General features: G+C 44.9%; 1 protein-coding gene and 1 long non-coding RNA gene across 3 annotated transcripts; both read left to right on the forward strand.

The window, feature by feature from the left end:
• The first annotated feature begins 26,889 nt into the window (after positions 1 to 26,889).
• On the forward strand, positions 26,890 to 91,511 carry LOC118391446 (ankycorbin-like). Of its 2 annotated transcripts, none has more exons than XM_052458165.1 (17): positions 26,890 to 27,039; positions 31,536 to 31,615; positions 48,870 to 49,000; positions 52,521 to 52,609; positions 56,496 to 56,560; positions 59,820 to 59,877; positions 60,833 to 60,903; positions 82,540 to 82,646; positions 82,860 to 83,047; positions 83,449 to 83,477; positions 84,365 to 84,454; positions 84,776 to 84,935; positions 85,281 to 85,378; positions 85,587 to 87,119; positions 88,755 to 88,916; positions 89,937 to 90,002; positions 90,102 to 91,511. In XM_052458165.1, exons 1-17 carry the CDS (start codon positions 26,988 to 26,990, stop codon positions 90,186 to 90,188), a joined length of 3,066 nt encoding a protein of 1,021 aa, XP_052314125.1. In that variant the 5' UTR covers positions 26,890 to 26,987; the 3' UTR covers positions 90,189 to 91,511. The 2 variants fall into 2 exon arrangements, with proteins under 2 accessions (XP_052314125.1, XP_052314126.1); XM_052458166.1 differs by lacking the exon at positions 26,890 to 27,039 and adding an exon at positions 30,762 to 31,004.
• A 4-nt stretch (positions 91,512 to 91,515) lies between these two features.
• On the forward strand, positions 91,516 to 95,006 carry LOC127906352 (uncharacterized). The gene is made up of 2 exons (XR_008060954.1): positions 91,516 to 93,632; positions 93,665 to 95,006. It is a non-coding gene; the product is annotated as an uncharacterized LOC127906352 (long non-coding RNA).
• The last annotated feature ends 49,173 nt before the right edge of the window (positions 95,007 to 144,179 follow it).

Consider the following 144,179-nt stretch of genomic DNA (forward strand, 5'->3'; position numbering starts at 1 on the left):
GGGCTTACCTCCGCTGTACCCGCACCCCACCATACCCCTGTCTGCGCATTATGCCCTGAATATATTCTACCATGCCCAGAAACCTGCTCCTCTTATCCTCTGCCCCCAACGCTCTAGGCGACCAGTTTTGATAGCCTTTAGCCGCACCCTCATACTACTCCTTCTCTGTTCCGCGGGTGATGTGGAGGTAAACCCAGGCCCTGCATGTCCCCAGGTACCCTCATTTGTTGACTTCTGTGATCGAAAAAGTCTTGGTTTTATGCATGTCAACATCAGAAGCCTCCTCCCTAAGTTTGTTTTACTCACTGCTTTAGCACACTCTGCTAACCCTGATGTCCTTGCCGTGTCTGAATCCTGGCTCAGGAAGGCCACCAAAAATTCAGAGATTTCCATACCCAACTATAACATCTTCCGTCAAGATAGAACTGCCAAAGGGGCGGAGTCGCAGTCTACTGCAGAGATAGCCTGCAAAGTAATGTCATACTTTCCAGGTCCATACCCAAACAGTTTGAACTACTAATTTTGAAAATTACTCTCTCCAGAAACAAGTCTCTCACTGTTGCCGCCTGCTACCGACCCCCGTCAGCTCCCAGCTGTGCCCTGGACACCATTTGTGAATTGATCGCCCCCCATCTAGCTTCAGAGTTTGTTCTGTTAGGTGACCTAAACTGGGATATGCTTAACACCCCGGCAGTCCTACAATCTAAGCTAGATGCCCTCAATCTCACGCAAATCATCAAGGAACCCACCAGGTACAACCCTAACTCTGTAAACAAGGGCACCCTCATAGACGTCATCCTGACCAACTGGCCCTCCAAATATACCTCCGCTGTCTTCAACCAGGATCTCAGCGATCACTGCCTCATCGCCTGTATCCGCCACGGAGCCGCAGTCAAACGACCACCCCTCATCACTGTCAAACGCTCCCTAAAACACTTCTGTGAGCAGGCCTTTCTAATCGACCTGGCCCGTGTATCCTGGAAGGACATTGACCTCATCCCGTCAGTTGAGGATGCCTGGTCATTCTTTAAAAGTAACTTCCTCACCATTTTGGATAAGCATGCTCCGTTCAAAAAATGTAGAACCAAGAACAGATACAGCCCTTGGTTCACTCTAGACCTGACTGCCCTCGACCAGCACAAAAACATCCTGTGGCGGACTGCAATAGCATTGAATAGCCCCCGCGATATGCAACTGTTCAGGGAAGTCAGGAACCAATACACGCAGTCAGTCAGGAAAGCTAAGGCCAGCTTCTTCAGGCAGAAGTTTGCATCCTGTAGCTCCAACTCCAAAAAGTTCTGGGACACTGTGAAGTCCATGGAGAACAAGAGCACCTCCTCCCAGCTGCCCACTGCACTGAGGCTAGGAAACACGGTCTCCACCGATAAATCCATGATTATCGAAAACTTCAATAAGCACTTCTCAACGGCTGGCCATGCCTTCCGCCTGGCTACTCCAACCTCGGCCAACAGCTCCGCCCCCCGTAGTTCCTCACCCAAGCCTCTCCAGGTTCTCCTTTACCCAAATCCAGATAGCAGATGTTCTGAAAGAGCTGCAAAACCTGGACCCGTACAAATCAGCTGGGCTTGACAATCTGGACCCGCTATTTCTGAAACTATCTGCCGCCATTGTCGCAACCCCTATTACCAGCCTGTTCAACCTCTCTTTCATATCGTCTGAGATCCCCAAGGATTGGAAAGCTGCCGCAGTCATCCCCCTCTTCAAAGGGGAGACACCCTGGACCCAAACTGCTATAGACCTATATCCATCCTGCCCTGCCTATCTAAGGTCTTCGAAAGCCAAGTCAACAAACAGGTCACTGACCATCTCGAATCCCACCGTACCTTCTCCGCTGTGCAATCTGGTTTCCGAGCCGGTCACGGGTGCACCTCAGCCACACTCAAGGTACTAAATGATATCATAACCGCCATCGATAAAAGACAGTACTGTGCAGCCGTCTTCATCGACCTCGCCAAGGCTTTCGACTCTGTCAATCACCAAATTCTTATCGGCAGACTCAACAGCCTCGGTTTTTCGGATGACTGCCTTGCCTGGTTCACCAATTACTTTGCAGACAGAGTTCAGTGTGTCAAATCAGAGGGCATGCTGTCCGGTCCTCTGGCAGTCTCTATGGGGGTGCCACAGGGTTCAATTCTCGGGCCGACTCTTTTCTCTGTATATATCAATGATGTTGCTCTTGCTGCGGGCGATTCCCTGATCCACCTCTACGCAGACGATACCATTCTATATACTTTCGGCCCGTCATTGGACACTGTGCTATCAAACCTCCAAACGAGCTTCAATGCCATACAGCACTCCTTCCGTGGCCTCCAACTGCTCTTAAACGCGAGTAAAACCAAATGCATGCTTTTCAACCGATCGCTGCCTGCACCCGCATGCCCGACCAGCATCACCACCCTGGATGGTTCCAACCTTGAATATGTGGACATCTATAAGTACCTAGGTGTCTGGCTAGACTGCAAACTCTCCTTCCAGACTCACATCAAACATCTCCAATCAAAAATCAAATCCAGAGTCGGCTTTCTATTCCGCAACAAAGCCTCCTTCACTCACGCTGCCAAGCTTACCCTAGTAAAACTGACTATCCTACCGATCCTCGACTTCGGCGATGTCATCTACAAAATGGCTTCCAACACTCTACTCAGCAAACTGGATGCAGTCTATCACAGTGCCATCCGTTTTGTCACTAAAGCACCTTATACCACCCACCACTGCGACTTGTATGCTCTAGTCGGCTGGCCCTCACTACATATTCGTCGCCAGACCCACTGGCTCCAGGTCATTTACAAGTCCATGCTAGGTAAAGCTCCGCCTTATCTCAGTTCACTGGTCACGATGGCAACACCCATCCGTAGCACGCGCTCCAGCAGGTGTATCTCACTGATCATCCCTAAAGCCAACACCTCATTTGGCCGCCTTTCGTTCCAGTACTCTGCTGCCTGTGACTGGAACAAATTGCAAAAATCGCTGAAGTTGGAGACTTTTATCTCCCTCACCAACTTCAAACATCAGCTATCCGAGCAGCTAACCGATCGCTGCAGCTGTACATAGTCTATAGGTAAATAGCTCACCCTCTTTCACCTACCTCATTCCCATACTGTTTTTATACTGTTTTTATTTATTTACTTTTCTGCTCTTTTGCACACCAATATCTCTACCTGTACATGCCCATCTGATCATTTATCACTCCAGTGTTAATCTGCAAAATTGTATTATTCGCCTACCTCCTCATGCCTTTTGCACACATTGTATATAGACTGCCCATTTTTTTCTACTGTGTTATTGACTTGCTAATTGTTTACTCCATGTGTAACTCTGTGTTGTCTGTTCACACTGCTATGCTTTATCTTGGCCAGGTCGCAGTTGCAAATGAGAACTTGTTCTCAACTAGCCTACCTGGTTAAATAAAGGTGAAATAAAAATAAAAAAAATAAATGTATGGATTCCATTTAGAATGACAATCACAGAGAAAGTGACAAGGCAATAACTCTTACAATTCCAACTATTGCAACCTGAAAGATACTATTCTTAATTACACAACTACCGTTTTTGCCAAAGCAGAGATGATGAACATTTTTGGGGGGCCTGCTACGGATCTGTCCATTAATACAAGACCCAGTGCACTACTTTTGTGAAAAAATATTTATAAAAAAATAATTATATATAAAGTGCATTTGGAAAGTAATCAGCCCACTTGACATTTTCACATTTTGTCATGTTACAGCTCGATTCTAAAATGGGTTAAAAAAAAAAAGTTAAAATCATCAATCTAAACACAAATACCCCATAATGACAAAGCAAAAACAGCTTTTTAGAAATGTTTGCAAATGTATGAAATATCACATTTACATAAGTATTCAGACTCTTTACTCAGTACTTTGTTGAAGCACCTTTGGCAGCGAATACAGTCTTGAGTCTTCTTGGGTATGAAGTTACAAGCTTGGCACAACTGTATTTGGGGAGTTTCTCCCATTCTTCTCTGCAGATCCTCTCAAGCTCTGTCAGGTTGGATGGGAAATGTCACTGCAGAGCTATTTTCAGGTCTCTCCAAAGATGTCCGATCAAGTTAAAGTCCGGGCTCTGGCTGGGCAACTCAAGGACATTCAGAGACTTGTCCCGAAGCCACTCCTGCATTGTCTTGGCTGTGTACTTAGGGTCATTGTCCTGTTGCAAGATGAACTTTCGCCCCAGTCTGAGGTCCTGAGCACTCTGGAGCAGGTTTTCATCAAGGATCTCTCTATACTCTGCTCCATTCATCTTTCCCTCGATCCTGACCAGTCTCGCAGTCTGTGTCGCTGATATAACACCCCCACAGCAGGATACTGCCACCACCTATGCTTCTTGTGGTCTGAAAGTCCTTTAGGTACCGTTTGGCAAACTCCAATTATTCTGTCATGTGCCTTTTACTGAGGAGTGGCTTCCGTCTGGCCACTACCATAAAGGCCTGATTGGTGGAGTGCTGCAGAGATGGCTGTCCTTCTGGAAGGTTCTCCCATCTCCACAGAGGAACTCTGGAACCTTCTGGTTCTTGGTCACCTCCCTGATCAAGGCCCTTCTCCCCCGATTGCTCAGTTTGGCTGGGCAGCCAGCTCTAGGAAGAGTCTTGGTGATTCCAAACTTCTTCGATTTAAGAATAATGGAGAGCACTGTGTTCTTGGGTACCTTCAATGCTACAGAAATGTGTTGGTACCCTTCCCCAGATCCTTGCCTCGACACAACCCTGTCTCTGAGCTCTACGGACAATTCTTTTGACCTCATGGCTTGGTTTTTGCTCTGACATGCATTGTCAACTGTGGGACATTATATACAGTGGGGCAAAAAAAAGTATTTAGTCAGCCACAAATTGTGCAAGTTCTCCCACTTAAAAAGATGAGAGGCCTGTAATTTTCATCATAGGTACACATCAACTATGACAGACAAAATGAGAAAAATAAATCCATAAAATCACATTGTAGGATTTTTAATGAATTTATTTGCAAATTATGGTGGAAAATAAGTATTTGGTCACCTACAAACAAGCAAGATTTCTGGCTCTCACAGACCTGTAACTTCTTATTTAAGAGACTCCTCTGTCCTCCACTTGTTATCTGTATTAATGGCATCTGTTTGAACTTGTTATCAGTATAAAAGACACCTGTCCACAACCTCAAACAGTCACACTCCAAACTCCACTATGGCCAAGACCAAAGAGCTGTCAAAGGACACCAGAAACAAAATTGTAGAGCTGCACCAGGCTGGGAAGACTGAATCTGCAATAGGTAAGCAGCTTGGTTTGAAGAAATCAACTGTGGGAGCAAATATTAGGAAATGCCTACCATCAGTAACACACTACGCCGCCAGGGACTCAAATCCTCAAGTGCCAGACGTGTCTCCCTGCTTTAGCCAGTACATGTCCAGGCCCGTCTGAAGTTTGCTAGAGAGCATTTGGATAATCCAGAAGAAGATTGGGAGAATGTCATATTGTCAGATGAAACCAAAATATAATTTTTTGGTAAAAACTCAACTCGTCGTGTTTGGAGGACAAAGAATGCTGAGTTGCATCCAAAGAACACAATACCTACTGTGAATTATGGGGGTGGAAACATCATGCTTTGGGGCTGTTTTTCTGCAAAGGGACCAGGACGACTGATCCGTGTAAAGGAAAGAATGAATGGGGCCATGTATCATGAGATTTTGAGTGAAAACCTCCTTCCATCAGCAAGGGCATTGAAGATGAAATGTGGCTGGGTCTTTCAGCATGACAATGATCCCAAACACACCGCCTGGGCAAGGAAGAAGTGGCTTTGTAAGAAGCATTTCAAGGTCCTGAAGTGGCCTAGCCAGTCTCCAGATCTCAACCCCATAGAAAATCTTTGGAGGGAGTTGAAAGTCCGTGTTGCCCAGCAACAGCCCCAAAACATCACTGCTCTAGAGAAGATCTGCATGGAGGAATGGGCCAAAATACCAGCAACAGTGTGTGAAAACCTTGTGAAGACTTACAGAAAACGTTTGACCTCTGTCATTGCCAACAAAGGGTATATAACAAAGTATTGAGATAAACTTTTGTTATTGACCAAATACTTATTTTCCACCATAATTTGCAAATATATTCATTAAAAATCCTACAATGTGATTTTCTGGATTTCTTTTCCTCATTTTGTCTGTCATAGTTGAAGTGTACCTATGACAAAAATTACAGGCCACTCTCATCTTTTTAAGTGGGAGAACTTGCACAATTGGTGGCTGACTAAATGCTTTTTTGCCCCACTGTAGATAGGTGAGTGCCTTTCCAAGTCATGTCCAATCAATTGCATTTACCACAGGTGGACTCCAATCAAATTGTAGAAACATCTCAAGGATGATCAATGGAAACAGGATGCACCTGAGATCAATTTTGAGTCTCATAGCAAAGGGTCTGAATACTTATGTAAATAAAGTATTTCTGTTTTAGTTTTTTTAGACATTTGTACATTTCAAAATAACTGTTTTCGCTTTGTCATTATGGGCTATTGTGTGTAGATTGCTTAGACATGTTTTTTAATTAATAAAAAAAAACAATTTAATTAATTTTAGAATAAGGCTGTAATGTAGCAAAATGTGCAAGAATGTAATGGGTCTGAATACTTCCTGAATGCACTGTAAATAGAGTCATTGAACACTGGTCACTTTAATACTGTTTACATACTGTTTATGAATATACTGAATTCTGTCATGGCTCATCCTATATAACTACTGCTGTACACACCTTTTCTATTCATATCTGTCCATATTGTCTATACAAACCATTTATATACGCTGAGTATACCAAACATTAGGAACACGTTCCTAATATTGACAAGGTGTCAAAACGTTCTACAGGGATGCTGGCCCTATGTTGACTCCAATGCTTTCCACAGTGTCAAGTTGGTTGGATGTCCTTTGGGTGGTGGACCATTCTTGATACTCACTGGAAACAGTTGATTCATACCCCATTCAAAAGCACTTTTTATTTTATTTTATTTTTATTTAAAAATAAAAAAACATGTCTAAGCAATCTACACACAATAGCCCATAATGACAAAAATCCTACAATGTGATTTTATGGATTTATTTTTCTCATTTTGTCTGTCATAGTTGATGTGTACCTATGATGAAAATTACAGGCCTCTCTCATCTTTTTAAGTGGGAGAACTTGCACAATTTGTGGCTGACTAAATACTTTTTTTTGCCCCACTGTATATAATGTCCCACAGTTGACAATGCATGTCAGAGCAAAAACCAAGCCATGAGGTCAAAGGAATTGTCCGTAGAGCTCAGAGACAGGGTTGTGTCGAGGCAAGGATCTGGGGAAGGGTACCAACAAATTTCTGTAGCATTGAAGGTACCCAAGAACACAGTGCTCTCCATTATTCTTAAATCGAAGAAGTTTGGAATCACCAAGACTCTTCCTAGAGCTGGCTGCCCAGCCAAACTGAGCAATCGGGGGAGAAGGGCCTTGATCAGGGAGGTGACCAAGAACCAGAAGGTTCCAGAGTTCCTCTGTGGAGATGGGAGAACCTTCCAGAAGGACAGCCATCTCTGCAGCACTCCACCAATCAGGCCTTTATGGTAGTGGCCAGACGGAAGCCACTCCTCAGTAAAAGGCACATGACAGAATAATTGGAGTTTGCCAAACGGTACCTAAAGGACTTTCAGACCACAAGAAGCATAGGTGGTGGCAGTATCCTGCTGTGGGGGTGTTATATCAGCGACACAGACTGCGAGACTGGTCAGGATCGAGGAAAGATGAATGGAGCAGAGTATAGAGAGATCCTTGATGAAAACCTGCTCCAGAGTGCTCAGGACCTCAGACTGGGGCGAAAGTTCATCTTGCAACAGGACAATGACCCTAAGTACACAGCCAAGACAATGCAGGAGTGGCTTCGGGACAAGTCTCTGAATGTCCTTGAGTTGCCCAGCCAGAGCCCGGACTTTAACTTGATCGGACATCTTTGGAGAGACCTGAAAATAGCTCTGCAGTGACATTTCCCATCCAACCTGACAGAGCTTGAGAGGATCTGCAGAGAAGAATGGGAGAAACTCCCCAAATACAGTTGTGCCAAGCTTGTAACTTCATACCCAAGAAGACTCAAGACTGTATTCGCTGCCAAAGGTGCTTCAACAAAGTACTGAGTAAAGAGTCTGAATACTTATGTAAATGTGATATTTCATACATTTGCAAACATTTCTAAAAAGCTGTTTTTGCTTTGTCATTATGGGGTATTTGTGTTTAGATTGATGATTTTAACTTTTTTTTTTTAACCCATTTTAGAATCGAGCTGTAACATGACAAAATGTGAAAATGTCAAGTGGGCTGATTACTTTCCAAATGCACTTTATATATAATTATTTTTTTATAAATATTTTTTCACAAAAGTAGTGCACTGGGTCTTGTATTAATGGACAGATCCGTAGCAGGCCCCCCAAAAATGTTCATCATCTCTGCTTTGGCAAAAACGGTAGTTGTGTAATTAAGAATAGTATCTTTCAGGTTGCAATAGTTGGAATTGTAAGAGTTATTGCCTTGTCACTTTCTCTGTGATTGTCATTCTAAATGGAATCCATAAATTATTATTATTTTTTTTTATTTCACCTTTATTTAACCAGGTAGGCTAGTTGAGAACAAGTTCTCATTTGCAACTGCGACCTGGCCAAGATAAAGCATAGCAGTGTGAACAGACAACACAGAGTTACACATGGAGTAAACAATTAACAAGTCAATAACACAGTAGAAAAAAAAGAGAGCATATATACATTGTGTGCAAAAGGCATGAGGAGGTAGGCGAATAATACAATTTTGCAGATTAACACTGGAGTGATAAATGATCAGATGGGCATGTACAGGTAGAGATATTGGTGTGCAAAAGAGCAGAAAAGTAAATAAATAAAAACAGTATAAAAACAGTATGGGAATGAGGTAGGTGAAAAAGGGTGAGCTATTTACCTATAGACTATGTACAGCTGCAGCGATCGGTTAGCTGCTCGGATAGCTGATGTTTGAAGTTGGTGAGGGAGATAAAAGTCTCTCATTTACCCTCATTATTAATTTAATCAATTTTAGAATAAGGCTGTGATCTAAAAAACTATAGTACACGCTTCGAATGCACTGTATATATATTTTATATCACAATTTTTCAGCACCCCAACTTCCCGTGGCTATTGGTGGCTTGTCCTTTCTGTTATACTTTGAGCAGTGATGAAAAGTAAGGGTTGAAAGAAGAAGAAAGCATTTGTTTTTCAAATAAAAGAAAGCGAAAGGTTAACATATGGGTTAACAGAGAACTGTGCTTTGCTGGTAAAACCTTTGAGCGAAACAGTGTAATTATATTCACCTCTGAATAAAAAGCTTTGATTTAGCTCCTCGATTATAGAAACACATGTCCAAAAGCCATATCAAGACCCCCACATCTCTCTTGCGTTCTCACACAAGCACGCACGCACACACATACACACACACACACACACACACACACACACACACACACACACACACACACACACACACACACACACACACACACACACACACACACACACACACACACACACACACACACACACACACACACACACACACACACACACACACACACACACACTTTGTGTATTATGTAGGTGTGAGTGTCTCACTTGAAGGCATGTTTGTTATTGTTTACCATCTCCTCTTCAGAATGGCCTCGAACAAAAGTTCACATCCCGCAATCCTCTTTTCTATCACTGTCACCTGCCAACCTGTGTCACATACTCTTGAGGCATCATTGCAACTTAAAGTAAGTCACTTTCCTTCAATTGTACTAGCTTGCTTTGAATACACATACTCAGTCGAATCAATTTGTATTCTGCTTAGTAGGAAATCATTTTTATTTTCTTGTTTTACCACAATACTTATTGAGGGTCTCACATCACAGGACCCAGAATAAGGGCTTTGGCACTCTTACTTACATAAAGCCCCTTGTCACCTGTGGAGCATAAGGCCTTTACTGTGACACAAAATGTAAGTGTACACAGGGTTGGGTAGGTTACTTTCTAAATGTAATCTGTTACAGTTACTAGTTACCTGTCCAAAATTGTAATCAGTAACGTAACTTTTGGATTACCCAAAATCACTAACGTAATTAGATTACCTTCCCCTTAAGAAGCATTGGAAGAAGACAAAAATGTATGTTACCAATTGAATGTCATCTATTGCAGGATAAATCAATGTTAAAGTTTACATAGCTGGCCATATATGGATGTTACATTTGACTTTATGGGTTGGTTATGTATAGTAGGCTTCTTCTAACCCATCGCTTTCTACTACATATAATACGATGAAATAATACGATTCATCTTTACATTAAAATCCAAAGTCTATCAGTATTCCAGTCCTTCCAATAATTGTTATACCCCTTGATCTTCAAGAATAGGACTTGGAAATATGGAAGTATAGATTCGCCAAATTGTTTTACATGAGCATAACCCCAAAATTAAGGACTTATTAGCCAGCCCTACTCTGTTGTTTGTGATTTTCTTGTCATGGAGGACTGATTGGGCTCATTGATTCAAGTTGAAAAATGAATGCTGCGCTCATGGAATGGCATGCTTTGTGCACTACTGAAAAGTGCTATTTACACGTGAAAAAAGAATGCCAAATGCTGCATTTGCTAGAGGCCTATTGTTTACCTTTTGTTGGTGACACTTTGATATCTAGGTAATATGTAGCTGTTTAGAGGGCAAATCCAGATATGAAACAATAACAAAACGGTTGTCCCACCTCTGTTTTGGTAAAAAGCTGAGGGATGTGCCTGGAGAAATGTAACCACTTTCAGATTAATAGGACTGACCATCCATGATATAAATAGTATTGTTTTAACCATGTTATGAGGCTATACAGTGCTTGTTTACATGTATAATGCTTACAAACATTGGAATAAAACAAGCTTATATTTTTGGTTCTCATGGAGTGTGAAAGTTAATCTAAGCTCAAGAGGGATATGTAAGTTATATTCTTCAAGAATAAATGTTTATATATCTATAATTTATACGTCTAAAAATGTTACGGATTACGGATTGCTCTTTTAAGTCTATCAAAAGTGTGCAAGTTTGAGCATGAGTCCATTCGGCCGATGGATTATTATTATTTATATCAGCATGAATTAGATTGAGCATGAAAAGTCCGACTTTTATTCCATAGGCTTGGAACCGCACTATGCAGCTGATGCAAGAGCCCATTTTTTCACTGGCTGTCCACTGGTGTCGAAAACAATGATTGACAGGCAGTTTAAACTTCTTGAATTCAACAATTATTGTGGTCAAAAACACATTTAGATTTGCTAACAGCCATCCACAACAACCACAATCAGTAATGCGCAAATAGTTACATGAGAGAGCAGCAGTGTGATTCACATCAGTGTATGTAGTCAGCGGCGGTTCTATCTTGTATGGCTCCCTGAGTGATAGAAAACCGATTGTGCAAATGTCACCATTAGGATTTATTTTGTGCGGGCACCACGCAAGATGCCGCCCCGGGTGGCCGCCCATGTCGCCTATACCTAAATCCGCCACTATATATCAATAATAAGTGATATCCATATCGCCGTAGACTAAACCTCTGCTTTCATTCTTATCACCAAGCATTTATTCAAATTGGATAATCTTTGGATGCTGACAGCAGTCGTACCATTGGAAGACATAGCTTGGACTGTAGCCGACAAAAGCCTTTTCCTGCTCTTTTCCCGCGATCCATCAAACACATTTGGTGTGTCATCGTAGTGGTCTTTGACTTGTGGTCAGACCCGCTCGGGTGCAACAAACTTAAAATTGCCATTTTTTTCCAATGCTGATTTGAATGTCATTGACAAAACAGAAAAGTGTCAAATCTTTTTTTACGCAGAAATCCTGTCTGAATTTGAAAGGAAACCTTGAAGTAATCATCTAGATTTCCAAAAGTATCTGTAATCTGGTTACAATATTTTTGCTGGTAATGTAACGGATTACAGTTACCGTTTTTTTTGTAATCCCTTACATGTAACAGATTACATGTAACAGATGACATGTAATCTGTTACTCCCCATCCCTGAGTGTACGTTATATACAACCATTTACAAAAATGCCTCTTAGGTGAAAGATTATAGAGTTTAGTTACACTTAAATTGAGTTCTTTCCTAATGCCAACCCAAGGTTATCATGAATATGATTTAGAACTTTAAACTATGTATTACATTTATGACCATTTGATCCTAGTCCCTGTTATATCACCTCATGTTCCTCTATGCTGCACTCTTTTTAACACTTAAATTCTCAGGTGACATCGTACCTTCATCTTTAAATCAAATCAATGTTTATTGGTCGCGTTCATAGTTTAGTAGATGTTATAGCAGGTGCAGCGAAATGCTTGTGTTACTGGCGCCTAATGCAGTAAAAATATCAAACAAGTTTTTTCTCCTTCAGACTGCATTATTTATTCAAGAATATGTCATGACAGCATGAGAATAATCAGTGAATTCTGCTACAGCACTGAACACAGGGACATCTAAGAGCATGTTGTGGAGAGACACCCAGCTGATATGTAAAATTTAAGATTTGCCAGTGTGCTTTTGCTCTACTCGCTATGCAAAATCAACCACAAGTCAATGGGTCTAGATATGAGCCCTGGGAAGATGACAGTTTGTTTTGAAAATACTTCCAGTGAGAGACTTGGAAGAAGAGAGAAAGCAATATAACTTTTTCAGTTGAATAGAGTGCTTTCTTTGCTGTTTCTATTCAGGTGAGTACAGAAAACTACATTAATAATTTACATGATATGAATTACCTAGAGGCAAAATACAGTGTGTGAGGCATGATTTACTATTTCACATCTAAATTATAAGATTTCCGTGGCAAAATGATACCCTAGAGGTAGTTAGCTTGATCTTTTCCTAATTGCTTTTTATTTTTGTTCATTTTTCCCAATTTGTAATATTTTGTTAGCAATTAAGTAACGCATTTGGCAGTAGTGAAGAGAAAGTCTAAATGCATTTCAGGTGATGCAACACAGGTTACAATAATAGCTTTTTTATTATTATTATTATTCACCACACACACACACACACACACACACACACACACACACACACACACACACACACACACACACACACACACACACACACACACACACACACACACACACACACACACACACACTCCCAGTAGAAGGGTTTGAAGGACATTGTGTAGGTGTCTTACATGAAAGCATGCTTGTTATCATTTATCATCGCTTCCTCCTGAGAATGGCCTCTAAAAATTGATCACATCCAGCAATATTATTTTCTGACACTGTCACCTGGCGACCTATGTCACATACTCTTGAGGCATTGCAACTTAAAATATGTCACCTTGCTTCAATTGTTCCAGCTTGCTTTGAAAACAGCAGCTTGCTTTGAAAACAGATATTCAGGTGAAACATCTTCAGCTGCCAATCTGTATTCTGCTTAGTAGTTTTTATACTGGACCAATTAAAATAATTGTTATTCTCAAAAACAGAAGAAAAAGAATAACCCCACCCCCCTAGGACTCTTGATCGACAGCCTAGTCAATTCATTCAGACTATTCTAAAAAAAGATTTACCTCGAGGCTAACGGATGATCATGGTAATAGGGTAGGTCAAAGAAGGAGCTGTGTCCCATGGGCATTCAAATGTATCTCTTATCTTCTTCTTCCAAACTTTGGACTGTTATCCTTCCTGTTCTCTCCTTAGGAAAAAATGCATATACTCCCCCCCCACACTATTTTTATTTATTTTTATTTAACCTGGCAAGTCAGTTAAGAACAAATTCTTATTTACAATGACAGCCTATGAGCAGTGGGATAACTGCCTTGTTCAGGGGCAGCACAACAGATGTTTACTTTCACTTACTGGCCCAATGCTCTAAAACTATTTTCTGTATTGCTATCAGCTTCTTATGAGGTTTCTTATAAGGTATAATGCCAGCTAGCCTCCCTGTGAGATTTTAGTTGTACTGTTATTGTCATCAGATAAAACAGTGAGAGAAAGATACTGTGAACGTTTTGTAAACTCTTAGTTTCTATGTGTCTGTCATCTTCAACTCAGAAGTTGGGAAGAGGGTTGATGACCACAAGTTACTCATACACACCACATAGTCCCTATACCTTGTTTGAACAGTTAACCTCACGCTCTATACTGGTGGCAGGTAGCCTCGAGGTTAGATTGTTGGGCCAGTAACTGAAAGGTTGCTGGTTGAAATACTGGAGCTGACAATTAGGAAAATGTGTTGCTGTGCCCTTGAGCAAGGCACTTAACCCTAATTGCTTCAGGGGTGCTGTACAATGGAGCCCCTGGGAGTTGAAATATGCAAAGCAAATGTTTCCATTACACACTTGTGTGTAACAGGACTAATATAAGCACCCCCCCCCAGTTATTATTATCTTTGTCATATTGCAGTTTTCTTGGTCCCAGGTCATCTGACATGTTTTTGTGTCTAACAGCAACTAACATTTGGCCCCTTCAATCGTTCAAAAGCAGTTGCAACAGTTATAGAAGTTGCAATTGACTTTCTTCATCTTTTATAAAGGTTGTCTGCAGTACATTTCCTCCAGTGAGTTTTCTTCGCCAACCATTGTTCATACACCCGGAGCATCTGTAGTTAAAGTAGAACAAAGACATACTGAACTGTAGTTGCTTAGTATTTTCCTTGTCAATGAAGTGTGTGTGTGTGTGTGTGTGTGTGTGTGTGTGTGTGTGTGTGTGTGTGTGTGTGTGTGTGTGTGTGTGTGTGTGTGTGTGTGTGTGTGTGTGTGTGTGTGTGTGTGTGTGTGTGTGTGTGTGTGTGACTACATAGGACAGAAATTATATTTCTAATTGCACAAAAACAAAGCAGTCCATATCTGTGTCTACAACTGGAAACATTTTCAAGGACAGTTGAGTTGACAATGTCTTAGATGTCAACTTTGAGTGCCCAAGGAACTATATTGGATGGTGTGCTGTACATCTCTGACAGAGCATAAAGAACAATCTGGCTATTAATTGTCTGTTTGCTTGTCTATGATAATGGGAAAACAAAAATACAAGTGTCTTGAAGTTTAAAAGATCACCACAGAAAGTATAAAGATGAATAAGTGTATAATCTGCAGGTATGAGGTAGGCCTAAAACAGAGACAAAGTTAATTAACAATGGATTAAGCAAGACACTTTTATCTCAGGTAGTGCGGCTGATAAGATATACTTCTTCGGGCTACTCTTCTTCAAAGAATTCTGAAATATGATGAAATGTGATCTACTGTTGCACAAGACCCCTGTCTCTGAACTGATAGAAAGGTAACAACTCAGCCCTAGGTCTAAACTTAAGTTTGATTGTCAGTGTCAAAAACTGTTAAAAGTGCCACATTTTTACAGTGTAAGAGTTGTGTCTTTAAATGTTTGATATCTTTACACAGCGCTAACATTTCAAGAATGACAATGGATTAAGCAAGACAATATATTTAACATGACACATTAGAGATTTAGAAAATCCTCTGAGACAAAATCAAATCTTCAAACTCATACTGCATTGCCTTGAAAATTGTACATTACTGTCTGTTATAAAAATAAACATTGAGTGAACAGTGTTGACAGGAAGTATCTCTGCTCTGCTGTGTCTGACTGAGAAGCAAGCACTGGGTGGAGTCCACTAGCTTCCAAAGTCAGATTGCACAGTCAAAAAGTCAACTTGTGCTTTTTGGTCTTAATTTAAGTTTACGGTTAGGCATAAGGTTAACAGTGTCGTTAAGGTTAGAGTTAGAGTTAGGTTTAAAATCATATTTTAAGAACATACATTGTGGACATGGGTGGGGTTTATTCCTTTGTGCAGTGGGGAGAAAGCCCTTTTCTCAAAAAGCTTTTAACACCTCTTAGATGTAAAAGTTCCCTGTTTATGCGACCTGCGTGATTCTGGTACCGGTTCAGACCGGAATTTCTGCTTATAAACCAATAAACTGATAAGCTTATAAACTGTGGACACCTTAGATCGAAATGGCTTGCATTGAGCGAAAGCCCTGGTTCCCATTTTTTTGCACCTGTCTGATGTAGGATGTGAAATCTGAAACCACTTGATTCTGGGATGTCCCTCCTACCATTTCATTTTCTCTTCTGACTGTCCATCAACTCCTGACTGAACCTAACTCAAACCTCCCCTAACTCTGACGACGCTGAGTCAATTGCGGGCTGTCAGGAAAGTTGTAAGGAGTAAAACGTACATCATGTTCTTTAGGAATGTAGTGGAGTAAAACTAAAAGTTGTCAAAAAATATAATAGTAAAGTTAAGTACAGATACCCCAAAAAACGACTTAAGTATTTTTACTTCAGTACTTTTACAGCACTGCGTAGATTACATTTTAGATTACATGTCATTACATTTATTAAAACAACAGTGTTAAACCTTAAGTAACAGCCTTAGACAAGTGTTGTTTCAGAAGATCCATGTAACGGCTGTTGGAAGGAGTGGAGGACCAAGGTGCAGGGTGGTACCGGTTCATCGTTATTATTTGAACTGAACACTGATTAACAAAAAAAACAACGAAGAGCACGAACAAAACCAAAACAGTTCTATCTGGTGCAGAAAGACACAAAACAGAAAACAATTACCCACACCACACAGGTGGGAAAAGGCTACCTAAGTATGGTTCTCAATCAGAGACAACGATAGATAGCTGCCTCTGATTGAGAATCACACCCGGCCAATTACACAGAAATAGAAAACATAGAACACACAACATAGAATGCCCACCCCAACTCACGCCTTGACCAAACCAAAATAGAGACATAAAAGGATATCTAAGGTCATGGCGTGACGGTACCATCCCCCCAAAGGTGCGGACTCCGGATGCAAAATCTAAACCTATAGGGGAGCGTCTGGGTGGGCATCTATCCGCAGTGGCGGCTCTGGTGCGGGACGTGGACCCCGCTCCACCTTACGCTTGGCCCACTTAAAAGGATCTCTAAGGTCAGGGCGTGACAATCCACCTTAAATCAAAATTTTATCAATTTATCATGTACACTATTTCAATTTTAGTCTGGTCTGAATGAGACGGAAAGTATTCAGACCCCTTGACTTTCCTCACATTTTGTTACGTTACAGCCTTATTCTAAAATGAATTAAATGGTTTTCTACACACAATACCCCATAATGACAAAGCAAAAACTGGGTTAAGAATCGTTTACAAATGTATTAAAAATAAAAAGTGAAATATCACATTTACGTAAGTATTCAGACCTTTTACTTTGTACTTTGTTGAAGCACCTATGGCAGCAATTACAGCCTCGAGTCTTCTGGGGTATGAAGCTACAAAATTGGCACACCCTTACTTGGGGAGTTTCTCTCATTCTTCTGGCAGATCCTCTCAAGCACTGTCAAGTTGGATGGGGAGCATCACTGTACAGCTATTTTCAGGTATCTCCAGAGATGTTTTGATCGGGTTCAAGTCCGGGGGTTTTCTGGGCCACTCAAGGACATTCAGAGACTTGTCCCGAAGCCACTCCTGCATTGTCTTGGCTGTGTGCTTATGGTCGTTGTCGTGTTGGAAGGTGAACCTTCACCCCATTCTGATGTCCTGAGTGCTCTGGAGCAGGTTTTCAGCAAGCATCTCTCTGTACTTTAGTCCGCTCATCTTTCCCTTGATCCCGACTAGTCTCCCAGTCCTTGCCACTGAAAAAAATCCCCACAGCATGAAGCTGCCACCACCATGCTTCACCGTAGGGAGGGTGCCAAGTTTCCTCCAGATGTGACGCTGAACATTCAGGCCAAAGAGTTGAGTCTTGGTTTCATCAGTCCAGAGAATCTTGTTTCTCATGGTCTGAGAGTCTTTAGGTGACTTTTGGCAAACTCCAAGCATGGGCGTTTTATTGAGTAGTGACTTCCATTTGGCCACTCTACCATAAAGGCCTGATTGGTGAAGTGCTGCAGAGATGGTTGTACTTCTGGAATATTCTCCCATCTCCACAGAGGAACTCTGAAGCTCTGTCAGAGTGATCATTGGGTTCTTGGTCACCTCCCTGACCAAGGCCCTTCTCCACAGATTGCTCAGTTTGGCCGGGTAGCCACCTCTAGGAAGAGTTTAGGTTGTTCCAAACTTCTTCCACTAAGAATAATGGAGGCCACTGTGTTCTTGGGGACATTCAATGCTGCAGAAATGTTTTGCTACCCTTCTACAGATCTGTACCGCAACACAATCCTGTCAAGGAGCTCTACGGACAATTCCTTCGACCTCATAGCTTGGTTTTTGTTCTGACATGCACTGTCAACTGTGGGACCTTATACAGACTGGTGTGTGTCTTTCCAAATCATGTCCAATCAATTGTATTTACCACAGGTGGACTCCAATCAAGTTGTAGAAACTCAAGGATGATTAATGGAAACAGGAGGCACCTGAGCTCAATTTCGAGTCTCATAGCAAAGGGTCTGAATACTTATGTAAATAAGGTGTTTCTGTTTTTATTTAAATAATTTGGAAAAAATTCTACAAACCTGTTTTCTCTTTTCACTATGGTGTCGTGTGTGTAGATGTTTTAGAATAAGGCTGTAACGTAACAAAATGTGGAAAACGTCTAGGGGTCTGAATACTTTCCAATGTATACACTGCACTCTGTAATTTTTGGGACGGTGAAGAATGTTTTCTTCTTTAGGCTCTATACTCCAAAAGTTTGGATTTTAAATCAAACAATGACTCAGAGGTTAAAGTGTAGACTGTCAGCTTTAATTTGTGGGTATTTTCATCCATATCCGGTGAACCGTTTAGAAATATCAACACTTTTTGTACATCGTCCCCCCATTTTAGGAGATCAAAAGTTTTGGACAAATTCACTTATGTGTATTAAAGTACTCATAACTTTAGAATTTGTTTCCCATATTCCTAGCACTCAATGATTAAATCAAGCTTGTGACTCTACAAACTTGTTGAATGCCTTTGCTGTTTGTTTTGGTTGTGCTGCAGATTATTTGGTTCGCAATAGAAACTAAGTAAGGGATAATCAAAGAGGGGCTATGTGTTTGTTTTATGGAAAATAATGAAAAACGTGGAAGGTGTGTAACTGACCTTCCACGGAGTTGCATTATTTTCCAGAGAACGCATAGAGCCCCGAGTTGATTATCCCTTTTATACCATGGCTATAATTTAACACATTTTCCACTACAAATGTGTTCATTTGCTGAAGTAGCTAGCAAGTTTACTAGATGGCTACAGTGGTTGCCGTGGTAACCATAGACTTGCTACTTTGGCTTACCAAACCATCAGCCCTAGTTTGCTATTATGAAAATCAAATTCAACAATACCGATACTGTTTTCAATTTGACTTTTGCTTTTAAAAGCAGCTCAAACAAAACATGTAAAAATGAACTATAGCCATTGACTTCTACCATGCAAATACACTGTAAGTTATAGGGAAATAATACATGCTCTAGAACGGCAATCAGAAAGGAGTATTCAACAATGCCATGGTATAATTAGGGCAATAATTTCCGAGGAGGTGTGGCATATGGCCAATATACCACGGCTAAGGGGTGGTCTTACGAACGATGCAACGCAGAATGCATGGACACAGCTCTTAGCCGTGGTATATTGGTGTAACGTCCATCGTTAAATGAAGACCAAGGTGCAGCGTGGTAGGCGTACATTTTCTTTAATTATAAATGTTCCACCAAAAAACAATAAACAACTCAATGAACGTAAAGCTAGGAGTGCAACATATGCAACACAAAAAGACAAGATCCCACAACCTAAATGTGGGAAAAAGGTTGCCTAAGTATGATCCCCAATCAGAGACAACGAGAGACAGCTGACTCTGATTGGGAACCATACTAGGCCAAAAACAAAGAAATATAAACATAGATTTCCCACCCTAGTCACACCCTGACCTACCAAATAGAGAATTTAAAGGATCTCTAAGGTCAGGGTGTGACAATTGTCCATATATCACAAACCCCCTGAGGTGCCTTATTGCTATTATAAACTGGTTAGTAACGTAACTAGAGTAGTAAAAATACATGTTTAGGCACGATGCAACCTTGAACCACCCAGTTTATAATGGTAAATAATGTATTGTGTCATTTTGGAGTCACTTTTATTGTAAATAAGAATATAATATGTTTCTAAACAGTTATGATGAGTGAGAAAGATACAAATACATAGATAGCAACTTGTCAAGACGCTGACTGTCCACGTGGTCACTTTTAAATGTTTCTAAACACTTCTACATTAATGTGGATGCTACCATGATTACGGATAGTCCTGAATAAATCGTGAATAATTAAGACTGAGAAAGTTACAGACGCACAAATATCATACTTTCAAGTCACGCTAACCTTTCATCATTGCAATAGCAGGGGAAGATAGCATTTTGGGGGGTGTATGATATTTGTGCGTCTGTAACTTTTTCACTCATCATTATTCACAATTCATTCAGGACTTTCCCTAGTCATGGCAGCATCCACATTCATGTATAACTGTTTAGAAACATATTCCATTCTTATTTACAATAAAAGTGACTCCAAAATGACACTATACATTATTTATCCATTAATTTCTATAGGGCACAAAAGAATCAGAAAAAAAACCCAACCAAAACAAACAGCGAATGCATCCAATAAGTTTGTAGAGTCACAAGCTTGATTTATGGGAATATAAGAATATGGGACCAAATACTAAACTTTTGAATACTTGAAAAAACACAAGTGAATTTGCCATAATTCTTTTTCTCCCCGAAAATAGGGGGACTATGTAGAGAAAGATCAGGTGTATCTCACTGATCATTCCTAAAGCCAACACCTCATTTGGCCGCCTCTCGTTCCAGTACTCTGCTGCCTGTGACTGGAACGAATTGCAAAAATCGCTGAAGTTGGAGACTTTTATCTCCCTCTCCAACTTCAAACATCAGCTATCCGAGCAGCTAACCGATCGCTGCAGCTGTACATAGTCTATAGGTAAATAGCTCACCCTTTTTCACCTACCTCATTCCCATACTGTTTTTATACTGTTTTTATTTATTTACTTTTCTGCTCTTTTGCAACCAATATCTCTACCTGTACATGCCCATCTGATCATTTATCACTCCAGTGTTAATCTGCAAAAATTGTATTATTCGCCTACCTCCTCATGCCTTTTGCACACATTGTATATAGACTGCCCATTTTTTCTACTGTGTTATTGACTTGCTAATTGTTTACTCTGTGTTGTCTGTTCACACTGCTATGCTTTATCTTGGCCAGGTCGCAGTTGCAAATGAGAACTTGTTCTCAACTAGCCTACCTGGTTAAATAAAGGTGAAATAAAATAAAATTAAAAAAAAGTTCTGTAATTTCAAATGGTTCTCACAATATGCATGGAAATACTCTCAAAGTAAAGCTGACAGTCTGCAGTTTAACCGTATAATCATTGTATAATTTAAAATACAAAGTGCTGGAGTACAGAGCTAAAATAACAAAAAATGCTTCACTGCCCCAGTAATTACGGAGGGCACTGTAAATACTGTACGCGCTAAAACACATGACACGTTTCTCCAGCTAGTTCACACTTTTTGCAAGCAGTGTAACAGTCGAAAAGAGACCAGAAACACAGTCTTGAGAAAACATCTTTCAAGTCAAAGTTGTCAAAACCAAGGCATCGTCTGCAGGTGGTGTGAACAGCATATTGGCTATGTGTTTGTATTTTCCAAACTTGAAAATCAAAACCACAAGAGAAAAAAAAGAACCACAGTAAAAACAGAGCCCTGTCTTATCTCAGCCCCCTCACCCCTCGTGCTGAACACATACAAGGTGCCTTCTTCCATGGACTCAGTGGGCTGCTCTACCAGGCCACAGGATGGAGAGATTCAGCAGAATCATATGTTTTGGGGAACACTAGTGCAAACCACCCTCTTGATTGCCTCTGTTTGGAAATTAGCAAGTAGTTACCTTTATGTCCATCTTTCAATCTGTCAGTGGCTATCATGTTGTGTTACTCTAAAGCACTGTGCTGTACTGTATCTGCTCTGAGGTTACCATCGTGGGAGGACATGAGGTAAACCCTCACTCCAAGCCATGGATGGTGTCCCTTCAGGTCTATAATGAGGTCTATAAAGATGGTGTCCCTTCAGGTCGATATAGTCACCTTTGTGGAGGGACTCTGAGACCAGTGGGTTCTAACAGCAGCTCAAATCAAATCAAATCAAATTGTGTTTGTCACATACACATATTTAACAGATGTTATTGCGGGTGTAGCGAAATGCTTGTGTTCCTAGCTCCAACAGTGCCGTACTATCAAACAATTCACAACAATACACACAAATATAAAAGTAAAAGAATGGAATGGAATTAAGTAATGTATAAATATGAGGACGAGCAATGTCGGAGTGGCATTGACAAACATACAGTAGAATAGAATACAGTAGATACATATGAGATGAGTAAAGCAGTATGTAAACATTATTAAAGAGACCGGTGTTCCATTATTAAAGGGACCAGTGATTCCATGTCTATGTATGTTGTGCAGCAGCCTCTAAGGTGCAGGGTTGAGTAAACGGGTGGTAGCCGGCTAGTTATGGCTATATAACAGTCTGATGGCCTTGAGATAGAAGCTGTTTTTCAGTCTCTCGGTCCCAGCTTAGATGCACCTGTACTGACCTCGTAGCGGGGTGAACAGGCTGTAGCTCGGATGGTTGATGTCCTTGATGATATTTTTGGCCTTCCTGTGACATTGGGTGCTGTAGGTGTCCTGGAGGGCACGCAGTGTGCCCCCAGTGCAGACCACACCACCCTCTGGAGAGCCCTGCAGTTGCTGGAGGTGCAGTTGCCGTACCAGGCGGTGATACTGCAAGGGGTAGGTTAATTGACTGATAGCCTGTATTAACACCATGGTAATAAAGTATCATATTTACAGATTTCAGGCAAGGACACCATACATACACCCTACTGTAAATATAATAGTTTTTTTGCTTTCATTTATATTGTGTGTGATTATACTATTTAGAAATGGCCAGTTCAGAGGAAAGTATACTGCATAATGTGAACAAGAAAAACTATGCCTTGAATTGCAGTTTCTTTGGGGAGTCTAAGAAATCAGTGACAGCCCTCCTTGGAGCTCACTCTGACGAGCAGCAAAGACACACAGTGGGTGGACATAGAGGAGTACTATATGCCGGGCACCTACAGTGACAAAACATAGGCAGAAAACATCATGTTGATCAAGTTGAATTAATCACAGCAACTGTAGACACATTAGGGCCTCATTAGTAGAACATGCGGCATCAATAGTTCTATTCAGGTTGATGTCTGAATGTATTTGCTTATTGAAGATGCCATGACGACGCTTGCATCATGTAGCGCAAGATACACCAATATCCATTTCAGACATAGGATGTGGTAAAAGAAAAAGTCTGTATGTCATCATCACAAGATAATTACCTGGTACTAAACAGTAGGGGGGTATTTTTGTTCTTATTTTTTCTTTATTAAAGTAGGCAAGTCAGTTAAGAATAAACACATTAACATTCAATGACGGCCTGTTCAGGGGCAGAACAACAGATCTGTACCTTGTCAGCTAGGGGATTTGAACTTGCAACCTTCTGGTTACTGGTCCAACACTCTAACCACTAGGCTACCCTGCCGCCCCAAATGGCAAGAGTCAAGACAACAAAGTCAAGACAACAAAGGCAGATGCTTGCCAGGTATGGTGTGTGGGGGTACTGACAGATCTAACTCTATTGATTACCACTTTTTTGTAACATACTGTGTGGGCATTTTTCCATGGTTAATTACCTTTTGAACCAGTCAGATGCCACGAGGTCTAGCTACTTTGCATGAAAGATCAAATGTGCAACTAGAGTGGTGCCAACTTTTTCCTGACAGTTTTCTTTTTCTTTCTAGAGGATGCATGTTTCAATGAAAAATAGAGAGGGGCTTTTCAGTGGGCTTTTCAATGCATTCTCAAGCTGACTTGAAACTTAGGCAGGTTACATTAGGTAGGCTACATGGATGAGGTGAGGTAAACATTAAGCATTGGGCTGGGCAGTAGATGCTAGTTGCTGCCTTTGTTCACACAGATTTTGGATGCCCATAGCACATTGACATTATGCAAAGATGTGAAGATTCACAGGGCAAGAATGAACTACAGTATAAAGACCACAGCACAGTGAAGACCACAGCAAGGACAAGCACAATAATAACTTTTAACTTTTGTTTTGTTTGCAAAATATATTTCATCATGCAGTAAAACAGGTCCTGTCACTTAATAATTTACAAAATCCATAAAACAAGAAAAGCAACTAGTTTGAAGGATTTATTTTCTCCGACAATAACACTATTCTCGGTCTACCATTATTTCTAAAATTAATATAGTGGTATTCTTGATTTTCCAAATATTACAACACCAACATCAGACTATGGATGGATGAAAAGGACTAAAATATTAATGAGAGGAGAGACTCATGGGAGCAGAATTCTTGTTGCTGTAGGACTGCAGCAGGACTTTCAGTACCAATCTTATTCCCAAAAGACCTGTGGAAATTGGGGGAAAATATCAAGATAAACATACAAAATGTTGAAATATGATTGCTGTGCTGTCATGAGATCCTTTTCTGTGGATGTGTCATGTCAAAGTAATACTCGCCAAAAAGGCTTCTGGAAAAAGGCTTCAATCAATGTAAGAGCTGACAGTTTATTAAATCCAAGAGTAGAAGCCTAAAGGTGGGTTCTACTCTAGATAAAAAAAAAAGGCTATACGGACACTCCTGACCTGCAAACAAACATTTTATTACCGAATTGGTTCAAATTAAATTAAAGTTAGGATTAGGGTTAGGTTTAGAGTTACGGTTAGGTTTAGTGGCTTGGTTAAGGCTAAGGTTAAGGTAAGGGTCAGTTTTAGATGTTGGTTAGTCATTTTACAAGTCAGGAGTGTCTTTATAGTCTCCCCCCTATGACCAAGCCAAGCAATCTCTTCTCTAGGCCAAGAGAGGCCAGAGAGTGGCCATCTAATAGCCAGATAGACAGGCATTGAGGCATTCAGTTGCTGTTAGATGGGACGTTAAAATGGGCAAAACGGGTGACCGAAATGACTTTGAGCGTGATATGATCGTCAGTGCCAGGCGCGCCGGTTTCAGTATCTCAGAAATGGAAGGCCTCCTGGGCTTTTCACACACAAGGCTGTCTAGGTTTTACCGAGAATAGTGCGACAAACAACAAAACATCCAGTCAGAGGCTGTCCTGTGGGCGAAAACAGCTCATTGATGAGAGAAGTCAAAGGAGAGTGGCAAGTATCGTGCAAGCTAACAGGTGAGCCACAAACAGGCAAATAGCAGCGCAGTACAACAGTGGTGTGCAGACTGGCATCTCTGAACACACAACTCGTTGGTCTTTGTCATGGATGGGTTATTGCAGCAGACAACCACACCGGGATCCAGTCCTATCAGCTTAAAACAAGAAGCGGCTCCAGTGGGTACGCGATCACCAACACTGGACAATTGAGGAGTGGAAAAACAATGCCTGGTCCGACAAATCCCAGTTCCTGTTGCGTCAGGATTTGGCAGGATTTGGCATAATGGGGCCATGAGTCCATGGCCCCATTCTGCCTGGTGTCAACGGTACAGGCTGGTGGTGGTGGTGTAATGATGTGGGGAATTTTTTCTTGGCACACGTTAGGTCCCTTGATACCAATTGTGCAACATTTGAACGCCACAGCGTATCTGTAGCTGTTCTGGAGGCAATGGGGGGTCTGACCCGGTATTAGATGGGTGTTCCTAATAAACTGTACACTGAGTGTATATATCTCGAGAGCAGAGCATCTTGCACTTTACAGCCCACACACCCCTACACGATCTCAGCACCATTGTGAGGATGAATGAGTAGAGAGGAAATTAGAGCATTACCACCATCTACTGGACAGATTTATAGAAAGCACTTCCCATAGTGTAACAGCACCAACAGTGTAATCCCTGCAGAGCGTGCAACATTGATGCAATCTCACTCCGGGTATTATGCAGTCCTGACTACAAAGCCCACATAGAAGGAGGGTTTTGGTGCAGTAATTGCCCATCTCTGTTAACAGTTAAACAGAATGGAAAAAAAGGAGAAGACCGATACTATTCAATTTTTTGCTCATGCCCCTCGTCAATTGCTAAAGTCTTGCCATAAAACTCTCAGTGGATGATATTTCACTGCTATTACATCATGAATGCGACTTGAGCAATGATGCTCCTTTAATCTCCAGGGTAGAGTTAGCTCAATATCCAACATGCTGAGGCAAAGTTGAGGTCAGCCTGGTAGAGGCTGTTCTTCAGTACTGGTCGTTGCGTTGAGACCTATAGGGTGTGCATGTTTTTGTTCCAGCCCAGTATTGTAGGCAGGGCCGGCCCTAGCCTTTTCGGGCCCTGAGCGAGATCTACCTTGCGGGAAAAAACATTTTAGTGTCCCTCCTGTTGATGACGGAGAGAAAATAAATGTTTTAAAGAAAATGTCCTTCAATTTTACACCTTTTGCCATGGGACGTAGAGAAAGTGTTGCAGTTTTAAAGCAAGCTTTCTGCAGTTCTACACAATTGCCATGGGACAGAGAGATCATTGTGCAATTTTACAACACATTTCATGCAATTCTACTCATTTTGCCAGGACTTATGCCATATTGATAATATCTGAGTGAGAGTGATACAAATCAATCGGAACCAATTGGAAGTCCCCTGTGTCATGCCCTGACCGTAGATTGCTTTGTATGTTTCTAGTTTTAGTTTGGCCAGGGTGTGATCTGGGTATGCTGTTTTGTTCTATGTTTGTATTTCTATGCGTTTGGCCTGGTATGGTTCCCAATCAGAGGCACCTGTCAATCGTTGTCTCTGATTGAGAACCATACTTAGGCAGCCTGGTTTCGTGCCTTCCGTTCCCAGTTGGTATTCGTCCATAATTACCACAAGTTTAGATAGCTGGTTTGACTAATTTACCAATCTTAAATTGTTAGCTGAGTGTCTGTCAGTGACTGACATAACAAGAGAAACTGCTGATGAACAACCAAATTCCGACTTTGCACTATTCTACTGTTGTAACTATTAACAGTAAGTTGAGAGCTAACTGAGTTCCTATATACAGTGAGGAGAACAAGTATTTGATACAGCGCCAATTTTGCAGGTTTCCCTACTTACAAAGCATGTAGAGGTCTAACTTTTTATCATAGGTACACTTCAACTGTGAGACGGAATCTAAAACAAACATCCAGAAAAACACATTGTATGATTTAAGTAACTAATTTGCATTTTATTGCACGACAAGTATTTGATACATCAGAAAGCAGAACTTAATATTTGGTGCAGAAACCTTTGTTTGCAATGAGAGATCATATGTTTCCTGTAGTTCTTGACCAGGTTTGCACACACTGCAGCAGGGATTTTGGCCCACTCCTCCATACAGACCTTCTCCAGATCCTTCAGGTTTCAGGGCTGTCGCTGGGCAATACGGACTTTCAGCTCCCTCCAAAGATGTTCTATTGGGTTCAGGTCTGGAGACTGGCTAGGCTACTCCAGGACCTTGAGATGGTTCTTACAGAGCCACTCCTTAGTTGCCCTGGCTGTGTGTTTTCGGGTCGTTGTCATGCTGGAAGATCCAGCCACGACCCATCAATGCTCTTACTGAGGGAAGGAGGTTGTTGGCCAAGATCTCGCGATACATGGCCCCATCCATCCTCCCCTCAATACAGTGCAGTCATCCTGTCCCCTTTGCAGAAAAGCATCCCCAAAGAATGATGTTTCCACCTCCATGCTTCACGGTTTGGATGGTGTTCTTGGTTGTACTCATCCTTCTTCCTCCAAACACGGCGAGTGTAGTTTAGACCAAAAAGCTATTTTTGTCTCATCAGACCATATGACCTTCTCCCATTCCTCCTCTGGATCATCCAGATGGTCACTGGCGAACTTCAGACGGGCCTGGACATGCGCTGGCTTGAGCAGGGGGACCTTGCCTGTGATGCAGGATTTTAATCCATGACGGCGTAGTGTGTTACTAATGGTTTTCTTTGAGACTGTGGTCCCAGCTCTCTTCAGGTCATTGACCAGGTCCTGCCGTGTAGTTCTGGGCTGATCCCTCACCTTCCTCATGATCATTGATGCCCCACGAGGTGAGATCTTGCATGGAGCCCCAGACCGAGGGTCTGACCGTCATCTTGAACTTCTTCCATTTTCTAATAATTGTATTATGTATTACATAAGGATGCAGTAGATGATATAGATGATATAGAGTACAGTATAGAGTACAGTATATACGTATACATATGAGATGAATAATGTAGGGTATGTAAACATTATATTAGGTAGCATTGTTTAAAGTGGCTAGTGATATATTTTACATCATTTCCCATCAATTCCCATTATTAAAGTGGCTGGAGTTGAGTCAGTGTGTTGGCAGCAGCCACTCAATGTTAGTGGTGGCTGTTTAACAGTCTGATGGCCTTGAGATAGAAGCTGTATTTCAGTCTCTCTGTCCCGGCTTTGATGCACCTGTACTGACCTCGCCTTCTGGATGATAGCGGGGTGAACAGGCAGTGGCTCGGGTGGTTGTTGTCCTTGATGATCTTTATGGCCTTCCTGTAACATCGGGTGGTGTAGGTGTCCTGGAGGGCAGGTAATTTGCCCCCGGTGATGCGTTGTGCAGACCTCACTACCCTCTGGAGAGCCTTACGGTTGTTGGCGGAGCAGTTGCCGTACCAGGCGGTGATACAGCCCGCCAGGATGCTCTCGATTGTGCATCTGTAGAAGTTTGTGAGTGCTTTTGGTGACAAGCTAAATTTCTTCAGCCTCCTGAGGTTGAAGAAGCGCTGCTGCGCCTTCTTCACGATGCTGTCTGTGTGAGTGGACCAATTCAGTTTGTCTGTGATGTGTATGCCGAGGAACTTAAAACTTACTACCCTCTCCACTACTGTTCCATCGATGTGGATAGGGGGGTGTTCCCTCTGCTGTTTCCTGAAGTCCACAATCATCTCCTTAGTTTTGTTGACGTTGAGTGTGAGGTTATTTTCCTGACACCACACTCCGAGGGCCCTCACCTCCTCCCTGTAGGCCGTCTCGTCGTTGTTGGTAATCAAGCCTACCACGGTTGTGTCGTCCGCAAACTTGATGTTTGAGTTGGAGGCGTGCGTGACCACGCAGTCGTGGGTGAACAGGGAGTACAGGAGAGGGCTCAGAACGCACCCTTGTGGGGCCCCAGTGTTGAGGATCAGCGGGGTGGAGATGTTGTTGCCTACCCTCACCACCTGGGGGCGGCCCGTCAGGAAGTCCAGTACCCAGTTGCACAGGGTGGGGTCGAGACCCAGGGTCTCAAGCTTGATGACGAGCTTGGAGGGCACTATGGTGTTGAATGCCGAGCTGTAGTCGATGAACAGCATTCTCACATAGGTATTCCTCTTGTCCAGATTGGTTAGGGCAGTGTGCAGTGTGGTTGAGATTGCATCGTCTGTGGACCTATTTGGGTGGTAAGCAAATTGGAGTGGGCCTAGGGTGTCAGGTAGGGTGGAGGTGATATGGTCCTTGACTAGTCTCTCAAAGCACTTCATGATGACGGAAGTGAGTGCTACGGGGCGGTAGTCGTTTAGCTCAGTTACCTTAGCTTTCTTGGGAACAGGAACAATGGGGGCCCTCTTGAAGCATGTGGGAACAGCAGACTGGTATAGGGATTGATTGAATATGTCCGTAAACACACCGGCCAGCTGGTCTGCGCAGGTAATGAGTGGAGAACAGGGGGCTTCTTAAAGAAAAAATGAACAAGTCTGTGAGAGCCGGAATTCTTACTGGTTGGTAGGTGATCAAATACTTATGTCATGCAATAAAATGCAAATTAATTACTTAGAAATCATACAATGTGATTTTCTGGATTTTTGTTTTAGACTCCGTCTCCCACAGTTGAAGTGTACTTACCTATGATAAAAATGATAGACCTCTACATGCTTTGTAAGTAGTAAACACTGCCGATTTTGCAGGTTATCAAATGCTTGTTCTCCCCACTGTATATATATTATTAAATATATTTATTTTCAAATTGGTCTGGGGCCTCCTAGTGGCCAGGGGCTCTAATCAGCGACCGCTTAAGTCGCTTATGTCTGGGGGCCTTGACTGTAGAACAAAAATCTAACCAGGCTGGTGACAGCCTTTATGGCAATGTGGATTAGATGGACAGATGTAGGCTACGACAGGCAACTTTTGTTGCTTCATTAATCCAGCCAGATGTCTTTGTAACATGGCTTCATGCATGATTCAAATGCTGTAGGTCTACCATGAAATAGCCTATATATCTGGTGAGGCTAGATTGCGCTGATGTTTGGGGTCTAAATGTTTGTATAGTAAACCATTCTGCTGAGCTAAGAGAGCAAGAGCCTGATGATATCACAGATGTTCACATTGGATAGACAAAGCATTAAAGCAGACATAAACCATCTCATAGGTAAAACAATTAATGTTAACAGTGAGAAAATATGAAAAATAGACAGAAGGGCAGAACACTGTCTATTTGTAGCTTATACAGTAGTGTTGCTATTTTTGCGCATACCTATGGGGAGCAGCCTTTAGGAGACATGTAGTGTGCTTTTGCGTATATGCTATTGCTGTCTACCTATTAGAGAAGTGTGATCAGTCACGTTGGTGTTGTAAAGTGTTTACCTGTTGTAATTGTTGTCAAATATTACAATAAACACAAGACTATAATTCAATTGCACATTTAGCCTACAAAAGGTTTATTCATGATTGGGAATATGCAGAAATATTTGGTCACGGGGTGAGGAATGACGTCACCATTTCAACTGGAGTAACACTCAGTGAGCTAGCTTCCGAGCAAAGCCATAGGCACTTGAATAGTCCAACTTTTAATGTATTCAGCCTGAACCTAGCCAGCATAGCCTATCTAGGCGGGCTATTTGTTCACACTAGCTATTCCTTTTCTTTTTGTCGATTCTATTTTAATATATTTCTACCGACTGAGAATTTAGTCAAATCTGTAGGCTGTCGAACAGAATATTACTGTGAGTCCCAACTTTTAAAGGGTAAGTGTGCAGCGTGTTCAACATTATTTACAAAGTTGATGCTAGACTGAATTGTTAGCTTGCTAGCTGTTCCTATCTTTCGCTAAAGAGCAAGCGTGGTTGAATGATACAAATGTATCGGAGTACAAATAAAATATGTTGCCGTTGAACGTTGTGCACTAATTGTAGCAATTATATACAGCAATCTATTGCTACAGGCTAACGTTACTGTGACCACCTCAAAATAACTTCAAACCGTGCCATGGGACTCGCGATGGATACTTTGTATCAGCCTATACGTTCTGTCCCATAATTTGTTTTTATTCATTAGTGCTGGGAAGGCTATTGCGCGGATGAGTGCAAGACACGTTTATATTGCAAATGGTTAAAATTACAGTTACACATGCATAATAATAAGGGCCAACTCTCAAATACGTTACCATGAAATCAGAGAAAAGTGTTACATTTGCACATGTTGCTTCTCCCTGTTGCACTTTAGAGACGACTTATGAGTTACACATCTTATACTTTTAATATTTTTGTTTGTTTCAGAGGCTCACCTGGACACGTGGGAAACTGTATGGACCAGACCTAAGATGAAGAGTTTTAAAGCAAAGTTTAGGAAGAGCGATGTAAGAACATGCATTACTTTTCAATGGGGTTTTGCGGTTGTGGTGGTATGTTCTTGACTGACAATGTTTTCATTCATTCATCGATCCGTATGGCTCTGTGACTGTCATAGCGATGAAGCCCTCTGCCATAAAGTTATTTCAGTAACAGCCTCCATGGTAGTTTCTCCATAGTTGTGACTGAATCATTTGGGAGTGACTTTTCCAGGCTGTGTTTCCTAAAGATCCTACAGGGAGTGACTAACTTCCACTGAGTGTGACTCATCAGTAGTCACAGTTAAATAGTTTCCTACTTAAATAAAGTTTAAATAAAAAATGAAGACAGTGACTGTAATCAGACGGCATCAGTGCCAGAGAGGAAGTGTGGCTATGAAGGGGGCGATTTAAAACACTTTAAATTGGGTACATCCGTCATCTTGGATGAGTACGACGTACCTAAGCTGGGGATAAACCAAAAGAGTTTTTTTTTTTGTTTTTGTTTTTTTGAACACATTACATTTCATAAATCAATGTACATTTTAGAACTGTTCCAATGTTTTTGACAGATGGATTTTTAAGGCAGAATACATTCACTGAAATATGTAGGAGTTGAAGATTCCTTCTGAGTCACTGGAATACTTTGAGTTTTCAAGAGGCCCAAGGCAGTTTTGGGGTGTGATTGTCTATAGGAAAGTACTCTGTGTTTAGTACTATTAATGTGCCCATATGACATACGGAAGATAAGATATACGTAGATTATAAACCTAGAAACCTTTATTAGCTTGTAATTATAAAAGTGAGAGACTATATGAAAATATTATTTCCACAAATAACAGGGTATTGTATCTGATGCTGTTGTAAAACATAACCATTGCTTATGGCTGACTAACGTATTTTAACAGTGGGAGTTGCAACCCGTGGGTGTTTTTTCACATTTGGGTTGCTTAGGAACAGTCCGTCCGTATCTCTGTAACCATCCTCTTTGATAGTTAACACCCACATAACCACTTCTCACACATGCTTTGCTATTAAAAAAAATCATATTCTGTCCACAAGATTGGCTACAGTTTACTGTTTCCACTGGTCCCCTTAGTGTTAGTAGATAGAAAATTATCTAAACTGTGATCCGATAGTCAACTCTCATTCTCCCTGGCGAAACATGCCATTGCCGGTTGTGGAAGAGTCTTGGACTGAATACATTTAAACACACTTTCCAAAGTGTTCACTCATGAAAAAAATATCTGAAGCAGTTGAAGACCTGCCTTTTTACTAACATATTTATTATGTTTTGGTTGAATTCTGGTTTTGCATAGAATTCACCCCATCATATGAATTTACTAGTTTTGAGAAGTGTCTCATGAGAGGTTTTCAAGTTGAGCTATTGGCCCATACATATTCTATGTGGCCTATAGATGGACAGCCTTAGTCAATACCATACCCATGTGTCATTATGTCTATTGACTGAGAAAACCCTCCTCATATACTGTAGTAGTGGGGTTACTGTGGATCATCTAGCTCCACAGACCATTCATTTTGCTTTCAGCAATACCACATACTGTGCTTTTTATAAAGAGCTCATCAAGAGCAATAGAAACAAAATATCCTGATTCTTCTATTTTAGGGCTATGTGTCAGCTTGACCTTGCAGTGGAATTCATTCCAGAGCCAGACATTCATTCTTTTCACAAAAACAAGGAATGCCAGTATAAATAGTTGTATGAAGTCAGCCATTTGCCAAATAGCCCTTGTAATATAATAGTTATTTTATCCAAGGACTACCACAATGTTAGTGTCAAATCAATGCTAAATGTATTTCAGGATGCCTTTAGTCTACAACGATTTACCTGCAATAGGGATTCAAGTTAATGAGCTGACAATTAAAAAATAAATACATATTTATTTCACCTTTATTTAACCAGGTAGGCTAGTTGAGAACAAGTTCTAATTTATAACTGTGATCTGGCCAAGATAAAGCAAAGCAGGGCGACACAAAACAACACAGAGTTACACATGGAATAAACAAACATACTTGATCAAGAATGATCAGGAATTAAGTAGAGTGTCTACAGTAATTAAAAAGTCTTGCTCAGCGCTTCCAGCTGTGTCTTTTTAAAGTTCATAGAGTACATCCTAGTCCCAGCTACCCTTCCCTATGCACCTCCTCCCCGCCCCCCTGTTTCTCACGGCCCAAGTGCATCTTTTTGTTTTGAAATAGGAGACAGACCAGACAGTAATCCCCTAAAGGCATGTCCTCACCTGACACCTCCAGTTTGTTACAGGTTAGCCTATTTTGCTGCAACTTTATCTTACTGGTTAGGCTAGACCCTGTTGCAACTGTTTCATACAGGTTAGACTGTGTTGCATTGACCTGAGGCTGTTACGAAGTGCACGCGCCTTCAACACCCCAATTGGAACTGGATCATTTATTGTAGACATGTATTGACAGGGCCAGGTGGTGTAAATGTACTCTCCCAGTTTAGTATTAAACACAATGTTGCATGAAGGAAACTGTTATATCAGGAAGCAAGCCATGTCTAAAAAGAAGTTTCACTGGTAAAGAAAAAACAACAAACAGTAGCAGGTGTCTTACAGTTCCTAGCTATACAAGGTCATTCTAAAGGAGAAGAGCTCATGCATTTTTTTGTGTCTGTGAATACATTGTTAGAATTTTAGCCTAAGCCTTTTTGGCCCTGTTTTTCTGTCTCAGTAAGTCCGTCTGTGGTTAATGGCCAAGCACATTCCCAGAAACCAGGTTATATCCAGTCTGCTCCATCCTAGGCACCAATCAGAAATCCACAGCTGCATCTTGACTACAGAGCCAATCAGGAGAGAACTTGAAACCTGGTCAAACTGCAGGTGACCAGTCATAGAATCTGTTAGTGGTTCACAGCAAAAGGAATGAGACTGGCTGGGTGCATCAATGGGACAGGGAGGAGTTCAAGCCTTTTGAAGTACTATGATATTAGAGTCCTTGTGGAGCCCTATTCCTGAGGTCTCTGTGATTTACAGCAGCTCGCTCCCTTCTGGTCTGGCTAAGTTATCATGCACCACACACCTACACATTTCACAATATTCCTCATTTGAAATATTAGTGAAATATAAATCTTGGGAGTGTAGTCAATGTCGTTCCATTAATTAATATGAGAATCGTGCTTTTCCATCTAGACTTACCCCCACATCAGGGTATCGCCAGTGTTTTATGTTAATCTGAGCTCTAGTGTTATTGTGTTTCCTAAAGACTTGTGGTGAGCAGTATCAACAACTTCTGCATCACTCAAGACTGTTGCTTTGTGAGGAGGTGTTAAAGTTCATAGTTAGCCATTGTTATGTAAATGACAGATGAAAAGTACCCAGGGCCTTGCCTTGGCTCCAAGTCAGAGCAGGTTGACATCTTGGCCAGTGAGACACTGGTGTCGGTCCATGTAGATGGAAACAGAAGTCACTTAAACACCTTGGTAAATCCTTAGTGGAAATGTCCCAGAGTGTTCTTGCATTACCCTTCTCCTTCCCAGACAGACTCTTTAGCTTACTACCATACAGTTTAAACATTACACTGCTCCCAGCTGCCCTGCATTGGCTGCTCAGAGGGATTAAGTAAGGCTTGTAAAAACACATGGCCCCCTCCACAACCCTCTCCAGCCTGTGCCTAATTCATGTGTGTGGTGGATTATGCATCCTCGACTCACCAAACACAGCTGTCTGAATGGCTTAGAATGATCTCAGAGCAGACTGTCTCTTATCGCTGTCATCTCACTGAAAGGCCTCTTAATGGGGGACAATGACAGTAAACCAGTGTAGTAGGGCATTAATCTGGGCTGCCTGAAGGGGTGTGGGGGGATGGATCCTCGAGGCTTGTCTTAGGGGGGTCCCAGAGACAGCCCAAACACTGCATTAAGTCTATTAAAAATAGGACCATGCGATTTCTTTATCTGTTGTTTACAGAAGCAGAGAGACAGTAGGAGAACTTCTGGTCAACAACAGATGGCTTGACTCAGTAATTGTAGGTTGAGCTGACTCTAACCTTCAGCATGGTATAGAATGACTCCGGATGTTGGAGATGTTTAGTGTGGCACTAATTCTGTCTCTGTTTGAACACGATGATGAAAAAAATGTGTAAATAAATCAAATGTTCCTTGCCTCCCTGGGCTTAGGCTGGTGTCGGTTACTGTATCGCCAGGAACGAGGTAATGGTACATGCCAATGATCAGTTACTAGAGCAGAGGAAGAGAGAAATGTAAGCAGTGGGGAGCAGAGAAGTCAAGGAAGGCCTCAAGTTAATGTTAACTTGGAGCATATTGTGTTACTGGATCCATGGCAAGTGAACTGAAAGAGTTCAGGTGAAAAGCTTGGCATGAGATAAATGACAAGGTCATACTGCTATCTGTAAAGATTTGGCAACCTTGTGTTCATTTGTTGTTCTCATAACATTCCTCAGTCATCTGATTTAGCTGGTATTTTGTCAGTTGCTCCTCCTACTGCATAGATTCAGGGTAAGAAGAAGAAGAAAAAGATATTCACATGCCTTACAGTAACCATGTTACATGTATGAATGTGTGTCTGTGAGGGAGAGGTGTTTTTCCTCAACCCCATTTTCTGAACAGGCATTCAGTCTTTTCAGAAATGTTTATTTATAGAAGAGGCTATTTTTGTTAAAGGAAGTGTAGTACTCTGGCAATTTTTTCTAATATGCTTCAAAAGTGACAATTAGGCCTCTGCTCTGGGACGTAAATGTAAGGAAACTCCTGCACAATGAACCTCACTCCACCAACTGCAATGGTTCAGAAAACCAACATCTTCACCAAGATCACATATGAGGGAAAACATGTTGTTCTTACTCTTCAACCCATAGCATATACATAGATGCATATGCCACGTTATGTCTGTGACTTTATGTTTGGCTCCCTGCTCTCTCTCTGACTCAGCGCTCCTCCAACAACAGTCCCTTGTCTGTACTCTGCCTTTGCCTACTCAGAACCTTCACAATAAGTGAAGGCCATCTAGCCAAGCTCAGAGTCAGCTCTGTGGTGATGGGGAGGGAACAACTGAGACTCTGGGACTTAAGGCAAAAGGAAATGTTGAAATTATAATATATAGCAGTTGTTTATATAGCAACTGTTGATGCCATGGCAATACTGTATACAGTAGAGTGTGTTTGCATAATGTTAATACTCCACGTGTTTATTATCTGCGATTGTTAGTCTAAATAGGTTCTAAAGTTAATTTGACTAAATGCGGTTGTGCATTCAAACACATTTTTTCGATGTTTAATACCATGAGGTGATATATGGGAAAATGTATAATTTTGTATGAAAAAAGAACACTGTTGTGCTGTAGTATCTGAGAGTGGAAGTCTGTCTGAAACTTACCATATGGTCTTTGTTTAGCCATGATTTCTCTGTGGTTTCCAGTCCCTTATGTTGGTTAGGGTTTCTGTCATGTAAACGGCTCAAGTCTATTTGAGACTGCTTAAGCAGTTTCAGCTGTTATTTAGTAGAACGGAGGCATTGTTTGGGGACATTGTGCATATGCTCTGTATTAGGAAGTGCTTGAAATAAACAATTAAATGTTCATCGTAAGGCTGTAGATACTATACTTGCCACACTTTCTACACAAACATGCATCGTTGTGGTGGTAGACAGACAATACCCATAGGGACACATTGGCGTCAAAACTCGGGTCATCAGCTGTTCCTCTGATCATTGTTTTGTACAGTTTTCTTTGCTGAGACTGGGAGACATATGGCATTGCCTGTAGCAATCACATCTCAATTATGAAAAGCGTACTAGTCTACACACAGTAAGGCATACACTAGATCATGGCTCTGGGGTTTCGGTTGTCTTTGGGGGGTCCAGAGCAGAGAAAGAGAGTGACTGACTTTTACAGCTGCTGTCTGTCTGCACTTACTGGTATCCGTATAAATCTAGGCTGATGATTTCACCAGCAGGCCATAGTGGAAGTCGTTCAGACCAGACCCCAGACTTGGATGCTACTGTAGTATAGTGAGAATACCAGAAGCAGAAGGTATGTCTTACAGTATGTTGCTCTTATTGTGTGGAGAAGTAATCCTTGAAGAATTGGCACAGTCCAGTATAGTGAGCATTGGATTGAGAACAAGTCTACATATTGGAAAATTTGGGTGGAATGGCAATCCAGAACACCCCATATACTTTAGTATTGTGTAGAAAGCATATGCCTTGTTTTGCAGTATTTACAGGAATACTGATGTTGAAGGAACACACTTTCCATGGACTGCTTGATGTTGAGTTCATTGCCCTCTCCCTCTGTTATGGATTTCATAAATATTTAGAGCAGAAGAAAATCTATTGGGCTGCAGATTATGGCTTTAGTGTACTTTTTCCCTAAGGAAATTGCATCCGGGATAGAGCTTTGCAAGATGTCCTCATCTTTGTTTGACTGGAAAACAACAGTGCAATTGAAGCAGTTTCCAGAAATGCTGCATCTGCATTTCTCATGGTTAATCTCTGCTATCCAGGGAAAGCTGTGCTGCTAAACTGGTGTGACCCAGTGAGCATCATTTACAGTGTGTTTATGATGTTGGCCCAGTTGTCTGCTGTACTGTAATGTAAGTGGTACGTTATGTTTATTACATACCTGGCACAGCTAGCAGACCCTTGTATGACCTGTGGCTAAATAAGTTCTGCACTACAGTTTTTTTAGACAGACGGCACTCAGTCTTTTGATGCGTTATTATGTAATTAGCAACATTGGTACTTTTTTTTTGTTGGTTTTTAGCCTCATACTCCGGTTACTGCTTGAAAGGATGTGGAAGTCTTCTGATGTAGACATTTCCTTTTTTGATCTCCCTCTTCCTAATTTAAAATGTGGGTAAAACTAAACATAGGTTTAGTATAGCTGAAGGAATTACAACTTTGCGGGCTGGGTTTGTTTTTTCTTTTGGGGACATGGGGGCCTCAGAGGACAGGACTCTAGGACAGACTCTAGGACAGATTTGGAATCAAATTTGATGTGAACATTTACGTTCCCCTAATTAATGTCTATTTTCTTTTAATTCTCCAGGCTTCTTAGCAAAATGCTTATGATGACTTGGGATGCATTTGTATACATGTGTTGCATTCAAAACTTATTTTGTTATTTGCTATGAGGATAAGCATTTAAAGTGATACAATGTGTCACCTAAATGTCTCCCAGAGACCAAAGCGTGGAAGCTGCAGTAATTTTCATTATTCTTGGAAATGATTTAGGAATCCTTGCGTGTAAGTATTAGCTCGGTTACCACTTGCTGTTCGCCTGTTGAAATTGAACTTCAGTTCATGAAAATAAATAGCTAGCCAGCTACTTAACCCTGTTGCCCAAAGCTAACATTATAAGCAGTCGTGCTAGCTTCATCTGGCTAGTGAGGCTCGACTGGACTTGGTACAATAGTGGAATTTGCAGTTTGCCTTAAAAATTACTACTACATACTTTTATTTTGAAGTCCACTATTGTGGCTAATCCTTATTGTGGCTAGCTAACTGTAGCTACTGAAACTGTTTCATAGCAAAGGCCCAAAACGGCGTTTCATAGCAAAGGCCCAAAAGGCCCAAACGGCGTTTCATAGCAAAGGCCCAAAACGGCGTTTCATAGCAAAGGCCCAAAACGGCGTTTCATAGCAAAGGCCCAAAACGGCGTTTCATAGCAAAGGCCCAAAACGGCGTTTCATAGCAAAGGCCCAAAACGGCGTTTCATAGCAAAGGCCCAAAACGGCGTTTCATAGCAAAGGCCCAAAACGGCGTTTCATAGCAAAGGCCCAAAACGGCGTTTCATAGCAAAGGCCCAAAACGGCGTTTCATAGCAAAGGCCCAAAACGGCGTTTCATAGCAAAGGCCCAAAACGGCGTTTCATAGCAAAGGCCCAAAACGGCGTTTCATAGCAAAGGCCCAAAACGGCGTTTCATAGCAAAGGCCCAAAACGGCGTTTCATAGCAAAGGCCCAAAACGGCGTTTCATAGCAAAGGCCCAAAACGGCGTTTCATAGCAAAGGCCCAAAACGGCGTTTCATAGCAAAGGCCCAAAACGGCGTTTCATAGCAAAGGCCCAAAACGGCGTTTCATAGCAATCCTGGTTGAGAATGAAACGACTGAACAAATGAACAACGAAACAGCACAGTAAGTGAAAGAAATAGGTTTTGATTATATGTTTTACTGGTAATGGGGACATACATAAATGCCAACAAAATTACTTTTTTGTCAGTGTGGTGTGTGTGTAACTTTTATTTAGCTAGGCAAGACTGTTCAGAACAAATTCTTATTTACAATGACAGCCTACCCCGGCCAAACCCGGACGACGCTGGGCCAATTTTGCGCCGCCCTACGGGACTCCCAATCACGGCTGGATGTGATACAGCCTGGATTCGAACCAGGGACTGTAGTGACACCTCTTGCACTGAGATGCCGTGTCTTAGACCGCTGCGTTCATGTGTGTGTTAATTATTTAACTTCTTGACGCTACCCATCCCTGTCGAGGGATCATTTTTGTCAGCAACCGCTGAATAGCATAGCGCAACAGTCAAATAATATTACTAAAAAATATTCATATTCATGAAATCACAAGTGCAATATTGCAAAACACAGTTTAGCCTTTTGTTAATCCACCTGTCGTCTCAGATTTTGAAATTATGCTTTACAGCAAAAGCAATCCAAGCGTTTGTGTAAGTTTATCGATAGCCTAGCATAGCATTATGTACACTTAGCATCTGGAAGCTTGGTCACAAATCAGAAAAGCAATCAAATGAATCGTTTACCTTTGATCTTCGGATGTTTTTACTCACGAGACTCCCAGTTACACAACAAATGTTCATTTTGTTCCATAAAGATTATTTTTATACCCAAAATACCTTCTTTTGTTTGTTGCGTTATGTTCAGAAATCCACAGGAAAGAGCGGTCACGACAACGCAGACAGAAATTCCAAATAGTCTTCATAATGTCCACAGAAATATGTCATTAAAATATATATTCGATAATATATCAACCGAGTGTGTAGGTTTTTCAATAGCAGTGCGAGGAACAATGGCGGCTTTACTCTGTAGCGCAAAAACTCACTCTGAGAGCCCCCACCTCTCCACTTACGCAATGTGATCTTTCACGCTCATTTTTCAAAATAAAAGCCTGAAACTGTCTAAAGACTGACACCTTAGTCAAGCCAGAGAAAAGGGAATCTCGTTGATATCCCTTTAAATGGAGGACAGGCATGCAACGGAACAGAAGGGTTTCAAAATAAGTGGCACTTCCTGATTGGATTTTCCTCAGGGTTTCGCCTGCAATATCAGTTCTGTTATACTCACAGACAATATTTTTGACAGTTTTGGAAACTTTAGAGTTTTCTATCCTAAGCTGTCAATTATGTGCATATTCTAGCATCTGGTCCTGAGAAATAGGCAGTTGACTTTGGGACGTTATTTTTCCAAACATGAAAATAGTGCCCCCTAGCTTCAAGAGGTTAACTGTACTAGACTGCTTAAAAGGCCGCAACAAATTTACCGCTCCGGAAGGAGACACGTTCTGACTCCTAGACATGAACATACTTTGGTGCGAAAAGTGCAAATCAATCAGCAAAGGATCTTGTGAAGATGCTGGAGGAAACACACACATGAAAGCAGAGGTCTAAGACACGGCATCTCAGTGCAAGTGACGTCACTACAGTCCCTGGTTTGAATCCAGGCTGTATCACATCCAGCCGTGATACAAAAATATCTATATTCACAGTAAAACTAGTCTTATATCGACATAACCTGAAAGGCCGCTCAGCAAGGAAGAAGCCACTGCTTCAAAACCGCCATGAAAAATCCAGACGACGGTTTGCAACTGCACATGGGGACAAAGATCATACTTTTTGGAGAAATGTCCCCTGGTCTGATGAAACAAAAATAGAACTGTTTGTCCATCGTTATGTTCATAATAAAAGGAGGAGGCTTGCAAGCCGAAGAACACCATCCCAACCATGAAGCACGGGGGTGACAGCATCACATTGTAGGGGGTGCTTTGCTGCAGGAGGGACTGGTGCACTTCACAAAATAGATGGCATCATGAGGAGAAATTATGTGGATATATTCAAGCAACATCTCAATTCATCAGTCAGGAAGTTAAAGCTTGGTCGCAAGTGGGTCTTCCAAATGGACAATGACCCCAAGCATACTTCCAAAGTTGTGGCAAAATGGCTTAAGGACAACAAAGTCAAGGTATTGAAGTGACCATCACAAAACCCTGACCTCAATCCTATAGAAAATTTGTGGGCAGAACTGAAAAAGCGTGTGTGAGCAAGGAGGCCTACAAACCTGACTCAGTTACACCAGCTCTGTCAGGAGGAATGGGCCAAAATTCACCCATCTTATTGTGGGAAACCTGTGTAAGGCTACCCAAAACATTTGACCCAAGATAAACAATTTAAAGGCAATACTACCAAATACTAATTGAGTGTATGTACATTTCTGACCCACTGGGAATGTGATGAAAGAAATAAAAGCTTAAATATATCATTCTCTACTATTATTCTGGCATTTCACATTCTTAAAATAAAGTGTTGATCCTAACTGACCTAAGACGGAATTTTTACTTGGATTAAATGTCAAGAATTGTGAAAAATTTAGTTTAAATTAAAACATTTGGCTAAGGTGTATGTACACTTCTGACTTCAACTGTACATTCAGCCTCTTGCGAATTGAAGGAAAATTATGAAACACAGATTTCTGACTCGGATCAGGCTCTAAATTGTTTTACTTCTTTGCTAAACTGTATTGCAGACAAGTATTCACCGTTCAAGAACCTAAAGTTAAAGGATAAAGCTAATTCCTGGTTCACACATTAACTATCAAAGAAACTTCAGGAGAGAAATTCAGCTTGGGCTGACTGATTCTTCGTCTGACTGGCAGTCTTTCAGACGCTTGAGAAATAGATGTCTATCCCTGATTAGAAAAGCTGAATGTACATACTTCTTAAAATATCTGTGAATGGTGTAAATCCAGCTGCCTTCTGGAAGATAGTCAAATCATCGACCCTGTCATTGCCCCAGCAGGTTTTGACGGCCTCTGGTCCCATAATATGGACATTTTGTGGTGCTTTTAATAACCACTTTGCCTAAGCAGGCCACTTGTAAAAAAAATAAAAAAAATTGCTTCTGAAAACTCTGATTCCAGTAGAGAGAGTCCTTAAGAACACATTCTTATTGACAATGAGGGCCTACCAAAAGGCAAAAGGCCTCTTGTGGGGATGGGGGCTCAGATTAAAAATAAAAATTTAGGACAAAACACACACAACGACAAGAGAGACACCACAACACTACATAAAGAGAGACCCAAGAAAGCTTCACAGCATGGTAGCAACTAGAGGTCAACCGATTAATTTTCAACGGCGATACCGATACTGATTATTGGAGGACCAAAAAAGCTGATACTAATTAATCAGCCCATTTTTTTAATTTTTTATTTGTAATAATGACAATTACAACAATACTGAATTAACACTTATTTTAACTTAATATAATACATCAATAAAATCAATTTAGCCTCAAGTAAATAATGAAACATGTTCAATTTGGTTTAAATAATAAGTGTTGTAAAAGTGCAATATGTGCTATGTAAGAAAGCTAACATTTAAGTTCCTTGCTCAGAACATGAGAACATATTGTAGCGACCCGCACAGACAGCTGTGTGTTATGTGTTAGGCTAGGAGGTGGTTGTGTTGTACTGACCAGTACCCGGTGTTCGCGGGGTCCGACCTGTCAATCAACCTGCTATCTGCCAATCACGGGAATGCCTGGAATGTTCTGATGCCGGGCATCCTGGTGGTTGGCGGAGTGGCGTGGAGGGGGGTTGGGCAGGGGGGTGGAGCATTGGAAGTTAAGACCAGGTTCAGCCTTTGTTCTCTCTCTCTTACGTCTGGGCTTCACAAGAGAAGGTCACGATTGGCTTGTGGGTTATCTGTCATCTATTTGGCGTGTGCTACGGCCCAAACAGTAGCCTGTGTAAAGTTGGTTTAATAAACCGTCAATTCGCAAACTCAAGCCTCTGTCTGGACAATTGTTCATTTATGATCTAGTCAGGTCATTACAATATGAAAGCTGGTGGTTCCTTTTAACATGAGTGTTCAATATTCTCAGGTAAGAAGTTTTAGGTTGTAGTTATTATAGGACTATTTCCCGCTATACCATTTGTATTTCATTAACCTTTGACTATTGGATGTTCTTATAGGCACTTTAGTATTGCCAGTGTAATAGTATAGCTTCCGTCCCTCTCCTTGCTCCTCCCTGGGCTCGAACCAGCAACACAACGACAATTAGCACGCGCTAACTTGCTGGCCATTTCACTTCGGTTACACGAGCCTCATCTCGGTAGGTGATAGGCTTGAAGTCATAAAACGCGCAATACTTGACGCACAACGAAGCGCTGCTGGCAAAACGCACTAAAGTGCTGTTTGAATGAATGTTTACGTGCCTGCTTCTGCCTGCTTCTGCCTACCACCGCTCTGTCAGATACTTAGATACTTGTATGCTCAGTCAGATTATATGCAACGCAGGACACGCTAGATAATATCTAGTAATATCATCAACCATGTGTAGTTAACTAGTGATTATGATTGATTGTATTTTATAAGATAAGTTTAACGCTAGCTAGCAACTTACCGTGGCTTACTGCATTCGTGTAACAGGCAGTCTCCTTGTGGAGTGCAACAAGAGAGAGCCAGGTCGTTATTGCGTTGGACTAGTTAACTGTAAGGTTGCAAGATTGGATACCCCGAGCTAACAAGGTGAAAATCTGTCGTTCTGCCTCTGAACAAGGCAGTTAAACCACCGTTCCTAGGCCGTCATTGAAAATAAGAATGTGTTCTTAACTAACTTGCCTAGTTAAATAAAGGTGTGTGTATATATTTAAAAAATATCTATATATCGGCAAATCGGCGCCCAAAAATACAGATTTCCGATTGTTATGAAAACTTGAAATCGGCCCTAATTAATCGGCCATTCCGATTTCCAGAGTGGAAGGAAACTGCTCAGGGATTTCACCATGATGCCAATGGTGACTTTAAAACAGTTACAACATCTAAAACATTACAGAGTGTAATGGATGTGATAGGAGATAACTGAGGATGGATCAACAACATTGTTGGTACTCCACAATACTAACCCAAATGACAGAGTGAAAAGAAGGAAGCCTGTACAGAATTCACCTTACAGCAGATCAATAACTAAAACACAAGGCCAAATACTGGAGTTGCTTACCAAGATGACATTGAATGTTCCTGAGTGGCCTGGTTACAGTTTTGACTTAAATCTGCTTAAAAATCTGTGGCAAGACTTAAAAATGGTAGTCTAGCAATGATCAACAACCAACTTGACAGAGCTCAAAGAATTTGAATCCAGGTGTGCAAAGCTCTTAGTGTTTTCACTTTATCATTATGAGGTATTGTGTGTAGATGGGTGATAATAAATATATATATATTTAGTCCATTTTGAATCCAGGCTGTAACACAACAAAATGTGGAATACGTCAATGGGTTTGAATCCTTCCTGAAGGCACTGTACATGCTAGAAATGTTGTATTGATATTTGATTTAACAACTAACTTTTTATGTTCCTGCAGTGCACAATATGTCATATTGTACATCTATAGGAGCTTTAAAAGGGCCTTTCTCCAGACTATATACATATCAGGTTATCTACAGATCACAGCTTTCAGATGCGTTGACTAGTCTGCTGTTACAGTACTTGAGCTTGATGTTTATAAGAGGATTCATCTCTACATATAACAACAATGTCAGATCATCCTGACAGTATATCTCCTTCACCACTTAACCACTACTAAGAGCAGGAGTTCTACAGGGCAGAAACATGCGTCCACTAATTGGTACCGCTAGACTTGTCTCACCTAATGCTGTATTAGAGACTGGTCTGTGTTTATGAAAGAAAACCAGTTGTCTAAATCCAGATGCATGTTTGGGAAGTTGGAAACCAGTCAGCTGTAGGGGTTTCAGATTTCTTCACTTATTTGTCCACTTAGGTATGTTAGTTTTTAGTCATACCTTGCTGTGTTTACCAGGTCAAATAGTGCCTTTTGCCGGTGTGGAGTTGGGTAAGGTTTGTTATTCCCAGACTGTCTGTGAGTTGTCTTCTGTTACAACATTCCCAAAATTGAATGTTGTAACATAATTTAACATTTTTATTAGTCGTATGTACAGGATACACACGGTATACACAATCCAATAAAATGCTTACTTGCAGCTTCTTTCTTCGACAATGCAGCAACAATAAGAAATAATAGATTAGAATACGAATATAAAGTAAATTGCTCAGTGGAATAGGATCATTTTTGCAGAAGTATAATACAGGAAAGCACAATTTATAGTAAAATATTTATACATATATTGGGGGTCAAGTGTTTAAATGTAAAAGGGGTGATTGACTTCAAATGGGTGTGAGACCGTGATCGTCTTGGAATTTGAGGTTATGTTAATTGGCCAATGTACATGGTCCCCAACAGTACCGTTGGGGGGGATTGGCACATATCAGACTCAAAAGAAACACTTGGTTTTTCTCTGCAACTTCACTATTAACATTACACTTCGTTATTATCAGTGTCATTTCATTATTATTATTATTATTCAAGTTACTACCTCTAAATATTAGTCTAGTATACAAATTAAGGAATGTCAGATAGGAGAGGATTTCCGAAAAAATACAGATCCCGATATTGACGCACTAAACCATTCACACCAAGTTCGATGCGTTTTTCCCTCCACTTTTCCGAACAATTTGCATAAGGTCACCAACGTTTCTACGGTTATTCTCTGTGGCAATTCGTTGTTCAAAGTGGATGGATGCAGTAATGAGAGAAATCATATACTACTGGAAAAATAATATGCAGCTGAGAAGATTAGAATATGGGCTATGCATCCTATAGGATGAATCATGAAAGGAGCTTGGATACGTTTCAGTCTGTTGCACCCCATTTAATAAGAGAAGAAATTCAAAACTGGCTCCTGTCATCATTCCTAGCACATATGCAGACAAGACACCGCTACATCAATGTAGCCTATCATATACACTGCAGAGAAAAGTTGATATTCAACGAGTGTACAAAAGATTAGGAACATTGAGTTGCACCCCCTTTTGCCCTCAGACCAGCCGCAATTAGTCAGAGCATGGACTCTACAAGGTGCCGAAAACGTTCCCCAGGGATGCTGGTCCATGTCAACTCCAATGCTTCCCACAGTTGTGTCAAGTTGGCAGGATGTCCTTAAAGTGGTGGACCATTCTTGACACACCATTCCCCCATGCAAAGGCACTTCAATATTTTGGCTTGCCAATTCAGCCTCTGAATTAGACACAAAATCCACGTCTCATTTGTCTCAGAGCTTCTGTATACGTCTGATATACCATTTCTGTCAGCCAATCGGCACTCAGGGCTCGAACGTCCCAGTTTATAACATACTCTATACCAGACCGTATACTAATGGATTAGCTGCTGGTGCATCAAACAAATGTTGGAAAGAGGAGGAGATGTAGACAGATTAAGTTAGCAAATAAATAGCTTATAATCATTAGTAAACACTCCCGCTATTAGGTCAAGTTTATCTACATGTTAATACATTTTATTTTTTTATGTAGGCTTATTTAAACAGTTGACTTATTTTATTTCCATGGGGCTCTTTATCCGTAACCGTCAGTTACACAGTTATTCAATACCCATCACAGCCCTAACCCTCTGCTCTTTCTGCAGCTCATCTCTGCATACCTGAGTTTACAGGCCCCTTCCTCACATGGCAGTGTAGAGATGGTAGAACTAACAACATAGCTTAACTTTGAAATCGTGTAGGAAAGGACACCATGGAATAGCATCTCCTACCATTCATATACTTTAAAACCTCTTGGCCTTGTGAAATGTGTCTCATAGAAATCTTGACTTATGATGACACTTCTATTGAAGGATTATGGCCCTAAAAGAAACTGAATTGATGCGAGCTACCAGACCAGACAGTTGATTTCAAAGCAGCACATACAGGTGCACCATCCTGATTTGACCCTGCTTCTCACAGCAGGAAAATAATCTTGCAGCAACAGGAAACAGACATTATTATGTGGACTATTACATTTTTGTAGGTGTTGGGGCAAATCAAGTCATTAGGGCAAATGTTTAGATTTTGCATTTCCTACTGTGCAGGAAAATTCTATGTGACAAATGAGTGATCAAATAAAGATGTCAGATCTGTAAAGCTCAGTACATGCGTCATGCACCTTACTTTCCCTCCTCCTTTCTCTCTCTCTCTCTGTGTGTGTGTGGAGAGAATAGATACTCTTTCCCCCCGGTTCATAACTCTTCTCTTTCAGACTGAGCCTCCCATCATCCTAACAGTTAAGCCAGTGCCTTAACCCTACGAATAGATGGAAGTGAATGGGTGCATGGCTGCTATAATCAAGCCTGTGTGTATGAGCATGCCAGGCAGGGTAGGACAGAGTCAGTGAGAGTCAGTGAAGCCAGCCCGTCACCTCAAGAAGGAACACACAGCCCTCACTATAAGGTCAGGCTGGAGCCCTGTATGTCTTGACAGTCAATCAGGGTTGCAAATGTGGGAAATTCGTTGTGAAAATGGACTGCAACTGAGTTTAGGACATTAGTCATTTTCGGTGCATTTCAACCGTTCATGGGCTCCGGTGAAATTCTTGCCCATGTAAATCTCTGCAGAGAAGCTTTCATTTGAGGCATTGATTTCATGGTTTAGGTGCAAGGGGATGCTGGCTTCCTTAGGCATTGTTTTATCACAGAAATACGATCCAATGGTTTTAGGTGAGAAAGCAAAGTACAGGCTAAGCGTTTCGAACTGAATGACTGTCGTGTCATGACTGGCCACGGTCTTCAAGGTTGAAAATATGTTGAAAGTGAAACAATCTTCTGTTGATGGTGTTGAAACAGAGGTCTGGTTCAGCATGCCTGATTCCTATATGCCATAATGAAACGTGTTTTCCTCAGGTTATGTAATGGGAAGCTCCCTACTTAAGGATTAAGCCTAAATGGGATAATCACCCTCTAGACTTGAGGTTACCAGAGAGACATGGCTGGCCGCGTTCACAGGCTGAATTGCGTTAGGTTCACGGTGGAGTAAAACCAACAAACAGCTATGACGTCTTTCATATTTTATGCTAATTGTCTACAACAGGTAAGGAAGGGGCTGTGGTTTTCGTCACACCAGGTTTGAACAGTAATGATTCAGTAATAGATATATTCAACTGTGAATAAGAAGCATGTGATGTTTTATATCTCTCTCTCTCCTCAGGCCCATGAATGGAGCAAAAATGATGAGCGCCTCATGGCAGCTGTGGAACATGGGGAGGTAGAGAAGGTGACCTCCCTCCTCACCAAGAAAGGAGCCAGCGCGTTCAAACTGGACAGTGAGGGCAAGTCAGCGTGAGTATCAAGGGTTGACGACAGGGTTTGGTCAGACACAGATTAGAAACAGGGAATTGGGACCGCTTAGGATGTGTGTTGTGCAAACTGAATTGAGGGACAATGTGGAATAGCAGTATAGTAATGTTTATTGTTAAAATCAATCACATTTCTGCTCATCTTCCCTGAAACATCTAACATTCCAATATTGATACCTTTTGAGTGCAGCAATGCAGCAACAGTACTTAGATATTCCCTCAAAGTTCTATAATGACACATCTACAATAGTTGATAGTGATAGAATTGCCCCCAGGCAAATGTTCAGATCGATAAGCCATAGTCCCTGTCACTATTGGAGATGCTACTGAACTGAACTACCCTAGATACAGTATCTTGAGATGACTTCAGTTGAAAAAGGACTCAGTCATGTGGAGTTAGATTCGTTTGAGATTTTATCATGGTTAGAGACCTGTGATGGTCAATGGCCTTTCATTGATAGCCTATAAGATAGCCTATAAAACAAATATACAATTCCCATAATGAAAATTAATTACTTAAAAATCATACAATGTGATTTTCTGGATTTTTGTTTTAGATTCCGCCTCTCACAGTTGAAGTGTACCTATGATAAAAAATTATAGACCGCTACAACCCTTGTAAGTAGGAAACACTGCCGATTTTGCAGGTTATCAAATACTTGTTCTCCCTACTGTAGTTGTACATGCTCGCAGTACACGTTCTGGTAATCAGTCTTGTGAATGTTGACCTGTTTAAAGGTCTTACTCACATCGGCTGTGGGGGGTGTGATCACACAATCGTCCAGAATAGCTGGTGCTCTCATGCATGTTTCAGTGTTATTTCCCTCGAAGCAAGCATAGAAGTAGTTTTGCTCATCTGGTAGACTAGTGTCACTGGTTATCTCTTGGGTGTGCTCTTGGGTGTGCTTCCCTTGGTAGTCTGTAATTGTTTGCAAGCCCTGCCACATCCGCCGAGCTTCGGAGCCGGTGTAGTACGATTCGATCTTAGTCCTGTATTGATGGTTCGTCAGAGGGCATTGTAGGATTTCTTATAAGGTTCCAGGTTAAAGTCTAGCTCTTTGAAAGTGGCAGCTCTAGCCTTTAGCTCAGTGCGGATGTTGCCTGTAATACATTGCTTCTGGTTGGAGTATATATGTACGGTCACTGTGGGGACGACATCATCAATGCACTTATTGATGAAGCCAATGACTGATGTGGTTAGCTCCTCAATGCCATCGGAAGAGTCCCGGAACATATTCCAGTCTGTGCTAGCAAAACAGTCCTGTAGCTTAGCATCTGCTTCGTCTGACCACTTTTTTATTGACCGAGTCACTGGTACTTCCTACTATAATTTTTGCTTGTAAGCAGGAATCAGGAGGATATAATTGTCGCCAGATTTGCCAAATGGAGGGCGAGGGAGAGCTTTGTACTCATCTCCGTGCGTGGAGTAAAGGTGGTCTAGAGTTTTTTCCCTCTGGTTGCACATTTAACCTCTCTGGGATATGTGGGATGGTAGCGTCCCACTTGGCCAAAATCCAGAGAAAATGCAGAGCGCCAAATTCAAATAAATTCCCATAAAAATTAAATCACACATGTAAGATACCAAATTAAAGCTACACGTGTTGTGAATCCAGCCAACATATCAGATTTAAAAAAGGATTTTCGGCGAAAGCAAACAATGCTATTATCTGAGCATAGCACCATAGTAAATGAAAGAGAGAACATTTCAACCCTGCAGGCGTGACACAAAACGCAGAAATAAAAATATAAATCATGCCTTTGACGAGGTTCTTCTGTTGGCACTCCAATATGTCCCACAAACATTACAAATGGTCCTTTTGTTCGATTAATTCCATCCATATATATCCAAAATGTTCATTTATTTGGCGCGTTTGATCCAGAAAAACACCGGTTCCAACTTGCGCAACGTGATGACAGAATATCTCAAAAGTTACCTGTAAACTTTGCCAAAACATTTCAAACTACTTTTGTAATACAACTTTAGGTATTTTTAAAAAGTAAATAATCTATAAAATTGAAGACGGGATGATCTGTGTTCAATACAGGAAGAAAACAAACTCAAGCATGCTTTCTGATCTTGCACCTCTATCAAACAGTACACATGAAGTGACACTTTTTCAAGATGGCCGTACTTCATTACACAAAGGAATAACCTCAACCAATTTCTAAATACTGGTGACATCCAGTGGAAGCGGTAGGAACTGCAAGCAAGTCCCTTAGAAATCTGGATTCCCAATGAAACCTCATTGAAAACAGGGTGACCTAAAAAAAAAAATCTGAATGGTTTGTCCTCGGGGTTTCGCCTGCTACATAAGTTCTGATATACTCACAGACATGATTCAAACAGGGTTTGAAACTTCAGAGGGTTTTCGATCCAAATATACTAATGATATGCATATCTTATCTTCTGGGGATGAGTAGCAGACAGTTGAAATTGGGCATGCTTTTCATCCAAAATTCCAAATGCTGCCCCCTATCCTAGAGAAGTTAACATGCTGATAGAAATGAGGTAAAGCAGATTACAATTTCCCTGCATGGACCTTGCAATTGATGTACTTGAGGAAGTGTAATTGGTGTTGAAATGTGGGCTATCTGAGGAAGCTGTTGTAGAAAACAGAATTACCCCTGAAAGTTATCGGCCTGTGCCAGGCATATCAAACATGTTCGTCAGGCAAGTGTGTTTTAAATTGCTTTCCATTCTGAGGGGAATACATTTCACGAGAAAGGTCAATGAAATAGTCGAAACACTTGCTTTTCTCAGTATTCCTATATTAGATCATCTCTGTTCATTAAATAAGTGACAACAACTATTTGGAAGAAATGGTTTTGCTTTCTCTTCCAAATCTGTTATGCTGTTTCCTGTTTCAATGTAGTGATAAGTGGTAATTGCTCTGTCTTCAACTTCTTCAGTGGAGGGGTCCTACGTGTAACCCAGCTGCCTGTGTTAGCTCTGTGTGTGTGTTAGCTCTGTGAGTCTGCGTGATGGCCTAGAGAGCAATGCTCATTGATCCACAACAGTGCACTAACCCTGTTCTAACAACACATGTGAAAGGCAAAGCTCAGAACATAATCAGTACATTGGCGCATGCTGAATAAACTCATTCTTTAGCACAGAATTCAATAGTCCCCACACTACTTAACATTGTCTTGATGTTTCCACCTTAATTAAAGAAGCAGATCTAGCCAGTGAAAATTATATTCATTTTCTTTTTATAGAAGGAATTTTAGGGATTTCTTTTTTCAGATTTGATAATATAATAATAATATATGCCATTTAGCAGACGCTTTTATCCAAAGCGACTTACAGTCATGTGTGCATACATTCTACGTATGGGTGGTCCCGGGGATCGAACCCACTACCCTGGCGTTACAAGCGCCATGCTCTACCAACTGAGCTACAGAAGGACTGTACTTTCTCTTTATTCATCCAATGACCTGTTGAATCTCCCTTGTATTAGACTGATCATGTTGTTGCTCTGTGCTGTCTCTCTCTCCCCATACAGTCTCCATGTGGCTGCCACCCGTGGTCAAACTGAATGTCTGGCAGTCATGCTGGCCCATGGAGCAGACACATCTGTCATAGACGCCTCAGGTTAGTGGACTACAAACCTGGTACTGTGCCTGCCCAACAATGAATCAAAAGGCCACCCAGACTATTTGCATTGACCCCCCCCCCCCACCCCATTTATTTTTAAACTGCTGCTGCTTGCTGTTTATCATCTATGCATAGTCACTTTACCCCAACCTGCATGTACAAATGACCTCGACTAACCTGTACCCCCACACATTTACTTTGTACCGGTAGCCCCTGTATATAGCCTCATTATTGTTATTTTATTGTGTTACTTTTTATAATTTTTGGTTTATTTGGTAAATATTTTTTTAGCTGCATTTCTTGAACTGCATTGTTGGTTAAGGGCTTTTGAGTAAGCATTTCACTGTAAGGTGGACACCTGTTTTATTCGGCACATGTATTTGATTTGAGATCCAGATTAATATTTGAAGGGAGAGCTACTTACATAACGTGAGTCTATCCTGAACATTCCCTGTCGAACTAATCTGCCCAAAAACTTTTCTCAAGAATGATTTTACTAATAGTTGTTACATATGACTGCTAGTGGATACAGATATGACTGCTAGTGGATACAGATATGACTGCTAGTGGATACAGATATGACTGCTAGTGGATACAGATATGACTGCTAGTGGTTACAGATATGACTGCTAGTGGTTACAGATATGACTGCTAGTGGTTACAGATATGACTGCTAGTGGTTACAGATATGACTGCTAGTGGTTACAGATATGACTGCTAGTGGTTACAGATATGACTGCTAGTGGTTACAGATATGACTGCTAATGGTTATATACATGACTGCTGGTGGTTACAGATACGACTGCTAGTAGTTACATATATTACTGCTAGTGGTTATATACATGACTGCTGGTGGTTACAGATATGACTGCCTGGGGTTATAGATATGACTGCTAGTAGTTACAGATTACAGATATGACTGCTAGTGGTTACAGATATGACTGCTAGTGGTTACAGATATGACTGCTAGTGTTTACAGACATGACTGCTAGTGGTTACAGATATGACTGCTAGTGGTTACAGATATGACTGCTAGTGGTTACAGACATGACTGCTAGTGGTTACAGATATGACTGCTAGTGGTTACAGATATGACTGCTAGTGGTTACAGATATGACTGCTAGTGGTTACAGATATGACTGCTAGTGGTTACAGATATGACTGCTAGTGGTTATAGACATGACTGCTAGTGGTTATAGACATGACTGCTAGTGGTTATAGACATGACTGCTAGTGGTTATAGACATGACTGCTGGTGGTTACAGATATGACTGCTTGTGGTTACATATATGACTGCTATTGGTTACATATATGACTGCTAGTGGTTACAGAGATGACTGCTAGTGGTTACAGATATGACTGCTAGGTGTTATAGATATGACTGCAAGTGGTTGCAGACATGACTGATAGTGGTTACAGACATGACTGATAGGGGTTGCAGTTATGACTGCTAGTGGTTAGAGGCTAGTGGTTACATATATGGTTACATATGACTGATATGGTTACATATTTATCTGCTAGTGGTTACATATATGACTGCTAGTGGTTACATATATGACTGCTAGTGGTTACAGACATGACTGATAGTGGTTACAGACATGACTGATAGTGGTTGTAGATGGGACTGCTAGTGATTATAGATATGACTGCTAGTGGTTAGAGGCTAGTGGTTACATATATGACTGCTAGTGGTTACATATATGACTGCTAGTGGTTACAGACATGACTGCTAGTGGTTACAGACATGACTGATAGTGGTTACAGACATGACTGATAGTGGTTGCAGATATTTATTTTATTTCATTTTACCTTTATTTAACTAGGCAAGTCAGTTAAAAACACATTATTTAACTGCTAGTGGTTACAGATATGACTGCCAGTACTTACAGACATGACTGATAGTGGTTGCAGATATTTATTTTATTTCATTTTTCCTTTATTTAACCAGGCAAGTCAGTTAAAAACAAATTATTATTTAACTGCTATTGGTTACAGACATGACTGCTAGTGGTTGCAGATATGATTGCTAGTGATTATAGATATGTCTGCAAGTGGTTACATATGATTGCTAGTGGTTACCGATATGATTGCTAGTGGTTACAGACATGACTGCTAGTGGTTACAGACATGACTGCTAGTGGTTACAGACATGACTGCTAGTGGTTGAGATATGACTGCTAGTGGTTGAGATATGACTGCTAGTGGTTGAGATATGACTGCTAGTGGTTGAGATATGACTGCTAGTGGTTACAGACATGACTGATAGTGTTTACAGACATATAATCGCACTCCACACCTGGATATAACCTGCCTAAATGACTACCGACCCATAGCACTCACATCTGTAGCCATGAATAGCTTTGAAAGGATTGTCAGGGCTGACATCAACACCGTTATCCCAGAAACCCTAGACCCACCCCAATTTGCATGCCGCCCTAACAGATCTACAGATGATGCAATCTATATTGCGCTCCACACTGCTCTTTCTCACCTGGACAAAAGGAACACCCATGTGAGAATGCTGTTCATTGACTACAGCTCAGCGTTCAACACCATGGTGCCCACGAAGCTCATCACTAAGCTAAGGACTCTGGGACTGAACACCTCCCTCTGCAACTGGATCCTGGACTTCCTGACGGGCCACCCTCAGGTGGTAAGAATAGGCAACAACACGTCTGCCACGCTGATCCTCAACACTGGGGCCCCTCAGGGGTGTGTACTTAGTCCCCTCCTGTATTCCCTGTTCACCCACGACTGCGTGGCTGAAACCGACTCCAACGGCATTATTAAGTTTACTGATGACACAACAATGGTAGGCCTGATCACCGACAACGATGAGACTGCCTATAGGGAGGAGGTCAGAGAACTATCAGTGTGGTGCCAGGACAAAAACCTCTCCCTCAATGTGAGCAAGACAAAGGAGCTGATCATGGACGACAGGAAAAGGCGGGCCGAACAGGCCCCCATTAACATTGACAGGGCTGTAGTGGACCGGGTCGAGAGTTTCAAGTTCCTTGCTGTCCACATCACCAACGAACTATCATGGTCCAAACATACCAAGACAGTCGTGAAGAGGGCATGACAAAACATTTTCCCCCTCAGGAGACTGAAAAGATTTGGCATGGGCCCACAGATCCTCAAAAGTTTCTACAGCAGCACCATCGAAAGCATCCTGACCAGTTGCATTACTGCCTGGTTATGCAACTGCTCGGCATCTGGCCTTAAGGCGCTACAGAAAGTAGTGCGAACGGCCCAGTACATCACTGGGGCCAATCTTCCTGCCATCCAGGACCTATATAATAGGAAATGTCAGAGGAAAGCCCATAAAATTGTCAGACTCCAGTCAACCAACTTATAGACTTTTTTTCTGCTACCGCACGCCAAGCAGTACCGGAACATGCAGTCTAGGACCAAAAGGCTCCTCAACAGGTTCTAACCCCAAACCATTAGACGGTTGAAAAATTCATAGAAATCGCCACCGGACAATTTACCTTGACACTCCCCCCCTCTTGTACACTTCTGCTACTCGCTGTTTGTTTGTTACCTATGCATGGGCACTTCGCCCCTACCTACCTGTACAGATTACCTCAACCAGCCTGTACCCCCGCACACTGACTCGGTACCGGTGCCCCTGTATATAGCCTCATTATTGTTATTCTTATTTTGTTACTTTTTTTCATTGCTTTTTATTTTAGCCTACTTGGTATATATTTTCTTCTTCTTGAACGCCACTGTTGGTTTAAGGGCTTGTAAGTAAGCATTTCATGTTAAGGTCTACACTTGTTGTATTCAGCGCATGTGGCAAATAAAGTTAGATTTGATTTGTACTTGGGAGTTGAATGCAATGAAAAAATGTCTTACCTGGATGTATTTTTCTCCTCAGGTCTTAGTGCTTTACACCTCGCTGCCAAAAACAACCATCAGGAGTGTGCCAAAAAGCTTATACAGGTAAGATGGAGCTACTGAATGAATGAAACTGCAAACATAAATGGTGACCAATAACTCACTCACTGACTGTATCGGATGAAGCCATTGATTTGTTCTTGGGTAGTTCATTATCACCCTTATTGATGGGTGATTTCTATGCCGGAGAGCTAAAACAGTTGTGCTTGTTGTTGAATCACAATTTAAAAATGCACTCTGACCAATGTGAAGATGAGTTCACTGACTGACTGTAACACAACTTGTGATGGGAGGCATGTGATATCTGTCTGTGTTCTGCCTGGTGATCCTCCTGTCTATCCTCCTGTCTATCCTAATGTATCTGCTGATCTAACACGTGAACCCCTCTCTATCTTCCACACAACCCTGATATGACCTCAGTTTAGCCATACATAAAATAACACTATAAAAGGCTTCTGCAGGAGCAATATTTATAGCTTGTGGAAAACAGTACAGTACAGTACAGTGGACAGCTGGTTCAAGTCCTATTGTAGTTCAGGTATTTTTGTGTAGTTCAGATATTAAGAACACATTATCTGTGCATGAACTGTTGTTAGTTAGTATTATTCAGTATGTCATAACTGTGGTACAGTGAGGGTAAAAAGTATTTTATCCCCTGCTGATTTTGTACGTTTGCCCAGTGACAAAGAAATTATCCGTCTATAATTGTAATGGTAGGTTTATTTGAACAGTGACAGAGAGAATAACAACAAAGAATTCCAGAAAAACGCATGTCAAAAATGTTATTCTTTGATTTGCATTTTAATGAAGGAAATAAGGATTTGACCCCTCTGCAAAACATGACTTAGTACTTGGTGGCAAACCCCTTGTTGGCAATCAGAGGTCAGATGTTTCTTGTAGTTGGCCACCAGGTTTGCACACATCTCAGGAGGGATTTTGTCCCACTCCTCTTTGCAGATCTTCTCCAAGTCATTAAGGTTTTGAGGCTGACGTTTGGCAACTCGAACCTTCAGCTCCCTCCACAGATTTTCTATGGGATTAAAGTCTGGAGACTGGCTAGGCCACTCCAGGACCTTAATGTGCTTCTTCTTGAGCCACTCCTTTGTTACCTTGGCCGTGTGTTTTGTGTCATTGTCATGCTGGAATACCCATCCACGACCCATTTTCAATGCCCTGGCTGAGGGAAGGAGGGTCTCACCCAAGATTTGACGGTACATGGCCCCGTCCATAGTCCCGTTGATGCGGTGAAGTTGTCCTGTCCCCTTAGCAGAAAAACACCCCCAAAGCATAATGTTACCACCTCCATGTTTGACGGTGGGGATGGTGTTCTTGGGGTCATAGGTAGCATTCCTCCTCCTCCAAACACAGCGAGTTGAGTTGATGCCAAAGAGCTCCATTTTGGTGTCATCTGACCACAACACTTTCACCCAGTTGTCCTCTTGAATCATTCCGATGTTCATTGGCAAACTTCAAACGGGCATGTATATGAGCTTTTTTGAGCCTGGGGACCTTGCGGACGCTGCAGGATTTAAGTCCTTCACGGCGTAGTGTGTTTGTAACGGCTTTCTAACGTTGAAGGAGAGTCGGACCAAAATGCAGCGTTGTTAGTTCGATACATCTTTAATAAAGAAAAAAAACACTAACAATACAAAAACAACAAACGGAATGTGAAAACCTATACAGCCTATCTGGTGACTACAAACACATAGACAGGAACAATCACCCACGACATACTCAGAATATGGCTGCCTAAATATGGTTCCAAATCAGAGACAACGATAATCACCTGACTCTGATTGAGAACCGCCTCAGGCAGCCATAGACTATGCTAGACACCCCACAAAAACCCCATGACAAAAACGCACCACAATAACCCATGTCACCCCCTGGCCTGACCAAATAAATGAAGAAAAACATACATACTTCAACCAGGGCGTGACAGAACCCCCCCTAAGGTGGGAGACTCCGGCAGCGCAGGAGAGGAGAAAGGCTCTGGCAGCGCTAAACAGGCGGGATGCACTGAAGGCCTGGTGCGGGGAGCTGCCACCGGAGGACTGGTGTGTGGAGGTGGCACTGGATAGACCGGACCGTGCAGGCGCACTAGAGCTCTTGAGCACCGAGCCTGCCCAACCTTACCTGGCTCGATGCCCACTCTAGCCCGGCCAATACGAAGAGCTGGTATCGCACCGGGCTATGCACCCGCATTGGAGACACCGTGCGCTCCATAGCATAACACGGTGCCTGCCCGGTCTCTTTAGCCCCCCGGTAAGCACAGGAAGTTTGCGCAGGTCTCCTACCTGGCGTAGCCATACTCCCTGTGAGCCCCCCCAATACATTTTTGGGGCTGACTCTCAGGCTTCCATCCGCGTCGCCGTGCTGTCTCTTCAAACCAGCGCATCTCCGCTTTCGCTGCCTCCAGTTCTTCTTTGGGGCGTCGATATTCACCAGGCTGTGCCCAGGGTCCTTTTCCGTCCAATATCTCCTCCCAAGTCCAGAAGTCCTGTGATCGCTGCTCCTCACGATAAACAGGGGGAGTTGTCTCAGGTCTGAACCCTGACTCTGCCACACTCTCCCTGAGCCCCTTCCCAATACATTTTTGAGGCTGACTTTCGGGCTTCCTTGCCAACCGTGTTCCCTCGTATCGTCGGCTCCTCCGGCTGCCTCTGCTCTCCTAAGTGCCTCCACCTCCACCACGCGATTTCTTCCAGCCAGTATCTCCTCCCAAGTGTAACAACCCTTGCCATCCAAAACGTCTTCCCATGTCCATTCCTCCTTTCGCTGCTTCTGCTGTCGCTGCTGTCGCTGCCTGTCACCACGCTGCTTGGTCCGGGTGTAGTGGGTGATTCTGTAATCCATGTGTTCGTGGACTTTTTTCCCTCACTGTACATGAAATTCAAAGCTTTGGTGTAGCAATTATGTACTAAAGCTATTTTTGTGATTGATATGTAGCCTATTTTCAGTGGGTTAATTTTATGTCTATCTATGCTGAGATTCAGACCATTTTCTGATCAGTTGGGAAGCTGGAGTCCGATGTAATACATATCCTTCCCTCTCTGGTCATACCTGTCAAATGAATGGCCAGCTAAGCCATTGCCCATACAGATTGACTTGACACACTGTCGGAAATCTGATGCAAGGACACTATCATTAACTCCAAATTAAAATGCATCTCAAAAACATCTGACATACTCTTAGCAAACACAGTTCATTAAGGCTCAGTCACATTTTTCAGATCAACCATCACAGTGATAAAGAAATAATATGGTCATATAGATGTTGACCTAAACCTGTGTTTTCCCACCAGAGTAAATGTGTGTTGGATACTCTGGACTGCTCAGGGAAGACAGCCCTTCACCACGCAGGTAAGACTTGGTTAGAAATAACTTAATGAGTGTTATACCTATGATTAAGGGCTCTATAATACCTACATAAAGGTATGAAAAGTTATGGCTGGGAAATTGTAATTTAGCCATTAATTAAAGATTCAACCTGAAATTACTTAAATTGACATCCATCAAACTAGGAGGATAATACGTCTCAATGATTCTTCTTCTTAGGCGCAAAGCAGCAGATAGCGTATCTACTAAGCACCTGATCCCCATTCCCCTCTTTCTGTTGCGGTCCTCCAGCTGCAACTATGACAGTACCAATCTATCTGACCATCCATCGCACCCTGCTGTACCTCAGCTAAAAGGCCTGCTGATGATTACCAAAGATTAGCTGCAGCTCTAACACCAGACTACCCATTATGTGTCTCCGTACAGTAGATGACAGGAATGTTTCTAAGCCTGGAGTGAACCATACATGTACTGTACTCTTGAATGGCTCAAAGAAGGACATCTTTCGCTGTACACTCACTGTGACACTAGTCAATGAATAGGCCACTTAGTTAGACAGATATTAGATACAGGAGTGCTGTTCCAGTTGTTAGTGTTTGTGAAATTGGAGGCATACTGGAGAGTTTCCTACCATTTTAGAGAGCTTTCAGCCGGCAGGGGATGCTTTTATCTTTGGATGAAAGACCTGGATCAAAGAGAACTGTATAAAGGACCATAGCAATTACACAGGAGACTCTCTATTGCCAGGTTCTGCCTAATTATCTCCAGGGTCCCAACTTCCAGCTATGAACAACTGTAGGATAATTCCACCATGTTGGACACAGTGGAGTTCTATTCAGGCAATGAACGGCTAGATAAGTAGTCATGCCGGGCTCCTGTGGGAGATCAAAATATGTTGTTTTGTATTAGTGCCATATATAACTCCATGGTAGACAAGGCATTTTAGGTGTTCAAATGATTATTTTATTTTCTCCCTCAGCTGCCAGTGGAAACATTGTGATTGTCCAAACCTTATGTGAGCGCAAGTGTCCAGTGAACGTCAGAGATATGGTATGTATGCCATTCAATCAGATACAGTCCAGTTCCCTCATTCAGTTCAAGTTATTGTTTGTATAGGGCTTCTTTGAAGGTCTTCAACTCAAACTAAAGAAATAGGGCAAATACTTCCACATAAATGCAGCATGCAGTACTATTGTTCTGGTTCTGCTGTGCCTTTAACATGACAAACAAACTAACATCCTCTGACTGACTGACTGTGCATGTCAGTGTGTGTTTCTTTGGTTGATGTCATGTTATTGTGGTGTTAACTGTGTGTGTGATGTGGGTTTGCTGTGTGTGAGAGGCATGCATTGCGTATTTGTGTTGTGGTAGCTGGGCTGCGTCCCCGACTAAAAAAAATCTTGGTTGACCGAGAGTTATCCTGTCTCTCGACCAATCGATTGGTTGAAATGTTTAAACTTATGTGTCTATATATAGACAGACACACCCTATGTGTTTGAATAAAATTGCCTACATATGCTTGTATGATGCTTTAAGCACACTGTTTGATTAAATAATTACACAAATGACTCAAGAAAGAGCCCAATGGTCACACTGTTTAAAAATATTACAGCGAATTACTGTGTGACTGGCGCACGTTGTCTCGCTCTCCTCCCTACTGCAGGGAAAAGGCAACACAGCACAGCAAGTGTATTGCGCTGTCCATGCTAAAGCTGCAACATCATTTCAGCCATTTAGTTTCTTATTTGTTTCTGACTGAAAAGTTCTGTTTCCGAAATCCCTATTTTTTTTTTTAGGAAAAACATTCCCTATTCCCTCAACCCTTGCTTTATTTACGTGAAACATGTTAACCATCGCATGTATGTGACCAATAGGGCCTGACATCAGTAAATAGATTATTACAAACTCTCAAAAACAGTAACACGTGACAGCAAAATGGATGCGGAGCATGTGAAAAATAAACTTGAAATGGGCAAATGTTTACTAGTTGCTCAGGAGGGAAAGTGGAAGTCAGATCTGTGGAAGACATTTGACTTAGTTGTGGAAACGACTGGAAATCAAGAAAAAAGGAGGGTATAGGAGCAAGCCTTGTGTGAGTATTATGTGTGCCAAACCCTGTTGGGGAGCCTTCTGCATGTACTCCTCCATGGCCTCTGTCTCAGCCACCAAGAGAGGGTAGACGCGGCTGTGCAGCGTCGCCGAGCCTTTTAGAAAGTCAATGGCACAGTCCCATGGGTGATGAGGAGGGAGACAGGTGGCTTGAGTCTTGGAGAAAACCTCCTGAAGATCCTGGTAAACCTCCGGGATGTCGGGCTGGAGGGCAACCACAGGATTCTCAACCGCAGAACAAGGGAAAACAGGTCTGGTGACCAGTTGGTTATTTCTGTCCTCAACCAGGAGATGGTGGGATCATGACGAAGGAGCCACGGGAGGCCGAGCAGGACTTTGTGCATTGGTGCGGTGACGATGAGGAAGGGAAGGCTCTCCTGGTGCATGGATCCCATGGTGAAGGTGAGTGGTGCTGTGACGTGGGTGATAATGCCGGATCCCACTGGTTGATTATCCAGAGAGAGGACCGGAAGAGGAGAGGAGAGTGGGTATGAGGAGAGTTTCATGAAGGAGACGTGGGCCTGGTCGATGAAGTTCCCTGCTGCACCGGAATCCACTAGAGCGGTAGACACAACACATGTGGGACACCCAACCAGTGAAATGGGAACCAGGAGCGGTCTTTCGGAAAATGATGATGACAGAGTACTGATGCCTTTCCTGGGAGTCGGATGATCAGATGACCGCCCCTCTGCTCTTATGGATCCGGGGCTGGGACGCACCGACCATCGCTGGAGTTGGTGCCCCTCCTTATCACTATATGTGCAGAGCCCCAGCTGTCTCCCATTCGACGCAGCTCTGCTGCAGGGAGGTGTGTGGACCCTATCTTCATGGATTCAGGCTCTCTCTCTGGATGGACAAAGGAGGGAGGTGAGCACTGGCGCTCCCGAAGAAGGTTATCTAGACGGTGGCCATCGCGATGACTGCATCCAAGGATGTCCTCCCGACACGCCAACTCCATCTGGACCACTTTGCGCAGCCCTCTCCGGAATAGATTTTACAATCTCGGTTGACCAACAGCCTATCGACCAAACAATCGACCAGCCGACTAAATGGGGTCAGTCCTAGTAGCAGCGAACTTGTGGTCTCCATTGGGGCGAGGTTGCATGTCTGTGGTTTCTTTCAGCTCTGTGTTGTTTTTCCTCCTCCTCTTTGGGATGTGTGAGGCCACATCCCTGCTGTTCAAGATGTCTCCCTCCCTCTCGCCAGCTTCACTGACCAACACTCCCAGCACACATTCATTGACATCTAAAAATGCCCATGTTTTTTCCCCAATTACATTAATTGCAGCACAGGGGTCTTATAAAGAGCTGTGAGGACTTTTATGTTTTTATTTTTTACAGTTATTCTGATCCAGTAATCTACAATGGAGATACATGTTTAATAATGTATAACTTGGTATTATGAACTGGGTGGTTTGAGCCCTGAATGCTGATTGGCTGACAGCCAGGGTATATTCAGACCATATACCACAGGTACGACAAAATATTTATTTTAACTTAACTGCTCTAATTAAGTTGGTAACCAGTTTATAATAGCAATTACGCACCTCGGGGGTTTGTGATATATGGCCAATATCCTCTTACAGCTACCCCCCTACTATTTTCAATTTCCGCCTGAAGACATACCCAAATCTAACTGCCTGTAGCTCAGGCCCATAACCAAGGATATGCATATTCTTGGTTTCATTGGAAAGAACAAACTCGGAAGTTTGTGTAAATGTGAAATGAATGTAGTAGAATATAACACGATAGATCTGGTTTAGATAATACAATGAAAAAAACATAAATTTCTTATTTTAATTGTTGTATCATCATCTTTAAAATGAACAAGACAAAACAAACATTCAGATAGGATGATGGGGACAATTTCAGTGAAAATCATTAGAGGGCAACAGTACCTGTGTAAAGTTTCAGAATGATAACTTCCAAAATGAGTGTGCTACATGACATTTATCATGAAGTCACCCAGGTGTCCCACACAAGTTGCCCAAATGTACCCAAGTGGCTTAATTGGTGAAGTTATACATTTTGAATGGAATAACTATATACAAAATACCAAAATGGTATTCTAACCCCCCCCCCCAAAAAAAAAATGGAGAAAAAACATGAAAAAAATATATATACATTTACAAAACAGCACTTTCAATATTTGGAAAGACCCTCGGTCCTCTGCACAATATTGTGCTGCTGATGCCAGGTGCCATAGCAGTCTCTTTCTGCTGTAAAGTAAAGGGTCACCAAGCATGTGGTGCAGGTGATGCAGAAATACATTTGGGCCGATGAACACCACTTGTGGCAGGAGCAGAAAGGACAGTGGTAGAGGGGCCAGAACATGGTGCAGTGGTGCTGTAGCCAGCAAGCACCTTGATGAGCAGGTCTCTGAAGGCTAGCTGTGAGATGGGGGGCTTTCCACAGCTCTTAGCCATTTCCTTGTTTAGGATGAATTTCATCGTCTTTCATCGTCTTATGGAGAACATTGTAATAGCCTATCAGCGCATCTGACAGGTCCACACCTCCCATGCTCTTGTTGTAGTCCTTTATTGCAGTTGGAATAGGGACATTTTTGCGGTCCATGCCTCAGTAGCGCTGAGACAACAGGTGTCTGGCTGGATGAACCAGCTTCAGTAGGTGATGGACACCTTGTCACTGGGGGCTCCCATTCGGAGTCAGTGTCACTGTGAAAGAAAATGTTCAGTTAGAATAGTTTCACATATGAGCCCTGTATCAACAGGTATAATAAACAGATATATATAGAGTACAGGGAACATAAGGTTGAATATATTATTATAGACCTGCTAGATCTACTGTCTCGTTTATATTATGACAGACCAGCTAGATCTGTCTTTTATATTATGACATTTCAGCTAGATCTACTGTCTCCATTTCACTTCGGCCATTGTTGTGGGCCTGCCCTCCCCCCAACAGCCTCAAATAGGCTATTTCATGTGGGGGTGGGGTGGGATTGAGCGGCAGACACACGCATATCAGCCATGCTCCCTCTAATCCACAATATGTGTATATATACACACACACAAACATAGGCTATGGGTCATACACATACATTTAAACATAGGCCATGGGTCATACACATACATACAAACATACCCCCACCCACAATGTATAGCCAATGTGTACTTTACACATTTCATTAAATTTGTATATATTGCGACTAAATTTTTTTAAAATCACAAATAATATTTTATATTATTAATTTCAAACCACGGCATTAGCATGAGAAGAACTTACCAGTCCAAAACGATATCCTCCCCGTTCAAAAAATATTCCTCCATTTGGGAATCAAAGCTATGCTAGCTAAATGAATCGTCCTCCAACAATCTTTCTCACTTTCCCGATCAATTTCTTCTAAAATTGTGTGTACATCTGTATATCTAGACATAGATTTAGCTTTCCCTGACTTAGTCGCCATACTGATACAGCTGAAGATGCGCTTTACCAAAATAGTGCTGTGCGTAACATGCGTGGCTTCTTCCAGTATGAATCTTCAATGGCGAATGACCCTCTTTACGCCGGAGTTTACTACATGGGTTGGTCTTCCAACACATAACCATTACATATTGCCGTTTGCCTCAGCTTATTGGCTATCGACCAAGCTAGATTTCAAGACGATCAGTGGTCATTGGGTTAAAATACAGTCAATCAACGAAACAGCGGTCATATCATTGGTGCACAATGATGTCATTACTTGTTGTCTGCAAATCGCTTTCTTTCAGTCAATACGTCCCACGAAATGACCCATCATGTTTGGTTGTGTTACAAACAACCAGTTGATTGCAATGAAACCAAACATGACTGGATAAAGTCACGTTTAGTGTGTGTATTTACAGCCACAGTCAAAAATTTAATGAGACGGAATTCACGACACAAGCGGTTCACAAATTATTTTGTGTTAGGCTATAAAAATGGAATTTATCAAACAAAAGACCATTCATTGTGTAACAATGAGCATTGGGATTGCAAACAGAGGAAGATCGTCAAAGGTACAAATGTATTTTATTGCAATTTGTGATTTTGTTGCGCCTGTGCTGGTTGAAATCGTTTTCTTTTATGGGGCTCTGTCCTCAGATAATCGCATTGTATTCTTTCGCAGTAAATCCTTTTTTAAATCTGACAACTCAGTTGGATTAGCAAGATTCTAGGCTTTCAAAACATGTGAGACACTTGTATTTTCATGAATGTTTAATATGACTAGTTATTTCGGTGCGCAGAGAGGATATTCCATGGCTAAGGGCTGTGTCCAGGCACTCCGCGTTGCGGCATGCATAAGAAAACATCCTTAGCCTTGTTATATTGGCCATATACCACACCCCCTCTGGCCTTATTGCTTAAATAACCAATACAGCACATTCAGAACCTCTGATTAAACTCTGCCATAGAGAATAATACTCTTCCTTTAGTGAGGGTTCGTGTTACATACAATCCTCAATACTTGATTGTTTTAAACGTTTCTCAAATCCTGCATTACAAAGTTTATAACACCTGAGGGAAAATTATACACACAACAAGATGGGAATTAGAAAACTATTTTGTTAACAAAGGAATCCATTTGGCGCAATCAAAGATGTTAGCTTTTGTTGCAGAAGTATAAGAATAAGCACTTGTGTGCTGTAATGTAGATGAAAAAACCCTCTCCAATCAATCTGTGGGTTCTTATCTATCCTCCCTGGTTCTAAAATAGCAATGAACACTGAACACTAACTGGGCTCTGGAGGGTCCTGAAAGGGAGTCACACACCAGTCAGAGCATTTAAGTCCATTGTTTTCTTGCCCCACTCAAAGCCGGACACGTCTTCATTACTGTGAGCTTGTTATCATGTCTGAATCCTCTAGATGGTAAACACACAAGATGACTGTGTTGTGTCTCTGTCAGAGAGCAATTGCTGCAATCAAAATTGTCTCTTTCAGAAACAATCAAGTGTAATGGTGTAGTGCGCCATAGTGTGATCTATCCATCAGATATAAATGGGCTTTGATGCCATCTGAACAGAGATACTTTCGCTGTGTGGGCAGAGCCTGCTGTTCAGACAGAGAAACAGTCGGGGCGGGAGATAGGGAGCAGTAGGTATCCTTGTTGAGAGGTTTTGTAACTTTACAGAGTATGACCACACTAGAAGGTGATGGAGACTGTCGTCAGCAAGGTCGGGTCAAAGAATGTAATTTGGCTGCATTTCACATTCAGTGGGATGAGCTGTAGCTTATGTACTGTGGACATGCACACACACACACACATACATTTGTTTTACTATCCTTGTGGGGACCAAACAATTTATTCTCATTCAAAATCCTACATACCCTAACCATAATGGGTTACTTCGGGATTTTGACAATTAAGCCCTTTATCTACTTCCCCATAGTCTGATGAACTATTGGATACCATTTGTAAGTCTCTGCGCCCAGTATGAAGGAAGTTAGAGGTAGTTTCGCGGGCCAAAGCAAACTAGTGTTAGCGCAATGACTGGCAGTTTTTGGTATCTACCAGCATGCTAGCAGTTACCATAGACTTCCAGTCATTGTGCTAATGCTAGTTAGAAACTTCCTTCAAACTGCACGCAGAGACATACAAATGGTATCCACTGGGTAAGTAGATAACGGGCTTAATTGACTAATTATCCCTTTAACCCGAACATTAACCCCTAAAGCTAACCATAGTTCTAACCCTAATTATAACCCAAACCCTAAACTCTGAGCCTAAAATAGCCTTTTTCCATGTGGACCAGCAAATTGTCCCCACAAAATGTCCTTGTCACACATAGAGTTCACGGTCTGGGAGGAGTGGATGTTTATAGTGTGGTTATCTGTAAACCATGTTCATGTCAACGTACCGATACAACACACAGAGACAGAAGTATCTCAGTATTATACAGGATGGTGATGAGGTGTAGTCACTCATGCCTTGCCTTTCACTTGCAAGTGGGACACATACATACATACATACAGTGTCTTCAGAAAGTATTCAGACCCCTTGACTTTTTCCACATTTTGTTACGTTACAGCCTTATTCTAAAATTGATTAAATTGTTTTTTTCCCCCCTCAATCTACACATAATACCCCATAACAAACACAGGTTTTTAGAAATGTTTGATCATTTATTAAAATAGAAAAACGGAAATATTACATTTACATAAGTATTCAGACCCTTTACTCAGCACTTTGTTGAAGCACCTTTGGTAGTGATTACAGCCTTGAGTCTTCTTCAGTATGACGCTACAAGCTTAGCACACCTGTATTTTGGGAGTTTCTCCCATTCTTCTCTGCAGGTCCTCTCAAGCTCTGTCAGGTTGGATGGGGAGTGTTGCTGCACATCTATTTTCAGGTCTCTTCAGAGATGTTCAATCTAGTCCATGTCCAGGCTCTGGCTGGGCCACTCAGACACTCAGAGACTTGTCCCGAAGCCACCCCTGTGTTGTCTTTGCTGTGTGCTAAGGTTCGTTGTCCTGTTGAAAAGTGAACCTTCTCCACAGTCTGAAGTCCTGAGTGCTCTGGAGAAGGTTTTCATCAAGGATCTCTCTGTACTGTGCTCCATTCATCTTTCACTTGATCCTGACTAGTCTCCCAGTCCCTGCTGCTGAAAAACACCCTCACAGCATGATGCTGCCACCAACATTCTTCACCGTAGGGATGGTGCCTGGTTTCCTCCAGATCTGGCGCTTGGCTTTCAGGCCAAATAGTTCAATATTTTTTTCATCAGACCAGAGAATCTTGTTTCTCATGGACTGAGTGTCTTTAGGTGCCTTTTGGCAAACTCCAAGCGGGCTGTCACATGCCTTTTATTGAGGAGTTGCTTCCGTCTGACCACTCTACCACAAAGGCCTGATAGGTGGAGTGCTGCAGAAATGGTTGTCCTTCTGGAAGGTTTTCCCTTCTCCACAGAGGAAGATGGGAAACCATCGGGTGACCATCGGGTTCTTGCTCACCTCCCTGATCAAATCCTTTCTCTCCCAACTGCTCAGTTTGGCCGGGCGGCCAGCTCTAAGAAGAGTCTTGGTGGTTCCAAACTTCTTCCATTTAAGAATGATCAGGCCACTGTATTCTTGGGGACCTTCAATGCTGCAGAAATGTTTTGGTACCCTTCCCCAGATCTGTGCCTCAAAACAGTTTTTGCTTTGTCATTATGGTGGGCTATTGTGTGTAAATTGCTGAGGATTATATATATATTTGAATCCATTTTAGAAAAAGTCTGTAACGTAACATAATGTGGAAAAAGTAAATGGGTCTGAATACTTTCCAAAGGCACTGTAATTAATGTAACATTGTGGCTTTGCTAGGACCCTGTACCCACTCCTTCATGATTAACCCTCTCCATCTCTCTGTGTCAGGCCAGACAACCTTAGCCACAGCTCTCTGTGTCAGGCCAGACAGCCTTAGCCACAGCTCTCTGTGTCAGGCCAGACAACCTTATCCACAGCTCTCTGTGTCAGGCCAGACAGCCTTAGCCACAGCTCTCTGTGTCAGGCCAGACAGCCTTAGCCACAGCTCTCTGTCAGGCCAGACAGCCTTAGCCACAGCTCTCTGTGGTGCACTGTGCTGAGTGCTGAGATTACACATGGCTTAAATGTCAGATTGTTACATAGGCTTCCTGGGCCCTGGCAGACAGCCTCTGCTCCGCTGGCCTCAATCACAGATGCCATCCTGTGGCTTTATTTAGGCATGAGGATCAGACCACCTATTTCTCATCCCCCCAGACTGCGAGAGTATGAAAACAGTCACGCTCTGCGGCTGCCAGAGCTTTGTTTTTTTTTGTCATATAAATCCTTAGAAACCCGCATAATAGCTGTGCCCTTTGTGATATATGTTAGTAGTGTACCATTAAGCAAGTCTGACACATTTCCAGTGGACTCTGACATATTTCTCATCCCCATTTAGATTCCCCAGGAGTGTCAAATGTCATATTTGTCACACCTGCACACAATGGCTAGTAATGTTTCCTCTTTCCTACCAAGGTTGATTTTGTCCCCTCTCACCTACAGACATACAAACACTTATTAAAACTGTACAGTGTGGTCTGAAAAGATTCCCATGTTATTTACCAAAGGTCATTCCAGTGAATAAGAATAAGGTTTGAGGTGTGGTCTGAACATAGTAAGCAACTTTTCCTTTTGATGACTGCTTATGTTGCGTCGATATGAGTCAAACTTTTATTCTAGTGTTCAAATTGACTACAAAGTGTACATAAGATAATTTTGGTCATAAATTCAGTATCGTCCAAAACGGAGATTTGCGTGATAATTCGTTTTTTTTAAATGTATGTCAGAATGAATGGTACCGTAGCAGTTTTCCTTGAGTTGGTTTTTATTTAAATCCTACCCAAATTCCCACAGATTGCAACACCCAACTAATCATCAGTTTGGAGCACAGCTGCACGCCACCCGTGTGACAATACAGAGGCGGATGCAAGATGCAAGCAACGATGGTTTAATGAATACAGTTTACAACAGCAACAGGACAGACAGACTGTACTCAGACGGAATCCGACCCAGGGACTAGGGCGCATCTTCCAATGATAGCGTGCTGAGAAATCCAGGGGAGTGTGTCCGGATGGGTAGGAAGGAGCACAGCAGATAATCCACACAAGAGCGGCGAGAGAAGAGCACAGACACACGACACAACCTCAGGGAAGTAACAACGATCTGACAACAAGAAACACTGGTTACAGAACATATAAAGGGAAGATAAGTGGTTCCAGCTGGCGCAGACAATCAGGCCGAGATTGGGAACCACGCCCACACAAACACGGGAGAGAGAGAGAAAAGAGAAAGAGAAAGAGACAGTGGATTCATGAACCGTGACAATACCCCCCTAGGAACGCCTCTTGGCGTTCCCAGGCGAATTTACCTGTCGATTGAAATCATCGATAAGGGAGTGATCCAGAATGTCCCTAGCAGGTACCCAACTTCTCTCCTCCGGGCCGTAACCCTCCCAGTCCACCAGGTACTGGAATCCAGCGTCCCCTCCTTCTAGAGTCCAAAATACAATTGACAGAAAAGGTGGGTTCCCCATCAACAAGTCGTGGCGGCGGGGGAACCGGGACCGGCGGGTTAATGCGTGCCTGAAACACAGGTTTTATTTTAGACACATGAAAGGTAGGATGAATTCTCCTATACGCCGGAGGAAGCTTGAGCCGGACCGCCACCGGACTAATGATCCTGGTGACTTTGAACGGGCCGATAAATTTGGGGGCAAGTTTGTTCGAAACGGATCGGAGTGGAATGTTCTTAGTAGAAAGCCACACTCTTTGGCCAACGACGTATACCGGAGGCTTCGACCGGTGGCGATCGGCCTTAGCCTTGGTGCGCGCCCCCACCCGGAGAAGAGTCTCACGGGCTCTGCTCCATGCGTGACGGCACCTCTGGATGAAAGCGTGAGCGGAAGGAACAGTGACCTCGGACTCCGTACTGGGAAAGATAGGTGGCTGGTAACCTAAACTACACTCAAACGGAGAGAGACCCGTAGCTGCCACTGGCAACGAATTGTGAGCGTACTCAACCATAGAGAGTTGTTGACTCCAGGAAGAGGGATTCTTAGAAACCAAACATCGCAACACTCTCTCCAAATCTTGGTTGGCCCTCTCCGTTTGACCGTTGCTCTGGGGATGAAACCCTGAAGACAGGCTGACACTCGCTCCCAGTAACCTACAAAACTCTTGCCAAAACTTGGACACAAATTGGGGCCCCCTGTCAGAAACTACGTCCATCGGCAGGCCATGTAAGCGAAAGACGTGATCCACGACGGCTACCACTGTCTCCTTGGCAGATGGTAATTTAGGCAAGGGAATAAAATGAGCCGCCTTCGAGAACCGGTCCACCACGGTCAACACCACCGTCTTGCCCTGGGAGGGCGGGAGGCCGGTAACAAAATCTAGCGCGATGTGGGACCAGGGTCTCGAAGGGACCGACAGCGGTTGGAGTAACGCATCTGGGGGTCGATTAGAAGTCTTCCCAGTGGCACAAACCGAGCAAGCCAAGACAAAACTGTGAATGTCACGAGCCATCAGTGGCCACCAAAAGCGTTGCTTAACCAAAAGCTAGTGCGGCTGACTCCTGGATGACACGCTACGTTGGAGCAATGCCCCCACCGAATAACATCGGACCGACACCCCTCCGGCACAAACAACCGATTAGGCGGGCAACCGGGCGGAGGCGTTACCCCTTCTAAGGCCGTTTTGACCCTCGATTCAACCTCCCATGTGAGTGTGGATACCACTAGGGTCCCGGGTAGGATGCACTCGGGAGTGGATGGGCGTTCGGAATGGTCAAAAATGCGAGAAAGGGAATCGGGTTTGACATTCTTGGAACCCGGGCGATACGAGAGAGAGAAGTCAAAACGTCCGAAAGAGTGCCCACCGCGCCTGTCTGGAGTTGAGTCGCTTGGCGGTTCTGATATATTCCAAATTTTGTGATCGGTCCAAACTATAAAAGGTACCCCGAACCCTCTAACCAATGGCGCCACTCCTCCAGTGCTAACTTCACTGCCAACAACTCTCTGTTGCCAATGTCGTAGTTGCGTTCCACAGGTGATAACCGATGGGAAAGGAACGCACAAGGGTGCATCTTGTCGTCAGAAGAGGAACGTTGGGAAAGTACCGCACCTACCCCCACCTCTGAAGCGTCCACCTCTACTACGAACTGACGCGAGGGATCGGGAGCTATGAGGATGGGAGCCAAAACAAAGCGGCTCTTGAGTTTGGCGAATGCAGCCTCGGCTGTATCGGACCACCTGAACGGCACTCTGGGGGAGGTTAAGGTGGTAAGAGGAGCGACTATCTGACTAAAGTTGCGAACGAAACGCCGGTAGAAATTGGCGAATCCCAGAAACCTCTGTAGGGCCTTACGGGAATCTGGGCTTGGCCAATCCACCACAGCCTTAACCTTGTCAGGATCCATGCGAATACCTTCAGTCGAGACGATGTAACCTAGGAATGGAACGGATTGTGCATGAAAAATGCATTTCTCCGTCTTGACAAAAAGTCCATTCTCCAACAACCTCTGAAGCACTCGTCTGACGTGCTGAACGTGTTCCTGGAGAGAAGAAGAAAAATCAGTATGTCATCCAGGTAAACATATATGAACTGATCAATCATATCTCTCAGCACGTCATTGACGAGTGCCTGGAAAACCGCTGGGGAGTTGGATAGCCCAAAAGGCATGACCAAATATTCGAAGTGCCCTCTGGGGGTGTTAAACGCGGTCTTCCATTCGTCCCCCCCCCTTATGCGAACCAAATGATATGCATTACGTAAATCCAACTTAGTGAACACGGATGCTCCCTGTAACCTTTCAAAGGCTGAGGACATCAACGGTAAGGATAGGTATTCTTCACTGTGATGTTATTCAACCCACGGTAATCAACGCAAGGACGCAGAGATCCGTCCTTCTTTCCCACAAAGAAGAACCCCGCCCCCGCTGGAGAAGAGGAAGGACGAATGAATCCAGATGCCAGAGAATCAGAGATGTATCTCTCCATAGCCTCCCTCTCAGGAACAGAGAGTGAATATAGCTTGCCTTTAGGCGGAGACTCACCTGGCAATAATTCTATTGCACAGTCATAGGGACGATGCGGAGGAAGAGAAGCAGCACGGGACTTACTGAACACCTCCTTCAGGTCGAGGTATTCAACGGGCACGTTAGACAAATCCACTGCCTCCTCTAGAAACACAGAATCAGACACAGACGAACAGGCAGACACTAAACAGGACTCAAGACACTTGTTACTCCACATGGATATAGAGTTATGACCCCAGTCAACTCTGGGGTTGTGTTGGGTGAGCCAAGGGTGGCCGAGAACTAATGGTGCAAGGGGTGAGTCCATGAGTAGAAATGATAGTGTCTCAGTGTGATTGTCAGAAGTGATGAGTGTGATAGGTTCAGTGGTGTGAGAAATGTTGGGGAGTTTTTGACCATTGAGAGCGTTGACGGATATCTTGTGCGTGAGTTAGGTGATAGGAATCTGGAGTTTGTGAGCAAGCTTGAAGTCCATGAAATTACCCTCTGCTCCTGAGTCCAGTAAGGCTTGGGTGTCGTGCGTGTGGGTGGCCCATCTTAGTCTTACCGGGAGGAGAGTAGATGATGAGGTCTTCTCTGTGGTGACACCACCCGATAGTAGCCTCATGTTTACTACCGGGCCTGATCTTTTACCGGGCAGGAGTGGATAAAGTGGCCCGCTCTACCACAGTAGAGACAGAGTCCTTGGGATCTCCGCCTCTCCCTCTCTTCCCGGGAGGCGAGCTCTCCCAGCTGCATGGGTTCGTGAGCGGAGGTTGAACTGGCCGTGTTCCCGCCGCTGGCATGCCCGCCCCTCCGTGTCGTTATACGGTCTGTTAGGGCATGCTCGGCGGCCAATACGACTCAGACGAGCGTCGACCCTCAAGGCTAGTTCCACTAGTCCATTTAAACTCCTGGGAAGGTCCAGAACATAAATCTCCTTCTGGATCCGGTCCTCCAGCCCATGCAGGAACATGTCCCACTGCGCCTCCTCGTTCCACTGACACTCTGCGGCTAGAGTGCGGAATTGGATGGAGTATTCCGATACTGAACGGTCTCCTTGGCGAAGGTCAGCGAGTAGTCTGGCCGCCTCCCTACCCGCCACGGCCCGATCGAAGACCCTTCTCATCTCCTCGGAGAGTGTCTGGAAAGAGGTGCAGCATGGGTCCTGGTTCGCCCACACCGCCGTTCCCAAAGAGCCGCTTTGCCTGATAGCAGTGTGAGTATGAATGCTACCTTAGACTGTTCACGGTTGAAGGTCCGTGGCTGCAACGAGAAATGCATGGAACATCTCGTAAGAAAGGCTCTGCAATAGTCAGGATCACCTGAATAACCCTCTGGTGTCGGTAGCCGTGGCTCTAGCTGGGAATCCGGCTCTGGCGGGCGGGTTGAACTGCTGGTGTAGGTGGCGCAGCGGAACCCCTCAGATGTTGTAATTGTTGGATCAGCTGGGATACCTGCGTCGCAGGGCTTGTACTGCCCAATCTGTGCTGGAGATGTTCTCCTCTTGTTGATCCATTCTCGTGATACTGCGGGACATGAATTCGGTCAGACTCGTTGAACTCGCTGCATCCATGGTATGGTCAGATCGTTCTGTGACAATACAGAGGCGGATGCAAGATGCAAGCAACGATGGTTTAATGAATACAGTTTACAACAGCAGCAGGACAGACAGACTGTACTCAGACGGAATCCGACCCAGGGACTAGGGCGCATCTTCCAATGATAGCGTGCTGAGAAATCCAGGGGAGTGTGTCCGGATGGGTAGGAAGGAGCACAGCAGATAATCCACACAAGAGCGGCGAGAGAAGAGCACAGACACACGACACAACCTCAGGGAAGTAACAACGATCTGACAACAAGAAACACTGGTTACAGAACATATAAAGGGAAGATAAGTGGTTCCAGCTGGCGCAGACAATCAGGCCGAGATTGGGAACCACGCCCACACAAACACGAGAGAAAGAGAAAGAGAGAGGCAGTGGATTCATGAACCGTGACAACCCGATCACAATGCCGATATCCCTAGGGGGATAGTTATGGACCATTAGTAAATTACACAATATACATGGGACAACATTTTAAACTATCAATAGCTCCAAATTTCAATGACATAAAAACCACAAACAACTATAAATTGTAGGAATTCATATACAAATAAGACAACAAAAAGGTGTGCAATATGAAATAATTGTCCAATTTATCTTGTATAATTTATTGACATTCTCTAACTGACCCTACAGACAGGCTATCCAAAGTCAAACCAACTTTTGCCATGGTTGCACACTGACCGGCTGAACCTAATTGGCGAAAGAATTTGGCTAGCTTGCTAGCTAGTCTAGGCTACTTCCATACAAGACCTGGTTAGACTGTTTCAAGTTATCTAGAAGGGTTAGTGACTGTAACTGTGTACTGTTTTGGTGGAGTGAAAGTACAAACGCTTCTCACTTTCAAACAAACACACAAGATACCCACATCAAAGCACGCCTCCAAAACCCAAATCTCGTTCTCAGTCGCATTTCCTAATGAGGAGAATTGAAACCGATGATAAATCAGGAAGTTCAGCCCCCCTTTAAGCAGCTCTGAAGGTTCCATTTTATACACCAAGAATCATCGGAGGTCATTGTTGGTGTTTAAGAGCTGTCAGTGTTCTCACACCTGGCTGTCAGAAGCATCACCACGTGGACATGGCTGGTTGTCAGCATATTTGACAAGTTATTATCCATGTATTTGTCCATCTGCATCTTTCTCACTCATCACTATTCAGAGTTCATTCAGGACTTTCCCTAGTCATGGCAGCATCCACATTCATGTAGGAGTGTTTAGAAACATATTCTTATTTACAATAAAAGTGAATCCAAAATGACACTACATTATTTACCATTAATTTCTGTTCGACACAAAATAGTCTGAAATACAACCAAAACAAACAGCAAATGCATCCAAGTTTGTAGAGTCACAAGCTTGACGTTGTCATTGTGTGCTAGGAATTTGGGACCAAATCCTAAACTTTTGACTACTTCAATAGAGATAAGAGAATTTGTCCCAATACTTTTGGTCCCCTAAAATGGGGGGACTAGGTACAAAAGTGCTGTAATTTCTAAACGGTTCACCCGATATGGATGAACATACCCTCAAATAAAAGCAGACCATCTGCATTTTAACTTCATAGTTCTTTTATAATTTCAAATCCGAAGTGCTGGAGTACAGAGCCAAAACAAAATGTGTCACTGTCTCTACTTTTGGAGCTCACTGTATCACCAGAGAAATCACTCAACCTACGGGTTGTGATGTGTGGTGTGTCTCTGGGGAAAGTACATTGGTGAAGAGGGAAACGAGGCGGTCTTCTGGTCAGACTCCGAAAAAGGGCACATCGCGCACCACTCCCCAGCATTCTTCTTGCCAATGTCCAGTCTCTTGACAACAAGGTTGACGAAATCCGAGCAAGGGTGGCATTCCAGAGGGACATCAGAGACTGCAACGTTCTCTGCTTCACGGAAACATGGCTCACTGGAGAGACGCTATCCGATGCGGTGCAGCCAACGGGTTTCTCCACGCATCGCGCCGACAGAAACAAACATCTTTCTGGTAAGAAGAGTGGCGGGGGCGTATGCCTCCTGACTAACGAGACATGGTGTGATGAAGGAAACATACAGGAACTCAAATCCTTCTGTTCACCTGATTTAGAATTCCTCACAATCAAATGTAGACCGCATTATCTTCCAAGAGAATTCTCTTCGATTATAATCACAGCCGTATATATCCCCCCCCAAGCAGACACATCGATGGCTCTGAATGAACTTTATTTAACTCGTTGCAAACTGGAAACCATTTATCCGGAGGCTGCATTCATTGTAGCTGGGGATTTTAACAAAGCTAATCTGAAAACAAGACTCCCTAAATTTTATCAGCATATCGATTGCGCAACCAGGGGTGGTAAAACCTTGGATCATTGTTACTCTAACTTCCGCGACGCATATAAGGCCCTGCCCCGCCCCCCTTTCGGAAAAGCTGACCACGACTCCATTTTGTTGATCCCTGCCTACAGGCAGAAACTAAAACAAGAGGCTCCCACGCTGAGGTCTGTCCAACGCTGGTCAGACCAAGCTGACTCCACACTCCAAGACTGCTTCCATTTTACATTTAACATTTAAGTCATTTAGCAGACGCTCTTATCCAGAGCGACTTACAAATTGGTGCATTCACCTTATGACATCCAGTGGAACAGTCACTTTACAATAGTGCATCTAAATCTTTTAAGGGGGGTGAGAAGGATTACTTTATCCTATCCTAGGTATTCCTTAAAGAGGTGGGGTTTCAGGTGTCTCCGGAAGGTGGTGATTGACTCCGCTGTCCTGGCGTCGTGAGGGGTTTGTTCCACCATTGGGGGCCAGAGCAGCGAACAGTTTTGACTGGGCTGAGCGGGAACTGTACTTCCTCAGTGGTAGGGAGGCGAGCAGGCCAGAGGTGGATGAACGCAGTGCCCTTGTTTGGGTGTAGGGCCTGATCAGAGCCTGGAGGTACTGAGGAGCCGTTCCCCTCACAGCTCCGTAGGCAAGCACCATGGTCTTGTAGCGGATGCGAGCTTCAACTGGAAGCCAGTGGAGAGGGCGGAGGAGCGGGGTGACGTGAGAGAACTTGGGAAGGTTGAACACCAGACGGGCTGCGGCGTTCTGGATGAGTTGTAGGGGTTTAATGGCACAGGCAGGGAGCCCAGCCAACAGCGAGTTGCAGTAGTCCAGACGGGAGATGACAAGTGCCTGGATTAGGACCTGCACCGCTTCCTGTGTGAGGCAGGGTCGTACTCTGCGGATGTTGTAGAGCATGAACCTACAGGAACGGGCCACCGCCTTGATGTTAGTTGAGAACGACAGGGTGTTGTCCAGGATCACGCCAAGGTTCTTACCGCTCTGGGAGGAGGACACAATGGAGTTGTCAACCGTGATGGCGAGATCATGGAACGGGCAGTCCTTCCCTGGGAGGAAGAGCAGCTCCGTCTTGCCGAGGTTCAGCTTGAGATGGTGATCCGTCATCCACACTGATATGTCTGCCAGACATGCAGAGATGTGATTCGCCACCTGGTCATCAGAAGGGGGAAAGGAGAAGATTAATTGTGTGTCGTCTGCATAGCAATGATAGGAGAGACCATGTGAGGTTATGACAGAGCCAAGTTACTTGGTGTATAGCGAGAATAGGAGAGGGCCTAGAACAGAGCCCTGGGGGACACCAGTGGTGAGAGCGCGTGGTGAGGAGACAGATTCTCGCCACGCCACCTGGTAGGAGCGACCTGTCAGGTAGGACGCAATCCAAGCGTGGGCCGCGCCGGAGATGCCCAACTCGGAGAGGGTGGAGAGGAGGATCTGATGGTTCACAGTATCGAAGGCAGCCGATAGGTCTAAAAGGATGAGAACAGAGGAGAGAGAGTTAGCTTTAGCAGTGCGGAGCGCCTCCGTGATACAGAGAAGAGCAGTCTCAGTTGAATGACTAGTCTTGAAACCTGACTGATTTGGATCAAGAAGGTCATTCTGAGAGAGATAGCGGGAGAGCTGACCAAGGACGGCACGTTCAAGAGTTTTGGAGAGAAAAGAAAGAAGGGATACTGGTCTGTAGTTGTTGACATCGGAGGGATCGAGTGTAGGTTTTTTCAGAAGGGGTGCATCATGTGGACTGGGACATGTTTCGTATTGCGTCAGATAAAAATATTGACGAATACGCTGATTCGGTGTGCGAGTTCATTAGAACGTGCGTTGAAGATGCCGTTCCCATAGCAACGATAAAAACATTCCCTAACCAGAAACCGTGGATTGATGGCAGCATTCGCGTGAAACTGAAAGCGCGAACCACTGCTTTTAATCAGGGCAAGGTGTCTGGCAACATGTCCGAATATAAACAATGCAGCTATTCCCTCCGCAAGGCTATCAAACAAGCTAAGCGTCAGTACAGAGACAAAGTGGAATCTCAATTCAATGGCTCAGACACAAGAGGCATGTGGCAGGGTCTACAGTCAATCACGGACTACAAGAAGAAACCCAGCCCAGTCACGGACCAGGATGTCTTTCTCCCAGGCAGACTAAATAACTTTTTGCCCGCTTTGAGGACAATACAGTGCCACTGACACGGCCTGCAACGAAAACATGCGGTCTCTCCTTCACTGCAGCCGAGGTGAGTAAGACATTTAAACGTGTTAACCCTCGCAAGGCTGCAGGCCCAGACGGCATCCCCAGCCGCGCCCTCAGAGCATGCGCAGACCAGCTGGCCGGTGTGTTTACGGACATATTCAATCAATCCCTATACCAGTCTGCTGTTCCCACATGCTTCAAGAGGGCCACCATTGTTCCTGTTCCCAAGAAAGCTACGGTAACTGAGCTAAACGACTACCGCCCCGTAGCACTCACTTCCGTCATCATGAAGTGCTTTGAGAGACTAGTCAAGGACCATATCACCTCCACCCTACCTGACACCCTAGACCCACTCCAATTTGCTTACCTCCCAAATAGGTCCACAGACGATGCAATCTCAACCACACTGCACACTGCCCTAACCCACCTGGACAAGAGGAATACCTATGTGAGAATGCTGTTCATCGACTACAGCTCGGCATTCAACACCATAGTACCCTCCAAGCTCGTCATCAAGCTCGAGACCCTGGGTCTCGACCCCGCCTTGTGCAACTGGGTACTGGACTTCCTGACGGGCCGCCCCCAGGTGATGAGGGTAGGCAACAACATCTCCCCGCTGATCCTCAACACGGGGGCCCCACAAGGGTGCGTTCTGAGCCCTCTCCTGTACTCCCTGTTCACCCACGACTGTGTGGCCACGCACGCCTCCAACTCAATCATCAAGTTTGCGGACGACACAACAGTGGTAGGCTTGATTACCAACAACGACGAGACGGCCTACAGGGAGGAGGTGAGGGCCCTCGGAGTGTGGTGTCAGGAAAATAACCTCACACTCAACGTCAACAAAACTAAGGAGATGATTGTGGACTTCAGGAAACAGCAGAGGGAACACCCCCCTATCCACATCGATGGAACAGTAGTGGAGAGGGTAGCAAGTTTTAAGTTCCTCGGCATACACATCACAGACAAACTGAATTGGTCCACTCACACTGACAGCGTCGTGAAGAAGGCGCAGCAGCGCCTTTTCAACCTCAGGAGGCTGAAGAAATTTGGCTTGTCACCAAAAGCACTCACAAACTTCTACAGATGCACAATCGAGAGCATCCTGGCGGGCTGTATCACCGCCTGGTACGGCAGCTGCTCCGCCCTCAACCGTAAGGCTCTCCAGAGGGTAGTGAGGTCTGCACAACGCTTCACCGGGGGCAAACTACCTGCCCTCCAGGACACCTACACCACCCGATGTTACAGGAAGGCCATAAAGATCATCAAGGACATCAACCACCCGAACCACTGCCTGTTCACCCCGCTATCATCCAGAAGGCGAGGTCAGTACAGGTGCATCAAAGCTGGGACAGAGAGACTGAAAAACAGCTTCTATCTCAAGGCCATCAGACTGTTAAACAGCCACCACTAAAATTGAGTGGCTGCTGCCAACACACTGTCATTGACACTGACCCAACTCCAGCCACTTTAATAATGGGAATTGATGGGAAATGATGTAAATATATCACTAGCCACTTTAAACAATGCTACCTTATATAATGTTACTTACCGTACATTATTCATCTCATATGCATACGTATATACTGTACTCTACATCAACTGCATCCTTATGTAATACATGTATCACTAGCCACTTTAACTATGCCACTTTGTTTACTTTGTCTACATACTCATCTCATATGTATATACTGTACTCGATACCATCTACTGTATGCTGCTCTGTACCATCACTCATTCATATATCCTTATGTACATATTCTTTATCCCCTTACACTATGTATAAGACAGTAGTTTTGGAATTGTTAGATTACTTGTTGGTTATCACTGCATTGTCGGAACTAGAAGCACAAGCATTTCGCTACACTCGCATTAACATCTGCTAACCATTTGTATGTGACAAATAAAATTTGATTTGATTTGAAATTATTTTTCAATTGGCTCCTGGTTTTAATCTATGGTAGAAGTTATGAAGTTAATTTGAAGTTGAGTATGAAGTCTAGCGTCAGCCATTAGTATTTCACGTTTATGGTTGTCCTTTTAAGTGTTATTATGTCATTTTGAAACATTTTCCATCTACCAGTGAGACAGTAGATCCATATGATCCTGTTAAGTAACAAGTCAACGCCCAGTGCAGTGTGTAATGTTCCGTGAAGCGAAGACTGGGCCTGTAGATATTGCCTGACTCTGCTTTTGATGAGGTGTCAGTTTCCTGAACCGTGTTAATAAGGCAAGCCAAACCCTGGGAAAGAAAGGTAGAAATGAAAGGATATAGACAGAAAAAAAACACATGGTTGGCTGGCTGGCTGGCTGTGTTGTGTGCATTATTTGATAGTGAGGACTGTCTGTGTGACAGAAGGGACGGATGTTTGTGGAGGAGTAATGAGGGGTTTGTGTATGTGGGTGTGTGTGTCTGCCTGAGAGAGAGAGAGAGAGATTTTTATTTCTCTCTTTTTCCCCTCTCGCTGAGCTGTGGGGAGAATGGCCAACTCAGTGTGCCAAAAGGATACAATAAAAGGACTTGGCTGCTTTGCTTTCATGTGTTTCAGTGGAGGTTGGAGCTATAAAGTCATGCTTCTACTTTAGCAGGATGCTGAAGGATGTAGCCCAGCCTGTTACTGCTCATAGTGTTGTCTTTGGAATTGCATTGTGGCCATGGACTACATGACTGAAACAGCTTGTTTCTAGTATGGTATGCTTTCATTGCAGCAGACCAAACAATGTACTATCTTCTAGTGTACACCAGCTGAATGTACTGTAAAGCTTACATTCCAACCACTTCTTCCTCTTCTTCCTTTCACTTCCCGAGAAACAAGGTCATGGAGCCTTTTATAGTACATTATGTGAACTTCAGTATGTCAGTACAGTATGCAAACTTCTGTTCAGTGTTACTATGATCAAGGCATCTGTACACACTGTATGCAATATACTGGTAGTGAACTATGATGTGTGTGTGTCCTGCAGGATGGCCTCAGCCCCCTGCTGCTGTCCGCCAGACACGCCCATGCTGATGTTTGTAGCAGCCTCCTGGACTGGGGAGCTGACGTCAACGCGTGTGATAAGAACGGCAGGTAGGGAAGGAGTCATTTGTCAGATATCACGTGCATTCTACTTCATAACTTAATTTAATCATTACAGGGGCGTCTTCAAGCACATTACATCATAATACCCAGATGGTGATGTTGTGGTTGATGGTAATGATGGTGATGAGGATGATGAAGAATATGTTAATAATGAGTAATTGTGATGATGATGATTATAGTATTTCTGACTGTTTGATACAGGACAGCAGTGATGCTGGCCAGTGAGAGCAGCAGTATGTCTGTAGTGGAGGTTCTGGTCCAGAGAGGAGCTGTTCTTCAGGCTGTGGACTCTTTGGGTCATGACGTTCTGCACTACGCCAAGCTGTCTGGCAGCAGTGAGATCAGGGCCGTCCTCACTACCAAGTTGCACAGTGCACACTCAGACAGCGGTGAGATAGGAACTGTCTTTAGTACTGATCGAGCTTACTATGAGGCAATTAACCAGACACTCGAGCATACTCCTTCAGACTTAATTTCCCTTCAAATCCATTTGAGGTGACTGAAAGTTATGAAATTCATGCTTTCGGATGCATGTAAATGGTTGTAACATGAAGCATTGTTCTATTGTTCACTCTGTAAAGTTATAAAAAGAGAGATGCTTTGACTAGAAGAACTTCAGGCTTTTCTTTCCTTTCCTCCATAATCGACCCAGATACATCACTGACCTCCTTGTGGTCATGCTTTGAAATACAACATTTCAGTTGGCCTGTCAGGCAGAATTTATCCAACACTGCCATCTTCAGGCTGTGTCTTGAATGTTGTTCTTCCCCTCTCTCCTCCCTATACACAGACACCCCAAAGTCCCCCAAATCTCCTCAGGTAAGTTAGGTCAGCTTGTGCAGTCTTTCTATCTTCTTCCAAGCTTCACAACTGCATCCGGTTTTTCCTAATCATTGAACCTACACACATTTAACTTGTTATCAACGTGATAAATTACACCTATTAGTCTAATCAGAACGAATAGTACACATTAAACAGTCAAACCAACCTCTTTCCACTGTAGTGTCATCATTGACAACCTTATCTTGAATGAGAGGATAGCTTAGTTTAAACCTTATGTTTCTTTTTACGTAATGACTCATTTTGAAATGCACCTCAAGCAGCATGTATGAGCACGAATATAACACCTTAGCTAAACATCAGGGCCTTGTTACTCCTCGATAAATACCTTCTCTTTGATCACAAATTCTCCAAATGTTTGATGATTCTTCTCTTTCACTAACTAACCTAACTAAAAACTGCTGGATCGTTCTTCTGTTTTTGTTCTTCTCTTTATTCCCACTCCTTCACTCACACCTCAGCATGATCAAGTGGCTAGGTTAGGTGGCGATCGAAGCACAACTCCCAAAAAACGAAAAGCACCTCCACCTCCCATTAGCCCTGTGCAGGTAAAGGCATGTCTGTCTGTGTCTGTGTCCCTCCCTCCCTCTTGAATGGTCCTCAGCCCTGCTTGTGTCAGGTACAATTTTACGCTTAATGAAGTTCTTAAACGTTATAATATGTGTTTACGTTGTCAGGTTCTGTTTGAATTCCCGTGTTTGTTTTTTTCGGAGCCTCACCTTGCTGCTTTTATTCAAGGACTCTTTAATTCAGTGCTGCATTAGTGTTGTTTTTCTGTCTGTGAATAGATAGTAATTACTGTGTCTATGGTGCAGAATGCAGGAGTAAACAATAAGAAATGTAATTCATGTTTCCAAACTTTCTAGATGTCTAGTCCCAACTCTCCCGCGTACATGACACCAAATGAAACTCCAGTCTCCAGTAAAAGTTGTGGATTTAAAACATTTAATTATAAGGTACATGCATTTACAATCAAGAACATTTCTTATCAATCATTGGCCAGGTCGCAGTTGCAAATGAGAACTTGTTCTCAACTAGCCTACCTGGTTAAATAAAGGTGAATTATTTTTTTTTTTATCATGTTTTATTTTCTGTATCACCAACCTTTGTTTATGTTGGTTTTGCTCTCTCTCTCTCGTTCGCTCTCTGCATATCTTTCTCCCTCCCTCCCTGAATAACCTTCTCGCTCGCTCTCCCTCCCTCCCTGAATAACTTTTTTTCTCGCTCTCTATCTCCCTCTTCCCCTCCTCTTTCCCTCTCCTATCTCTTTCTGTCAGGAAGGGGAGTTGCATGGCATGTCTCAGAGGGAGGATGTGGAGAAGCTACATGAGGAGAAGTGCATGCTGCTGGAGACTATTGAGAATCTGAAGCAGATTGTGGACCAGACTGTGACTATAAACCAGACTGAGACGGAGCCGGGGCAGGAGCCCAAGGCGAGTTACATCTACAGCACAGGCCTTTAATATCACTGGCCTGCGCTGCCTTGATCCCAGTCCACTAGCTTTCTCGGCCCCATTTCTCTCTCTCTGGAATCCATTTACACAGCACAGCAGCTCAAAAACCCACACTGTAATCTAGTCAGTTACAGTACAAGTTAACCACCCGCTGCACTACTTTACTTAACACAGTCTGAAATGTTGACTAATATTACTACATGTACCTCAGATATTGCTAATGGAAGTGTGATGTAAGTTTCATGAGATGTCCCAAACTCCTAACATAATATTCCCTGGTGGTCCAACCCATTGTATGTTAACTGTATAATTGTGTTGATACAGGCAGAGGACTGTGGGAAGGCAGACTCAGCTCTGGTAGTGGCCCTACATGCCAAGATTACAGCTCTGTCTCTGGAGAACCAGCAGTTAGCCCAAATACTCAAGGTAAGCCAGATACTCAATATAACTTGTCATTCCAGGGACAAAGATATCCCAATATGGTGAAATATGGTGATATCCCTGTGTGGTGTTTACTGTAATTACGCCTTCTACCTAAGAAAGATCCACTTAATAAGATCCTAAATAAGTAAACGAGATTTAGTTGATTATCTTTCCCCGTCTCATATTTCCTTCTATCTACATCTCTCTGTAGAAGCGTCCGTCTCCCCAGGGAGGTGAGGTTAGCCAAGAGGACTCGTCCAGCCCCAACAGTATGAACTCTAATGCCTCCTACCACATCACCCACAAGTCCCCCAGCGAGTCCCTGCTCCAGCCCCAGGGGACGGAGGAGGAGGACATGTCTGAGGGGTCTGCCCTGGAGCTCAGTAGCTCCTCCGTGAGACAAGAGGAGGAAGAGAGTGGGGAGCGAGGGAAGGAGGGAGGCGAGGATGAGATCCGACTGCTGAGGGAGACCCTAGGGAGAATCCACTCCAAACTGCAGGAGACGCAGAAGGAGAACCGCACGCTCCATGCCAGGCTCAAACCTGAGCAGGGGGAGGTGACAGGGAGGGAGGGGGAGGTGCTGCTGGAGAGTCTAGCAGAGCTCCAGGCCAAGCTGACGGAGACACAGGAGAAACATCAGCAGGCCAGAGAGGAGGTGCTGGCCCTCATGGCACATATTGAAAGAGGAGATGGTGGAGGAATTGAAACGACAGAGCAAGAGCTCCAGAGACTGAGAAGCTCTCTGGAGCAGGAAGTGAAAGAGCTGAGGTCCCAGCTGGCCCAGTCAGAGCAGCAGAGGGAGAGTGATGTAGGCCGGATCAGAGAGCAGGAGGCCAGGCTGAAGGCAGCAGACGACAGTGGTGATCGGGAGAAGAGCCTGCTGGTGGACCGGTACAAGGAGGCGCAGGAGGAGATCAGGATGCTGCAGGAGGCTCTGAGGGGGACGGTCCCCGTGGAGGCTGCAGCTAATGACTTTGAGGAGATGAAAGGCGAGCTGGGGAGCGTGATCGATGGGCTGCAGCGCCGCCTGCTGGAACTATCCAAGTCCTACAGTGAGGCCAAGAGTGAACTGAGCTCCACCAGGAACCATCTGGAGGAGATCCGGGCTGTCAAGTCTAAGCCTGGCAGCCCTGTAGCCTCCCCAGACAAGGAGCAGGCCATGCTGAGAAGCAGAGTAGAGGAGCTGCAGGCCTCGCTAGCCGACACACAGAGCAAGTACTCAGCCTCTCTGGAGGAGATTGCCCTCCTGAAGCAGGAGGCTGAGGCTCAGGAATCAGTGGCGTTATCTGACCACACCCAGATGGTGTCCTCTCTAGGCAGCGCCATCAAGGACTTGGAGGCCCAGGCAGATGCTCTAAGACAACAGCTGTCCCAGAGGACCTTGCAGGTGGACACCCTACAGAACAGACTGACCATGGAGAAGGACCACACACCGGATGACTCTATATCACGCCTGGAGCACGAGCAGATGAGAGAGGGCCTGGAGAAGGAGGAGGGCAACCTGACGCAGCTCCTCCAGGGGGCCCTGAGGAAGCAGGATGAGATGGCTCTGGAGGCGGCTGCAGCGTGGCAAGAACTGAGGGAGGGGAGGAGTGAGAGGGAGGCCCTGCAGGAGCTGGCCATCAGCAGGGAGAAGGAGAACCACACTCTGAGCACCAAGCTCAGAGAAGCCCAGGATGCAATTGTTCAGCTGAAGAAACTGGTGGAGGAACATGTCAGCTCAGAGAGAGAGAAGAATAAGAAGGTTTGTTATTTACTGCTGTTGGTAGAGTGCTTTATACAATGTTCAATGGTAATGAATAGCTAGCAAATTCCCTGGTTTGGCAAAGGAAACACTTAAAGGCCCAGTGCAGTCAAACATGTGAATTTCCTGTGTTGTATATATATTTACACACTATGATTGGAATAATACTTTGAAATTCTTAAAATTATGATTTTGCCCTTTTAGTGCAAGAGCTGTTTGAAAAGACCACCTGAAATTTCAGTCTATATGTTGGTGGGATGGAGTTTTGGCCTGCCTGGTGACATCACCAGGTGTTAAATGAGTTAATAGACCATTAAGAGAGTTCCAAACCCCTATGCCAATAATAGACCGTTTTCAATTTACCCGTCCCTACTCAGACAATTCTTGCTTGAGAAATTGAAATGAGAAATTCTTATGACATTTAGTTAAAATCAAATCAAATCAAATTTATTTGTCACATACACATGGTTAGCAGATGTTAATGCGAGTGTAGCGAAATGCTTGTGCTTCTAGTTCCGACAATGCAGTGATAACAAACAAGTAATCTAACTAACAATTCCAAAACTACTGTCTTATACAGTGTAAGGGGATAAAGAATATGTACATAAGGATATATGAATGAGTGATGGTACAGAGCAGCATACAGTAGATGGTATCGAGTACAGTATATACATATGAGATGAGTATGTAGACAAAGTAAACAAGTGGCATAGTTAAAGTGGCTAGTGATACATGTATTACATAAGGATGCAGTCGATGATGTAGAGTACAGTATATACGTATGCATATGAGATGAATAATGTAGGGTAAGTAACATTATATAAGGTAGCATTGTTTAAAGTGGCTAGTGATATATTTACATCATTTCCCATCAATTCCCATTATTAAAGTGGCTGGAGTTGAGTCAGTGTCAGTGTCAGTGTGTTGGCAGCAGCCACTCAATGTTAGTGGTGGCTGTTTAACAGTCTGATGGCCTTGAGATAGAAGCTGTTTTTCAGTCTCTTGGTCCCAGCTTTGATGCACCTGTACTGACCTCGCCTTCTGGATGATAGCGGGGTGAACAGGCAGTGGTTCGGGTGGTTGATGTCCTTGATGATCTTTATGGCCTTCCTGTAACATTGGGTGGTGTAGGTGTCCTGGAGGGCAGGTAGTTTGCCCCCGGTGATGCGTTGTGCAGACCTCACTACCCTGCCGTACCAGGCGGTGATACAGCCCGCCAGGATGCTCTCGATTGTGCATCTGTAGAAGTTTGTGAGTGCTTTTGGTGACAAGCCGAATTTCTTCAGCCTCCTGAGGTTGAAGAGGCGCTGCTGCGCCTTCTTCACGACGCTGTCAGTGTGAGTGGACCAATTCAGTTTGTCTTTGATGTGTATGCCGAGGAACTTAAAACTTGCTACCCTCTCCACTACTGTTCCATCGATGTGGATAAGGGGGTGTTCCCTCTGCTGTTTCCTGAAGTCCACAATCATCTCCTTAGTTTTGTTGACGTTGAGTGTGAGGTTATTTTCCTGACACCACACTCCGAGGGCCCTCACCTCCTCCCTGTAGGCCGTCTCGTCGTTGTTTTGTCTTTGGTTATGATAGAAAACCAGTTTTGTCCAAGCACTTTTATTGATCCCCATGTTTGTGTCTCAGATTGATGACCTGTCGAGAGAGGTGGGGAAGTTAAAGGATGCCTTAAACAGCCTATCCCAGCTGTCTTACAGTGCAGGCTCAGCCAAGAGACAGCAGACCCTGCAGCAGCAGCAGCTGGACAACCTACAGCAGCAAGTCAAGCAGCTGCAGTACCAGCTAGGGGTAAGTCATACTCATTCAAACTATATATAATATAACTTATTCAACCAACAATCCGTATACTGCATTCAACCTCACTCAGATAGCATCAGAGACAGAAGACAGGATTTACCATTTCACACAAATTCCTAAAACAAAATACTTTCCTGGAACATCTGTCAGACAGTTGGAAGCTAACAGTTGGGTGAGTTACTGTGAATCTCTGTACTGTCATGATTAGCCAATACCTTTAGTTTTTTAGAGCCAAGACATCTAATGTCCTGATACAGGGCAGCCTCCTCGGGTCTAAGACATAATGAGTCACAGGCATGTGTGGACTGGGCCAAACTGGATCATACTCCCACTGGCCAAAAACTGGTTGAATCAACGTGGAAAACTGATTGGATTTGCAAAAAGTCATCAACATAAGGGAATTTCATCTTTTAACCTAAATCCAATTACATGGTGACATGTTTTGTTGATTTCACATTGAATTTACATTAGTTGACAACTCAACTAAATGTACATTTAAAATAGACGTTGAACTGATGTCTGTGCCCAGCGGGCTGTATCTCCCCATCTGTGGCTGCTTCTCACAGGCTGCAGTACACACGGCTTCTTAGTTATTGACCACCCTGTTTCTTTGGAAGTACTTAGATAGCTATGACTAAAGACAATGTAGATGCTGATCTAGAAAGTCTACTGAAGATTATGTGTTTTTTCTATGTCACTGCTGGAGGTTTGTCTGAATATGCAGTCTTCATTTTTGATGGTTATCTTTCATAATTCTGAGCAATTTCAACATGGTTTTATAGCTGGTGAATATTTCACTAGCTAATTCGGTGGCAGGTAGCCTAGAGTGGTTAGGAGAGTTGGGCTAGTAATCTAAAGGTCGCTCGTTCGAGTCGGCTAGGCGATAAATCTGCCAATGTGCCCTTGAGCAAGGCACCTAACCCTAATCGATCCTGTAAGGCACTCTGGATAAGAGCGTCTGCTATGTGTAAAAATAACACACTAACCTGTATCTGCATCTCTTTACTATAGGAGTCAAAGAGGCAGCACCATGAGATAGTGTCCGTCTACAGGATGCATCTCCTATACGCCGTCCAGGTATGTTCTTATGCATACTGTGTACTCTGTATATGATCTCATATTAAACGTTGCAGGTGTGGTTTTAATGTTATGTCACCATTACTTTATTCCTTACAGGGTCAGATGGATGAGGATGTTCAGAAAGCCTTGAAGCAGATTCTGATGATGTGCAAGATGCCAACAGAAGCCAAATTAAGTGTCTGAAATGGAACAGCCTATCTGTTTACTGACCATGCTGGAGAGGAGACACATGGAAACTATATCCTTGGTCTCCTAACCTATCTGATCTATCACACTACAGCGCACGTGCGCCCATCAAAAGCAAAGATAATGATAAAAATAAAATACATTCTTCATCTGTCTACAAATGTTGTCAGCAGGGAGCTATGAAGACAAAGGTAGGATGGCAGTCAATAGATTCGACTGCCATCCTACCTTTGAACTAGCAGTGTTTGTTTTGTAATGTTTTTTTAGTTTTCTAGTCTGGCTAACACCTAACTCAAAGTCCTCCTGACTTCACAGTGTGAAAAGGCTATTTTGATGTTGTCGGCATGACCACTCACAGCCCCTGAGCGCCGTCCCTTCCAATACAACTGTTGGATTTTCAAATCCAAACAACGTGAGGTCCCAACCCCCCAGGAAAGAAGCCATTTTTGAGGGAACCAATCAAAGCTCAACCCATTTCAGCGCAAATACTGCATTTACGAACAGACTCCTTTCCAGACCATTGTGTCACAGCTCTCTTTCGGCTGTGTACCATGTGAGTCGCGTTAGCCAGGCTAATGGTGTTCGTGATATAATCAAAATAATTTTTTAGATCTCTGCATGCAACTTCCAAAATCAACCAAAAAAGAACACTGCTAAACGCTTTAGCGACACTTCAAATTATAAAAGTAATATTTTCAAATATGAGCAAGACTTTTCAAGATACATTTATAAATTAAAACAAAGGTTGGCGGTTGTATTTTTTAACAACCCTATTTGGTGGTTTTTGTATGAATTCAATATTGTGTGTGATAACCTAGGCCCTTTGTAGTGTCTACAATCTGTGAATGCCAATTTTACCCAATTGTGGGTTTTTGTCCTCATTTACACCATATTCCTTTGGGAGTCTTTTTTAACTCAATATGACTTTATGAACCGAATTGACTTTTAAAATAATGAAACCCACCTTTTGTTGCTTCAACAATTATACTCATTGAGCAATAATCCAGTACTTGAAGGGTGATGTGGTATCAGAGCTCTGGGTAGTCTCTCTAAGGACAGAACATACCCATGTGACTAATGCACTTTCCTCATGCTGTCCTCCTGTTCAAACTCTATGGTCTGCAAGAATATATGGTCTCTGCAGATGACCTGTTACACCTTTGTTTTGTGCCAGCTCTTTTTGTGTTGAAACCTGACAGATTTGTCTTGATTCTTGAAGGGTTTAAAAGTTATATTGCAGTGTTCTTCTTCCATGCTTTTGTAATATCATTATAGTGTAAGCTGTATCAGGTATTGTTTCTTGATTTTTTTTTTTTTTGGGGGGGGTGAAACATCCAACCATTTCAGTGTTGGTATGGCAGCATGTGAGGCTCTTTGGACGTTGAGCAAGTTGCTCAGCCTCATTCAATCCACTTCATCCACCTACTTACTATACCTGCGCAGTACAGTATGTATTGTATTGCATTGTGAAATTCATTATGCATAAGTAAGAACTCTAATCTCTCGATGACAGATGCTCATAACATACAGTAAATGGTAGTAGCATCTGTCCACAGACTGTGGGATCTGACGACTAACGAGAAACTTTGTACCGGTATGCAGATTTTATGTCACTGATCATTTGGACAAATCACGATTTCGCAGGTGCCCACATCTTTAAAATTTCAGAAGGGGAGGGGATATTTGACCCCTGGACTTGCCCAAAACTGGCTGAGAGTTCATGTATAGAGGGGCGAAGACTTTGCTAGCCTCGTTAGTACCTTTTCTAACACATCTCCCCCCAAAATTTAAACAGGCATCTGATACAATCACTCAAGATTTTAGTACAGTGTGTCCTAGATAAGTATGGCTCCGATGTGTCTGTGGTGCTGTTTATTGTACTGTATTACGTTTAAATCAAGTGCTGTATGATCTCATTGTAGCCTGATAAGTGTAACAACTGCACTATTTCAGCCCTTCACTTCCACTGTTGTCCTCTACAAATCATGTCTTTTCAACAGCCTCGGAAATCTGAACTCTTCAGTACAAGCAACTTTACGGTTGTACAACTGCAATGTTACAAGGAACAATGCAGCAGATGCATCCAATGATAAATAACTGAGTATGTTAGTGGGTTGAACACACAGGATTGTCACAATTACATGGAATGTGACATACAGTGCCTTGCGAAAGTATTCGCCCCCCTTGAACTTTGCAACCTTTTGCCACATTTCAGGCTTCAAACATAAAGATATAAAACTGTATTTTTTGTGAAGAATCAACAACAAGTGGGACACAATCATGAAGTGGAACGACATTTATTGGATATTTCAAACTTTTTTAACAAATCAAAAACTGAAAAATTGGGCGTGCAAAATTATTCAGCCCCCTTAAGTTAATACTTTGAAGCGCCACTTTTTGCTGCGATTACAGCTGTAAGTCGCTTGGGGTATGTCTCTATCAGTTTTGCACATCGAGAGACTGAAATTGTTTCCCATTCCTCCTTGCAAAACAGCTCAAGCTCAGTGAGGTTGTTATGGAGAGCATTTGTGAACAGCAGTTTTCAGTTCTTTCCACAGATTCTCGATTGGATTCAGGTCTGGACTTTGACTTGGCCATTCTAACACCTGGATATGTTTATTTTTTAACCATTCCATTGTAGATTTTGCTTTATGTTTTGGATCATTGTCTTGTTGGAAGACAAATCTCCATCCCAGTCTCAGGTCTTTTGCAGACTCCATCAGGTTTTCTTCCAGAATGGTCCTGTATTTGGCTCCATCCATCTTCCCATCAATTTGAACCATCTTCCCTGTCCCTGCTGAAGAAAAGCAGGCCCAAACCATGATGCTGCCACCACCATGTTTGACAGTGGGGATGGTGTGTTCAGGGTGATGAGCTGTGTTGCTTTTACGCCAAACATAACGTTTTGCATTGTTGCCAAAAAGTTCAATTTTGGTTTCATCTGACAGAGCACCTTCTTCAACATGTTTGGTGTGTCTCCCAGGTGGCTTGTGGCAAACTTTAAACAACACTTTTTATGGATATCTTTAAGAAATGGCTTTCTTCTTGCCACTCTTCCATAAAGGCCAGATTTATGCAATATACGACTGATTGTTGTCCTATGGACAGAGTGTCCCACCTCAGCTGTAGATCTCTGCAGTTCATCCAGAGTGATCATGGGCCTCTTGGCTGCATCTCTGATCTGTCTTCTCCTTGTATGAGCTGAAAGTTTAGAGGGACAGCCAGGTCTTGGTAGATTTGCAGTGATCTGATACTCCTTCCATTTCAATATTATCGCTTGCACAGTGCTCCTTGGGATGTTTAAAGCTTGGGAAATCTTTTTGTATCCAAATCCGGCTTTAAACTTCTTCACAACAGTATATCGGACCTGCCTGGTGTGTTCCTTGTTCTTCATGATGCTCTCTGCGCTTTTAACGGACCTCTGAGACTATCACAGTGCAGGTGCATTTATACGGAGACTTGATTACACACAGGTGCATTGTATTTATCATCATTAGTCATTTAGGTCAACATTGGATCATTCAGAGATCCTCACTGAACTTCTGGAGAGAGTTTGCTGCACTGAAAGTAAAGGGGCTGAATAATTTTGCACGCCCAATTTTTCAGTTTTTGATTTGTTAAAGTTTGAAATATCCAATAAATGTCGTTCCACTTCATGATTGTGTCCCACTTGTTGTTGATTCTTCACAAAAAAATACAGTTTTATATCTTTATGTTTGAAGCCTGAAATGTGGCAAAAGGTCACAAAGTTCAAGGGGGCCGAATACTTTCGCAAGGCACTGTATCTTACACATAGTGTACTTCCATAGAATGATTACTGTGGTTGATGTACAATTACATCAGAGCTGTGATATGCAGGATAGCTCCAGATATGGATGGCATACTGTACATAACCCAAACCCACCAAAGTGCTGTACTTGATGTTCTTATCATACATTTCTGCACTTAAGGCTCCTCTGATGCTGAACTGTAAACATGTTTGTTTTTTTACCTGGCAGTAAGTTACTGTAAAAAGAAAAGTACAATGTGTTACCATAAATTCCAAATAAACTTTGGTTTAACAGTACATACTGTACTTTTTTAGTTTTACATTAACATACAGGTAACTAGCTGCCAGTAAGTTACTGTAAAAACAACAGGATTTTTTGATATTTTTTACAGTTTTTGTTTACTCATGCTGCCCAATTCTGTTCTTGTCTCCAATGGAGAAAAAAAGAAAGACCAATTAGTGGCAAAATATCAGTATTGAGCTGCCTGTGTAAACGCAGCCTAAATGATTTAGGATTATGCACTACATCTTCATACTACTCATTGGAATACATTTCGAAATGATTACCTTTACAATATCTATTAGTACTTGATCTTTCAGTCTAAGTACACGGTACAGACAGGAGTGAAGTTGCCCCTTTATCGCAGGTCACTAAGGCTGTGTTTAGACAGGCAGCCCAATTCTGATATTTTTTCCACTAATTGGTCTTTGGACCAATGGCATCAGATCTTTTCACATCAAATTATTTTCAGAGCTGATCTGACTGGTCCGTAGACCAATTAGTGAAAACATCAGAATTGGAATGCCTATGTAAACGTAGCCTAAGAGTTTCTCAAATAACTCTTGTTAATAAGGTAAAAAGGAGACTCCTCCCTCAATGACAGAGAAGTTAATAAGCGTTGCCTGAATGTTTTAAATTTAGAAAGGGATAAGGAAGGATACATGTCCTTTGTGCTTCCTGTTTTCCAACTTGTTTTTGTAATTCGAACAGATTTGTGTTTGTTTGCCAATTGCTTTTCACCCACTTCAATAAATTGTGAATGCCTCGCCTGTTCCCTTATCCATAAATATGGCATTGAATGGCTGTGGTGATGATTACTTTTTATTTCAACCCGCCGGAGAGCACAAGGGCCCTTGATCAATTGATCAATAATCAATTAGGATGATAGAGGTAATCAATTATGATGACAGAGGGGCTTCTGCCAAACAAAGAATGTCTAGGCTCTGATTTCAACACACACACACACCACTTTTGGTGCTGTAAAGCAGGTGGAAATAATTTGTTCTCTGCAAAACTAGCTTGTTATTTATAGAAGTTGTAGAGCATTAGATGGATGTTGATATGGGTAGCTGCTTAGGTTACCCCAGGCATGGAAAGTTGTGTTAGATAATGGCTATTAGATAAGGATTTATCTCTACTAGCCTGACAGTAGACTGCATTTACAGCCCTGATGACATCCTCCTTTTGTATAAAAGTCTGGACCGTCACAATGCCCCATCTCAGGCATTATTCACATCTGTTCCTGTCAGGCCTAGATTCAATCAGTACCGCGGAAGATCTGCGCTATAGCGCAATTTTAATTTATAGGCATTGTTCCCGTATTCGCTGAGACCGCATTCACGGTAAACTCTGCATATGTCGGCTCAATCAGAAATGACCTTACAATTGCACTATAACACAGATCTGTCGTACAACGGGTTGAGTATAGCTCTGTGTCCAACACTCTTATTAGTATGTAAACCCACCCTGGAGGTTCCGATCACACCCTTCTGACAGTGGGAAAAGCTCAAAGTATTCTATCTAGTTGATACTTTTCTCCATATTGTGTTGCTTTAGCTATTTCTTTATTATAATTAAAAATCTAGCTTTATTTATACAGCACATTTCAGATGGAATGCAACAAAAATCTGAAATATTTACTACACAACAAACATAAGAGGATAAAAAACGAAGGAATAACAATAAAAACTGCACGACTAAAAAGCACCCTAAGGAAAGGCAAAGCTAAAAAGCACCCTAAGGAAAGGCAAAGCTAAAAAGCACCCTAAGGAAAGGCAAAGCTAAAAAGGTGTGTTTTAAGATATCTTTTAAATATGTCCACATTTTCAGGTCCTCTCAGGTCCTCTGGCAGGCTGTTCCAGAGCTGTGGGGCGTAGTAACTAAAGGCTGCCTCTCCATGCCTCTTGGTCCTAGGCTTTGGACTAGTTAAAAGGCCTGTGTCAGAGGACCTGAGGGACCTACTGGGTACATAACTTAAAAGCATGTCTGACATGTATTGGAGTGCACAATCGTGGATTGATTTAAAAACTAATAGAATAATCAATTCTAAAACTCACAGTTATTGTCACATGCTCCGAATACAACCTTACCGTGAAATGCTGACTTACAAGCCCTTAACCAACAATGCAGTTTAAAAAATAGTTACGAAAATATTTACGAAATAAACTAAAGATATAAAATAAAAAGTAACACAATAAAATAACAATAACGAGGCTATATACAGGGGGTACCGGTACCGAGTCAATGTGCGGGGGTACAGGTTAGTCAAGGTAATTTGAACATGTAGGTAGAGGTAAATTGTCTGTGTGAGAATTGGAGCTGTCCTCCACCCCTTTTTCAGATTGCTACAGAACCCCCCTCTTTTCCCCTCCAGGAGACGGAGGAGCATTTTGAGGGCTCATGACTCACTGACTACTGCTGTACTCTCACTGACTGCTGCTGTAGCCTCACTGACTGCTGCTGTACTCTCACTGACTGCTGCTGTACTCTCACTGACTGCTGCTGTACTCTCACTGACTGCTGCTGTACTCTCACTGACTGCTGCTGTACTCTCACTAACTGCTGCTGTACTCTCACTAACTGCTGCTGTAGCCTCACTAACTGCTGCTGTAGCCTCACTGACTGCTGCTGTGGCCTCACTGACTGCTGCTGTACACTCACTAACTGCTGCTGTACTCTCACTAACTGCTGCTGTAGCCTCACTGACTGCTGCTGTAGCCTCACTGACTGCTGCTGTAGCCTCACTGACTGCTGCTGTAGCCTCACTGACTGCTGCTGTAGCCTCACTGACTGCTGCTGTAGCCTCATATTGCTGCTGAAGCCTCATATTGCTGCTGTAGCCTCATATTGCTGCTGTAGCCTCACTGACTGCTGCTGTACTCTCACTGACTGCTGCTGTAGCCTCATATTGCTGCTGTAGCCTCATATTGCTGCTGTAGCCTCATATTGCTGCTGTAGCCTCATATTGCTGCTGTAGCCTCACTGACTGCTGCTGTAGCCTCACCGACTGCTGCTGTACTCTCACTACTGCTGTACTCTCACTGACTGCTGCTGTAGCCTCAGACTGCTGCTGTTGCCTCACTGACTGCTGCTGTTGCCTCACTGACTGCTGCTGTAGTCTCACTGACTGCTGCTATACTCTCACTGACTGCTGATGTAGCCTCACTAACTGCTGCTGTAGCCTCACTGACTGCTGCTGTAGCCTCACTGACTGCTGCTGTAGCCTCACTGACTGCTGCTGTAGCCTCATATTGCTGCTGAAGCCTCATATTGCTGCTGTAGCCTCATATTGCTGCTGTAGCCTCATATTGCTGCTGTAGCCTCACTGACTGCTGCTGTACTCTCACTGACTGCTGCTGTAGCCTCATATTGCTGCTGTAGCCTCATATTGCTGCTGTAGCCTCATATTGCTGCTGTAGCCTCACTGACTGCTGCTGTAGCCTCACTGACTGCTGCTGTAGCCTCACCGACTGCTGCTGTACTCTCACTACTGCTGTACTCTCACTGACTGCTGCTGTAGCCTCAGACTGCTGCTGTTGCCTCACTGACTGCTGCTGTAGTCTCACTGACTGCTGCTATACTCTCACTGACTGCTGATGTAGCCTCACACTGCTGCTATACTCTCACAGACTGCTGCTGTAGCCTCAGACTGCTGCTGTAGTCTCACTGACTGCTGCTGTACTCTCACTGACTGCTGCTGTAGCCTCAGACTGCTGCTGTAGCCTCACTGACTGCTGCTGTACTCTCACTGACTGCTGCTGTAGCCTCACTGATTGCTGCTGTAGCCTCACTGACTGCTGCTGTAGTCTCACTGACTGCTGCTGTAGTCTCACTGACTGCTGCTGTACTCTCACTGACTGCTGCTGTAGCCTCAGACTAATGCTGTAGCCTTACTGACTGCTGCTGTAACCTCACTGACTGCTGCTGTAGCCTCACTGACTGCTGCTGTAGCCTCACTGACTGCTGCTGTAGCCTCACTGACTGCTGCTGTAGCCTCACTGACTGCTGCTATACTCTCACTGACTGCTGCTGAAGCCTCACCGACTGCTGCTGTAGCCTCACTTACTGCTGCTATAGGCTCACTGCTGCTGTAGGCTCACTGACTGCTGCTGAAGTGTCACTGACTGCTGCTGTAGCCTCACTGACTGCTGTTGTAGCCTCACTGACTGCTGCTGTAGCCTCGCTGACTGCTGTTGTAGGCTCACTGCTGCTGTAGGCTCACTGACTGCTGCTGTAGCCTCACTGACTGCTGTTGTAGGCTCACTGCTGCTGTAGCCTCACTGACTGCTGCTGTAGCCTCACTGACTGCTGTTGTAGGCTCACTGCTGCTGTAGCCTCACTGACTGCTGCTGTAGCCTCACTGACTGCTGCTGTAGCCTCACTAACTGCTGCTGTAGCCTCACTGACTGCTGCTGTAGCCTCACTGACTGCTGCTGTAGCCTCACTGACTGCTGCTGTAGTCTCACTGACTGCTGCTGTAGTCTCACTGACTGCTGCTGTAGTCTCACTGACTGCTGCTGTAGTCTCACTAACTGCTGCTGTAGTCTCACTGACTGCTGCTGTAGTCTCACTGACTGCTGCTGTAGCCTCACTTACTGCTGCTGTAGCCTCACTGACTGCTGCTGTAGCCTCACTGACTGCTGCTGTAGCCTCATATTGCTGCTGAAGCCTCATATTGCTGCTGTAGCCTCATATTGCTGCTGTAGCCTCATATTGCTGCTGTAGCCTCACTGACTGCTGCTGTACTCTCACTGACTGCTGCTGTAGCCTCATATTGCTGCTGTAGCCTCATATTGCTGCTGTAGCCTCATATTGCTGCTGTAGCCTCACTGACTGCTGCTGTAGCCTCACCGACTGCTGCTGTACTCTCACTGACTGCTGCTGTAGCCTCAGACTGCTGCTGTTGCCTCACTGACTGCTGCTGTTGCCTCACTGACTGCTGCTGTTGCCTCACTGACTGCTGCTCTAGTCTCACTGACTGCTGCTATACTCTCACTGACTGCTGATGTAGCCTCACACTGCTGCTGTAGTCTCACTGACTGCTGCTGTACTCTCACTGACTGCTGCTGTAGCCTCAGACTGCTGCTGTAGCCTCACTGACTGCTGCTGTACTCTCACTGACTGCTGCTGTAGCCTCACTGATTGCTGCTGTAGCCTCACTGACTGCTGCTGTACTCTCACTGACTGCTGCTGTAGCCTCACTGATTGCTGCTGTAGCCTCACTGACTGCTGCTGTAGTCTCACTGACTGCTGCTGTAGTCTCACTGACTGCTGCTGTACTCTCACTGACTGCTGCTGTAGCCTCAGACTAATGCTGTAGCCTTACTGACTGCTGCTGTAACCTCACTGACTGCTGCTGTAGCCTCACTGACTGCTGCTGTAGCCTCACTGACTGCTGCTGTAGCCTCACTGACTGCTGCTGTAGCCTCACTGACTGCTGCTGTAGCCTCACTGACTGCTGCTGAAGCCTCACTTACTGCTGCTATAGGCTCACTGCTGCTGTAGGCTCACTGACTGCTGCTGAAGTGTCACTGACTGCTGCTGTAGCCTCACTGACTGCTGTTGTAGCCTTCACTGACTGCTGCTGTAGCCTTGCTGACTGCTGTTGTAGGCTCACTGCTGCTGTAGGCTCACTGACTGCTGCTGTAGCCTCACTGACTGCTGTTGTAGGCTCACTGCTGCTGTAGGCTCACTGACTGCTGCTGTAGGCTCACGGCTGCTGTAGCCTCACTGACTGCTGCTGTAGCCTCACTAACTGCTGCTGTAGCCTCACTAACTGCTGCTGTAGCCTCACTGACTGCTGCTGTAGCCTCACTGACTGCTGCTGTAGCCTCACTGACTGCTGCTGTACTCTCACTGACTGCTGCTGTTGTCTCACTGACTGCTGCTGTAGTCTCACTGACTGCTGCTGTAGTCTCACTGACTGCTGCTGTAGTCTCACTAACTGCTGCTGTAGTCTCACTGACTGCTGCTGTAGTCTCACTGACTGCTGCTGTAGCATCACTGACTGCTGCTGTAGTCTCACTGACTGCTGCTGTAGCCTCACTGACTGCTGCTGTAGCCTCACTGACTGCTGCTGTAGCCTCACTGACTGCTGCTGTAGCCTCACTGACTGCTGCTGTAGCCTCACTGACTGCTGCTGTAGCCTCATATTGCTGCTGAAGCCTCATATTGCTGCTGTAGCCTCATATTGCTGCTGTAGCCTCATATTGCTGCTGTAGCCTCACTGACTGCTGCTGTACTCTCACTGACTGCTGCTGTAGCCTCATATTGCTGCTGTAGCCTCATGCTGCTGTAGCCTCATGACTGCTGCTGTAGCCTCACTGACTGCTGCTGTAGCCTCACTGACTGCTGCTGTACTCTCACTGACTGCTGCTGTAGCCTCAGACTGCTGCTGTTGCCTCACTGACTGCTGCTGTTGCCTCACTGACTGCTGCTGTTGCCTCACTGACTGCTGCTCTAGTCTCACTGACTGCTGCTATACTCTCACTGACTGCTGATGTAGCCTCACACTGCTGCTATACTCTCACAGACTGCTGCTGTAGCCTCAGACTGCTGCTGTAGTCTCACTGACTGCTGCTGTACTCTCACTGACTGCTGCTGTAGCCTCAGACTGCTGCTGTAGCCCACTGACTGCTGCTGTACTCTCACTGACTGCTGCTGTAGCCTCACTGATTGCTGCTGTAGCCTCACTGACTGCTGCTGTACTCTCACTGACTGCTGCTGTAGCCTCACTGATTGCTGCTGTAGCCTCACTGACTGCTGCTGTAGTCTCACTGACTGCTGCTGTAGTCTCACTGACTGCTGCTGTACTCTCACTGACTGCTGCTGTAGCCTCAGACTAATGCTGTAGCCTTACTGACTGCTGCTGTAACCTCACTGACTGCTGCTGTAGCCTCACTGACTGCTGCTGTAGCCTCACTGACTGCTGCTGTAGCCTCACTGACTGCTGCTGTAGCCTCACTGACTGCTGCTATACTCTCACTGACTGCTGCTGAAGCCTCACTTACTGCTGCTATAGGCTCACTGCTGCTGTAGGCTCACTGACTGCTGCTGAAGTGTCACTGACTGCTGCTGTAGCCTCACTGACTGCTGTTGTAGCCTTCACTGACTGCTGCTGTAGCCTTGCTGACTGCTGTTGTAGGCTCACTGCTGCTGTAGGCTCACTGACTGCTGCTGTAGCCTCACTGACTGCTGTTGTAGGCTCACTGCTGCTGTAGGCTCACTGACTGCTGCTGTAGGCTCACGGCTGCTGTAGCCTCACTGACTGCTGCTGTAGCCTCACTAACTGCTGCTGTAGCCTCACTGACTGCTGCTGTAGCCTCACTGACTGCTGCTGTAGCCTCACTGACTGCTGCTGTACTCTCACTGACTGCTGCTGTAGTCTCACTGACTGCTGCTGTAGTCTCACTGACTGCTGCTGTAGTCTCACTGACTGCTGCTGTAGTCTCACTGACTGCTGCTGTAGCATCACTGACTGCTGCTGTAGCATCACTGACTGCTGCTGTAGTCTCACTGACTGCTGCTGTAGTCTCACTGACTGCTGCTGTAGCCTCACTGACTGCTGCTGTAGCCTCACTGACTGCTGCTGTAGTCTCACTGACTGCTGCTGTAGTCTCACTGACTGCTGCTGTACTCTCACTGACTGCTGCTGTAGCCTCACTGACTGCTGCTGTAGCCTCACTGACTGCTGCTGTAGCCTCACTGACTGCTGCTGTAGCCTCACTGACTGCTGCTGTAGCCTCACTGACTGCTGCTGTAGCCTCACTGACTGCTGCTGTAGCCTCACTGACTGCTGCTATACTCTCACTGACTGCTGCTATACTCTCACTGACTGCTGCTGAAGCCTCACCGACTGCTGCTGTAGCCTCACTTACTGCTGCTATAGGCTCACTGCTGCTGTAGGCTCACTGACTGCTGCTGAAGTGTCACTGACTGCTGCTGTAGCCTCACTGACTGCTGCTGTAGCCTCACTGACTGCTGCTGTACTCTCACTGACTGCTGTTGTAGGCTCACTGCTGCTGTAGGCTCACTGCTGCTGTAGGCTCACTGCTGCTGTAGGCTCACTGACTGCTGCTGAAGTGTCACTGACTGCTGCTGTAGCCTCACTGACTGCTGCTGTAGCCTCACTAACTGCTGCTGTAGCCTCACTGACTGCTGCTGTAGCCTCACTGACTGCTGCTGTAGTCTCACTGACTGCTGCTGTAGTCTCACTGACTGCTGCTGTACTCTCACTGACTGCTGCTGTAGCCTCACTGACTGCTGCTGTAGCCTCACTGACTGCTGCTGTAGCCTCACTGACTGCTGCTGTAGCCTTACTGACTGCTGCTGTAGCCTCACTGACTGCTGCTATACTCTCACTGACTGCTGCTATACTCTCACTGACTGCTGCTGAAGCCTCACCGACTGCTGCTGTAGCCTCACTTACTGCTGCTATAGGCTCACTGCTGCTGTAGGCTCACTGACTGCTGCTGAAGTGTCACTGACTGCTGCTGTAGCCTCACTGACTGCTGCTGTAGCCTCACTGACTGCTGCTGTACTCTCACTGACTGCTGTTGTAGGCTCACTGCTGCTGTAGGCTCACTGCTGCTGTAGGCTCACTGACTGCTGCTGAAGTGTCACTGACTGCTGCTGTAGCCTCACTGACTGCTGCTGTAGCCTCACTAACTGCTGCTGTAGCCTCACTGACTGCTGCTGTAGCCTCACTGACTGCTGCTGTAGCCTCACTGACTGCTGCTGTAGCCTCACTGACTGCTGCTGTACTCTCACTGACTGCTGCTGTAGCCTCACTGACTGCTGCTGTAGCCTCACTGACTGCTGCTGTAGCCTCACTGACTGCTGCTGTAGCCTCACTGACTGCTGCTGTAGCCTCACTGACTGCTGCTGTACTCTCACTGACTGCTGCTGTAGCCTCACTGACTGCTGCTGTAGCCTCACTGACTGCTGCTGTAGCCTCACTGACTGCTGCTGTAGCCTCACTGACTGCTGCTGTAGCCTCACTGACTGCTGATGTAGCCTCATACTGCTGCTGTAGCCTCACTGACTGCTGCTGTAGCCTCACTGACTGCTGCTGTAGCCTCACTGACTGCTGCTGTACTCTCACTGACTGCTGCTGTAGCCTCACTGACTGCTGCTGTAGCGTCACTGACTGCTGCTGTAGCCTCACTGACTGCTGCTGTACTCTCACTGACTGCTGCTGTACTCTCACTGACTGCTGCTGTACTCTCACTGACTGCTGCTGTAGCCTCACTGACTGCTGCTGTAGCCTCACTGACTGCTGCTGTAACCTCACTGACTGCTGCTGTAACCTCACTGACTGCTGCTGTAGCCTCACTGACTGCTGCTGTAGCCTCATACTGCTGCTGTAGCCTCATACTGCTGCTGTAGCCTCACTGACTGCTGCTGTAGCCTTACTGACTGCTGCTGAAGCCTCACCGACTGCTGCTGTACTCTCACTGACTGCAGCTGTACTCTCACTGACTGCTGATGTAGCCTCACTTACTGCTGCTGTAGGCTCACTGACTGCTGCTGAAGTGTCACTGACTGCTGCTGTAGCCTCACTGACTGCTGCTGTAGCCTCACCGACTGCTGCTGTAGCCTCACCGACTGCTGCTGTAGCCTCACTGACTGCTGCTGTAGGCTCACTGCTGCTGTAGGCTCACTGACTGCTGCTGAAGTGTCACTGACTGCTGCTGTAGCCTCACTGACTGCTGCTGTAGCCTCACTAACTGCTGCTGTAGCCTTACTGACTGCTGCTGTAGCCTCACTGACTGCTGCTGTAGCCTCACTGACTGCTGCTGTAGCCTCACTGACTGCTGCTGTACTCTCACTGACTGCTGCTGTAGCCTCACTGACTGCTGCTGTACTCTCACTGACTGCTGCTGTACTCTCACTGACTGCTGCTGTAGCCTCAGACTGCTGCTGTAGTCTCACTGACTGCTGCTATACTCTCACTGACTGCTGCTGTAGCCTCAGACTGCTGCTGTAGTCTCACTGACTACTGCTGTAGTCTCACTGACTGCTGCTGTAGCCTCAGACTGCTGCTGTACTCTCACTGACTGCTGCTGTACTCTCACTGACTGCTGCTGTAGCCTCACTGATTGCTGCTGTAGCCTCACTGACTGCTGCTGTACTCTCACTGACTGCTGCTGTAGCCTCACTGATTGCTGCTGTAGCCTCACTGACTGCTGCTGTAGTCTCACTGACTGCTGCTGTAGTCTCACTGACTGCTGCTGTACTCTCACTGACTGCTGCTGTAGCCTCAGACTAATGCTGTAGCCTTACTGACTGCTGCTGTAACCTCACTGACTGCTGCTGTAGCCTCACTGACTGCTGCTGTAGCCTCACTGACTGCTGCTGTAGCCTCACTGACTGCTGCTGTAGCCTCACTGACTGCTGCTATACTCTCACTGACTGCTGCTGAAGCCTCACTTACTGCTGCTATAGGCTCACTGCTGCTGTAGGCTCACTGACTGCTGCTGAAGTGTCACTGACTGCTGCTGTAGCCTCACTGACTGCTGTTGTAGCCTTCACTGACTGCTGCTGTAGCCTTGCTGACTGCTGTTGTAGGCTCACTGCTGCTGTAGGCTCACTGACTGCTGCTGTAGCCTCACTGACTGCTGTTGTAGGCTCACTGCTGCTGTAGGCTCACTGACTGCTGCTGTAGGCTCACGGCTGCTGTAGCCTCACTGACTGCTGCTGTAGCCTCACTAACTGCTGCTGTAGCCTCACTGACTGCTGCTGTAGCCTCACTGACTGCTGCTGTAGCCTCACTGACTGCTGCTGTAGCCTCACTGACTGCTGCTGTAGTCTCACTGACTGCTGCTGTAGTCTCACTGACTGCTGCTGTAGTCTCACTGACTGCTGCTGTAGTCTCACTGACTGCTGCTGTAGCATCACTGACTGCTGCTGTAGCATCACTGACTGCTGCTGTAGTCTCACTGACTGCTGCTGTAGCCTCACTGACTGCTGCTGTAGCCTCACTGACTGCTGCTGTAGTCTCACTGACTGCTGCTGTAGTCTCACTGACTGCTGCTGTACTCTCACTGACTGCTGCTGTAGCCTCACTGACTGCTGCTGTAGCCTCACTGACTGCTGCTGTAGCCTCACTGACTGCTGCTGTAGCCTCACTGACTGCTGCTGTAGCCTCACTGACTGCTGCTGTAGCCTCACTGACTGCTGCTATACTCTCACTGACTGCTGCTATACTCTCACTGACTGCTGCTGAAGCCTCACCGACTGCTGCTGTAGCCTCACTTACTGCTGCTATAGGCTCACTGCTGCTGTAGGCTCACTGACTGCTGCTGAAGTGTCACTGACTGCTGCTGTAGCCTCACTGACTGCTGCTGTAGCCTCACTGACTGCTGCTGTACTCTCACTGACTGCTGTTGTAGGCTCACTACTGCTGTAGGCTCACTGCTGCTGTAGGCTCACTGACTGCTGCTGAAGTGTCACTGACTGCTGCTGTAGCCTCACTGACTGCTGCTGTAGCCTCACTAACTGCTGCTGTAGCCTCACTGACTGCTGCTGTAGCCTCACTGACTGCTGCTGTAGTCTCACTGACTGCTGCTGTAGTCTCACTGACTGCTGCTGTACTCTCACTGACTGCTGCTGTAGCCTCACTGACTGCTGCTGTAGCCTCACTGACTGCTGCTGTAGCCTCACTGACTGCTGCTGTAGCCTCACTGACTGCTGCTGTAGCCTCACTGACTGCTGCTATACTCTCACTGACTGCTGCTATACTCTCACTGACTGCTGCTGAAGCCTCACCGACTGCTGCTGTAGCCTCACTTACTGCTGCTATAGGCTCACTGCTGCTGTAGGCTCACTGACTGCTGCTGAAGTGTCACTGACTGCTGCTGTAGCCTCACTGACTGCTGCTGTAGCCTCACTGACTGCTGCTGTACTCTCACTGACTGCTGTTGTAGGCTCACTGCTGCTGTAGGCTCACTGCTGCTGTAGGCTCACTGACTGCTGCTGAAGTGTCACTGACTGCTGCTGTAGCCTCACTGACTGCTGCTGTAGCCTCACTAACTGCTGCTGTAGCCTCACTGACTGCTGCTGTAGCCTCACTGACTGCTGCTGTAGCCTCACTGACTGCTGCTGTAGCCTCACTGACTGCTGCTGTACTCTCACTGACTGCTGCTGTAGCCTCACTGACTGCTGCTGTAGCCTCACTGACTGCTGCTGTAGCCTCACTGACTGCTGCTGTAGCCTCACTGACTGCTGCTGTAGCCTCACTGACTGCTGCTGTAGCCTCACTGACTGCTGCTGTACTCTCACTGACTGCTGCTGTAGCCTCACTGACTGCTGCTGTAACCTCACTGACTGCTGCTGTAGCCTCACTGACTGCTGCTGTAGCCTCACTGACTGCTGATGTAGCCTCATACTGCTGCTGTAGCCTCACTGCTGCTGTAGCCTCACTGACTGCTGCTGTAGCCTCACTGACTGCTGCTGTACTCTCACTGACTGCTGCTGTAGCCTCACTGACTGCTGCTGTAGCGTCACTGACTGCTGCTGTAGCCTCACTGACTGCTGCTGTACTCTCACTGACTGCTGCTGTACTCTCACTGACTGCTGCTGTACTCTCACTGACTGCTGCTGTAGCCTCACTGACTGCTGCTGTAGCCTCACTGACTGCTGCTGTAGCCTCACTGACTGCTGCTGTAACCTCACTGACTGCTGCTGTAACCTCACTGACTGCTGCTGTAGCCTCACTGACTGCTGCTGTAGCCTCATACTGCTGCTGTAGCCTCATACTGCTGCTGTAGCCTCACTGACTGCTGCTGTAGCCTTACTGACTGCTGCTGAAGCCTCACCGACTGCTGCTGTACTCTCACTGACTGCAGCTGTACTCTCACTGACTGCTGATGTAGCCTCACTTACTGCTGCTGTAGGCTCACTGACTGCTGCTGAAGTGTCACTGACTGCTGCTGTAGCCTCACTGACTGCTGCTGTAGCCTCACCGACTGCTGCTGTAGCCTCACCGACTGCTGCTGTAGCCTCACTGACTGCTGCTGTAGGCTCACTGCTGCTGTAGGCTCACTGACTGCTGCTGAAGTGTCACTGACTGCTGCTGTAGCCTCACTGACTGCTGCTGTAGCCTCACTAACTGCTGCTGTAGCCTCACTGACTGCTGCTGTAGCCTCACTGACTGCTGCTGTAGCCTCACTGACTGCTGCTGTACTCTCACTGACTGCTGCTGTAGCCTCACTGACTGCTGCTGTACTCTCACTGACTGCTGCTGTACTCTCACTGACTGCTGCTGTAGCCTCAGACTGCTGCTGTAGTCTCACTGACTGCTGCTATACTCTCACTGACTGCTGCTGTAGCCTCAGACTGCTGCTGTAGTCTCACTGACTACTGCTGTAGTCTCACTGACTGCTGCTGTAGCCTCAGACTGCTGCTGTACTCTCACTGACTGCTGCTGAAGCCTCACTTACTGCTGCTATAGGCCTACTGCTGCTGTAGGCTCATTGACTGCTGCTGAAGTGTCACTGACTGCTGCTGTACTCTCACTGACTGCTGCTGTACTCTCACTGACTGCTGCTGTAGTCTCACTGACTGCTGCTGTAGTCTCACTGACTGCTGCTGTAGCCTCACTGACTGCTGCTGTACTCTCACTGACTGCTGCTGTACTCTCACTGACTGCTGCTGTAGCCTCACTGACTGCTGCTGTAGCCTCACTGACTGCTGCTGTAACCTCACTGACTGCTGCTGTAGCCTCACTGACTGCTGCTGTAGCCTCACTGACTGCTGATGTAGCCTCATACTGCTGCTGTAGCCTCACTGCTGCTGTAGCCTCACTGACTGCTGCTGTAGCCTCACTGACTGCTGCTGTACTCTCACTGACTGCTGCTGTAGCCTCACTGACTGCTGCTGTAGCGTCACTGACTGCTGCTGTAGCCTCACTGACTGCTGCTGTACTCTCACTGACTGCTGCTGTACTCTCACTGACTGCTGCTGTACTCTCACTGACTGCTGCTGTAGCCTCACTGACTGCTGCTGTAGCCTCACTGACTGCTGCTGTAACCTCACTGACTGCTGCTGTAACCTCACTGACTGCTGCTGTAGCCTCACTGACTGCTGCTGTAGCCTCATACTGCTGCTGTAGCCTCATACTGCTGCTGTAGCCTCACTGACTGCTGCTGTAGCCTTACTGACTGCTGCTGAAGCCTCACCGACTGCTGCTGTACTCTCACTGACTGCAGCTGTACTCTCACTGACTGCTGATGTAGCCTCACTTACTGCTGCTGTAGGCTCACTGACTGCTGCTGAAGTGTCACTGACTGCTGCTGTAGCCTCACTGACTGCTGCTGTAGCCTCACCGACTGCTGCTGTAGCCTCACCGACTGCTGCTGTAGCCTCACTGACTGCTGCTGTAGGCTCACTGCTGCTGTAGGCTCACTGACTGCTGCTGAAGTGTCACTGACTGCTGCTGTAGCCTCACTGACTGCTGCTGTAGCCTCACTAACTGCTGCTGTAGCCTCACTGACTGCTGCTGTAGCCTCACTGACTGCTGCTGTAGCCTCACTGACTGCTGCTGTAGCCTCACTGACTGCTGCTGTACTCTCACTGACTGCTGCTGTAGCCTCACTGACTGCTGCTGTACTCTCACTGACTGCTGCTGTACTCTCACTGACTGCTGCTGTAGCCTCAGACTGCTGCTGTAGTCTCACTGACTGCTGCTATACTCTCACTGACTGCTGCTGTAGCCTCAGACTGCTGCTGTAGTCTCACTGACTACTGCTGTAGTCTCACTGACTGCTGCTGTAGCCTCAGACTGCTGCTGTACTCTCACTGACTGCTGCTGAAGCCTCACTTACTGCTGCTATAGGCCTACTGCTGCTGTAGGCTCATTGACTGCTGCTGAAGTGTCACTGACTGCTGCTGTACTCTCACTGACTGCTGCTGTACTCTCACTGACTGCTGCTGTAGTCTCACTGACTGCTGCTGTAGTCTCACTGACTGCTGCTGTAGCCTCACTGACTGCTGCTGTACTCTCACTGACTGCTGCTGTACTCTCACTGACTGCTGCTGTAGCCTCACTGACTGCTGCTGTACTCTCACTGACTGCTGCTGTACTCTCACTAACTGCTGCTGTAGCCTCACTGACTGCTGCTGTAGGCTCACTGCTGCTGTAGGCTCACTGACTGCTGCTGAAGTGTCACTAACTGCTGCTGTAGCCTCACTGACTGCTGCTGTAGCCTCACTGACTGCTGCTGTAGCCTCACTGACTGCTGCTTCAGCCTCACTGACTGCTGCTTCAGCCTCACTGACTGCTGCTGTAGCCTCACTGACTGCTGCTGTAGCCTCACTGACTGCTACTGTAGCCTCACTGACTGCTGCTGTACTCTCACTTACTGCTGCTGTAGCCTCACTGACTGCTGCTGTCGTCTCACTGACTGCTGCTGTAGCCTCACTGACTGCTGCTGTCGTCTCACTGACTGCTGCTGTACTCTCACTAACTGCTGCTGTAGCCTCACTGACTGCTGCTGTAGCCTCACTGACTGCTGCTGTAGCCTCACTGACTGCTGCATTACTCTCACTGACTGCTGCTGTAGCCTCATATTGCTGCTGTAGCCTCATATTGCTGCTGTAGCCTCATATTGCTGCTGTAGCCTCACTGACTGCTGCTGTACTCTCACTACTGCTGTACTCTCACAGACTGCTGCTGCAGCCTCAGACTGCTGCTGTTGCCTCACTGACTGCTGCTGTTGCCTCACTGACTGCTGCTGTTGCCTCACTGACTGCTGCTGTTGCCTCACTGACTGCTGCTGTAGCCTCACTGACTGCTGCTGTAGCCTCACTGACTGCTGCTGTACTCTCACTGACTGCTGCTGTAGCCTCACTGACTGCTGCTGTACTCTCACTGACTGCTGCTGTACTCTCACTGACTGCTGCTGTACTCTCACTGACTGCTGCTGTAGCCTCCCTGGCTGCTGTTGTAGACTCACTGACTGCTGCTGTAGCCTCACTGACTGCTGCTGTAGCCTCACTGACTGCTGCTGTAGCCTCACTGACTGCTGCTGTAGCCTCACTGACTGCTGCTGTATCCTCGCTGACTGTTGCTGGATACTCACTGACTGCTGCTGTACTCTCACTGACTGCTGCTGTAGCCTCACTGACTGCTGCTGTAGCCTCACTGACTGCTACTGTAGCCTCACTGACTGCTGCTGTACTCTCACTGACTGCTGCTGTACTCTCACTGACTGCTGCTGTAGCCTCACTGACTGCTCCTGTAGCCTCACTGACTGCTGCTGTAGCCTCACTGACTGCTGCTGTAGCCTCACTTACTGCTGCTGTAGCCTCACTGACTGTTGCTGGAGGCTCACTGACTGCTGCTGTACTCTCACTGACTGCTGCTGTACTCTCACTGACTGCTGCTGTACTCTCACTGACTGCTGCTGTAGTCTCACTGACTGCTGCTATACTCTCACTGACTGCTGCTGTAGCCTCACTGACTGCTGCTGTACTCTCACTGACTGCTGCTGTAGCCTCATATTGCTGCTGTAGCATCATATTGCTGCTGTAGCCTCATATTGCTGCTGTAGCCTCACTGACTGCTGCTGTAGCCTCACCGACTGCTGCTGTACTCTCACTACTGCTGTAGTCTCACTGACTGCTGCTGTAGCCTCAGACTGCTGCTGTTGCCTCACTGACTGCTGCTGTTGCCTCACTGACTGCTGCTGTTGCCTCACTGACTGCTGCTGTAGCCTCACTGACTGCTGCTGTAGCCTCACTGACTGCTGCTGTACTCTTACTGACTGCTGCTGTACTCTCACTGACTGCTGCTGTAGCCTCACTGACTGCTGCTGTACTCTCACTGACTGCTGCTGTACTCTCACTGACTGCTGCTGTACTCTCACTGACTGCTGCTGTACTCTCACTGACTGCTGCTGTAGTCTCACTGACTGCTGCTGTACTCTCACTGACTGCTGCTGTAGCCTCAGACTGCTGCTGTACTCTCACTGACTGCTGCTGTAGCCTCAGACTGCTGCTGTAGTGTCACTGACTGCTGCTGTAGCCTCACTGACTGCTGCTGTAGCCTCAGACTGCTGCTGTAGTCTCACTGACTGCTGCTGTAGTCTCACTGACTGCTGCTGTAGCCTCACTGACTGCTGCTGTAGCCTCACTGACTGCTGCTGTAGCCTCACTGACTGCTGCTGTACTCTCACTGACTGCTGCTGTAGCCTCCCTGACTGCTGTTGTAGACTCACTGACTGCTGCTGTAGCCTCACTGACTGCTGCTGTAGCCTCACTGACTGCTGCTGTAGCCTCGCTGACTGCTGCTGTAGCCTCGCTGACTGCTGCTGTAGCCTCGCTGACTGTTGCTGGAGACTCACTGACTGCTGCTGTACTCTCACTGACTGCTGCTGTAGCCTCACTGACTGCTCCTGTAGCCTCATATTGCTGCTGTAGCCTCATATTGCTGCTGCTGTAGCCTCACTGACTGTTGCTGGAGGCTCACTGACTGCTGCTGTACTCTCACTGACTGCTGCTGTAGCCTCACTGACTGCTGCTGTAGCCTCACTGACTGCTGCTGTACCCTCACTGACTGCTGCTGTAGACACACTGACTGCTGCTGTAGACTCACTGACTGCTGCTGTAGCCACAATTACTGCTGCTGTAGCCTCACTGAATTTTGCTGTAGCCTCACTGACTGCTGCTGTAGCCTCACTGACTGCTGCTGTACCCTCACTGACTGCTGCTGTACCCTCACTGACTGCTGCTGTAGACTCACTGACTGCTGCTGTAGCCACAATTACTGCTGCTGTAGCCTCACTGAATTTTGCTGGAGACTCGCTGACTGCTACTGTAGCCTCACTGACTGTTGCTGGAGACTCACTGACTGCTGCTGTAGCCTCACTGACTGTTGCTGGAGACTCACTGACTGCTGATATCCCCACTGACTGCTGCTGTAGCATCACTGACTGCTGCTGTACTCTCACTGACTGCTGCTGTAGCCTCACTGACTGCTGCTTTAGCCTCATACTGCTGCTGTAGCCTCATACTGCTGCTGTAGCCTCATACTGCTGCTGTAACCTCACTGACTGCTGCTGTAGCGTCAATAACTGCTGCTGTAGCCTCACTGACTGCTGCTGTAGCCTCACTGACTGCTGCTGTAGCCTCACTGACTGCTGCTGTAGCCTCACTGACTGCTGCTTCAGCCTCACTGACTGCTGCTTCAGCCTCACTGACTGCTGCTGTAGCCTCACTGACTGCTGCTGTAGCCTCACTGACTGCTGCTGTAGCCTCACTGACTGCTACTGTAGCCTCACTGACTGCTGCTGTACTCTCACTTACTGCTGCTGTAGCCTCACTGACTGCTGCTGTCGTCTCACTGACTGCTGCTGTACTCTCACTAACTGCTGCTGTAGCCTCACTGACTGCTGCTGTAGCCTCACTGACTGCTGCTGTAGCCTCACTGACTGCTGCATTACTCTCACTGACTGCTGCTGTAGCCTCATATTGCTGCTGTAGCCTCATATTGCTGCTGTAGCCTCATATTGCTGCTGTAGCCTCACTGACTGCTGCTGTACTCTAACTGACTGCTGCTGTAGCCTCACCGACTGCTGCTGTACTCTCACTACTGCTGTACTCTCACAGACTGCTGCTGCAGCCTCAGACTGCTGCTGTTGCCTCACTGACTGCTGCTGTTGCCTCACTGACTGCTGCTGTTGCCTCACTGACTGCTGCTGTAGCCTCACTGACTGCTGCTGTAGCCTCACTGACTGCTGCTGTACTCTCACTGACTGCTGCTGTAGCCTCACTGACTGCTGCTGTACTCTCACTGACTGCTGCTGTACTCTCACTGACTGCTGCTGTACTCTCACTGACTGCTGCTGTAGCCTCCCTGACTGCTGTTGTAGACTCACTGACTGCTGCTGTAGCCTCACTGACTGCTGCTGTAGCCTCACTGACTGCTGCTGTAGCCTCACTGACTGCTGCTGTAGCCTCACTGACTGCTGCTGTATCCTCGCTGACTGTTGCTGGATACTCACTGACTGCTGCTGTACTCTCACTGACTGCTGCTGTAGCCTCACTGACTGCTGCTGTAGCCTCACTGACTGCTACTGTAGCCTCACTGACTGCTGCTGTACTCTCACTGACTGCTGCTGTAGCCTCACTGACTGCTCCTGTAGCCTCACTGACTGCTGCTGTAGCCTCACTGACTGCTGCTGTAGCCTCACTTACTGCTGCTGTAGCCTCACTGACTGTTGCTGGAGGCTCACTGACTGCTGCTGTACTCTCACTGACTGCTGCTGTACTCTCACTGACTGCTGCTGTACTCTCACTGACTGCTGCTGTAGTCTCACTGACTGCTGCTATACTCTCACTGACTGCTGCTGTAGCCTCACTGACTGCTGCTGTACTCTCACTGACTGCTGCTGTAGCCTCATATTGCTGCTGTAGCATCATATTGCTGCTGTAGCCTCATATTGCTGCTGTAGCCTCACTGACTGCTGCTGTACTCTCACTGACTGCTGCTGTAGCCTCACCGACTGCTGCTGTAGTCTCACTGACTGCTGCTGTAGCCTCAGACTGCTGCTGTTGCCTCACTGACTGCTGCTGTTGCCTCACTGACTGCTGCTGTTGCCTCACTGACTGCTGCTGTAGCCTCACTGACTGCTGCTGTAGCCTCACTGACTGCTGCTGTACTCTTACTGACTGCTGCTGTACTCTCACTGACTGCTGCTGTAGCCTCACTGACTGCTGCTGTACTCTCACTGACTGCTGCTGTACTCTTACTGACTGCTGCTGTACTCTCACTGACTGCTGCTGTACTCTCACTGACTGCTGCTGTAGTCTCACTGACTGCTGCTGTACTCTCACTGACTGCTGCTGTACTCTCACTGACTGCTGCTGTAGCCTCAGACTGCTGCTGTACTCTCACTGACTGCTGCTGTAGCCTCAGACTGCTGCTGTAGTGTCACTGACTGCTGCTGTAGCCTCACTGACTGCTGCTGTAGCCTCAGACTGCTGCTGTAGTCTCACTGACTGCTGCTGTAGTCTCACTGACTGCTGCTGTAGCCTCACTGACTGCTGCTGTAGCCTCGCTGAATGTTGCTGTAGTCTCACTGACTGTTGCTGGAGCCTCACTGACTGTTGCTGTAGCCTCACTGACTGCTGCTGTAGTCTCACTGACTGTTGCTGGAGCCTCACTGACTGTTGCTGTAGCCTCACTGACTGTTGCTGTAGCCTCACTGACTGTTGCTGTAGCCTCACTGACTGCTGCTGTAGCCTCACTGACTGCTGCTGTAGCGTCACTGACTGCTGCTGTAGCCTCACTGACTGCTGCTTTAGCCTCACTGACTGCTGCTGTAGCCTCACTGACTGCTGCTGTAGCATCACTGACTGTAGCATCACTGACTGCTGCTGTAGCATCACTGACTGCTGCTGTAGCCTCACTGCCTGCTGTGGCATCACTGACTGCTGCTGTAGCCTCACTGACTGTTGCTGTAGCCTCACTGACTGCTGCTGTAGCCTCACTGACTGCTGCTGTAGCCTCACTGACTGTTGCTGTAGCCTCACTGACTGTTGCTGTAGTGTCACTGACTGCTGCTGTAGCCTCACTGCCTGCTGCTGTAGCATCACTGACTGTTGCTGTAGCCTCACTGACTGTTGCTGTAGCCTCACTGACTGTTGCTGTATTCTCACTGACTGCTGCTGTAGCCTCACTGACTGCTGCTGTAGCCTCACTGACTGCTGCTGTAGTGTCAATGACATCTGCTGTAGCCTCACTGACTGCTGCTGTAGTGTCAATGACTGCTGCTGTAGCCTGACTGACTGCTGCTGTAGCCTCACTGACTGCTGCTGTAGCCTCACTGACTGCTGCTGTAGCCTCACTGACTGCTGCTGTAGCCTCACTGACTGCTGCTGTAGCCTCGCTGAATGTTGCTGTAGTCTCACTGACTGTTGCTGGAGCCTCACTGACTGTTGCTGTAGCCTCACTGACTGCTGCTGTAGTCTCACTGACTGTTGCTGTAGCCTCACTGACTGCTGCTGTAGCCTCACTGACTGCTGCTGTAGCATCACTGACTGCTGCTGTAGCCTCACTGACTGCTGCTGTTGCCTCACTGACTGCTGCTGTAGCCTCGCTGAATGTTGCTGTAGTCTCACTGACTGTTGCTGTAGCCTCACTGACTGCTGCTGTAGCATCACTGACTGCTGCTGTAGTCTCACTGACTGTTGCTGTAGTCTCACTGACTGCTGCTGTAGCGTCACTGACTGCTGCTGTAGCCTCACTGACTGCTGCTGTAGCCTCACTGACTGCTGCTGTAGCCTCACTGACTGCTGCTGTAGCATCACTGACTGCTGCTGTAGCATCACTGACTGCTGCTGTAGCATCACTGACTGTAGCATCACTGACTGCTGCTGTAGCGTCACTGACTGCTGCTGTAGCCTCACTGACTGCTGCTGTAGCCTCACTGACTGCTGCTGTAGCATCACTGACTGCTGCTGTAGCATCACTGACTGCTGCTGTAGCATCACTGACTGCTGCTGTAGCATCACTGACTGCTGCTGTAGCATCACTGACTGCTGCTGTAGCATCACTGACTGTAGCATCACTGACTGCTGCTGTAGTGTCACTGACTGCTGCTGTAGCCTCACTGACTGCTGCTGTAGCCTCACTGACTGCTGCTGTAGCCTCACTGACTGCTGCTGTAGCCTCACTGACTGCTGCTGTAGCCTCACTGACTGCTGCTGTAGCCTCACTGACTGCTGCTGTAGCCTCACTGACTGTTTCTGGAGACTCACTGACTGCTGCTGTAGCCTCACTGACTGTTGCTGTAGCCTCACTGACTGCTGCTGTAGCCTCACTGACTGCTACTGTAGCCTCACTGACTGCTGCTGTAGCCTCACTGACTGCTGCTGTAGTGTCAATGACTGCTGCTGTACTCTCACTGACTGCTGCTGTAGCCTCACTGACTGTTGCTGTAGCCTCACTGACTGCTGCTGTAGTGTCAATGACTGCTGATATCCCCCACTGACTGCTGCTGTAGCATCACTGACTGCTGCTGTAGCCTCACTGACTGCTGCTGTAGCCTCACTGGCTGCTGCTGTAGCCTCACTGGCTGCTGCTGTACTCTCACTGACTGCTGCTGTAGCCTCATACTGCTGCTGTAGCCTCACTGACTGCTACTGTAGCCTCACTGTCTGCTGCTGTAGCCTCACTGACTGCTGCTGTAGCCTCACTGACTGCTGCTGTATTGTCAATGACTGCTGCTGTAGCCTCACTGATTGCTGCTGTAGCCTCACTGACTGCTGCTGTAGTGTCAATGACTGCTGCTGTACTCTCACTGACTGCTGCTGTAGCCTCACTGACTGTTGCTGTAGCCTCACTGACTGCTGCTGTAGTGTCAATGACTGCTGCTGTACTCTCACTGACTGTTGCTGTCGCCTCACTGACTGCTGCTGTACTCTCACTGACTGCTGCTGTACTCTCACTGACTGCTGCTGTAGGCTCACTGACTGTTGCTGTAGCCTCACTGACTGCTGCTGTAGCCTCACTGACTGCTGCTGTAGCCTCACTGACTGCTGCTGTAGCCTCACTGACTGCTGCTGTAGACTCACTGACTGCTGCTGTAGACTCACTGACTGCTGATATCCCCCACTGACTGCTGCTGTAGCATCACTGACTGCTGCTGTAGCCTCACTGACTGCTGCTGTAGCCTCACTGGCTGCTGCTGTAGCCTCACTGACTGCTGCTGTACTCTCACTGACTGCTGCTGGAGCCTCATACTGCTGCTGGAGCCTCACTGACTGCTGCTATACTCTCACGGACTGCTGCTGTAGCCTCATACTGCTACTGTAGCCTCATACTGCTGCTGTAGCCTCATACTGCTGCTGTAGCCTCACTGACTGCTGCTGTAACCACACTGACTGCTGCTGTAGCCTCACTGACTGCTGCTGTAGCCTCACTGACTGTTGCTGTCGCCTCACTGACTGCTGCTGTAGCCTCACTGACTGCTGCTGTAGCCTCACTGACTGCTGCTGTAGCCTCACTGACTGCTGCTGTAGCCTCACTGACTGCTGCTGTAGTGTCAATGACTGCTGCTGTAGGCTCACTGACTGTTGCTGTCGCCTCACTGACTGCTGCTGTACTCTCACTGACTGCTGCTGTACTCTCACTGACTGCTGCTGTACTCTCACTGACTGCTGCTGTAGGCTCACTGACTGTTGCCTCACTGACTGCTGCTGTAGCCTCACTGACTGTTGCTGTAGCCTCACTGACTGCTGCTGTAGACTCACTGACTGCTGCTGTAGCCTCACTGACTGCTGCTGTAGACTCACTGACTGCTGCTGTAGCCTCACTGACTGCTGCTGTAGCCTCACTGGCTGCTGCTGTAGCCTCACTGACTGCTGCTGTAGTGTCAATGACTGCTGCTGTAGGCTCACTGACTGCTGCTGTAGCCTCACTGACTGCTGTTGTAGCCTCACTGACTGCTGCTGTAGTGTCAATGACTGCTGCTGTACTCTCACTGACTGCTGCTGTAGCCTCACTGACTGTTGCTGTAGCCTCACTGACTGCTGCTGTAGCCTCACTGGCTGCTGCTGTAGCCTCACTGACTGCTGCTGTACTCTCACTGACTGCTGCTGTAGCCTCATACTGCTGCTGTAGCCTCACTGACTGCTACTGTAGCCTCACTGACTGCTGCTGTAGCCTCACTGACTGCTGCTGTAGCCTCACTGACTGCTGCTGTAGTGTCAATGACTGCTGCTGTAGCCTCACTGATTGCTGCTGTAGCCTCACTGACTGCTGCTGTAGTGTCAATGACTGCTGCTGTACTCTCACTGACTGCTGCTGTAGCCTCACTGACTTTTGCTGTAGCCTCACTGACTGCTGCTGTAGTGTCAATGACTGCTGCTGTACTCTCACTGACTGTTGCTGTAGCCTCACTGACTGCTGCTGTACTCTCACTGACTGCTGCTGTACTCTCACTGACTGCTGCTGTAGGCTCACTGACTGTTGCTGTCGCCTAACTGACTGCTGCTGTACTCTCACTGACTGCTGCTGTACTCTCACTGACTGCTGCTGTAGGCTCACTGACTGTTGCTGTAGCCTCACTGACTGTTGCTGTAGCCTCACTGACTGCTGCTGTAGCCTCACTGACTGTTGCTGTAGCCTCACTGACTGCTGCTGTAGCCTCACTGACTGCTGCTGTAGCCTCACTGACTGCTGCTGTAGACTGACTGGCTGCTGCTGTAGCCTCACTGACTGCTGCTGTACTCTCACTGACTGCTGCTGGAGCCTCATACTGCTGCTGGAGCCTCACTGACTGCTGCTATACTCTCACGGACTGCTGCTGTAGCCTCATACTGCTACTGTAGCCTCATACTGCTGCTGTAGCCTCATACTGCTGCTGTAGCCTCACTGACTGCTGCTGTAACCACACTGACTGCTGCTGTAGCCTCACTGACTGCTGCTGTAGCCTCACTGACTGTTGCTGTCGCCTCACTGACTGCTGCTGTAGCCTCACTGACTGCTGCTGTAGCCTCACTGACTGCTGCTGTAGCCTCACTGACTGCTGCTGTAGCCTCACTGACTGCTGCTGTAGTGTCAATGACTGCTGCTGTACTCTCACTGACTGCTGCTGTAGCCTCACTGACTGTTGCTGTAGCCTCACTGACTGCTGCTGTAGTGTCAATGACTGCTGATATCCCCCACTGACTGCTGCTGTAGCATCACTGACTGCTGCTGTAGCCTCACTGACTGCTGCTGTAGCCTCACTGGCTGCTGCTGTAGCCTCACTGACTGCTGCTGTACTCTCACTGACTGCTGCTGTAGCCTCATACTGCTGCTGTAGCCTCACTGACTGCTACTGTAGCCTCACTGACTGCTGCTGTAGCCTCACTGACTGCTGCTGTAGCCTCACTGACTGCTGCTGTAGTGTCAATGACTGCTGCTGTAGCCTCACTGATTGCTGCTGTAGCCTCACTGACTGCTGCTGTAGTGTCAATGACTGCTGCTGTACTCTCACTGACTGCTGCTGTAGCCTCACTGACTGTTGCTGTAGCCTCACTGACTGCTGCTGTAGTGTCAATGACTGCTGCTGTACTCTCACTGACTGTTGCTGTCGCCTCACTGACTGCTGCTGTACTCTCACTGACTGCTGCTGTACTCTCACTGACTGCTGCTGTAGGCTCACTGACTGTTGCTGTAGCCTCACTGACTGCTGCTGTAGCCTCACTGACTGCTGCTGTAGCCTCACTGACTGCTGCTGTAGCCTCACTGACTGCTGCTGTAGCCTCACTGACTGCTGCTGTAGACTCACTGACTGCTGATATCCCCCACTGACTGCTGCTGTAGCATCACTGACTGCTGCTGTAGCCTCACTGACTGCTGCTGTAGCCTCACTGGCTGCTGCTGTAGCCTCACTGACTGCTGCTGTACTCTCACTGACTGCTGCTGGAGCCTCATACTGCTGCTGGAGCCTCACTGACTGCTGCTATACTCTCACGGACTGCTGCTGTAGCCTCATACTGCTACTGTAGCCTCATGACTGCTGCTGTAGCCTCATACTGCTGCTGTAGCCTCACTGACTGCTGCTGTAACCACACTGACTGCTGCTGTAGCCTCACTGACTGCTGCTGTAGCCTCACTGACTGTTGCTGTCGCCTCACTGACTGCTGCTGTAGCCTCACTGACTGCTGCTGTAGCCTCACTGACTGCTGCTGTAGCCTCACTGACTGCTGCTGTAGCCTCACTGACTGCTGCTGTAGTGTCAATGACTGCTGCTGTAGGCTCACTGACTGTTGCTGTCGCCTCACTGACTGCTGCTGTACTCTCACTGACTGCTGCTGTACTCTCACTGACTGCTGCTGTACTCTCACTGACTGCTGCTGTAGGCTCACTGACTGTTGCTGTAGCCTCACTGACTGTTGCTGTAGCCTCACTGACTGCTGCTGTAGCCTCACTGACTGTTGCTGTAGCCTCACTGACTGCTGCTGTAGACTCACTGACTGCTGCTGTAGCCTCACTGACTGCTGCTGTAGCCTCACTGACTGCTGCTGTAGCCTCACTGACTGCTGCTGTAGTGTCAATGACTGCTGCTGTAGGCTCACTGACTGCTGCTGTAGCCTCACTGACTGCTGTTGTAGCCTCACTGACTGCTGCTGTAGTGTCACTGACTGCTGCTGTACTCTCACTGACTGCTGCTGTAGCCTCACTGACTGTTGCTGTAGCCTCACTGACTGCTGCTGTAGCCTCACTGGCTGCTGCTGTAGCCTCACTGACTGCTGCTGTACTCTCACTGACTGCTGCTGTAGCCTCATGACTGCTGCTGTAGCCTCACTGACTGCTACTGTAGCCTCACTGACTGCTGCTGTAGCCTCACTGACTGCTGCTGTAGCCTCACTGACTGCTGCTGTAGTGTCAATGACTGCTGCTGTAGCCTCACTGATTGCTGCTGTAGCCTCACTGACTGCTGCTGTAGTGTCAATGACTGCTGCTGTACTCTCACTGACTGCTGCTGTAGCCTCACTGACTTTGCTGTAGCCTCACTGACTGCTGCTGTAGTGTCAATGACTGCTGCTGTACTCTCACTGACTGTTGCTGTAGCCTCACTGACTGCTGCTGTACTCTCACTGACTGCTGCTGTACTCTCACTGACTGCTGCTGTAGGCTCACTGACTGTTGCTGTCGCCTCACTGACTGCTGCTGTACTCTCACTGACTGCTGCTGTACTCTCACTGACTGCTGCTGTAGGCTCACTGACTGTTGCTGTAGCCTCACTGACTGCTGCTGTAGCCTCACTGACTGTTGCTGTAGCCTCACTGACTGCTGCTGTAGCCTCACTGACTGCTGCTGTAGCCTCACTGACTGCTGCTGTAGACTGACTGCTGATATCCCCCACTGACTGCTGCTGTAGCATCACTGACTGCTGCTGTAGCCTCACTGACTGCTGCTGTAGCCTCACTGGCTGCTGCTGTAGCCTCACTGACTGCTGCTGTACTCTCACTGACTGCTGCTGGAGCCTCATACTGCTGCTGGAGCCTCACTGACTGCTGCTATACTCTCACGGACTGCTGCTGTAGCCTTATACTGCTACTGTAGCCTCATACTGCTGCTGTAGCCTCATACTGCTGCTGTAGCCTCATACTGCTGCTGTAGCCTCACTGACTGCTGCTGTAACCTCACTGACTGCTGCTGTAGCCTCACTGACTGCTGCTGTAGTGTCAATAACTGCTGCTGTACTCTCACTGACTGCTGCTGTAGCCTCACTGACTGCTGCTGTAGCCTCACTGACTGTTGCTGTCGCCTCACTGAGCCTCACTGACTGCTGCTGTAGCCTCACTGACTGCTGCTGTAGCCTCACTGACTGCTGCTGTAGCCTCACTGACTGCTGCTGTAGTGTCCTCACTGACTGCACTGACTGCTGTGTAGTGTCAATGACTGCTGCTGTACTCTCACTGACTGCTGCTGTAGCCTCACTGACTGCTGCTGTAGCCTCACTGACTGTTGCTGTCGCCTCACTGACTGCTGCTGTAGCCTCACTGACTGCTGCTGTAGCCTCACTGACTGCTGCTGTAGCCTCACTGACTGCTGCTGTAGCCTCACTGACTGCTGCTGTAGTGTCAATGACTGCTGCTGTAGGCTCACTGACTGTTGCTGTCGCCTCACTGACTGCTGCTGTACTCTCACTGACTGCTGCTGTACTCTCACTGACTGCTGCTGTACTCTCACTGACTGCTGCTGTACTCTCACTGACTGCTGCTGTAGCCTCACTGACTGTTGCTGTAGCCTCACTGACTGCTGCTGTAGCCTCACTGACTGCTGCTGTAGACTCACTGACTGCTGATATCCCCACTGACTGCTGCTGTAGCATCACTGACTGCTGCTGTAGCCTCACTGACTGTTGCTGTAGGCTCACTGACTGTTGCTGTAGCCTCACTGACTGCTGCTGTAGCCTCACTGACTGTTGCTGTAGCCTCACTGACTGTTGCTGTAGCCTCACTGACTGCTGCTGTAGCCTCACTGACTGCTGCTGTAGACTCACTGACTGCTGATATCCCCACTGACTGCTGCTGTAGCATCACTGACTGCTGCTGTAGCCTCACTGACTGCTGCTGTAGCCTCACTGACTGCTGCTGTAGACTCACTGACTGCTGATATCCCCACTGACTGCTGCTGTAGCATCACTGACTGCTGCTGTAGCCTCACTGACTGCTGCTGTAGCCTCACTGGCTGCTGCTGTAGCCTCACTGACTGCTGCTGTACTCTCACTGACTGCTGCTGTAGCCTCACTGACTGCTACTGTAGCCTCACTGACTGCTGCTGTAGCCTCACTGACTGCTGCTGTAGCCTCACTGACTGCTGCTGTAGTGTCAATGACTGCTGCTGTAGGCTCACTGACTGCTGCTGTAGCCTCACTGACTGCTGCTGTAGCCTCACTGACTGCTGCTGTAGTGTCAATGACTGCTGCTGTACTCTCACTGACTGCTGCTGTAGCCTCACTGACTGTTGCTGTCGCCTCACTGACTGCTGCTGTACTCTCACTGACTGCTGCTGTACTCTCACTGACTGCTGCTGTAGGCTCACTGACTGTTGCTGTAACCTCACTGACTGCTGCTGTAGCCTCACTGACTGTTGCTGTAGCCTCACTGACTGCTGCTGTAGCCTCACTGACTGCTGCTGTAGCCTCACTGACTGCTGCTGTAGACTCACTGACTGCTGATATCCCCCACTGACTGCTGCTGTAGCATCACTGACTGCTGCTGTAGCCTCACTGACTGCTGCTGTAGCCTCACTGGCTGCTGCTGTAGCCTCACTGACTGCTGCTGTACTCTCACTGACTGCTGCTGGAGCCTCATACTGCTGCTGGAGCCTCATACTGACTGCTGCTATACTCTCACGGACTGCTGCTGTAGCCTCATACTGCTGCTGTAGCCTCATACTGCTGCTGTAGCCTTATACTGCTGCTGTAACCTCACTGACTGCTGCTGTAACCTCACTGACTGCTGCTGTAACCTCACTGACTGCTGCTGTAGCCTCTCTGACTGCTGCTGTAGTGTCAATAACTGCTGCTGTACTCTCACTGACTGCTGCTGTAGCCTCACTGACTGCTGCTGTAGCCTCACTGACTGTTGCTGTCGCCTCACTGACTGCTGCTGTAGCCTCACTGACTGCTGCTGTAGCCTCACTGACTGCTGCTGTAGCCTCACTGACTGCTTCTGTAGCGTCACTGACTGCTGCTGTAGCGTCAATATCTGCTGCTGTAGCCTCACTGACTTCTGCTGTAGCCTCACTGACTGTTGCTGTACTCTCACTGACTGTTGCTGTAGCCTCACGGACTGCTGCTGTACTCTCACTGACTGCTGCTGTAGCCTCACTGACTGCTGTTGTAGACTCACTGACTGCTGCTGTAGCCTCACTGACTGCTGCTGTAGCCTCACTGACTGCTGCTGTAGCCTCACTGACTGCTGCTGTAGCCTCACTGACTGCTGCTGTAGCCTCACTGGCTGCTGCTGGAGCCTCATACTGCTGCTGGAGCCTCACTTACTGCTGCTATACTCTCACTGACTGCTGCTGTAGCCTCATACTGCTGCTGTAGCCTCATACTGCTGCTGTAACCTCACTGACTGCTGCTGTAACCTCACTGACTGCTGCTGTAACCTCACTGACTGCTGCTGTAGCCTCACTGACTGCTGCTGTAGTGTCAATAACTGCTGCTGTACTCTCACTGACTGCTGCTGTAGCCTCACTGACTGCTGCTGTAGCCTCGCGGACTGTTGCTGTAGTCTCACTGACTGCTGCTGTAGTCTCACTGACTGTTGCTGTAGTCTCACTGACTGTTGCTGTAGCCTCACTGACTGCTGCTGTAGCCTCACTGACTGCTGCTATACTCTCACTGACTGCTGCTGTAGCCTCATACTGCTGCTGTAGCCTCATACTGCTGCTGTAACCTCACTGACTGCTGCTGTAACCTCACTGACTGCTGCTGTAGCCTCACTGACTGCTGCTGTAGTGTCAATAACTGCTGCTGTACTCTCACTGACTGCTGCTGTAGCCTCACTGACTGCTGCTGTAGCCTCGCGGACTGTTGCTGTAGTCTCACTGACTGCTGCTGTAGCCTCACTGACTGTTGCTGTAGTCTCACTGACTGTTGCTGTAGCCTCACTGACTGCTGCTGTAGTGTCACTGACTGCTGCTGTACTCTCACTGACTGTTGCTGTAGTCTCACTGACTGTTGCTGTAGCCTCACTGACTGCTGCTGTAGCCTCACTGACTGTTGCTGTACTCTCACTGACTGTTGCTGTAGCCTCACTGACTGCTGCTGTAGCCTCACTGACTGTTGCTGTAGCCTCACTGACTGTTGCTGTAGTCTCACTGACTGTTGCTGTAGCCTCACTGACTGCTGCTGTAGCCTCACGGACTGCTGCTGTAGCCTCACTGACTGTTGCTGTACTCTCACTGACTGTTGCTGTAGTCTCACTGACTGTTGCTGTAGCCTCACTGACTGCTGCTGTAGTGTCACTGACTGCTGCTGTAGCCTCACTGACTGCTGCTGTAGCATCACTGACTGCTGCTGTAGCATCACTGACTGCTGCTGCAGCCTCACTGACTGCTGCTGTAGCCTCACTGACTGCTGCTGTAGCCTCACTGACTACTGCTTTAGCCTCACTGACTGCTGCTGTAGCCTCACTGACTGTTGCTGTAGCCTCACTGACTGCTGCTGTAGTGTCACTGACTGCTGCTGTAGCCTCACTGACTGCTGCTGTAGCCTCACTGACTGCTGCTGTAGTGTCACTGACTGCTGCTGTAGCATCACTGACTGCTGCTGTAGCCTCACTGACTGCTGCTGTAGCCTCACTGACTGCTGCTGTAGCCTCACTGACTGCTGCTGTAGCCTCACTGACTGCTGCTGTAGCCTCACTGACTGCTGCTGTAGCCTCACTTACTGCTGCTGTAGCCTAATACTGCTTACTGTAGCCTCACTAACTGCTGCTGTAGCCTCACTGACTGCTGCTGTAGCCTCACTGACTGCTGCTGTAGCCTCACTGACTGTTGCTGTAGTCTCACTGACTGTTGCTGTAGCCTCACTGACTGCTGCTGTAGTGTCACTGACTGCTGCTGTAGCCTCACTGACTGCTGCTGTAGCATCACTGACTGCTGCTGTAGCATCACTGACTGCTGCTGCAGCCTCACTGACTGCTGCTGTAGCCTCACTGACTGCTGCTGTAGCCTCACTGACTACTGCTTTAGCCTCACTGACTGCTGCTGTAGCCTCACTGACTGTTGCTGTAGCCTTACTGACTGCTGCTGTAGTGTCACTGACTGCTGCTGTAGCCTCACTGACTGCTGCTGTAGCCTCACTGACTGCTGCTGTAGTGTCACTGACTGCTGCTGTAGCATCACTGACTGCTGCTGTAGCATCACTGACTGCTGCTGTAGCCTCACTGACTGCTGCTGTAGCCTCACTGACTGCTGCTGTAGCCTCACTGACTGCTGCTGTAGCCTCACTGACTGCTGCTGTAGCCTCACTTACTGCTGCTATACTCTCACTGACTGCTGCTGTAGCCTAATACTGCTTACTGTAGCCTCACTAACTGCTGCTGTAGCCTCACTGACTGCTGCTGTAGCCTCACTGACTGCTGCAGCCTCACTGACTGCTGCTGTAGCCTCACTGACTGCTGCTGTAGCCTCACTGACTGCTGCTGTACTCTCACTGACTGCTGCTGTAGCCTAATACTGCTGCTGTAGCCTCATACTGCTTACTGTAGCCTCACTAACTGCTGCTGTAGCCTCACTGACTGCTGCTGTAGCCTCATACTGCTGCTGTAGCCTCACCGACTGCTGCTGTACTCTCACTGACTGTTGCTCTACTCTCACTGACTGCTGCTGTATCCTAATACTGCTGCTGTAGCCTCATACTGCTTACTGTAGCCTCACTAACTGCTGCTGTAGCCTCACTGACTGCTGCTGTAGCCTCATACTGCTGCTGTAGCCTCACTGACTGCTGCTGTACTCTCACTGACTGTTGCTCTACTCTCACTGACTGCTGCTGTTGCCTCACTGACTGCTGCTGTTGCCTCACTGACTGCTGCTGTAGCCTCACTGACTGCTGCTGTAGCCTCACTGACTGCTATTGTAGCCTCACTGACTGCTGCTGTAGGCTCACTGCTGCTGTAGGCTCACTGACTGCTGTTGTAGGCTCACTGACTGTTGCTTTAGGCTCACTGACTGTTGCTGTAGCCTCACTGACTGCTGCTGTAGCCTCACTGACTGCTGCTGTAGCCTCGCTGACTGCTTTTGTAGCCTCACCTCCTGCTGCTGTAGCCTCTCTGACGGAAGTCCTTTAGTCTGTGATACAGACAGGAAGCACAAATAAGATGTTTTTGTCTTTGCTTTGACTTCTTGGAAGTCATTCTCAATTGTTTCCTGTTATCAATCACCCTCCAGCTAGCTGCTAGCGAGTCATCATGTGGCATAGGAAGATATTGAGGCTGAGATGAGAATCTTATTTATCCTGAAGACATTCTATTGATAATTGAAATATATAATGTGCTTCAGAGAAGTGGAAATAAGGTTATTGTACCCTGCGGACATCTACTGTAACTTATGCACAGTCATGCTCCTGCTGACACACACTCATTTTATGTCCATATTATTGTGCCTTCAGACGAGCAATGACTGGTACCTGCGGTTCTTTATGATTGTAATCTACCCTGAAAGTGGTTTTCTAATAGCATTCTAATTTCTCCTGAAACTCATATTAACATCACTGCTATATCTCGGTACAGGAAAGCTGTTCTTTTAAAAGATTCAGGGAAGTTATGAGATGGGCTGACAAGGGTGGAGGGCACTCTACTTCCCCACAGGCCTGTGCTGACCTTAGGACATTGACAGCTCCTTTTGGTATGCACCCGACACGTCAACCGATTTTCCTTGCTGTGGCTTGGTCTCAGATGTGCTGCCAACTGAATTTCGGGTAATTTATCCGCTCCATTTTCCTCTTCCCAGTGGCACGACCCTTTAGAGTTTCCTCCCCTGGCCCACTATCATCCCCCTAGGGCTAGAACAGAGAGCCACCACTATAAACCTCTGCCATATACTGACGGAAATCTCCTAGCTCCAACAGACTAGTACACATCTCATGACTCATAACAATAGATCTTTATAACCTCTCAATTTTTGTTTTTCTGGTGGGCTAATGGCTGAATTGTTGCTAGGAGATGCAATGATAAAACCTGTAAAACTTCAAGGATTTAAGCCAACCACACTCCCATGTAGGGTTGCAAATTCTGGTAACTTTTCCAAAATTCCCAGCTTCCAAAACAGGTTTTCTGGAGAACCTTGGAAATGTGGGAAAGTGATTTTGCAATCCTACTGCCATATTTCCTCAAATCAGGCAGTTCCCGTGCAGGCACTAGGCCAGGGATCATCAGCTAGACTCAGCTGCGGGCCATTTTTTTTCTTGAGTGGATGGTCGGGGAGCCGGAACATATTTACAAATCATTTGTAGACCTCAAATTGACCGCAAGAAGCCCAAAGAGATATTGTCACGTTCTGTCCATCGTTCGTATGTGTTTTCCTTGTTTTAGTGTTGGTCAGGACGTGAGCTGGGTGGGAATTCTATGTTGTGTGTCTGGTTTGTCTATTTCTATGTTTGGCCTGATATGGTTCTCAATCAGAGGCGTTGTTGGTGTTAGTCATTGTCTCTGATTGGGAACCATATTTAGGTAGCCTGTTTTGTGTTGGGTTTTGTGGGTGATTGTTCCTGTCTCTGTGTTTGCACCAGATAGGACTGTTTAGGTTTTCACTTTTCTTGTATAGTCTGTTCATGTATAGTCGTCTTTATTAAAAACATGAATAACCACCACGCTGCATTTTGGTCCGATTCTCCTTCACAACAAGAGAACCGTTACAGATATGTTTGACTAAAACATAATTTCAAACCTTGCTCACATTTGTATATGATCACATGTCTCTATTTTGCATGGGAATACTTTGGAACATATTTCTTAAATTAAAATGACTTGGTTGATTTCCTGTGTTTTTACAGTCTTTTATGTCCAACAATAAAAAATTATAAGTCAAAAGAATTGTGCTCAGAAAACTTGGGGAGACAAATAAAACCACCTGCGGGCCATATTCCCCACCAGTTGGGGAACCCTGCACTAGGCCTTCCAGTGCATTGAAGCCAGTGCAAGATTGTGAGGTCCAACTCAAATCATTCAAATTAGTTTGATGAAGTTCAGGAAAATGGTTTTAGAATTATGGTTCGCATGCACTATGTTAATGGTGTCATTGACCATATATCTTTACTTCACCAGTGAAGAAGTCTACTATTTACCATATACTGTATTAACATCTCTTTGGAAATGTGGAAACATCTTCATAGCAATTCTCTCAGCCCCTGGTAGGTGGCAGTATGGACTTACCAACATTCTGGTCACACACAATATTGGCTAAATTATAGACAGAAGTTCAATTTTGTGTGAGTTATTGCTTTGTGAAGTCATCAAACTCAACTGCAGTAAAAGTAAGTCATACTAATCAATACCCTGTCTCTAGGCTTTGCATCTGGACTTTATAGGGACATAGAGGAAGTTTGGGGGAAATGAAAAATGTGTTGATGAAGTTGGCAATAAAGTCAGGTAGTCTAGTGGTTAGACCATTGGACTAGTAACCGAAAGGTTGCAAGATTGAATCCCGAGCTGACAAGGTAAAAATCTGTCGTTCTGCCCCTGAACAAGGCAGTTAATCCACTGTTCCTAGGCCGTCATTGAAAATAAGAATTTGTTCTTAACTGACTTGCCTAGTTAAATAAAATTATAGGTACAAATAAAAACTATGCTTGTAGAAAGATGATCTCTTGACTCTGAAAAAGTTATAAAGCTGTCCAAGGGTTTGTTGTAATTCATCACCCAATAATTTATGACGTTTTCTAATCAGTCAGTGTTGCTACTGATGTGGTGTCAATATTTGATTTGGTGTTGTCTTCAGCCAAACATGCATCTATGAAGCACAGGCCCATTATTTTCCCAAACCTCCAGGGATATCTGGGCAACCGCATTTGATTGTTGAGTAATTTACTGATGTCCACAACATTCCCTGCCTCTGTTCATTATGCCTCAACCGTGCCATCAAATGTTGTGCCTAATAGACTGGCCCAGAATCAGAACTGATTAATGTATTCACTGTACAAGACGCATGCTGCTAAATTGCTGCAAGATGGATGGCCAACTTCTTACCCATAGATCACACATAGTGTGGTGGTGCTCGCTCATGAACCCAGGTCAGGGAGATTGAGTTCCACTGCCAAATTGCAATCAGAATTTGTAGAATCCTAGAGCCTGCTCTGGTACATTTACACACAGGTAGGTATGTGGTCCTTCTGTAGCTCAGTTGGTAGAGCATGGCGCTTGCAACGCCAGGGTAGTGGGTTCGATTCCCGGGACCACCCATACGTAGAATGTATGCACACATGACTGTAAGTCGCTTTGGATAAAAGCGTCTGCTAAATGGCATATATATAATGTGGGTTTGAAATTATCTATCCACAGAGAATGGCAAATCTCATCATATACGGGCAAATAGCTTTCTCAGGGCAGAGACTCACTCATCACAGGTAGTGTCAGCACGCTGTGCTGCTAAACCAGGAAACCTACCATTGCCCTCTGGATCCTTAAATCTGCACACAGCATCCACATCAAGTTCTGATGAGCCTAAATCGAAACGTGCCACAACTGGTTTTCAAAACAAGTTACATTTTATTATTAATGACAAAGAGAGCTTCAAACACACGGTTTCTACGAAGGAAGTTTCTCTGAGCAGGGATAACCAGAGAATGCCTCTGATTGTCTCGGCAGTAACTGCTCAACATACAGAGCTTACCCCGATCCTAAGCCGACCCCACACACACTCTGTTAGACACATGCTGTTAACAGAGGTGCTACCGCCTTGAACTAAAACCCTGGACCCCTTTGACCTTAACCACCCGCCGAGGTGCCACTCTAACCCTAACCACACCAGCCCAATGTGCTTTGTTTGAACCCAGGGTGGCACATATAAAGCAATTAGCGCACCCAACTCCCTACGAAATGGCTTATATAATATCCAGTCACACCTGATTCACCAAAAAGGTTTGGAAGCTGCATTTACACCGAGTCAAAAAGCAAGCAAACAGACACCTTGGGGGAAGAGGTTTAAATGTTTGCAACCAAGTGACAGAATTCATGGCCACACTTAAGGTCTAAGAGTCTGACACCTTTGCCAAATTGTCTATGAGTGGCTTACTAAAAAGGTGAGAAGTGAGTGTCTGGAGGGGGGAATAATTGTGCTTTTAAAAAGGCCAGCAGTGTCGGTGCAGTGTTAGCAAACATGTGAAGGGAACCCAGGGAGCAAGGGTTCGCTTCTTTGGTGTGGAGGGAGACACTGCCTGGTTGGACGGGGAAGGTGGAGGGAGACACACCGCCTGGTTGGGGAGGTGGGGTGAGACACAACGCCTGATTGGAGAGGGGAGGTGGAGGGAGACACACCGCCTGGTTGGAGGGGGATGGTGGAGGGAGCCACACCGCCTGGTTGGAGAGGAGAGGTGGAGGGAGATGCACCACTTGGTTGGAGAGGGAAGGTGAAGGGAGACACTGCCTGTTTGGTGTGGGGAGGTGGAGGGAGATGCACCACTTGGTTGGAGGGGAGGTGGAGGGAGGCACACCGCCTGGTTGGAGGTGGAGGGAGATACTCCGCCTGGTTGGAGAGGGGAGGTGGAGGGAGACACACTGCCTGGTTGGAGAGGGGAGGTGGAGGGAGACACTGCCTGGTTGGAGAGGGAAGGTGGATAGAGGCACAGACATCTGTCCAGGTAGCCATGGCCGTAATTACATATGAGGACAACGAGGTCCGGACCTCTGTAATTGTTTCTATTTAAAAATATATATATACAGTGGGGCAAAAAATAATTTAGTCAGCCACCAATTGTGCAAGTTCTCCCACTTAAAAAGATGAGAGAGGCCTGTAATTTTCATCATATGTACACTTCAACTATGATATATATACACTGAGTGTACAAAGCATTAAGGACACCTGCTCTTTCCATGACATAGACTAAATAGGTGTTCATAATGTTTTGTGGACTCTGTGTATATTTTATACACAATAAAGAAAATAAATTATGCGTCAACATTTCCCAGCATCTCCCAACATTGATTAATCCCCTAGAGTCAATGGCCCCGCACAAGCAGAAATTAATTAGCATAATAGCAACATCCCCATCAAAATCGAGCTATTTAAGCTGGAGATATGTTTTTTTTTTGCAATCCACTGCATCCACTGATTTCGCCCCTCTGCATCTGCAGTGAAAGGTGGCAGAGCTAGAGCGATGTTGGTCAGACCATGATACATTACGAAAATCATTCTGTAGTGTCTGAACGGTTAGGCCTAGAAACTATGGAAAGATGGGACTCTCATGAAAACGATGGTGTTCTCCGTTTTGCTCTACGGCCCCCACAAGCATCATGGGACTCGTCTGAAGTCAGTACAGCCAATCTCCCAACTTCTGTCTGTAGCCTTCTAACAGTTTGGACTGCACAATAATATGACCCATATATGGAAAACGAACGTCAATTGTTTTGCTCTAGGACGCACACAAGCCTCACAACACTAGTCTGAAGGTAGCTGGACACCAGTTAAAAAATGTATTGAAGTACAGTATATATAGAGATAGGAGATAGTTTAGTGCCTAAAATAAGGGGTTAAATACATGTAAAATATATATATATACTGTACAATACCAGCCAAAAGTATGGACACAACAACTCATTCCAGGGATTTTCTTAATTTTTTACTACTTCCTATATTGTAGAATAATAGTGAAGACAACAAAACTACGAAATAACACATATGGAATCATTTAGTAATAAAAAAAAGTGTTAAACAAAGCTAAATATATTTTATATTTGAGATTCTTCAAATTAGCCACACTTTGCCTTGATGACAGCTTTGCACACTGTTAACCTTTTGCGTGTAGGGGGCAGTATTTTCGTTTTTGGCTTAAAAACGTACCCATTTGAAACTGCCTATTTCTCAGCACCAGAAACTAGAATATGCATATAATTGTCCAATTATGATAGAAAACACTCTAAAGTTTCCAAAACTGTAAAAATATTGTATGTGAGTATAACAGAACTGATATTACAGGCCTGAGGAAAATCCAATCAGGAAGTGCCTCTTATTTTGAAACCTCTCTGTTCCTATGCATGCCTATCCTCCATTTAAAGAGATATCAACCAGATTCATTTTTATATGGCTTCCCTAAGGTGTCAACAGTCTTTAGACTTTTTATTTAGAAAAATTAGCATGAAAGATTGCGTAAGTGGATAGGTGGGGGGCTCTGAGTGAGTTTTGCGCAACTGAGTAAAGCGGCCATTGTTTCTCCCGCTGTTATTGAAAAAGCTACACACTCGGTTGATATATTATCGAATATATATTTTTAAAACAACTTGAGGATTGATTATAAAAAATATTTAACATGTTTCTGTGGACATTATGGATATTTTTTGGAATATACGTCTGCATTGTTGTGACCGCTCTTTCCTGTAGATTTCTGAACATAATGCGACAAACAAACGTCGGCAAACCTTACAACTTTCTCTACTCAAATTTAAAAGTACTATGTACTTTGCTAAATGTATAACGTGTCAGTCAATCCATAAGAATAATAACATTTTGATGGGCACAACTCTATCGTAATTATCTCTTCGTTATTATTTAGAATTCATTAGATTTAGGTAACGGTCTCTTCTATGATTCAGCAATTTAAATACGACTCCATTCTCAATACGTTATTCCAGCAGACCATTTAGGCAACAGACAACGTATTATATCGTTTCGCTATTTAGAATGAATTAGTCCTTCAATTTAACCTAAACATGCTATTAAAACGTTCAGTTTATATCTTAACTTCTTGGTGACAGGGCAGTATTTTCATGTCCGGGTGAAATGCATGCCCAAATTCAACTGCCTGCTACTCATCCCCAGAAGATAAGATATGCATATTATTAGTAGATTTAACTCTCACCTTTCTGCTAATATACTCCAGATCAATTGCTGTTAGATCTTAGTATGTTAGACCGGCTAATGTATCTTTACCAATTTAGTGGTTAGGTCTCAACATTAGATTATTGGTAGTGGTCACAGATACCTTGGGTCATTACGGACCCCCTTCTGCTGCTGCCTAGGTGGCTCTACACCCAATTCCTATTTTCCAATTGCCTAGAATACTACCTATATCAGGGTTCTCTACACCCAATTCCTATTTTCCAATTGTGTAGAATACTACCTATATCAGGGTTCTCTACACCCAATTCCTATTTTCCAATTGTGTAGAATACTACCTATATCAGGGTTCTCTACACCCAATTCCTATTTTCCAATTGTGTAGAATACTACCTATATCAGGGTTCTCTACACAAAGTTCTAAAAATAGGTCACCAGGTAAGAATGCCCTGTGGGATTTTTAAAAGCAACACCTAAACTACACAAAAACAATCAAATATATTTCTGAATGTAGCCCGAGTGTCAATTCCCCAGAAATCGTGAATAAAGATTTACTGACCTTGTCTCATAGACTGGGAAAATAAATGTAGTTTAGATCTCGTCACCACCTCTGTCATATACCAGTTCACCACTAGCCTGAAATAAACCCTCAATTCAGAGGTCAGGTCTTTGTCTTACGGATCCTGGATCCACCATGCACGGTTTTCAGCAGTTCATTTGGACGACATAGGCAGGTTTTGAGATCCGGGTCGAAGGACCAATTGTCATGAGAATTATGTTCTCAATGTTCATAAACCAATTCAAACTACTCAGTCTACTAAATCCGGATTGGTAAAATACTGATTGAAATGAAAACAGACAGAGGCCCAGTCTACAATAGTCAAATGTTTATTCACGGGAACGTTCTGGTGTGCACAGTACAAAGACCTTCGTTTTATAGCGACACACATACTTCCACACAAAACATGAGGTATCCTACGCCCACACTGTCCTGCTACCCAGCCGACAGGGATTAGGGGAGTCCGTGAGAATAACTTCTTCCCACCCTCCCTCAAGATAGGGGGAGACCCTGGGAAGTTCTCAGTGCCCCCAGCCAAGGTCGGCACCGAATCTTGCTCAGACAGTCTGTTATCAAGATACTAGACATATTGTCACCAAAACATTCATTCTGATTAAGAACTACACTCCCGGATATATAATTCTACTGACTAAACCCACATAGCATTAAAATAATCTAATGATTCTAATCAATTTCATACAATCATATGGTTTCAGAGTGTAATATTCTAATAATTTATGAAAACATATCTTGACGCTACCCATCCCGGTACCGGGATAATTGTCATCAGCAACCGCTGAATAGCATAGCGCAACAGTCAAATAATATTACACAAAATATTAATATTCATGAAATCATAAGTGCAATATTGCGAAACACAGCTTAGCCTTTTGTTAATCCACCTGTCGTCTCAGATTTTGAAATTATGCTTTACAGCGAAAGCAATCTAAGCGTTTGTGTAAGTTTATCGATAGCATAACATAACATTATGTACACTAAGCATTAACTAGGTCACGAAAATCAGAAGAGCAATCAAATTAATTGTTTACCTTTGATGATCTTCAGATGTTTTCACTCACGAGATTCCCAGTTACACAACAAATGTTCCTTATGTTCCATAAAGATTATTTTTATACCTCTTACGATAGTAGTAGGGGGAGTAGGGGGTATATTTTTGGTTGATTTGTTGCTAAATGACGTTGTGATATCATTGCATGATAGCGTAAAACTGCGTCATTACATAGAATACACAATAACGTTACTCAAATTGTTTACAGTTGTTCAGGTACAGACTCTCACTCTTTTCTGTACTTCTGCCAGTACAATTTTGATTGAAAGATGTTGAATGATGTTGTAAGTTCTGTTCAAGATCTAACATTCGTGACCAACTATATTCATTGGGTTTGGCTTGTCGAACCCGTACTACTACTGCTGCTGCAGTCAGCCTACAATGATTTGCAATTCGCTGAAATTGCTGCTGCCTGGGCACAGACTGAGCGCCTGCTGCTGATGTCACTCACAATGCACTTTTGCAGCCAGGCAATGATGTTGTGACTGAGGGTGGGACAGAGAAAATTGTTTGTGTCATTTAGAGGGAAAATGTGTGCATTATAGCTTTGAGTCAAAAGTTGCTAAAAGTTCCAAATACATTTTTAAAAGTAGCTAAATTTGTCAGGGTAGTCTGAAAAGATGCTACATCTAGCAACACAATTGCTAGGTGGGCATCACTGGTTGGTTGTGAGTGCTGGGCTATATTTGGCTGTAAGGGATTCAGGTCTGAATAGTTGAATCGTAAAAGTTTTGTGATAGTTTCCGGTTACTGATTTTTGGTATGATTGTTTAGGCTTACACTAGTGCAATTGAACAGGAAGTTAAGGTATACTAACATTATAATCTGTTTCCATTACGTGGAACCATGACAGGTCCGCAAAGTGGATTGCAGGTTGAGTTTATTTTATTTTAAAGGGACAAGTGCACATAATCACAGTTGTGTGTGTGTCTAATGGCAGGGTATTCCTATCAAGCATTTTGGGAGACTTTGCAGACAGACTGAATGGGTTTTTACATATAACCATTGAGGAAATGTAAAACTAATGATTTGAGGGAGTACAGTGGAATTATCCTTATTGTTGTCATCATCTGACACTAATTAGCATAACGCAACGGACATAAATATTCATAGAAAATATTCCTTTTCATGAAAATCACAAATGAAATATATTGAGACACAGCTTAGCCTTTTGTTAATCACCCTGTCATCTCACATTTTCAAAATATGCTTTACAGCCAAAGCTAGACAAGCATTTGTGTAAGTTTATCAATAGCCTAGCATATCATTTTGTCCAGCTAGCAGCAGGTAACATGGTCACGGAAATCAGAAAAGCAATCAAATTAAATTGTTTACCTTTGATGAGCTTCGGATGTTTTCACTCACAAGACTCCCAGTTAGATAGCCAATGTTCCTTTTTTCCCAAAATATTATTTTTGTAGGTGAAATAGCTCCGTTTGTTCTTCACGTTTGGCTGAGAAATCGCCCGGAAATTGCAGTCACGAAAACGGCAAAAAATATTCCAAATTAGCTCCATAATATCGACAGAAACAAGGCAAATGTTGTTTATAATCAATCCTCAAGATGTTTTTAAAATATCTATTCAATAATATATCCATCGGGACAATTCGTTTTTCAGTAGGACCGATTGGAGTAATGGCTACCTCTGTATTTTACGCGAGAATCTCTCTGGGAGCATCAGGTGACCACTTGCGCAATGTAGCCGCCTACGGGTATTCTTCCACATAAATGCGTAAAACTACGTCACAATGCTGTAGACACCTTCGGGAATATCACTGCTCAATAGGGACGCATTGGAACTCAACGCTTTCAAAACATGAGGCACTTCCAGATTGGATTTTTCTCAGGCTTTCGCCTGCAACCTCAGTTCTGTTATACTCACAGACAATATTTTTACAGTTTTGGAAACTTTAGGGTGCTTTCTATCCTAAGCTGTCAATTATATGCATATTCTAGCATCTTGTCCTGACAAAATATCCTGTTTACTACGGGAATGTTTTTTTTCCAAAAATGAAAATACTGCCCCCTAGTCACAAAAGGTTAAAGGGTTACAATCACATATGGAATATTCTAAGTTTTGTTTTCTGAGTTTTAATTAAACATGTGAATTCTTTAGGTAAAGGGTTCTTTAATTTGTCTAATATAGTATGGAACACAACTTTAAAAGGGTGGTATGACCTTTGCTCTCTATCATGGCTTTCCATTGAGGTCTGATCAGCCTCATGCGAGGGCCATTTGGATAATGAATTTGAGGTAATTTGTGATACTGATTTTAAGGTAAATGATAATTATGAACGAGTTTATAGCTCTTTGAAATAGTAGTAATTTGAACCAATGAGAAGAAAGAAAGGGCATAGCCTTGGACTAATGGTAGACTTATGTTAACTTCTTGAGGCTACCCATCCCTTAAGCAGGATAATTGTCATCAGCAACCGTTGAATAGCATAGCGTTACAGTCAAATAATATTACTAAAAATATGAATATTCATGAAATCACAAGTGCAATATTGCAAAACACAGTTTAGCCTTTTGTTAAGCCACCTGTTGTCTCAGATTTAGAAATTATGCTTTACAGCGAAAGCAATCCAAGCGTTTGTGTAAGTTTATCGATCGCATGACAAAACATTAAGTACATTTAGCATCAGGTAGCTTGGTCACGAAAATCAGAAAAGCAATCAATATACCTTTGATGATCTTCGGATGTTTTCACTCACGAGACTCCCAGTTACACAACAAATGTTCCTTTTGTTTCATAAAGATTATTTTTATATCCAAAATACCTCCGTTTGTTTGGCGCATTATGTTCAGAAATCCACAGGAAAGAGCGGTCACGACAACAAAGACAAATTCCAAATAATATCCGTAATGTCAACAGAAACATGTCAAACGTTTTTTATAATCAATCCTGAGGTTGTTTTTAAAATATATAATCAATAATATATCAACAATGTCGCAAATGTCTTTCACAGTAGGAGAGGGAAAAACAATAGCTGTCCAAGCTCTGTTGCGTGAGCGAAACTCATGTGACCACCTGACGCGATGTTATCTTTCTGGCTCATTTTCAAAATAAAAGCCTGAAACTATGTTTGAAGACTGTTGACACCTTGAGGATGCGATGGGAAAAGGAATCTGGTTGATATCCCTTTAAATGGAGCAATGGGAGGCTATGGAACATGGAGTTTTCAAAATAGAAGTCACTTCCTGGTTTTATTTTTCTCAGGGTTTCACCTGCAATATCAGTTCTGTTATACTCACAGACAATATTTTGACAGTTTTGGAAACTTTAGAGTGCTTTCTATCATAATCTGTCAATCATATGCATATTCTAGCATCTGGTCCTGAGAAATAGGCTGTTTACTTTGGGAATGTTATTTTTCCAAACATAAAAATAGTGCCCCCAAGCTTCAAGAGGTTAAGTATTTATAACCTAATCCAGACCAACAGGACAGGGATATTTGACATCTGTGGTGATTCAGGATTATTGATAGGATCGCGATAACCTTAATCACTCTTTGTAATTACTTTAGAGATTGCCACCATAGACATGTTTTTTCTCAAATCCATGAGTTCAGATAATGCCAAACAGTGAGACACTTGGTCGAGATTTGGAAACAACCCATATTTGATACTGACTGTTATGAGAAAGAGCGACAGACAGAAATGAGAAAGGGTAGACGGAGAAGATCTCCCCGCACTGCTGAGACCTTGATGGTTGGGGAGCAGAGAGGAGAAGGAGGGGGGCTGTTACTGAGTGGAGACAAAAGGGGCCTGACACTGAACCATTGCCTAGAAATCATTCGGCACAACAGGCCGAAATAGTAGCATCGAACAGTGCCTGTGAAAGCAGCACAGATAAATCCTAAAGTAAATAAACTAGACACTTGACAGAGAATTGTTACAGGATAGACATGAATGAACGCCCCAGGGAGAATTGGACATGTAGAGAATGAAAGGGGCGCTCCTACATGATAATGTCAGACATAAGGATAATTTACTAATCTTACCTAAGTCATTGTTTATATATGCGGCAATATTGATAGATGGGCGGAGCCATGTATCAAAGGGGGGATAGGATAGGACACTTGGGCCTATTGGATAATAATAAAAAAACATTTTTTTATAGCGTTCCCAACTTACTTTGCAGACATGATTATGGTAACTGAAATATTAGGTCAAGATATTATCCCTAGAGTTGGCTTACTAGGATATATTTCTTTAAATAATGGATGACAGCTTAGCTAATCAGGTAGCACAAATAGAAGGCTAGAGTTGGGGACCAGAATAAGTAGGCATAGAAGTTGAAGATATACTAGCAGAACACATGAGAATACTGTTTGTTAACCAAACCCGTATGTCCAAGATATTATGCTCTATAGGTGAATTACAGGAGAAGGTGATTCACTCAATCCAGTCCCTGAGGAGAAAAGACGGCAAGCAGCCACGTTGGGAAGGGCCATACCAAGTACTCCCGATGACAGCCTTCACGGTGAGAATAGCTGAAAGAGCTATCTGGGTTCATATCACACATTGCAAGAGGGTAAGACACAATAACACTGTCGAACAATCAAAGAGTTAGGAGAAGGGGGTTACCTCTCTAACGAAGATTCCCTGACCCCGCCCTATCCTCCCTGTGTGCGTTCATAGAAGTGAAAGTATGGGCTGGCCTTCAGCTAATTATATGTTCTCCGGGAAAGGGTGGGGCTTTACAGGAGTGCTGATTGGTCTGAGCTGTCTTATCGTGGGAGCCTTATTCCTAATATACCATGACCCATCCGAGAATGTAGAAGGTGGTAACTTGACCCATAGTTTAGACGATGAGGATTTTGTATTCACTAAGCATAAGATATCACTTGATCTGGATGAACAGGAAGTGAGAGTCTAGGACTATGAGCCATTATTGAAGATATCTGTGCAGGTCGCCGTGTAGTTCATGGAAACAGGTCATAGCCCACACAGGGAGAGAGAGGGCTATATAGATCCACTTACCCAGTATGAAAGGAGGTGGAGTATAGTGAAGGTGAGAGTTTTTGGCTGCAATCTGGAGAGAGAGAAGTATTGCATAAAGGTACGTATTACCATTAAAAACGTAAAGAAAGAGGATCTAGGGTTATGATATGTTGGATTTCACCAGGTTTTGTTTGATATCCTAGTACCATTCCGGGTAGAAGAGGTTAGGGCAGGTGATAGCTCTATAGTCAGCCAGAATACAAGCAGAGCCCCTGACAAAACAGATACTGACAGTGGAGTCGTCCAGAGCCAAGGGCCGGTGCAGATGACAGATCTTAAGGAAGTGATCGAGGTGGAAACTGGTTATGGCGATTCTAACCTATGGTTAGAATGGATTCAGTATACAGCCAGATCAGTAGCGAAAGAAGAATGTTATGCCTGCACCACAGCAAAACCTCAGTTGACAACCCAGGGGAATGGCCGGTATGGTAAAGGTGTTCATGAAGGCAGGGAAACCAGACAATGACAGTTGCATTGATCTGCATTATCTGTAGCCCCATGTGCCCATGGTTGAGTTCCGAGGACTTTAGTAAGATAAAAAGGCCTAGAGCGTATGTTTGGTGGTTGTGTGGAGGTATGAAGCTGTGGCCTACCCTGCCAACAAATTGGACCTGTATTTGTGCACTAGTGCAGTTAGGCAGGCCCTTTAACCTTATCAAACACAAAGACCTAGAGCCAGGTAGAAGAGAAAGAAGGAGTGCTCCATCAGGATCTTTTGACCATAGAGTTTACATTGATAGCATTGGAGTTCCAAGGGGGGTGCCTGATGAGTTGGTGTGTGTGTGATATTCGGAGCCGATTGTTGTACTTTCATCGCCGATAACACAGCTCCAGACGGATCAGTGGCCAAGGCCTTGGCTGGTTTAACCACATTAGCTCACGAATTGGCAGAGAACTCTGGGGTAGATAATGCTCTAACAAATTGGTTTGATAGTGTGTTTGGGAAATGGAAAAATGTCACAATCACTGTGTTGTGGCCAACTATCACCTGTATGAGTGTTTTGGTTCTGTGTGGATGTTGTTTGGTCCCCTGTGTGAAAGGCTTGCTTATCAGGACTCTGGAGAGGTCAATGACGCAACAGATGGTGAGGTACGGACCAACTTCGAGCTCCAGCCAGTGTGATGACGAATACAGGCCTAGGAGATTGCTCCGTTTCTTTTAACTACGAGGAGCCCATGTTGCATGAGACTGTTTTTGAGGGTTCACTTCTTATGGCTGAGATCCCGTTACCGGGAGCGATATAACAACAACCAGTGATAGTACAGGGCGCCATATTCAAAAGAACAGAAATCTCATAATTAAAATTCCTCAAACATACATGGTTCTTATATCGTTGTCAAGGTAGTCTTGTTGTTAATCCCACCACAGTGTCCGATTTCAAATAGGATTTACGGGGAAAGCACCACAAACGATTATGTTAGGTCACCAACAACTCACTAAAATACACAGCCAATTTTACCAGCCAAAGAGAGAGAGAGAAAAAGCACATATAGAGATAAAATGAATCACTAACCGTTGATAATCTTCATCAGATGACACTCATAGGACTTCATGTTACACAATACATGCATGTTTTGTTTGATAAAGTTCATATTTATCAGAAAATCTGAGTTTACATTGGCGTATTCGATTCACTAGTTCCAAAAACATCCAGTGATTTTGCATAGCCACCTCATTCAACAGAAATCCTCATCATAAATGTAGATGATAATAGAAGTTATACACGTGGAATTATAGATATACCTCTCCTTAATGCAACCGCTGTGTCAGATTTTTTAAAAACTCTACGGAAAAAGAAACGCATGCAATAATCTGAGACTGTGCTCAAAAGTAAAAACACCACAGCCGCAAAGATGGCGTCAACATAAATAAGAAATTACATGATAAATATTCCCTTACCTTTGATGATCTACATCAGAAAGCACTCCAGAAATCCCAGGTCCACAATAAATGTTTGTTTTGTTCGAAAATGTCTGTTATTTATGACCAATTACCTTCTTTTGTTAGCAGGTTTGGTATACATATCCAAACGCTAATTCTGGCCAGCATTATATCGGACAAAAACTTCAAAAAGTGATATTACCGGTCGAAGAAACATTTCAAACTTAGTACAGAATCAATCATTAGGATGTTGACTTAATGAAGCCTACCCTTAGTCGAAGGCAATGCCCTTTCTTTCTTCACATTAGTCCAAATTCCAAATATGTCTATGAACTTCAAACTTTATCATAATAATCAATTTCAGGAATTACCTTTAAATCAGTATTGCAAATGACCTTAAATTCTCCATCCAAATAGCTTTCCAATGAGGTGATCAAACCACAATGGAAAATCATGATAGAGGTCATAGGTCATACAAACTCTTCAAAGAAGTGTTTCTTACTATATTAGACAAATTAAAGAAAAATAGTCAAACATTTCCTACATGTTTTATCCCAGGTTCCCGGGACATTCCTTTATCAAAATAATTCACATGTTTAATTAAAACTCTAAAATTCCAATGAATTCACTCACTTTCTGCTCTCGCTCTGGTTGTCTCTGTCTCTCACTATCTTTCTGTATGTCCCCTTATCCTCTCTCCTTCCTTTCCCTTTGGTCTTACAGTTTCAAGAAATATGCCCTAGTTTACGACAGTTGGAACAGGGTATCTTGCAGTTTCTAGCAAAATGGCCAGTTTTATCACAATTAAAACATTTCCAATCGCTCCCGGTCCATTTTACCACTGTCCTTCCCAGGTTTCCTACCCTTGAATCCTCCCCTATGCTGGTCTACAATTACCCCGAGAGTCACTATTACATACTCAGTGATTGTGGCCCACTTTATTGCAGTACATGCATGGTTCTTCACACTGGCTTGCTACAGTTGTAACATTTAGGTCCCTCTGTCTTCTCTGTTACGGGTCCTTTGTCTTTTCTCACCTCCACCCTTCTTGGCTATCTCTCCTAGAGTGGCCATTAGATACTCTTGGCTACTTACTTCTTCTTTCTTAGTAACTTCCTCTTTCTTTGCTCCCCCTGTTCTTTTTCTAGCTTCAGCTAGCCACACCCTAGCTGTGTCTAGCCCTTCTGCCTGTTGATTCCCTGTCTTGTCCCCACATTCCTTATGTACAGTGGTTGCAAACAAGTATTTAGTCAGCCACCAATTGTGCAAGTTCTCCCACTTAAAAAGATGAGAGAGGCCTGTAATTTTCATCATAGGTACACTTCAACTATGACAGCTAAATTAGAAAACAAGATCCAGAAAATCACATTATAGGATTTTTGCAAATTATGGTGGAAAATAAGTATTCGGTGCAATAACAAAAGTTTATCTCAATACTTTGTTATCCTCTTGATTCTAGCCATCCCGGATCGGGGATCGTGAATACAGCCTCAAGCTCATTACCATAACTATTAACTATTCATGAAAATCGCAAATGAAATGAAATAAATATATTTGCTCCCAAGCTTAGCCTTTTGTTAACAACACTGTCATCTCAGATTTTCAAAATATGCTTTTGAACCATAGCTAAACAAGCATTTGTGTAAGAGTATTGATAGCCTAGCATAGCATTTAGCCTAGCATTCAGCATGCAACATTTTCACAAAAACAAGAAAAGCATTCAAATAAAATAATTTACCTTTGAAGAACTTCAGATGTTTTCAATGAGGAGACTCTCACTTAGATAGCAAATGTTCAGTTTTTACAAAAAGTTGATTTGTGTAGGACAAATCGCTCCATTTTGTTCATCACATTTGGCTACGAAAAAAACCTGTATCCAGGAGTGTAATTCTCTAGGCAAGCTCATTAGCATAACGCAAAGTTAACTATTCATGAAAATCGCAAATGAAATTAAATAAATATATTAGCTCTCAAGCTTAGCCTTTTGTTAACAACACTGTCGTCTCAGATGTTCAAAATATGCTTTTGAACCATAGCTAAACAACCATTTGTGTAAGAGTATTGATAGCCTAGCATAGCATTTAGCCTAGCATTCACCATGCAACATTTTCACAAAAACAAGAAAAGCATTCAAATAAAATCATTTACCTTTGAAGAACTTCAGATGTTTTCAATGAGGAGACTCTCAGTTAGATAGCAAATGTTCAGTTTTTACAAAAAGATGATTTGTGTAGGACAAATCGCTCCGTTTTGTTTGGCTACGAAAACAACCTGTATCCAGGAGTGTAATTCTCTAGGCAAGCTCATTAGCATAACGCAACGTTAACTATTCATGAAAATCGCAAATGAAATTAAATAAATATATTTGCTCTCAAGCCTGGCCTTTTGTTAACAACACTGTCATCTCAGATTTTCAAA

The sequence above is a fragment of the Oncorhynchus keta genome, chromosome 12, assembly GCF_023373465.1.
Source record: "Oncorhynchus keta strain PuntledgeMale-10-30-2019 chromosome 12, Oket_V2, whole genome shotgun sequence".
Classification (NCBI taxonomy): domain Eukaryota; kingdom Metazoa; phylum Chordata; class Actinopteri; order Salmoniformes; family Salmonidae; genus Oncorhynchus; species Oncorhynchus keta.

Bases quoted from the DNA above. Each gene is read 5' to 3' on its own strand.
- LOC118391446 (XM_052458165.1), top strand. From the start codon at position 26,988: ATGAACAACCAAATTCCGACTTTGCACTATTCTACTGTTGTAACTATT. The intron at 84,936-85,280 runs GTTACATCTACA...TGATACAGGCAG, and splicing joins GGGGCAGGAGCCCAAGGCGA to AGGACTGTGGGAAGGCAGAC. The intron at 87,120-88,754 runs GTTTGTTATTTA...TTTGTGTCTCAG, and splicing joins AGAGAGAGAAGAATAAGAAG to ATTGATGACCTGTCGAGAGA.